Raw genomic sequence first — 141,296 nt, 5'->3', positions numbered from 1 at the left:
CGAGTCAATGATGTTGTTGTCTTGAAGAGAAACAGCGACTGGTGGGCCGTCACCGGGTTTTAGTGCCCAACAATCAGCTTTTTCAACATCACCACATCGGCCCAGCGACCTAATGATCAACGACAAGATCCCAAAAATTGTCTCGCCGAAAACCTCTGGTGTAATAAACTTGGCCGGGTTTCGGGATACACGTCCGGTCTGCAAGAAAACCACCATCGAGATCTTCAATGGTAAAGGTTGCTTCCAAACCGCCGGGATGTGGAGTGTATTTTCGCATCGTTGCGATACAACCTGGCCTGTAAAACAAAACTCGGTATAAGCACCTGCATGGCAATCAAATCCAAAAATCCTCTGTTTAAACAGTTCCTAGGGCTGGTGACTCATTAATGGGCCTCTAATTTGGTACATTGCAGAGCACACAGCAACAAACAATTATGAAAAACTTTCCTTTGTGACGTCCTCTTTATATTGTGCCGCCAGAGGACTACAAAGTGGGCATTTCCCGCCGGCGAAACGTATTTTAATAGAAACACAGGTATGCGGCCTTCAATTCAGTCAATTTGATTTAACCGATATTTGCTACGTTCCGAGCTTACCACGTGCATTTGAAGTCTTCCGCTTGCATCTGGCTTCCCGATTTCCAAAACTTTCCGTGTTCTCCAACTTAAAATCTATACAACGACGTCATAGTGATTTTACAATGTTCATGCGATATGTTGCACCCGACGCTTACCGATAACACGACATTTGGGAAGACCACTACCAGTCGCGATAGTCGCACCTCCAAACCTGGTTTTCTAAAGATAAACCATTCGAATTAAAAAAATAAAACAGAAACTGATGTTTCACAATGACCAATAAGCAGGGTTGTCGGTGGCATGCAACCTCAAATATGAACGACTCAAGAATGAGCATGACTTGCTACATTGAGATTTTTTGTGAAGTTGTAACGAACACAACATTATGTATTCACAGAAATTTGAAGGCCTTTGCGGGGTTAAAATCCACAGTCATTAAGTATATGAGACTTACTTTTCCAAGTACAGGCAACGACACGGTTTTCCAAGCCCTGCAAAAGACAATACTTATTCGAGCACGAAACTGCTTGAAATTAAAGGGGCCAACAATTTGCGTATCAACTCAATATGTCATACAAATAAAAGTCCCCTATAATATTACAAGCACAGCAATTAAAACATCGGTATGCAAATCTCTCACCTTTTTACTGACAGGCAGAAACCTGTACCGAAGCAAAATAAAGCCATTTCCAGTGATAAAATACTCCGTAAAATTCAAACTTCTTTAGCGATCAACAACAAAAAAGTAGCAAAAATTGCTTACTAGACTGCCAGCTGCCATGGGATTAATGAGAGCAATGTGACGTCATAGACTTGTCTTTGTTTCTTCTTTCCCTCAGTTTGCATTTATGATTTTTGTGCGTGCACACAGGCAAAGTGTTTGTTTATATCTCGTAATCAAGTTTGCTGCTTGGTTTGACCACTTTCTATATTGTATCCCAACATGTGGCGCGTAAGCAAGAGAAACATGGAAAAAAATGGCAAAGCTCGACAGTTCTTACTGTGGCAGAGTATAATTAAATGAAAAGAAATATCCAGGGGATTTAATTGATTCAAAAATGAAATCAGTCAGTAATCCCAACTGCTGATAAAAGAAGGCAAATTGACGCAGAAGGTGATGCACCCGTTATAGTTTCTTAAAGCGTGTGTTAAAAAAAACGCACAAAGTTAGGCTTGATTGCACATGCCAATAAGAGCCTGGAGTCTGCAGTAGCCTACTGCTGTACTGCTGGACGCAAGTACAGTCCCACAACTGTGATTTGAATAGTTCGTAAAGTCATACTCTGTGCCTTAATGGTAAACTTTTGAAAGGAAATTAGATTGAAAATGTTTTAACTCAATGAAATGCAGCCATATTTTGTGTTCAAGTGGTTTTATGGTGTGCCGCAGTGACAATGAAATACTGAGACAACGGTAAGGTAATATCTTTGACAACAGAATGTTTTTGGCAGTAATTGCATTTATCTATACGACGTGTAAGATCTACTAAAAAAAGTGCACTCAATTATAAAAACAGATTGGCTCTAACACTGCGGATTTGAGATTTCAGTCTGGAGAAAAACTGATCATCAGCATAAGTCATATAATTTTCAAAATCATGCTGCATTGTTGGTGAATTTCTAGGAAAGATCTTTCTCATCTTATGAAAGGACATTTGCTGCATGATTACCTTCCATGCATTGAATGCTTCGAAACTGTATGTTTTCGATAAACATAGTGCCGATAGTATGTTTGTCCGAAAATTGCTGGCAATGAGATTTATATTAAAAGTAAATGTTTAACTATCACTCTCGTAACAATACAATCAATAAAAAGCCCTACTGAAATGTTTGCAAATGCGGAAGATGACTGCAAACATAAATGAGAACACTAGATACAAAACATCCTGTAGGAAATCTTATAAACATCTATAGGTAGAGAAACTATGCAAAGTTTAACAAAACATGGCAAAACATTTTCATTTTTACGGTTTTAGGTATTTTTTAAAGCTGCAAAGCCATAACGCATATTATGAGACATTGTAATCTGTTTTGGGTGAGTACACAGCCACACATGCCAAATTTCAGTCCAATGTGAAAAGTAGTTTGGGAGTTATCAAACTTTCTCTCAAACTTTCCTTTTTGGTCGAAATTGGGATTTTTAAACCCCTGTATTTTGAAAACTACTGGGTTAATTTTGATAACATTGGTGTTGGTTGAAAAGGAATTGAACACAGATCCTATATCTGTAATTAGTTTTTAACTTTTTGTTTCCTTATTGCAATGACCTATTGATCTTTTTTATGACCCCGAAATACACCTTGTTGGGCGTGGTGCGGGGGTTATCAGATTTTCAATTTTTAGGTCCATCTCATAACTGAAACTTATCAAACAGTTGGAGGGGGTATATTTAATTTCCTTGCAATATCACCTTTAAAAACAAAATTTGGCATGTGTGACTGTGCCACTGTACTTTTTAAGTGTAAGGGTATAGAAGGTCATTTTTTGGTGATTCAACATGGAATGATCCGACTGCTGTGTGCATTGATTATTCCAGTTGTACTAATGTCAATGCTTCGTTGTTGTTTTTCAGGAAACCCAAACTGGCAGGCCTTTTTCATGACAGTGGATGACCATGTAAAGATTGTTTTGGGCCTTTTTGGAAGGTTTTTAGACCTTTCACGTCAAAGTATAGAAGACCCATCACAAAAGTTCCCTGAAAGCTACTTAGTTACCTACGATTTTGAATGACTTTTTCATACACATGTGTTATTTGCTTTGTCATGCATTATTGAAATGGTGTTGCAATAAATGGCGCCGGTCTGTGACCCGAAGGTTGCTTTTTCTGCAAAGTCAAATTTTATGCTTTTTGGTGTCAAAACTTGGACAATCAAACTAGTCCCAACGTCGAAAAATTCAAACATATTCTTGGATGGCCTCGCGTTAGCGTCAGAGTTGTACAGAAACCGAAGTCCACGAGTGAATGGAGTCGGAGTTTAGCAATGTTTGACTGTTTGGATTTGATGCAAAAAAATTCGTCCGAAATACTGGATTCTTTATATCTTTAACTGCAAGAGAAACTTTTAATATTCTTCAGTTGAAGTCGGGTTTTGCAATTATCACCAGGAGGAGTGCAGATTTTAGACATTTGCAATAATCTCTAAAATAAAAGTGCACCTATTTCAACATTAAAGTAACCACCTTTCACGCGTGATTCCTAAAACCTTGTTTTTTTTGCGGGGTCGTCCAATACATGTCTATTACACACCTCTCTCCAATTGATTCAACTCCTTTCTACAGTGTATCCCAGCCGGAGAGAGGTAGGATTGAATTTGGATATCGCAATTGCCCTTATAGGTCAGCGGAGATTGACTGTTATAGTGCATCGATTCAAACGACTTTGCAAAATACACACTAATTTATTCACATTGCAAAATCGAGCGAAATTTTTTTTGAACAATTGAATCGACATATAGCTGCTACTGCCTTGGCACTATTAGAAAGGTAAAGCGGAAACGTTCAGTTTCTATTTTCCCGTTTTGAATTCCTAATAGAAGCTTTTCCTTGCAGAAGGTTTTGGAAGAAAACTCTTCTTGCGTTTTGACCCAACCACATTCCCCATCGTGTTAATGCCAAACTGGACATGATAGCCGAGAAGGGAATTAGACTTGCAAGGGCTTACAATTTGTCCTGAAGGCAGCTTGAAACGGACACTTCTTTCAGTGCGACTCTGCGCATCTCCATTACCTTATAACATCGACTTATTTTCCGGCAACTCCACGATTCTGTTGTTTGAGGAGTGCAGACCTTTTTCTGCCTTGTAATATTCCAACCAATCCTCTTCGGTTGGACCTTGGCCTGGTACGTAATCTTCGTCCGCCTCATTGAGTGACTCGTTTCCGACTCTGTCGATGATTTCAATCAAACTGCGTGGACTGAGGTGTTTAGACGCCGTGGTCTTCACGCCATATGTGTAACTGGTTGTAATCGGGGAGCGGCCGAGTTTTCGATTTGGAGACGAAACAACTTGTCCTGTAAAGTATCAAACAGTGGTTAAAACTTTAGGACCTACATGTGTATTAAATTGCAGAAATCCTGTTTACAAGGCCCTGTGCCCTAATGCACCTGACGACTCTTCCGCTTGTTTCCCACCACCAAGTACTACCTGATTGAAATAGCCCAAAACCCCACTAAAACTACCCCAAACACCCTAAAGTTCGCTATGACACAGCACACGCATATGCGCTCATTCAACCGTCAAATTGACCCCCATGCATTGCTGGTTTGCTCTGTGACGTACTCATTCCATTGTGACAGAGGTCTACACGGTTGGGCATTTCCCACCACCGAAACTGATTTTCATAGAAATAGCGATATGCGTCCGTTAGCGAAATTTTTGAGCAAGTGTACATTCCACTTTTATTCCTTATCTCTAATTTCGAACTTACCGTAGGTCGCCGGTGACGTTATATTTTGTTCTTTGCCAACACGGCGGCTAATGGGTCAATTTTATTACCATCGCAAAAACACAAACAATTATCCTCCATGCTTATGGCTTACCGAACGTGACGGAGATATTTGGAGTCTTTCCATTCTCAAGTGTTTTGCCGGTTACGTCGCCATGCTGTTTACGTTTCCCCAATCGAGGTACCTGATAAAATGAACGACTGTTTTGTGACTGTGCATCAACCGATCAGGAAATTCCTTTACTTTTCGACGAAGATTTTGCATGGAGTGAGAACGTTGCGCAGCTTTTTCTGCCTTGTAATACTCCAGCCAATCCGCTTCTGTTGGACCTCCACATGGCACGTAATCTTCGTCCACGCCATTATTCGAGTCGTTTCCAACCCTGTTGATGATTTCCATCAAACCACGTGGACTGAGTTGTTTGTACCCTGAAGACTTGGTAGCCTTTACGCTAGATGGGTAACAGGTTGTTGTAATAGGGGAGCGGCCGAGTTTGCTTGGTGATAATTTTGTATGTCGCCCCGAGTCAATGATGTTGTTGTCTTGAAGAGAAACAGCGACTGGTGGGCCGTCACCGGGTTTTAGTGCCCAACAATCAGCTTTTTCAACATCACCACATCGGCCCAGCGACCTAATGATCAACGACAAGATCCCAAAAATTGTCTCGCCGAAAACCTCTGGTGTAATAAACTTGGCCGGGTTTCGGGATACACGTCCGGTCTGCAAGAAAACCACCATCGAGATCTTCAATGGTAAAGGTTGCTTCCAAACCGCCGGGATGTGGAGTGTATTTTCGCATCGTTGCGATACAACCTGGCCTGTAAAACAAAACTCGGTATAAGCACCTGCATGGCAATCAAATCCAAAAATCCTCTGTTTAAACAGTTCCTAGGGCTGGTGACTCATTAATGGGCCTCTAATTTGTCAACAGGAGGAAAAAGTAATTGCAGGTACATTGCAGAGCACACAGCAACAAACAACTATGAAAAATTTTCCTTTGTGACGTCCTCTTTATATTGTGCCGCCAGAGGACTACAAAGTGGGCATTTCCCTCCGGCGAAACGTATTTTAATAGAAACACAGGGATGCGGCCTTCAATTCAGTCAATTTGATTTAACCGATATTTGCTACGTTCCGAGCTTACCACGTGCATTTGAAGTCTTCCGCTTGCATCTGGCTTCCCGATTTCCAAAACTTTCCGTGTTCTCCAACTTAAAATCTATACAACGACGTCATAGTGATTTTACAATGTTCATGCGATATGTTGCACCCGACGCTTACCGATAACACGACATTTGGGAAGACCACTACCAGTCGCGATAGTCGCACCTCCAAACCTGGTTTTCTAAAGACAAACCATTCGAATTAAAAAAATAAAACAGAAACTGATGTTTCACAATGACCAATAAGCAGGGTTGTCGGTGGCATGCAACCTCAAATATGAACGACTCAAGAATGAGCATGACTTGCTACATTGAGATTTTTTGTGAAGTTGTAACGAACACAACATTATGTATTCACAGAAATTTGAAGGCCTTTGCGGGGTTAAAATCCACAGTCATTAAGTATATGAGACTTACTTTTCCAAGTACAGGCAACGACACGGTTTTCCAAGCCCTGCAAAAGACAATACTTATTCGAGCACGAAACTGCTTGAAATTAAAGGGGCCAACAATTTGCGTATTAACTCAATATGTCATACAAATAAAAGTCCCCTATAATATTACAAGCACAGCAATTAAAACATCGGTATGCAAATCTCTCACCTTTTTACTGACAGGCAGAAACCTGTACCGAAGCAAAATAAAGCCATTTCCAGTGATAAAATACTCCGTAAAATTCAAACTTCTTTAGCGATCAACAACAAAAAAGTAGCAAAAATTGCTTACTAGACTGCCAGCTGCCATGGGATTAATGAGAGCAATGTGACGTCATAGACTTGTCTTTGTTTCTTCTTTCCCTCAGTTTGCAATTATGATTTTTGTGCGTGCACACAGGCAAAGTGTTTGTTTATATCTCGTAATCAAGTTTGCTGCTTGGTTTGACCACTTTCTATATTGTATCCCAACATGTGGCGCGTAAGCAAGAGAAACATGGAAAAAAATGGCAAAGCTCGACAGTTCTTACTGTGGCAGAGTATAATTAAATGAAAAGAAATATCCAGGGGATTTAATTGATTCAAAAATGAAATCAGTCAGTAATCCCAACTGCTGATAAAAGAAGGCAAATTGACGCAGAAGGTGATGCACCCGTTATAGTTTCTTAAAGCGTGTGTTAAAAAAAACGCACAAAGTTAGGCTTGATTGCACATGCCAATAAGAGCCTGGAGTCTGCAGTAGCCTACTGCTGTACTGCTGGACGCAAGTACAGTCCCACAACTGTGATTTGAATAGTTCGTAAAGTCATACTCTGTGCCTTAATGGTAAACTTTTGAAAGGAAATTAGATTGAAAATGTTTTAACTCAATGAAATGCAGCCATATTTTGTGTTCAAGTGGTTTTATGGTGTGCCGCAGTGACAATGAAATACTGAGACAACGGTAAGGTAATATCTTTGACAACAGAATGTTTTTGGCAGTAATTGCATTTATCTATACGACGTGTAAGATCTACTAAAAAAAGTGCACTCAATTATAAAAACAGATTGGCTCTAACACTGCGGATTTGAGATTTCAGTCTGGAGAAAAACTGATCATCAGCATAAGTCATATAATTTTCAAAATCATGCTGCATTGTTGGTGAATTTCTAGGAAAGATCTTTCTCATCTTATGAAAGGACATTTGCTGCATGATTACCTTCCATGCATTGAATGCTTCGAAACTGTATGTTTTCGATAAACATAGTGCCGATAGTATGTTTGTCCGAAAATTGCTGGCAATGAGATTTATATTAAAAGTAAATGTTTAACTATCACTCTCGTAACAATACAATCAATAAAAAGCCCTACTGAAATGTTTGCAAATGCGGAAGATGACTGCAAACATACAGAATAAATGAGAACACTAGATACAAAACATCCTGTAGGAAATCTTATAAACATCTATAGGTAGAGAAACTATGCAAAGTTTAACAAAACATGGCAAAACGTTTTCATTTTTACGGTTTTAGGTATTTTTTAAAGCTGCAAAGCCATAACGCATATTATGAGACATTGTAATCTGTTTTGGGTGAGTACACAGCCACACATGCCAAATTTCAGTCCAATGTGAAAAGTAGTTTGGGAGTTATCAAACTTTCTCTCAAACTTTCCTTTTTGGTCGAAATTGGGATTTTTAAACCCCTGTATTTTGAAAACTACTGGGTTAATTTTGATAACATTGGTGTTGGTTGAAAAGGAATTGAACACAGATCCTATATCTGTAATTAGTTTTTAACTTTTTGTTTCCTTATTGCAATGACCTATTGATCTTTTTTATGACCCCGAAATACACCTTGTCGGGCGTGGTGCGGGGGTTATCAGATGTTCAATTTTTAGGTCCATCTCATAACTGAAACTTATCAAACAGTTGGAGGGGGTATATTTAATTTCCTTGCAATATCACCTTTAAAAACAAAATTTGGCATGTGTGACTGTGCCACTGTACTTTTTAAGTGTAAGGGTATAGAAGGTCATTTTTTGGTGATTCAACATGGAATGATCCGACTGCTGTGTGCATTGATTATTCCAGTTGTACTAATGTCAATGCTTTGTTGTTGTTTTTCAGGAAACCCAAACTGGCAGGCCTTTTTCATGACAGTGGATGACCATGTAAAGATTGTTTTGGGCCTTTTTGGAAGGTTTTTAGACCTTTCACGTCAAAGTATAGAAGACCCATCACAAAAGTTCCCTGAAAGCTACTTAGTTACCTACGATTTTGAATGACTTTTTCATACACATGTGTTATTTGCTTTGTCATGCATTATTGAAATGGTGTTGCAATAAATGGCGCCGGTCTGTGACCCGAAGGTTGCTTTTTCTGCAAAGTCAAATTTTATGCTTTTTGGTGTCAAAACTTGGACAATCAAACTGGTCCCAACGTCGAAAAATTCAAACATATTCTTGGATGGCCTCGCGTTAGCGTCAGAGTTGTACAGAAACCGAAGTCCACGAGTGAATGGAGTCGGAGTTTAGCAATGTTTGACTGTTTGGATTTGATGCAAAAAAATTCGTCCGAAATACTGGATTCTTTATATCTTTAACTGCAAGAGAAACTTTTAATATTCTTCAGTTGAAGTCGGGTTTTGCAATTATCACCAGGAGGAGTGCAGATTTTAGACATTTACAATAATCTCCAAAAAAAAAGTGCACCTATTTCAACATTAAAGTAACCACCTTTCACGCGTGACTCCTAAAACCTTGTTTTTTTTGCGGGGTCGTCCAATACATGTCTATTACACACCTCTCTCCAATTGATTCAACTCCTTTCTACAGTGTATCCCAGCCGGAGAGAGGTAGGATTGAATTTGGATATCGCAATTGCCCTTATAGGTCAGCGGAGATTGACTGTTATAGTGCATCGATTCAAACGACTTTGCAAAATACACACTAATTTATTCACATTGCAAAATCGAGCGAAATTTTTTTTGAACAATTGAATCGACATATAGCTGCTACTGCCTTGGCACTATTAGAAAGGTAAAGCGGAAACGTTCAGTTTCTATTTTCCCGTTTTGAATTCCTAATAGAAGCTTTTCCTTGCAGAAGGTTTTGGAAGAAAACTCTTCTTGCGTTTTGACCCAACCACATTCCCCATCGTGTTAATGCCAAACTGGACATGATAGCCGAGAAGGGAATTAGACTTGCAAGGGCTTACAATTTGTCCTGAAGGCAGCTTGAAACGGACACTTCTTTCAGTGCGACTCTGCGCATCTCCATTACCTTCTGACATCGACTTATTTTCCGGCAACTCCACGATTCTGTTGTTTGAGGAGTGCAGACCTTTTTCTGCCTTGTAATATTCCAACCAATCCTCTTCGGTTGGACCTTGGCCTGGTACGTAATCTTCGTCCGCCTCATTGAGTGACTCGTTTCCGACTCTGTCGATGATTTCAATCAAACTGCGTGGACTGAGGTGTTTAGACGACGTGGTCTTCACGCCATATGTGTAACTGGTTGTAATCGGGGAGCGGCCGAGTTTTCGATTTGGAGACGAAACAACTTGTCCTGTAAAGTATCAAACAGTGGTTAAAACTTTAGGACCTACATGTGTATTAAATTGCAGAAATCCTGTTTACAAGGCCCTGTGCCCTAATGCACCTGACGACTCTTCCGCTTGTTTCCCACCACCAAGTACTACCTGATTGAAATAGCCCAAAACCCCACTAAAACTACCCCAAACACCCTAAAGTTCGCTATGACACAGCACACGCATATGCGCTCATTCAACCGTCAAATTGACCCCCATGCATTGCTGGTTTGCTCTGTGACGTACTCATTCCATTGTGACAGAGGTCTACACGGTTGGGCATTTCCCACCACCGAAACTGATTTTCATAGAAATAGCGATATGCGTCCGTTAGCGAAATTTTTGAGCAAGTGTACATTCCACTTTTATTCCTTATCTCTAATTTCGAACTTACCGTAGGTCGCCGGTGACGTTATATTTTGTTCTTTGCCAACACGGCGGCTAATGGGTCAATTTTATTACCATCGCAAAAACACAAACAATTATCCTCCATGCTTATGGCTTACCGAACGTGACGGAGATATTTGGAGTCTTTCCATTCTCAAGTGTTTTGCCGGTTACGTCGCCATGCTGTTTACGTTTCCCCAATCGAGGTACCTGATAAAATGAACGACTGTTTTGTGACTGTGCATCAACCGATCAGGAAATTCCTTTACTTTTCGACGAAGATTTTGCATGGAGTGAGAACGTTGCGCAGCTTTTTCTGCCTTGTAATACTCCAGCCAATCCGCTTCTGTTGGACCTCCACATGGCACGTAATCTTCGTCCACGCCATTATTCGAGTCGTTTCCAACCCTATTGATGATTTCCATCAAACCACGTGGACTGAGTTGTTTGTACCCTGAAGACTTGGTAGCCTTTACGCTAGATGGGTAACAGGTTGTTGTAATAGGGGAGCGGCCGAGTTTGCTTGGTGATAATTTTGTATGTCGCCCCGAGTCAATGATGTTGTTGTCTTGAAGAGAAACAGCGACTGGTGGGCCGTCACCGGGTTTTAGTGCCCAACAATCAGCTTTTTCAACATCACCACATCGGCCCAGCGACCTAATGATCAACGACAAGATCCCAAAAATTGTCTCGCCGAAAACCTCTGGTGTAATAAACTTGGCCGGGTTTCGGGATACACGTCCGGTCTGCAAGAAAACCACCATCGAGATCTTCAATGGTAAAGGTTGCTTCCAAACCGCCGGGATGTGGAGTGTATTTTCGCATCGTTGCGATACAACCTGGCCTGTAAAACAAAACTCGGTATAAGCACCTGCATGGCAATCAAATCCAAAAATCCTCTGTTTAAACAGTTCCTAGGGCTGGTGACTCATTAATGGGCCTCTAATTTGGTACATTGCAGAGCACACAGCAACAAACAATTATGAAAAACTTTCCTTTGTGACGTCCTCTTTATATTGTGCCGCCAGAGGACTACAAAGTGGGCATTTCCCTCCGGCGAAACGTATTTTAATAGAAACACAGGTATGCGGCCTTCAATTCAGTCAATTTGATTTAACCGATATTTGCTACGTTCCGAGCTTACCACGTGCATTTGAAGTCTTCCGCTTGCATCTGGCTTCCCGATTTCCAAAACTTTCCGTGTTCTCCAACTTAAAATCTATACAACGACGTCATAGTGATTTTACAATGTTCATGCGATATGTTGCACCCGACGCTTACCGATAACACGACATTTGGGAAGACCACTACCAGTCGCGATAGTCGCACCTCCAAACCTGGTTTTCTAAAGATAAACCATTCGAATTAAAAAAATAAAACAGAAACTGATGTTTCACAATGACCAATAAGCAGGGTTGTCGGTGGCATGCAACCTCAAATATGAACGACTCAAGAATGAGCATGACTTGCTACATTGAGATTTTTTGTGAAGTTGTAACGAACACAACATTATGTATTCACAGAAATTTGAAGGCCTTTGCGGGGTTAAAATCCACAGTCATTAGGTATATGAGACTTACTTTTCCAAGTACAGGCAACGACACGGTTTTCCAAGCCCTGCAAAAGACAATACTTATTCGAGCACGAAACTGCTTGAAATTAAAGGGGCCAACAATTTGCGTATCAACTCAATATGTCATACAAATAAAAGTCCCCTATAATATTACAAGCACAGCAATTAAAACATCGGTATGCAAATCTCTCACCTTTTTACTGACAGGCAGAAACCTGTACCGAAGCAAAATAAAGCCATTTCCAGTGATAAAATACTCCGTAAAATTCAAACTTCTTTAGCGATCAACAACAAAAAAGTAGCAAAAATTGCTTACTAGACTGCCAGCTGCCATGGGATTAATGAGAGCAATGTGACGTCATAGACTTGTCTTTGTTTCTTCTTTCCCTCAGTTTGCATTTATGATTTTTGTGCGTGCACACAGGCAAAGTGTTTGTTTATATCTCGTAATCAAGTTTGCTGCTTGGTTTGACCACTTTCTATTTGGTATCCCAACATGTGGCGCGTAAGCAAGAGAAACATGGAAAAAAATGGCAAAGCTCGACAGTTCTTACTGTGGCAGAGTATAATTAAATGAAAAGAAATATCCAGGGGATTTAATTGATTCAAAAATGAAATCAGTCAGCAATCCCAACTGCTGATAAAAGAAGGCAAATTGACGCAGAAGGTGATGCACCCGTTATAGTTTCTTAAAGCGTGTGTTAAAAAAAACGCACAAAGTTACGCTTGATTGCACACGCCAATAAGAGCCTGGAGTCTGCAGTAGCCTACTGCTGTACTGCTGGACGCAAGTACAGTCCCACAACTGTGATTTGAATAGTTCGTAAAGTCATACTCTGTGCCTTAATGGTAAACTTTTGAAAGGAAATTAGATTGAAAATGTTTTAACTCAATGAAATGCAGCCATATTTTGTGTTCAAGTGGTTTTATGGTGTGCCGCAGTGACAATGAAATACTGAGACAACGGTAAGGTAATATCTTTGACAACAGAATGTTTTTGGCAGTAATTGCATTTATCTATACGACGTGTAAGATCTACTAAAAAAAGTGCACTCAATTATAAAAACAGATTGGCTCTAACACTGCGGATTTGAGATTTCAGTCTGGAGAAAAACTGATCATCAGCATAAGTCATATAATTTTCAAAATCATGCTGCATTGTTGGTGAATTTCTAGGAAAGATCTTTCTCATCTTATGAAAGGACATTTGCTGCATGATTACCTTCCATGCATTGAATGCTTCGAAACTGTATGTTTTCGATAAACATAGTGCCGATAGTATGTTTGTCCGAAAATTGCTGGCAATGAGATTTATATTAAAAGTAAATGTTTAACTATCACTCTCGTAACAATACAATCAATAAAAAGCCCTACTAAAATGTTTGCAAATGCGGAAGATGACTGCAAACATACAGAATAAATGAGAACACTAGATACAAAACATCCTGTAGGAAATCTTATAAACATCTATAGGTAGAGAAACTATGCAAAGTTTAACAAAACATGGCAAAACATTTTCATTTTTACGGTTTTAGGTATTTTTTAAAGCTGCAAAGCCATAACGCATATTATGAGACATTGTAATCTGTTTTGGGTGAGTACACAGCCACACATGCCAAATTTCAGTCCAATGTGAAAAGTAGTTTGGGAGTTATCAAACTTTCTCTCAAACTTTCCTTTTTGGTCGAAATTGGGATTTTTAAACCCCTGTATTTTGAAAACTACTGGGTTAATTTTGATAACATTGGTGTTGGTTGAAAAGGAATTGAACACAGATCCTATATCTGTAATTAGTTTTTAACTTTTTGTTTCCTTATTGCAATGACCTATTGATCTTTTTTATGACCCCGAAATACACCTTGTCGGGCGTGGTGCGGGGGTTATCAGATGTTCAATTTTTAGGTCCATCTCATAACTGAAACTTATCAAACAGTTGGAGGGGGTATATTTAATTTCCTTGCAATATCACCTTTAAAAACAAAATTTGGCATGTGTGACTGTGCCACTGTACTTTTTAAGTGTAAGGGTATAGAAGGTCATTTTTTGGTGATTCAACATGGAATGATCCGACTGCTGTGTGCATTGATTATTCCAGTTGTACTAATGTCAATGCTTTGTTGTTGTTTTTCAGGAAACCCAAACTGGCAGGCCTTTTTCATGACAGTGGATGACCATGTAAAGATTGTTTTGGGCCTTTTTGGAAGGTTTTTAGACCTTTCACGTCAAAGTATAGAAGACCCATCACAAAAGTTCCCTGAAAGCTACTTAGTTACCTACGATTTTGAATGACTTTTTCATACACATGTGTTATTTGCTTTGTCATGCATTATTGAAATGGTGTTGCAATAAATGGCGCCGGTCTGTGACCCGAAGGTTGCTTTTTCTGCAAAGTCAAATTTTATGCTTTTTGGTGTCAAAACTTGGACAATCAAACTGGTCCCAACGTCGAAAAATTCAAACATATTCTTGGATGGCCTCGCGTTAGCGTCAGAGTTGTACAGAAACCGAAGTCCACGAGTGAATGGAGTCGGAGTTTAGCAATGTTTGACTGTTTGGATTTGATGCAAAAAAATTCGTCCGAAATACTGGATTCTTTATATCTTTAACTGCAAGAGAAACTTTTAATATTCTTCAGTTGAAGTCGGGTTTTGCAATTATCACCAGGAGGAGTGCAGATTTTAGACATTTGCAATAATCTCTAAAATAAAAGTGCACCTATTTCAACATTAAAGTAACCACCTTTCACGCGTGACTCCTAAAACCTTGTTTTTTTTGTGGGGTCGTCCAATACATGTCTATTACACACCTCTCTCCAATTGATTCAACTCCTTTCTACAGTGTATCCCAGCCGGAGAGAGGTAGGATTGAATTTGGATATCGCAATTGCCCTTATAGGTCAGCGGAGATTGACTGTTATAGTGCATCGATTCAAACGACTTTGCAAAATACACACTAATTTATTCACATTGCAAAATCGAGCGAAATTTTTTTTGAACAATTGAATCGACATATAGCTGCTACTGCCTTGGCACTATTAGAAAGGTAAAGCGGAAAAGTTCAGTTTCTATTTTCCCGTTTTGAATTCCTAATAGAAGCTTTTCCTTGCAGAAGGTTTTGGAAGAAAACTCTTCTTGCGTTTTGACCCAACCACATTCCCCATCGTGTTAATGCCAAACTGGACATGATAGCCGAGAAGGGAATTAGACTTGCAAGGGCTTACAATTTGTCCTGAAGGCAGCTTGAAACGGACACTTCTTTCAGTGCGACTCTGCGCATCTCCATTACCTTCTGACATCGACTTATTTTCCGGCAACTCCACGATTCTGTTGTTTGAGGAGTGCAGACCTTTTTCTGCCTTGTAATATTCCAACCAATCCTCTTCGGTTGGACCTTGGCCTGGTACGTAATCTTCGTCCGCCTCATTGAGTGACTCGTTTCCGACTCTGTCGATGATTTCAATCAAACTGCGTGGACTGAGGTGTTTAGACGCCGTGGTCTTCACGCCATATGTGTAACTGGTTGTAATCGGGGAGCGGCCGAGTTTTCGATTTGGAGACGAAACAACTTGTCCTGTAAAGTATCAAACAGTGGTTAAAACTTTAGGACCTACATGTGTATTAAATTGCAGAAATCCTGTTTACAAGGCCCTGTGCCCTAATGCACCTGACGACTCTTCCGCTTGTTTCCCACCACCAAGTACTACCTGATTGAAATAGCCCAAAACCCCACTAAAACTACCCCAAACACCCTAAAGTTCGCTTTGACACAGCACACGCATATGCGCTCATTCAACCGTCAAATTGACCCCCATGCATTGCTGGTTTGCTCTGTGACGTACTCATTCCATTGTGACAGAGGTCTACACGGTTGGGCATTTCCCACCACCGAAACTGATTTTCATAGAAATAGCGATATGCGTCCGTTAGCGAAATTTTTGAGCAAGTGTACATTCCACTTTTATTCCTTATCTCTAATTTCGAACTTACCGTAGGTCGCCGGTGACGTTATATTTTGTTCTTTGCCAACACGGCGGCTAATGGGTCAATTTTATTACCATCGCAAAAACACAAACAATTATCCTCCATGCTTATGGCTTACCGAACGTGACGGAGATATTTGGAGTCTTTCCATTCTCAAGTGTTTTGCCGGTTACGTCGCCATGCTGTTTACGTTTCCCCAATCGAGGTACCTGATAAAATGAACGACTGTTTTGTGACTGTGCATCAACCGATCAGGAAATTCCTTTACTTTTCGACGAAGATTTTGCATGGAGTGAGAACGTTGCGCAGCTTTTTCTGCCTTGTAATACTCCAGCCAATCCGCTTCTGTTGGACCTCCACATGGCACGTAATCTTCGTCCACGCCATTATTCGAGTCGTTTCCAACCCTATTGATGATTTCCATCAAACCACGTGGACTGAGTTGTTTGTACCCTGAAGACTTGGTAGCCTTTACGCTAGATGGGTAACAGGTTGTTGTAATAGGGGAGCGGCCGAGTTTGCTTGGTGATAATTTTGTATGTCGCCCCGAGTCAATGATGTTGTTGTCTTGAAGAGAAACAGCGACTGGTGGGCCGTCACCGGGTTTTAGTGCCCAACAATCAGCTTTTTCAACATCACCACATCGGCCCAGCGACCTAATGATCAACGACAAGATCCCAAAAATTGTCTCGCCGAAAACCTCTGGTGTAATAAACTTGGCCGGGTTTCGGGATACACGTCCGGTCTGCAAGAAAACCACCATCGAGATCTTCAATGGTAAAGGTTGCTTCCAAACCGCCGGGATGTGGAGTGTATTTTCGCATCGTTGCGATACAACCTGGCCTGTAAAACAAAACTCGGTATAAGCACCTGCATGGCAATCAAATCCAAAAATCCTCTGTTTAAACAGTTCCTAGGGCTGGTGACTCATTAATGGGCCTCTAATTTGGTACATTGCAGAGCACACAGCAACAAACAATTATGAAAAACTTTCCTTTGTGACGTCCTCTTTATATTGTGCCGCCAGAGGACTACAAAGTGGGCATGTCCCGCCGGCGAAACGTATTTTAATAGAAACACAGGTATGCGGCCTTCAATTCAGTCAATTTGATTTAACCGATATTTGCTACGTTCCGAGCTTACCACGTGCATTTGAAGTCTTCCGCTTGCATCTGGCTTCCCGATTTCCAAAACTTTCCGTGTTCTCCAACTTAAAATCTATACAACGACGTCATAGTGATTTTACAATGTTCATGCGGTATGTTGCACCCGACGCTTACCGATAACACGACATTTGGGAAGACCACTACCAGTCGCGATAGTCGCACCTCCAAACCTGGTTTTCTAAAGATAAACCATTCGAATTAAAAAAATAAAACAGAAACTGATGTTTCACAATGACCAATAAGCAGGGTTGTCGGTGGCATGCAACCTCAAATATGAACGACTCAAGAATGAGCATGACTTGCTACATTGAGATTTTTTGTGAAGTTGTAACGAACACAACATTATGTATTCACAGAAATTTGAAGGCCTTTGCGGGGTTAAAATCCACAGTCATTAGGTATATGAGACTTACTTTTCCAAGTACAGGCAACGACACGGTTTTCCAAGCCCTGCAAAAGACAATACTTATTCGAGCACGAAACTGCTTGAAATTAAAGGGGCCAACAATTTGCGTATCAACTCAATATGTCATACAAATAAAAGTCCCCTATAATATTACAAGCACAGCAATTAAAACATCGGTATGCAAATCTCTCACCTTTTTACTGACAGGCAGAAACCTGTACCGAAGCAAAATAAAGCCATTTCCAGTGATAAAATACTCCGTAAAATTCAAACTTCTTTAGCGATCAACAACAAAAAAGTAGCAAAAATTGCTTACTAGACTGCCAGCTGCCATGGGATTAATGAGAGCAATGTGACGTCATAGACTTGTCTTTGTTTCTTCTTTCCCTCAGTTTGCATTTATGATTTTTGTGCGTGCACACAGGCAAAGTGTTTGTTTATATCTCGTAATCAAGTTTGCTGCTTGGTTTGACCACTTTCTATTTGGTATCCCAACATGTGGCGCGTAAGCAAGAGAAACATGGAAAAAAATGGCAAAGCTCGACAGTTCTTACTGTGGCAGAGTATAATTAAATGAAAAGAAATATCCAGGGGATTTAATTGATTCAAAAATGAAATCAGTCAGCAATCCCAACTGCTGATAAAAGAAGGCAAATTGACGCAGAAGGTGATGCACCCGTTATAGTTTCTTAAAGCGTGTGTTAAAAAAAACGCACAAAGTTACGCTTGATTGCACACGCCAATAAGAGCCTGGAGTCTGCAGTAGCCTACTGCTGTACTGCTGGACGCAAGTACAGTCCCACAACTGTGATTTGAATAGTTCGTAAAGTCATACTCTGTGCCTTAATGGTAAAATTTTGAAAGGAAATTAGATTGAAAATGTTTTAACTCAATGAAATGCAGCCATATTTTGTGTTCAAGTGGTTTTATGGTGTGCCGCAGTGACAATGAAATACTGAGACAACGGTAAGGTAATATCTTTGACAACAGAATGTTTTTGGCAGTAATTGCATTTATCTATACGACGTGTAAGATCTACTAAAAAAAGTGCACTCAATTATAAAAACAGATTGGCTCTAACACTGCGGATTTGAGATTTCAGTCTGGAGAAAAACTGATCATCAGCATAAGTCATATAATTTTCAAAATCATGCTGCATTGTTGGTGAATTTCTAGGAAAGATCTTTCTCATCTTATGAAAGGACATTTGCTGCATGATTACCTTCCATGCATTGAATGCTTCGAAACTGTATGTTTTCGATAAACATAGTGCCGATAGTATGTTTGTCCGAAAATTGCTGGCAATGAGATTTATATTAAAAGTAAATGTTTAACTATCACTCTCGTAACAATACAATCAATAAAAAGCCCTACTGAAATGTTTGCAAATGCGGAAGATGACTGCAAACATACAGAATAAATGAGAACACTAGATACAAAACATCCTGTAGGAAATCTTATAAACATCTATAGGTAGAGAAACTATGCAAAGTTTAACAAAACATGGCAAAACATTTTCATTTTTACGGTTTTAGGTATTTTTTAAAGCTGCAAAGCCATAACGCATATTATGAGACATTGTAATCTGTTTTGGGTGAGTACACAGCCACACATGCCAAATTTCAGTCCAATGTGAAAAGTAGTTTGGGAGTTATCAAACTTTCTCTCAAACTTTCCTTTTTGGTCGAAATTGGGATTTTTAAACCCCTGTATTTTGAAAACTACTGGGTTAATTTTGATAACATTGGTGTTGGTTGAAAAGGAATTGAACACAGATCCTATATCTGTAATTAGTTTTTAACTTTTTGTTTCCTTATTGCAATGACCTATTGATCTTTTTTATGACCCCGAAATACACCTTGTCGGGCGTGGTGCGGGGGTTATCAGATGTTCAATTTTTAGGTCCATCTCATAACTGAAACTTATCAAACAGTTGGAGGGGGTATATTTAATTTCCTTGCAATATCACCTTTAAAAACAAAATTTGGCATGTGTGACTGTGCCACTGTACTTTTTAAGTGTAAGGGTATAGAAGGTCATTTTTTGGTGATTCAACATGGAATGATCCGACTGCTGTGTGCATTGATTATTCCAGTTGTACTAATGTCAATGCTTTGTTGTTGTTTTTCAGGAAACCCAAACTGGCAGGCCTTTTTCATGACAGTGGATGACCATGTAAAGATTGTTTTGGGCCTTTTTGGAAGGTTTTTAGACCTTTCACGTCAAAGTATAGAAGACCCATCACAAAAGTTCCCTGAAAGCTACTTAGTTACCTACGATTTTGAATGACTTTTTCATACACATGTGTTATTTGCTTTGTCATGCATTATTGAAATGGTGTTGCAATAAATGGCGCCGGTCTGTGACCCGAAGGTTGCTTTTTCTGCAAAGTCAAATTTTATGCTTTTTGGTGTCAAAACTTGGACAATCAAACTGGTCCCAACGTCGAAAAATTCAAACATATTCTTGGATGGCCTCGCGTTAGCGTCAGAGTTGTACAGAAACCGAAGTCCACGAGTGAATGGAGTCGGAGTTTAGCAATGTTTGACTGTTTGGATTTGATGCAAAAAAATTCGTCCGAAATACTGGATTCTTTATATCTTTAACTGCAAGAGAAACTTTTAATATTCTTCAGTTGAAGTCGGGTTTTGCAATTATCACCAGGAGGAGTGCAGATTTTAGACATTTGCAATAATCTCTAAAATAAAAGTGCACCTATTTCAACATTAAAGTAACCACCTTTCACGCGTGACTCCTAAAACCTTGTTTTTTTTGTGGGGTCGTCCAATACATGTCTATTACACACCTCTCTCCAATTGATTCAACTCCTTTCTACAGTGTATCCCAGCCGGAGAGAGGTAGGATTGAATTTGGATATCGCAATTGCCCTTATAGGTCAGCGGAGATTGACTGTTATAGTGCATCGATTCAAACGACTTTGCAAAATACACACTAATTTATTCACATTGCAAAATCGAGCGAAATTTTTTTTGAACAATTGAATCGACATATAGCTGCTACTGCCTTGGCACTATTAGAAAGGTAAAGCGGAAAAGTTCAGTTTCTATTTTCCCGTTTTGAATTCCTAATAGAAGCTTTTCCTTGCAGAAGGTTTTGGAAGAAAACTCTTCTTGCGTTTTGACCCAACCACATTCCCCATCGTGTTAATGCCAAACTGGACATGATAGCCGAGAAGGGAATTAGACTTGCAAGGGCTTACAATTTGTCCTGAAGGCAGCTTGAAACGGACACTTCTTTCAGTGCGACTCTGCGCATCTCCATTACCTTCTGACATCGACTTATTTTCCGGCAACTCCACGATTCTGTTGTTTGAGGAGTGCAGACCTTTTTCTGCCTTGTAATATTCCAACCAATCCTCTTCGGTTGGACCTTGGCCTGGTACGTAATCTTCGTCCGCCTCATTGAGTGACTCGTTTCCGACTCTGTCGATGATTTCAATCAAACTGCGTGGACTGAGGTGTTTAGACGCCGTGGTCTTCACGCCATATGTGTAACTGGTTGTAATCGGGGAGCGGCCGAGTTTTCGATTTGGAGACGAAACAACTTGTCCTGTAAAGTATCAAACAGTGGTTAAAACTTTAGGACCTACATGTGTATTAAATTGCAGAAATCCTGTTTACAAGGCCCTGTGCCCTAATGCACCTGACGACTCTTCCGCTTGTTTCCCACCACCAAGTACTACCTGATTGAAATAGCCCAAAACCCCACTAAAACTACCCCAAACACCCTAAAGTTCGCTTTGACACAGCACACGCATATGCGCTCATTCAACCGTCAAATTGACCCCCATGCATTGCTGGTTTGCTCTGTGACGTACTCATTCCATTGTGACAGAGGTCTACACGGTTGGGCATTTCCCACCACCGAAACTGATTTTCATAGAAATAGCGATATGCGTCCGTTAGCGAAATTTTTGAGCAAGTGTACATTCCACTTTTATTCCTTATCTCTAATTTCGAACTTACCGTAGGTCGCCGGTGACGTTATATTTTGTTCTTTGCCAACACGGCGGCTAATGGGTCAATTTTATTACCATCGCAAAAACACAAACAATTATCCTCCATGCTTATGGCTTACCGAACGTGACGGAGATATTTGGAGTCTTTCCATTCTCAAGTGTTTTGCCGGTTACGTCGCCATGCTGTTTACGTTTCCCCAATCGAGGTACCTGATAAAATGAACGACTGTTTTGTGACTGTGCATCAACCGATCAGGAAATTCCTTTACTTTTTGACGAAGATTTTGCATGGAGTGAGAACGTTGCGCAGCTTTTTCTGCCTTGTAATACTCCAGCCAATCCGCTTCTGTTGGACCTCCACATGGCACGTAATCTTCGTCCACGCCATTATTCGAGTCGTTTCCAACCCTATTGATGATTTCCATCAAACCACGTGGACTGAGTTGTTTGTACCCTGAAGACTTGGTAGCCTTTACGCTAGATGGGTAACAGGTTGTTGTAATAGGGGAGCGGCCGAGTTTGCTTGGTGATAATTTTGTATGTCGCCCCGAGTCAATGATGTTGTTGTCTTGAAGAGAAACAGCGACTGGTGGGCCGTCACCGGGTTTTAGTGCCCAACAATCAGCTTTTTCAACATCACCACATCGGCCCAGCGACCTAATGATCAACGACAAGATCCCAAAAATTGTCTCGCCGAAAACCTCTGGTGTAATAAACTTGGCCGGGTTTCGGGATACACGTCCGGTCTGCAAGAAAACCACCATCGAGATCTTCAATGGTAAAGGTTGCTTCCAAACCGCCGGGATGTGGAGTGTATTTTCGCATCGTTGCGATACAACCTGGCCTGTAAAACAAAACTCGGTATAAGCACCTGCATGGCAATCAAATCCAAAAATCCTCTGTTTAAACAGTTCCTAGGGCTGGTGACTCATTAATGGGCCTCTAATTTGGTACATTGCAGAGCACACAGCAACAAACATTTATGAAAAACTTTCCTTTGTGACGTCCTCTTTATATTGTGCCGCCAGAGGACTACAAAGTGGGCATTTCCCGCCGGCGAAACGTATTTTAATAGAAACACAGGTATGCGGCCTTCAATTCAGTCAATTTGATTTAACCGATATTTGCTACGTTCCGAGCTTACCACGTGCATTTGAAGTCTTCCGCTTGCATCTGGCTTCCCGATTTCCAAAACTTTCCGTGTTCTCCAACTTAAAATCTATACAACGACGTCATAGTGATTTTACAATGTTCATGCGATATGTTGCACCCGACGCTTACCGATAACACGACATTTGGGAAGACCACTACCAGTCGCGATAGTCGCACCTCCAAACCTGGTTTTCTAAAGATAAACCATTCGAATTAAAAAAATAAAACAGAAACTGATGTTTCACAATGACCAATAAGCAGGGTTGTCGGTGGCATGCAACCTCAAATATGAACGACTCAAGAATGAGCATGACTTGCTACATTGAGATTTTTTGTGAAGTTGTAACGAACACAACATTATGTATTCACAGAAATTTGAAGGCCTTTGCGGGGTTAAAATCCACAGTCATTAAGTATATGAGACTTACTTTTCCAAGTACAGGCAACGACACGGTTTTCCAAGCCCTGCAAAAGACAATACTTATTCGAGCACGAAACTGCTTGAAATTAAAGGGGCCAACAATTTGCGTATCAACTCAATATGTCATACAAATAAAAGTCCCCTATAATATTACAAGCACAGCAATTAAAACATCGGTATGCAAATCTCTCACCTTTTTACTGACAGGCAGAAACCTGTACCGAAGCAAAATAAAGCCATTTCCAGTGATAAAATACTCCGTAAAATTCAAACTTCTTTAGCGATCAACAACAAAAAAGTAGCAAAAATTGCTTACTAGACTGCCAGCTGCCATGGGATTAATGAGAGCAATGTGACGTCATAGACTTGTCTTTGTTTCTTCTTTCCCTCAGTTTGCATTTATGATTTTTGTGCGTGCACACAGGCAAAGTGTTTGTTTATATCTCGTAATCAAGTTTGCTGCTTGGTTTGACCACTTTCTATATTGTATCCCAACATGTGGCGCGTAAGCAAGAGAAACATGGAAAAAAATGGCAAAGCTCGACAGTTCTTACTGTGGCAGAGTATAATTAAATGAAAAGAAATATCCAGGGGATTTAATTGATTCAAAAATGAAATCAGTCAGTAATCCCAACTGCTGATAAAAGAAGGCAAATTGACGCAGAAGGTGATGCACCCGTTATAGTTTCTTAAAGCGTGTGTTAAAAAAAACGCACAAAGTTAGGCTTGATTGCACATGCCAATAAGAGCCTGGAGTCTGCAGTAGCCTACTGCTGTACTGCTGGACGCAAGTACAGTCCCACAACTGTGATTTGAATAGTTCGTAAAGTCATACTCTGTGCCTTAATGGTAAACTTTTGAAAGGAAATTAGATTGAAAATGTTTTAACTCAATGAAATGCAGCCATATTTTGTGTTCAAGTGGTTTTATGGTGTGCCGCAGTGACAATGAAATACTGAGACAACGGTAAGGTAATATCTTTGACAACAGAATGTTTTTGGCAGTAATTGCATTTATCTATACGACGTGTAAGATCTACTAAAAAAAGTGCACTCAATTATAAAAACAGATTGGCTCTAACACTGCGGATTTGAGATTTCAGTCTGGAGAAAAACTGATCATCAGCATAAGTCATATAATTTTCAAAATCATGCTGCATTGTTGGTGAATTTCTAGGAAAGATCTTTCTCATCTTATGAAAGGACATTTGCTGCATGATTACCTTCCATGCATTGAATGCTTCGAAACTGTATGTTTTCGATAAACATAGTGCCGATAGTATGTTTGTCCGAAAATTGCTGGCAATGAGATTTATATTAAAAGTAAATGTTTAACTATCACTCTCGTAACAATACAATCAATAAAAAGCCCTACTGAAATGTTTGCAAATGCGGAAGATGACTGCAAACATAAATGAGAACACTAGATACAAAACATCCTGTAGGAAATCTTATAAACATCTATAGGTAGAGAAACTATGCAAAGTTTAACAAAACATGGCAAAACATTTTCATTTTTACGGTTTTAGGTATTTTTTAAAGCTGCAAAGCCATAACGCATATTATGAGACATTGTAATCTGTTTTGGGTGAGTACACAGCCACACATGCCAAATTTCAGTCCAATGTGAAAAGTAGTTTGGGAGTTATCAAACTTTCTCTCAAACTTTCCTTTTTGGTCGAAATTGGGATTTTTAAACCCCTGTATTTTGAAAACTACTGGGTTAATTTTGATAACATTGGTGTTGGTTGAAAAGGAATTGAACACAGATCCTATATCTGTAATTAGTTTTTAACTTTTTGTTTCCTTATTGCAATGACCTATTGATCTTTTTTATGACCCCGAAATACACCTTGTCGGGCGTGGTGCGGGGGTTATCAGATGTTCAATTTTTAGGTCCATCTCATAACTGAAACTTATCAAACAGTTGGAGGGGGTATATTTAATTTCCTTGCAATATCACCTTTAAAAACAAAATTTGGCATGTGTGACTGTGCCACTGTACTTTTTAAGTGTAAGGGTATAGAAGGTCATTTTTTGGTGATTCAACATGGAATGATCCGACTGCTGTGTGCATTGATTATTCCAGTTGTACTAATGTCAATGCTTCGTTGTTGTTTTTCAGGAAACCCAAACTGGCAGGCCTTTTTCATGACAGTGGATGACCATGTAAAGATTGTTTTGGGCCTTTTTGGAAGGTTTTTAGACCTTTCACGTCAAAGTATAGAAGACCCATCACAAAAGTTCCCTGAAAGCTACTTAGTTACCTACGATTTTGAATGACTTTTTCATACACATGTGTTATTTGCTTTGTCATGCATTATTGAAATGGTGTTGCAATAAATGGCGCCGGTCTGTGACCCGAAGGTTGCTTTTTCTGCAAAGTCAAATTTTATGCTTTTTGGTGTCAAAACTTGGACAATCAAACTAGTCCCAACGTCGAAAAATTCAAACATATTCTTGGATGGCCTCGCGTTAGCGTCAGAGTTGTACAGAAACCGAAGTCCACGAGTGAATGGAGTCGGAGTTTAGCAATGTTTGACTGTTTGGATTTGATGCAAAAAAATTCGTCCGAAATACTGGATTCTTTATATCTTTAACTGCAAGAGAAACTTTTAATATTCTTCAGTTGAAGTCGGGTTTTGCAATTATCACCAGGAGGAGTGCAGATTTTAGACATTTGCAATAATCTCTAAAATAAAAGTGCACCTATTTCAACATTAAAGTAACCACCTTTCACGCGTGATTCCTAAAACCTTGTTTTTTTTGCGGGGTCGTCCAATACATGTCTATTACACACCTCTCTCCAATTGATTCAACTCCTTTCTACAGTGTATCCCAGCCGGAGAGAGGTAGGATTGAATTTGGATATCGCAATTGCCCTTATAGGTCAGCGGAGATTGACTGTTATAGTGCATCGATTCAAACGACTTTGCAAAATACACACTAATTTATTCACATTGCAAAATCGAGCGAAATTTTTTTTGAACAATTGAATCGACATATAGCTGCTACTGCCTTGGCACTATTAGAAAGGTAAAGCGGAAACGTTCAGTTTCTATTTTCCCGTTTTGAATTCCTAATAGAAGCTTTTCCTTGCAGAAGGTTTTGGAAGAAAACTCTTCTTGCGTTTTGACCCAACCACATTCCCCATCGTGTTAATGCCAAACTGGACATGATAGCCGAGAAGGGAATTAGACTTGCAAGGGCTTACAATTTGTCCTGAAGGCAGCTTGAAACGGACACTTCTTTCAGTGCGACTCTGCGCATCTCCATTACCTTCTAACATCGACTTATTTTCCGGCAACTCCACGATTCTGTTGTTTGAGGAGTGCAGACCTTTTTCTGCCTTGTAATATTCCAACCAATCCTCTTCGGTTGGACCTTGGCCTGGTACGTAATCTTCGTCCGCCTCATTGAGTGACTCGTTTCCGACTCTGTCGATGATTTCAATCAAACTGCGTGGACTGAGGTGTTTAGACGCCGTGGTCTTCACGCCATATGTGTAACTGGTTGTAATCGGGGAGCGGCCGAGTTTTCGATTTGGAGACGAAACAACTTGTCCTGTAAAGTATCAAACAGTGGTTAAAACTTTAGGACCTACATGTGTATTAAATTGCAGAAATCCTGTTTACAAGGCCCTGTGCCCTAATGCACCTGACGACTCCACCAAGTACTACCTGATTGAAATAGCCCAAAACCCCACTAAAACTACCCCAAACACCCTAAAGTTCGCTATGACACAGCACACGCATATGCGCTCATTCAACCGTCAAATTGACCCCCATGCATTGCTGGTTTGCTCTGTGACGTACTCATTCCATTGTGACAGAGGTCTACACGGTTGGGCATTTCCCACCACCGAAACTGATTTTCATAGAAATAGCGATATGCGTCCGTTAGCGAAATTTTTGAGCAAGTGTACATTCCACTTTATTCCTTATCTCTAATTTCGAACTTACCGTAGGTCGCCGGTGACGTTATATTTTGTTCTTTGCCAACACGGCGGCTAATGGGTCAATTTTATTACCATCGCAAAAACACAAACAATTATCCTCCATGCTTATGGCTTACCGAACGTGACGGAGATATTTGGAGTCTTTCCATTCTCAAGTGTTTTGCCGGTTACGTCGCCATGCTGTTTACGTTTCCCCAATCGAGGTACCTGATAAAATGAACGACTGTTTTGTGACTGTGCATCAACCGATCAGGAAATTCCTTTACTTTTCGACGAAGATTTTGCATGGAGTGAGAACGTTGCGCAGCTTTTTCTGCCTTGTAATACTCCAGCCAATCCGCTTCTGTTGGACCTCCACATGGCACGTAATCTTCGTCCACGCCATTATTCGAGTCGTTTCCAACCCTATTGATGACTTCCATCAAACCACGTGGACTGAGTTGTTTGTACCCTGAAGACTTGGTAGCCTTTACGCTAGATGGGTAACAGGTTGTTGTAATAGGGAAGCGGCCGAGTTTGCTTGGTGATAATTTTGTATGTCGCCCCGAGTCAATGATGTTGTTGTCTTGAAGAGAAACAGCGACTGGTGGGCCGTCACCGGGTTTTAGTGCCCAACAATCAGCTTTTTCAACATCACCACATCGGCCCAGCGACCTAATGATCAACGACAAGATCCCAAAAATTGTCTCGCCGAAAACCTCTGGTGTAATAAACTTGGCCGGGTTTCGGGATACACGTCCGGTCTGCAAGAAAACCACCATCGAGATCTTCAATGGTAAAGGTTGCTTCCAAACCGCCGGGATGTGGAGTGTATTTTCGCATCGTTGCGATACAACCTGGCCTGTAAAACAAAACTCGGTATAAGCACCTGCATGGCAATCAAATCCAAAAATCCTCTGTTTAAACAGTTCCTAGGGCTGGTGACTCATTGATGGGCCTCTAATTTGGTACATTGCAGAGCACACAGCAACAAACAATTATGAAAAACTTTCCTTTGTGACGTCCTCTTTATATTGTGCCGCCAGAGGACTACAAAGTGGGCATTTCCCGCCGGCGAAACGTATTTTAATAGAAACACAGGTATGCGGCCTTCAATTCAGTCAATTTGATTTAACCGATATTTGCTACGTTCCGAGCTTACCACGTGCATTTGAAGTCTTCCGCTTGCATCTGGCTTCCCGATTTCCAAAACTTTCCGTGTTCTCCAACTTAAAATCTATACAACGACGTCATAGTGATTTTACAATGTTCATGCGATATGTTGCACCCGACGCTTACCGATAACACGACATTTGGGAAGACCACTACCAGTCGCGATAGTCGCACCTCCAAACCTGGTTTTCTAAAGATAAACCATTCGAATTAAAAAAATAAAACAGAAACTGATGTTTCACAATGACCAATAAGCAGGGTTGTCGGTGGCATGCAACCTCAAATATGAACGACTCAAGAATGAGCATGACTTGCTACATTGAGATTTTTTGTGAAGTTGTAACGAACACAACATTATGTATTCACAGAAATTTGAAGGCCTTTGCGGGGTTAAAATCCACAGTCATTAAGTACATGAGACTTACTTTTCCAAGTACAGGCAACGACACGGTTTTCCAAGCCCTGCAAAAGACAATACTTATTCGAGCACGAAACTGCTTGAAATTAAAGGGGCCAACAATTTGCGTATCAACTCAATATGTCATACAAATAAAAGTCCCCTATAATATTACAAGCACAGCAATTAAAACATCGGTATGCAAATCTCTCACCTTTTTACTGACAGGCAGAAACCTGTACCGAAGCAAAATAAAGCCATTTCCAGTGATAAAATACTCCGTAAAATTCAAACTTCTTTAGCGATCAACAACAAAAAAGTAGCAAAAATTGCTTACTAGACTGCCAGCTGCCATGGGATTAATGAGAGCAATGTGACGTCATAGACTTGTCTTTGTTTCTTCTTTCCCTCAGTTTGCATTTATGATTTTTGTGCGTGCACACAGGCAAAGTGTTTGTTTATATCTCGTAATCAAGTTTGCTGCTTGGTTTGACCACTTTCTATTTGGTATCCCAACATGTGGCGCGTAAGCAAGAGAAACATGGAAAAAAATGGCAAAGATCGACAGTCCTTACTGTGGCAGAGTATAATTAAATGAAAAGAAATATCCAGGGGATTTAATTGATTCAAAAATGAAATCAGTCAGTAATCCCAACTGCTGATAAAAGAAGGCAAATTGACGCAGAAGGTGATGCACCCGTTATAGTTTCTTAAAGCGTGTGTTAAAAAAAACGCACAAAGTTACGCTTGATTGCACATGCCAATAAGAGCCTGGAGTCTGCAGTAGCCTACTGCTGTACTGCTGGACACAAGTACAGTCCCACAACTGTGATTTGAATAGTTCGTAAAGTCATACTCTGTGCCTTAATGGTAAACTTTTGAAAGGAAATTAGATTGAAAATGTTTTAACTCAATGAAATGCAGCCATATTTTGTGTTCAAGTGGTTTTATGGTGTGCCGCAGTGACAATGAAATACTGAGACAACGGTAAGGTAATATCTTTGACAACAGAATGTTTTTAGCAGTAATTGCATTTATCTATACGACGTGTAAGATCTACTAAAAAAAGTGCACTCAATTATAAAAACAGATTGGCTCTAACACTGCGGATTTGAGATTTCAGTCTGGAGAAAAACTGATCATCAGCATAAGTCATATAATTTTCAAAATCATCCTGCATTGTTGGTGAATTTCTAGGAAAGATCTTTCTCATCTTATGAAAGGATATTTGCTGCATGATTACCTTCCATGCATTGAATGCTTCGAAACTGTATGTTTTCGATAAACATAGTGCCGATAGTATGTTTGTCCGAAAATTGCTGGCAATGAGATTTATATTAAAAGTAAATGTTTAACTATCACTCTCGTAACAATACAATCAATAAAAAGCCCTACTGAAATGTTTGCAAATGCGGAAGATGACTGCAAACATACAGAATAAATGAGAACACTAGATACAAAACATCCTGAAGGAAATCTTATAAACATCTATAGGTAGAGAAACTATGCAAAGTTTAACGAAACATGGCAAAACATTTTCATTTTTACGGTTTTAGGTATTTTTTAAAGCTGCAAAGCCATAACGCATATTATGAGACATTGTAATCTGTTTTGGGTGAGTACACAGCCACACATGCCAAATTTCAGTCCAATGTGAAAAGTAGTTTGGGAGTTATCAAACTTTCTCTCAAACTTTCCTTTTTGGTCGAAATTGGGATTTTTAAACCCCTGTATTTTGAAAACTACTGGGTTAATTTTGATAACATTGGTGTTGGTTGAAAAGGAATTGAACACAGATCCAATATCTGTAATTAGTTTTTAACTTTTTGTTTCCTTATTGCAATGACCTATTGATCTTTTTTATGACCCCGAAATACACCTTGTCGGGCGTGGTGCGGGGGTAATCAGATGTTCAATTTTTAGGTCCATCTTATAACTGAAACTTATCAAACAGTTGGAGGGGGTATATTTAATTTCCTTGCAATATCACCTTTAAAAACAAAATTTGGCATGTGTGACTGTGCCACTGTACTTTTTAAGTGTAAGGGTATAGAAGGTCATTTTTTGATGATTCAACATGGAATGATCCGACTGCTGTGTGCATTGATTATTCCAGTTGTACTAATGTCAATGCTTTGTTGTTGTTTTTCAGGAAACCCAAACTGGCAGGCCTTTTTCATTACAGTGGATGTTACGGACAATACTCTCCCCAGCACGAAATAATTCCTTCCCGCCACCAAAGTGATTTTTGTTGTCGACGTCTTGTGACGTCATGAGCATGTACTATCTTACATTCTTTACTTTTCGGCCAGTGTAATGTTGAGGCTGGTGTAATGAGTCTGTATATGCTTATAATATTCTTTTTGAATAGGTGTGGTCGGAAAATCGTTTAAAAACACGACTTAGAAATTGATTTCGTAACTGTCGGAATAAACGTGCATGTTAAACTGGACCGACCTTATAGGCTACTACCAGTTGGAGGACTGTAAGGTGGAATTGAGAAAGTGCTCGAATTCTACATTATTTTAAACGATTTTATTTGCCTCGGTGATATCTCAGTCACCATCACAAATTTGAAGATCTATGTCTAAAGACACAGGAGAAGTCCCGCCTACATCACAAAAGCTGTTTGATGTAATTGATGCTGTGAAACCTGTACAGCCCGGTGCACCGTCTTCTAATGGCTCGGTACGGACTTTCAAAAGCACAGCGAGTGCACGTGCTCGCCGAAATGCTGAGGCCGCAGCCTTAAGACTTCAACAACTTAAGCGACGATGTGCTTTAAAATCAAGAAGGTTGGATCTTGAGCTCGAGCTCGACCTCGAGCTCTCTAAAGCCCAGGACGATGTGGAATTGGCTGAATTCGCTGCGGACACAGCAAGTGAATTTGACTCATGCGAATCTACGCAAGGATGGGACCTCACCCCAGTTACAAAGCCGAAGCCCATACCTCTGTTGGAACACGCCAAAACTCCTGAACTACACAAACTGGGCGAAACATCCACGAAGGAAAGCGTCCTTTTGGGTCAACCAAACTCCAAAGTACATGAACATGATTTGACACCATCTGATAGGCCGTCATTTGTGGACAGCAATAAAATGATGAATGTGAACTCGACAGACAAGCCACTTGCGGCAGGCAAGTTACAGGCTCCAGTCGAGCCTTCCAGTGTCCTCCCAGTGAAGACAGAAGGATTTGGTCCAGCGGTTGTCACCAGCGCAGATGCCACTTGGGCCGGCACATTTGAGACGAGTCCTCTCAACCGGGCGTTGGGACCTCATAAAATACGTCCACAGGCGACTACCTAAGATTTGTACGTATTTGCTGAAACCGTGAAGCAAGGTTTTAACTTACCCAAACTGACGTTAGAGAAATATGACGGGGATCCTCTTAATTATCACAAGTTCATGAACGATTTTGATCGACAGATAAACAAGGCTTATCTATCTGACGCCGAGAAGTTGGGATACCTTTGTGAATTTTGCGTTGAAGACGCCCTGACTAACATTTTGGAATGCAAAAGCATGCCTCCCGAATTAGGATACAGGGAGGCATTGGATATACTCCACAGGAGACATGGGAGATTAGACCTTGTTGTTAGAGCACACATGGACAGACTGACCTGTCGGCCGCCACTTAAAGACAACGACTTCAGAGGTTTGCGTTCTTTTCGAGCACAGGCTTCTGAGAGTTATAAACTCTTTAGTCAGTGGAACTGCCAGTACACACTTGATTTGCCACAAAACATTGAGGCCGTTGTACAACGTTTGCCACAAAACGCGATCAGACGATTTATCACAAAGTCATCCGAACTCCGTTTGCGGAATCGGCCAGTGACTTTTCAAACCTTGTTGGATCTTCTTGAACTGTTGGCAGAGGATAGTCTTTCGCCTATGATGAGGTTTGTTTCCGTCGATGAACGTAAGTCAAAAGGTCAAGCGAGCATGAAAGGAAAGCCGCCCGAGCGAGTTGCAGCTACCTACTCAACGGTAACCAACGGTGTCTCAGCAGAGACTTTTGTGAATCACGACTCCCCCCGACCCACTCAAACCTGCCCCGATTGCGAAGCCTTTCATTTTTTGTGGAAATGCGAGGTCTTCAAGAAACGGTCGCTCAAAGAACGCCACGCATTGGGACGTCGTAACAAGCTGTGTTACAATTGCTTTCGTCCCGGCCATTTCGCGTCCGAGTGCACATTGAATCAGGTGTGTCGGGTAGAGGATTGTGGTAAAAGGCACCATACACTACTACATTGGACATATCCTACTGGTCCATCGGGTCAACGCACAAGTTTACCGGTGGAAGGTCACGGGGCCGGCGTGTCAGGAACGTCTGCTGCCACGCTTCGAGCTAGCTCTGTGCGTCTGAAAGTGGTGCCAGTGACTGTCTTTGGTACGAATTCGGAGCCTTGCTTTACCCATGCATTTTTAGATGACGGATCGGATACTTCACTTTGTTCTGAGGTCTTGGCAAAAAGGCTGGGATTGCGTGGTGTGGAGGACAACTTAACGATAACCACCGTAAATGGAACGCAGACATTGCGCAGTAGCAAAGTTTCGTTATCAGTACAGGGTTTAAAGGAGAACGAACGATTTTTTATGGAAAACGTCATGGTCGTGCCCAAGTTGCCGAACTTACAGGGTAGCATTCCTACAGTAAATGATGTTAAGCGGTATCAGCACATCCGCGACCTTGAATTTCCTGTGATTGATTGTCCAGACATTGGCTTGCTTGTTGCAGCCGATGTGTACGAGGCGCACGAACAACGCGATGTTGTGCGTGGCACACGAGGCGACCCCGTTGCTATACGCACTGGGTTGGGTTGGTGTTTGTTTGGCCCAGGACGAGAACATCGTAGCCAGAAAGCCTGTGTCAACTTCATGCATTCAGACACGAAACTACATCGCCAGTTGGATCAACTATACAGTAATGAGTTTCAGGAGCAAGGCCATCAGGGCCCGGGACTGTCACTTGACGACAAACGCGCTATTTCCATTATGGAAGATAGTGTCATCAAAGTGGATGGACATTACCAGATTGGGTTACCTTGGAAGTCGCCCGAACCGAAGCTGCCATACAATAGAATTTTGGCAGAGCGACGTTTGCTACATCTAAAGCGGCGTTTTGAGAAAGATACCAAGCTTTTTGAGAAGTACAAAGAAAAAATAGAGGACTACTTAAAACAAGGGTTTGCGCGGAGAATACCCACGGACTGTTTGCCATATATAGAGCAAACATGGTACATACCACACCATGCTACGGGTAGCAAATTTCGAATTGTCTTCGACTGTGCTGCTTCCCACAAGGGATCCTCTTTGAACGACAAGCTGTTGCAAGGGCCAGACCTTACCAATAGTCTTGTGGGAGTGCTGCTACGTTTTCGCCAGGAGGTTGTTGCCTTTGCGGCCGACATCAAGGGCATGTTTCATCAGGTGAAGGTTCTTCCAAAGGACTGTGATTCGATACGATTTCTATGGTGTCCTGATAGCGATTTAAAACGTCCCCCTGTGGACTACCAAATGCTTGTGCATTTGTTTGGTGCCACGTCTTCGCCGAGTTGTGCAAGCTTTGCGCTGAGGAAAGCAGCGTTGGATAAGAAGGACTTATTTTCGACACCTGTTGTTGAGACTGTTTTAAAGAATTTTTATGTAGACGACTGTCTTAAGTCAGTGGCAACAGTTGCCCTGGCCACTGAGCTTATCAAGGATGTAAGTGCCATTTTGCGCGAGGGAGGATTTCATCTTACGAAATTTCTCAGCAACTCATCTGTTGTGCTTGAATCTGTAGACAAGGACGACCGCTCAGAAGCGGTGTTGAACTTGGATTTATCGTACTTGCCGATGGAAAGAGCGTTGGGTGTTCAGTGGGACATGGCCAACGACTGGTTTGGAATTCGTGTGAATATAAAGGAAAAACCACATACTCGCCGCGGTATGTTGTCAATGATCAGTCAGGTCTACGACCCGCTGGGGTTTATTCAACCATTTGTCCTTCCCATGAAAAGACTGATGCAGAATCTGTGCAACCAACAACTTGGTTGGGACGACCCACTTCCCCAAAGTGTGGTCGAGCATTGGAGTGTCTGGTTGGACCATGTGCCTTTGTTAAAGAACGCGACAATTCCGCGTTGCTTCAAACCGCCTGACACTGTTATCGTATTGACTGAACTTCACTGCTTTGGTGACGCCTGCGAGGCCGGGTATGGCGCCGTTTGTTATCTACGTTTTGAGGACTCAAGCGGGAATATACACTGCTCATTGGTGGTAGGAAAATCACGAGTGACCCCTCTGAAGCCGGTCACGATACCTCGGCTGGAATTAGTGGCCGCAGTAACTGCTGTCAAATTGGGGACAATGATTATTCAGGAATTGGACTATGACGTAGACAATGTGTGGTTTTGGTCTGATTCCACCACGGTGTTGCACTACATTCACAATTCTTCACGCCGTTTTCAGACCTTTGTTGCGAATCGACTCGCTGTAATTCACGAGCACTCGATACCGTCGCAGTGGCGACATGTGGGGAGTAAGGATAATCCCGCCGACATTGCTTCGCGTGGGTTGATGCCCAGCGAATTTGAAAAGGCCAGAACGTGGTTTAGGGGCCCAGAATTCCTGTGAAAAGGTCGGAAATTTTGGCCAGATCAACCGCATGTCCTTCCCGTGCTGGATACAGATCTCGAATTAAAAGCACACACTGTTTGTGCTGCGAATGTGACCGTTAGCCAAATGCCTTTGCAGAGACTGTTGCAACATTTCTCCTCGTGGGTTACCTTACAAAAATCAGTTGCCTGGTTAACCCGCGGAATTGTCTGCTGTGGAAATACGGACGAAGAGGAGCTGCAGTTTTCACTGAAACCCCGAAATTTTGTTCGGTTGGTATAACAGTTCAAGAGTTGGATCTGGCCACGAGAAATATTCTGCAATTGGTGCAACGAGAAGCTTTTCCTGCTGATCTAGCGAATCTGGTGAACTGTAGAAGTTTTGAAGAAGGAATTAAACACCATCGTGCAACGAGCTATGCGTCGTCGCTGTGCAAGCTCTACCCTTGTGTCGTCAACGGAATAATTCATGTTGGAGGAAGGTTACGAAAATCAGACTTGGATCTACAACAGAAACATCAGGTAATTCTGCCCCATCGCCACCATGTGACGGATTTAATCATAGACTATTATCACCGCTCTGAAGGACATAGCGGAACTCTACATGTGCTCGCGTCAGTGCGCGAGAAGTATTGGGTAGTTAAGGGACATTCAGCTGTACGGCGCGTCGTGCGTCAGTGTACAAGCTGCAAGCTGCGGCACGCCAAGGCAGGGTCGCAAATCATGGGTGCCTTACCAAAAGAACGGATTACCCCTGGAAACCCGCCATTCACCAACGTGGGGGTTGACTACATGGGGCCTTTTCTGGTAAAGGTGGGAAGGAGCCAAGTAAAACGTTATGGTTGTGTTTTTACTTGTATGTGCACGAGGGCTGTGCATATAGAGGTCGCTCACTCGCTAGACACTTCCTCGTTCATTAACGCTTTTCGAAGGTTTTCATGTCGAAGAGGTTCGCCTTCTGACGTGTTCAGCGACAACGGCACTAACTTTGTCGGGGCGGAACGTGAGCTTGGTAATGGGATTACCAATTGGAATCAAACTCACATACACAATCATCTGAGCCAGCAAAGGACCAACTGGCATTTCAACCCCCCGCTTGCAAGTCACCAGGGTGGAGTATGGGAGCGTGTCATTCGTTCCATACGCCGCGTTCTTCAAGCGATCGCGGGCAATGCTTCGTTGTCCGACGAGTCTTTGTGTACATTTCTTGCAGAAGTTGAACGAATACTGAATAACCGACCAATCGCCGCCGTTGGGGACGATGTTCGGGACCTACGAGCTCTCACTCCCAACATGTTGTTACTTGGTAAGACGGACTGTTCGCTCCCCCCAGACGAATTTGCGACGGCCGACGGCTATCGGAAATCATGGCGTACAGTTCAGTTGTTGGCCGACATGTTTTGGAAGAGATGGGTACGGGACTACCTTCCAACGTTGCAACTGCGCCACAAATGGGTCCGACAATCCGCAAACTTTGGAGTTGGCGACTTGGTTTTGGTCGTGGACGAGATGAACCCCCGGGGCGCTTGGCCGAAGGGCCTTATTGAGGAGGTGTACCCTGACAGAGAAGGGGCTGTTAGACGTGCTCGCGTACGCACTGCAAGAGCTGTTTACACGCGTGATGTGCGCAAGCTGTGCCTACTCGAGGCCGCTTGATAATTGTGTATATACTTGTGTTTCGTTATACCTGTGTTTCGTTATTGTCCATTGTTGTGTGAAATAACTTCGTTCCCACGTTCGTTATTTGAGGCCGGTATGTTACGGACAATACTCTCCCCAGCACGAAATAATTCCTTCCCGCCACCAAAGTGATTTTTGTTGTCGACGTCTTGTGACGTCATAAGCATGTACTATCTTACATTCTTCACTTTTCGGCCAGTGTAATGTTGAGGCTGGTGTAATGAGTCTGTATATGCTTATAATATTCTTTTTGAAGGTGTGGTCGGAAAATCGTTTAAAAACACGACTTAGAAATTGATTTCGTAACTGTCGGAATAAACGTGCATGTTAAACTGGACCGACCTTATAGGCTACTACCAGTTGGAGGACTGTAAGGTGGAATTGAGAAAGTGCTCGAATTCTACAGTGGATGACCATGTAAAGATTGTTTTGGGCGTTTTTGGAAGGTTTTTAGACCTTTCACGTCAAAGTATAGTAGAAGACCCATCACAAAAGTTCCCTGAAAGCTACTTAGTTACCTACGATTTTGAATGACTTTTTCATACACTTGTGTTATTTGCTTTGTCATGCATTATTGAAATGGTGTTGCAATAAATGGCGCCGGTCTGTGACCCGAAGGTTGCTTTTTCTGCAAAGTCAAATTTTATGCTTTTTGGTGTCAAAACTTGGACAATCAAACTGGTCCCAACGTCGAAAAATTCAAACATATTCTTGGATGGCCTCGCGTTAGCGTCAGAGTTGTACAGAAACCGAAGTCCACGAGTGAATGGAGTCGGAGTTTAGCAATGTTTGACTGTTTGGATTTGATGCAAAAAAATTCGTCCGAAATACTGGATTCTTTATATCTTTAACTGAAAGAGAAACTTTTGATATTCTTCAGTTGAAGTCGGGTTTTGCAATTATCACCAGGAGGAGTGCAGATTTTAGACATTTACAATAATCTCTAAAATAAAAGTGCACCTATTTCAACATTAAAGTAACCACCATTCACGCGTGACTCCTAAAACCTTGTTTTTTTGCGGGGTCGTCCAATACATGTCTAATACACACCTCTTTCCAATTGATTCAACTCCTTTCTACAGTGTATACCAGCCGGAGAGAGGTAGGATTGAATTTGGATATCGCAATTGCCCTTATAGGTCAGCGGAGATTGACTGTTATAGTGCATCGATTCAAACGACTTTGCAAAATACACACTAATTTATTCACATTGCAAAATCGAGCGAAATTTTTTTTGAACAATTGAATCGACATATAGCTGCTACTGCCTTGGCACTATTAGAAAGGTAAAGCGGAAACGTTCAGTTTCTATTTTCCCGTTTTGAATTCCTAATAGAAGCTTTTCCTTGCAGAAGGTTTTGGAAGAAAACTCTTCTTGCGTTTTGACCCAACCACATTCCCCATCGTGTTAATGCCAAACTGGACATGATAGCCTTGAAGGGAATTAGACTTGCAAGGGCTTACAATTTGTCCTGAAGGCAGCTTGAAACGGACATTTCTTTCAGTGCGACTCTGCGCATCTCCATTACCTTCTAACATCGACTTATTTTCCGGCAACTCCACGATTCTGTTGTTTGAGGAGTGCAGACCTTTTTCTGCCTTGTAATATTCCAACCAATCCTCTTCGGTTGGACCTTGGCCTGGTACGTAATCTTCGTCCGCCTCATTGAGTGACTCGTTTCCGACTCTGTCGATGATTTCAATCAAACTGCGTGGACTGAGGTGTTTAGACGCCGTGGTCTTCACGCCATATGTGTAACTGGTTGTAATCGGGGAGCGGCCAAGTTTTCGATTTGGAGACGAAACAACTTGTCCTGTAAAGTATCAAACAGTGGTTAAAACTTTAGGACCTACATGTGTATTAAATTGCAGAAATCCTGTTTACAAGGCCCTGTGACCTAATGCACCTGATGACTCTTCCGCTTGTTTCCCACCACCAAGTACTACCTGATTGAAATAGCCCAAAACCCCACTAAAACTACCCCAAACACCCTAAAGTTCGCTATGACACAGCACACGCATATGCGCTCATTCAACCGTCAAATTGACCCCCATGCATTGCTGGTTTCGCACCTCCAAACCTGGTTTTCTAAAGATAAACCATTCTGTAACGGCAGAATTTGCGCGTCTGGCACCGCGCCGTCGTCACACCAAGAAGGAATGTCAATTTCCAAAAACGCGTGTATTTGCCACACGGGCACAGGCACTTGACAACACGTACGAGGTACACGTGCAAGAACACGAACACGAGCACGTACACGGATACGAGCAAGAACACGAACACGGTTTTCTGTGAAGAAAACGCACACTAAGATTCCAGTTAAGCAATGTAATAAAAATACCCTTACCGGAGTTTTAGGCCAGATCACACGAAACATCAACACACCAATCCGATTAATATATCTTACAGCAACTTATTCAACCTTATTCAAATAGAATCAAGGCAACTCTAGCTTTAGTAAAATAAACTTGACATTAAATTCAGCACGCTACACGTGGTGCCTAACAACTCAGTTTTACGAAGCATGGCAGAAGGAAAAAAGTTCTCTTGCATTATGATGTCACATACAAGGCAAAATTGATATTGTGTGGAAATTGAATTATATGTTTACTGTGTGACGCAGGGGTTGTGCATGAGTGATTTTCGATGTTACATTCTCCCCCTTAAATGTGTGGTTCACTGCAAACACAATTACAAATAAACAAAGAAAACATTGAAATCACGAAACAACGAAGTAAAGAAAGCAACATGCGTGCCGCCGGCGAGCAAGCTCCAGCCTGGCATTTGCAATATTCCGCATTTATAAAGCGGCAAACAAGATCGACATAGCGTCCATGATCTATCTTCATCAGTGTTGGATCCTGTGCACCGCAATTCAGGGTCAGTTCGACGACTGCGTGGCCTGAATGCGTCGGATGCACTTATTCGTTTGTCGTGCTCGCCTCACAAAGCAAGCACAATTTTGCAATCGGACGTTTATATGTGGAGCCAGATTGCGTTTTAACTTCGACCTGACGGACAACACCGTGACCGTCCGGGAACGCACGCAGAACCCGTCCCATCTCCCAACGACGTCGGGGTTGTGTCTCATCTACGATCATCACCACATCTCCGGTTTGAAAATTGCGTTGTCGGTCGGGCCACTTCTGACGCAAGGCAATTGTGGGCAAATATTCTCGTGACCATCTTCTCCAAAATTCGTCGGCGAGGTATTGAATGTGTTTCCACCGCCTTCGACTGTAGCAATCTTTGGGATTGATAAGCCCAACTGGAATGCTGTCGCAAGCACGACCCAACAACAGCTGATTGGGCGTAAGTGGCTCATCTTCTGTACAGGTGAAACTGATCGGCGTTAGCGGCCTCGAATTTAAAATGCCTTCCACTTCGATCATCAGGGTTTGCAGCATGTCCCCGCCAATCGTTGGGTTCCTTGTAAGCATTGTGTTTAAAATGCGACGAATCGATCTGATCATTCTCTCCCACAAACCTCCCATATGTAAAGCAGCAGGACAATTAAAGTTCCACTTAATTTCTTGTCGTTTGAAGTATGACTCTAGGCGGGATTGCTGGAGTCCTTGCAGTCCTTCACGTAGGACCCTTTCGGCACCTACAAAGTTGGTTCCATTATCGCTGTATATTTCTTTTGGTCGGCCTCTTCTTGCAATAAAGCGACGCAATGCGTTAATAAACGCGTCCGTAGACAAGTCGGGCGACACCTCAATGTGTACGGCTCGCATAGTCAAGCAGGTGAAAATGCACCCGTAGCTCTTTGTCTCACTTCTTCCTCGTTTCACCATGAATGGACCAAAGTAGTCGATGCCGACGTAAGTAAACGGCGGCTCGTCGGGCTTCAGTCGGGCAAATGGCAAGTCAGCCATATGTTGTTGTCCACGTCGAACATTCCTTTTGCGACACAGCATACATTTGCTGAGTTCCTTCCTCACTGCGGCGCCACCCTTTATGATCCAAAAACGCTGACGCAGCGAAGTCCATGTGTGGCCAGTCCCGCAGTGGCCAACCTTGTGATGGTGGCGCAAGATAATAAGTGCTGTCAAGTGGTGATCATACGGCAGTATGATCGGGTGTTTCGCCTCGAAGGCAATCGGCGCCTTCTCCAACCTCCCCCCAATCCGCAGAACTTCATCAAATAGCTGGGGGTTAAGCTTTGCCAACGAACTGGCATATTTCGACTTCTTCAGTTTCTTCTGCAACTCCCTTTCAGACTCTCCTACCTGTGACAAAATGTCAATCACAGGAGCGAAGCACTGACGTTGTACGTACTTGATTATTTCCAATTCCGCTTTCTTTAACTCATCCACTGTCAATTTGCCAGTGTTCGCAGAAAGCTTTGAAAGCAGGAATGACTTGAATCGTAAGAGCCACGCGACCGATGTCTTTAATTTATGAAGAGATGAATAGTGATTCATCAGTCGATCGGTTGACTCCGACTGTGTGCAAACGTTGACGACAATTCTTTTCCTCTCAGCTGGCTTGAACTCCTGTGGCAGCTGTGTTTTCATTTCTGGTGGGGTGGGCCATTGATCTTCTTTCTGCCAGAGAAACTTCGGACCTGTCAGCCATCGAGAGCTGATAAGCTTACGTACCGACAAACCACGCGAAGCATCGTCCGCGGGATTCTGCTGTGATCCAACGTGTCTCCATTGTTCAGGGTTTGGCTGTCGATGAATTTTAGCCAATCTGTTTGCCACAAAAGTACCAAAACGTTTACTTTGGTTGTATATGCTCTGCCGGACGGCGCACGAGTCCGTCCAAAAAACGGACGTACAATTATCCAACTTCAATTGGCGTCGAAGCCACTTGTCGGCCTTCACCGCTAGAACAGCAGCGGCCAGTTCAAGCCTGGGAATGCTCTCGGTTTTAGGTGGTGTTACCTTTGCCTTGCCAAATAAAAACGAGCAATGTACTTTACCATTAACGTTTACCAACCGGAGGTACGATACGGTTCCGTATCCTTGAGTAGACGCATCCGAAAAGTGATGCATCTCGGACTTCGCCACTGAGCCGAACGTCGCCGGCTTGAAACAGTCCCTTGTGCTGCGCTGCGCAATCAAAAACGATGCGTACCTTTTCAGGCTTTCGTGGATGCCGAACCGGGTGGTGCGGCAAGTACCAATGCACATTGCCAGGGGAACGTCATTCTTCTTTGAGCTCCTCTGCGTAGCCCTTGTCGATGTAACATTGAATATTCTCTACGTACTTGTCTTTTAACACGAGGTCGCGCGACAAGCGTTTCTTCAGCGACCAAAGCCGTCGCTCAGCCATAGAACGGCTGTCCTGTGGCAGACTAACTTCACTTCGCCATGGAAGCGGCAAATAGAAATGTCCATCGGTGTGTTTAACCGAGTCCTTCATCATGTTGAGCACTTTCTTATCCTCAACTGACGTTGGGAATGGAATGTCATCAGGCTCTTGCTGGAATTCCTCTCTCCATGATTCACATTTAAGGAAGTTAACTGAAATATTATCAACGGCAGGATAACAGATTGACGGGCCGACGAGAGACCACCCCAGCGGTGTTCTCGCAGCAAATGGTTGTTTGCGGTCTCCTGTTCTCCTCTCCAATACTCTATGGGCATACGGAACGTCAGTGCCAATAAGTAGCAGCACCTCACCATTACACAACTGAGGAAATTCCAATCCCTGAAGGTGTGGAAGACCATTCAGTTCCGTATTTCTCGGGGTTGGATTAGGCTCGACTGGAATAGAGTCAATAGACAAGGCATTGTCTACACTGATTTCTTCATCTTCACTTAACGACAAAACGCGAAAATTTGCGCTGATTCCGCTGTAATTTTCGGGCCTTCTCCCGACGCTGGACATGGTAACTTGTCTCGGACTTCCGTCTATCGAAAGTAGATCTGCTAACCTTTTGTCGTAAAAACTTGTATCGGATCCCTGGTCGAGGAACGCGTACGTCTTGACCTCTCGACCATTGGCTCGAATTTTCACCGGAATAACCGAAAAGTACGCTGAATGGCCGTTCTTTATCGCATTGCACCTGGCTGTAGAATTGTTAGTCTGGCTCCTGGGGGGTTCCCTGCGCGGAATTCTATCATAATTTTCCGACGCAGGCACGTATGTCCTCGAACGTACAGGATTTGGCATATCTTCGTGCAGCAATGTGTGGTGTGCGAGGGTGCAGCCCCGAACAGCACATGCACTTGGCCTTGTGCAAAACTTCGACGTGTGTCGATAACCAAAACAGTTATAGCACATAAATTTATCCCTTAGGAACTCTCTTCTTTGAACCTTGGATTTTTTACCAAACGCCTCACATCTTTCCAATACGTGATTACGTTTGCAGCATGGACAGCTCAATATTGGGGCAGGCGACGAACTTGGATTTGTTGTCACAGTGGCGCAGGTAACATTTCTTCCACTGGGTTTACCAGCACGTTTCTTTTCTTCAATTTTCCGGGACACACACAACTGGCCAGGTAAAGTGTTCACTACGGCAGATTCTTCTTCGACAAATTCAACAAGATCTGTGAAATCTGCCTCCCTGCCAGTTTTTCTTACAATCTGCACAACTCGGCGGCGCCAAAGCCTTTGCGATTCATATGGCAGCTTGTTCGCCAAAGCCACCAAACGATCTATAGTGTTTAAGTCAGCAAAATTTCCAAGTTGGCGGAGTACCAACAAGCATTTTTTCATAGTCTGTGCACAGGCGCGTATACCGGCTGCATCATCAGGTTTCAAGTTAGGGCCATTAGTCAACTCCTCTACGAAGGCTCTAGCGACTATATAAGGCTTACCGAAGTTCTCGTAGAGAATGTTTCTTGCCTCTGGATAGCCTTCCTTTGTCTCCAGGACAGAACAGTGTTCAATCAGAGACCTCGCCTTTCCTTTGCATTGATTGACAAGCAATGTCAAGCGCATATCGTCACTTCGAGTCTTGCATTCGAGATTCGATTCAAAGTAACGTACAAACATCCAATAATCCGTAGGTTTTCCCGAGAACGTCATGTGGTCGTGCTTCGGCATACTCATGCCTTCTCCAACTGCTTTTACGATGCACGGTAATACAGCTGGGCTCTCTTTCATTTCCAAGTCCGGGTGTGTATTCAATACAGGAGCACGTACAAGAGGACTAACGTTGTCACGTGGAACTTCCCCATTTATGACAAGGGACGCACAATCTCTGGTAGCAGAAGACGTCGTCGGAACTTCTTCGACAGCCAGCACCGAGGAAGTCAATTCTACTTCTGGGCTCTGACTATGGTTGGGACCCTTGTCCGGCGATGTCAGATCGTTGGGTTCTTCATTCCATATTCTAGCCCTTGCATCGGCAGCCTGGAAATCGTATTTTGCCTTTAACTTCCGCCTTTCTGCTTCCAAGGCAACCTTTTCCAAATCTGCCTTCTGTTGCAGAGCCACCTTTTCAAGTTCCGCTTTTCGTTCCCCTTGAACTAGATCGTTTTCTTCCTCGACCTGTTTTAGACGAATCAATGCCAACTCTCGCTCCACCTTTGCCTCTAGACGACTTCTTTCTGTCGCAGATGAGCTCGCCGCAGACGAACGTGAGCGGCTGGACCGTGAGGATCTGTGGCTTGAAGCCACAGTTGGTGCCCTATGCTGTGGGCGTAGCACAAGTTCGGGCAATGCATTTGGTAGTTCAAATGGCGTTAACTCCGCAATTCTGGTTTCGAACTCCTTCTTACATTGTTCGACGGACTTCAACTCGTCCTCGCATACAACGCGGTTCTCTGAGTCTTCGCAAGAGGCAATATACATTCCGTACATATTTTGCAATTGTGAGTAGCATTCGTTAATTTGGAACTTAGCTACTTGCAGTAGGGAGTGGTCCTTATTTAAAATGCCCGTCTCAGCCACTGCATACCAACTGTTGAGCTTGTCGACATGGCGGTGTATCTCGTCATGGGACAGTACGACTTGAGCGGCGAGAGGTCTCAACCGTGTAGGCTCCGGCGATTCAAGCGGAGATATAGTCTCATCCATTTCTTCACAGATCGTCAAAAAGTAGAACTTCTTGGAAACTTTGTTTCAGAAAGACTCCGAAAACTTTAATGTAACGGCAGAATTTGCGCGTCTGGCACCGCGCCGTCGTCACACCAAGAAGGAATGTCAATTTCCAAAAACGCGTGTATTTGCCACACGGGCACAGGCACAGGCACTTGACAACACGTACCAGGTACACGTGCAAGAACACGAACACGAGCACGTACACGGATACGAGCAAGAACACGAACACGGTTTTCTGTGAAGAAAACGTACACTAAGATTCCAGTTAAGCAATGTAATAAAAATTACCCTTACCGGAGTTTTAGGCCAGATCACACGAAACATCAACACACCAATCCGATTAATATATCTTACAGCAACTTATTCAACCTTATTCAAATAGAATCAAGGCAACTCTAGCTTTAGTAAAATAAACTTGACATTAAATTCAGCACGCTACACGTGGTACCTAACAACTCAGTTTTACGAAGCATGGCAGAAGGAAAAAAGTTCTCTTGCATTATGATGTCACATACAAGGCAAAATTGATATTGTGTGGAAATTGAATTATATGTTTACTGTGTGACCATAGAATACTAAAACATGGAATGGAAACTCTTTTCGTCACGCATGAGTAACACTTTACGCAAAATGAAAAATGCATTGGGTTAAATGCGATTTTGGCGTTTTTCGGCGGGGAAAAACTCTAAGTTAATGTAACCACAGGAATTCATTTAAATGAAATTCAAGTAGTTCCATCCTTAATCTTTTAAAATATGTGGATGATTTTAATTATGACGCGCTATAATACACTTTTTAACCGTGTGTCACAAGTCACCTAACTGACTGAAAAATTGTTAATACGTCATCGCGTTAACCTCAAAGATGACGTAAGACATGTATTATGTCATTCAAGTGATGACGTAATGTTTTAGATTTGCATATCTGCCAAAAAAGCAATCATGGGATTCAGAAACCTAATATATGAACAAAACAGGCCGACCCAGAGGTCACATTTTTGCAGTCATTATTGGGTATGTATCAACATGTTTCATAACTCCTCTTTTTGTAAAGACATATGTTGGATAGATAGTGCAGTACTACAGTAAGTAGTTTTTGGCCCAAAATGTCATTGTAAGCGAGATAAGATAGGGCCAATTTTTGCTGTTTTTTTCAAAAATTGTCTTCAACTGGTTAACCATACTTAAATCTGGCCATTTTTTCATCTTTTATGAAATTATATATTAAATGATAAATAAATGTTGGTAATTATCTAAAAAATATTGACAGAATCAAATGAATTCTTGTGTCTTTTTTTATATTCCATTGGTTTTGAGCAATTCATGCCACATATGAGCCTATTCTTTGTGAATAGCAATGAACTTGCTTTTATTGTACTAGTAATCTACTTTATACATTTTTCCCACATATCACTGAGTTTTCTATTTGATTTCATTGCAAATATTTGGTTGTATATTGGCTTTTTTGTCTGAAAGTTTGACTTTAAGTGTTGATTAGTCCAATATCCCTGAGAAGAAAACAATTTGAATTTGATGGAAATTATTTTGTCAAACTATTGCACACATAACAGAAGTATATTTTTTTACTCTTATCATAACACTTGATTGAATGCTCATGACACAGTTAAAAATATGTAATATTTTGTTTAACTAAACATAATTGCCTTTTGTTTTTTTTTTAGAAGTCATTTTTTTTCTTCGCAGATCAGTTTCCAGTAAAACACAACAGGATTTGATATGGATATGTATTAAAATGCTTCTGAGTATATTCTGAAGAAACATGTCACGTTGAAGTAAAAGATGAAAGTTTTCAGAATTTGCTCGTATGCAAACACTTCTATACAAATTATAGTTGGTTTATATTGGAAGTATTCTAACTGCCCTTGAGTATTTTCAAGGAATCAACATACAGTTTGTCAAGGCATCAACATATAGTTTGTCAAGGCTTGACTTTTTCAAACCCATATTATGCACAAAAATGTTGTTTTGTGTTGGACTTTACTGACAACATTTGCGCTCGGCAGTATGAACATGGTGTTTCCTGATACCAACTGATTTTAATAATTTAGTTCATCTTAATATCTTCATCTCCATCTTGATCAAGAAACAGAAATCGCAGAAAAAAACAGTTATACTATCGTTTGTCAACTATTTATGTCAAATGACATGTTTTTGCAAAATAAATATTCCCAAACAACCGCATTACTGTGTGCAAAGATACTGTCCTAAAAAAAAACATAACAAGCAAAGTATTTAATTTGACATCACAAGCATAGTGGTTGATAATATTACTCGATTTGGCCTCCCATTGCTGGCGAACAGCAAAAGCGCGCAATTATTTGTTCATATTTTGACTTAAAAAGCAGTAGACAGCATACCGCCGTATAAAATGATGCGACACGATTTATTCAAAATCATCCGCATATTTCAAAAGACGAGGGACCAAACTTCTTGTTTCTTTAAAAAAGTTTTAAATTTTGTTCTATTTAATGGGTTTTTAAGCCCCCTAAAAAACACCAAAATCGCATTTAACCCAATGCATTTTTCATTTCGCGTAAAGTGTTACTCATGCGTGACGGCGCACTTTCAGCGGAGTTTCCATTCCATGTTTTAGTATTCTATGGTGTGACGCAGGGGTTGTGCATGAGTGATTTTCGATGTTACAATTCGAATCAAAAAAAATAAAACAGAAACTGATGTTTCACAATGACCAATAAGCAGGGTTGTCGGTGGCATGCAACCTCAAATATGAACGACTCAAGAATGAGCATGACTTGCTACATTGAGATTTTTTGTGAAGTTGTAACGAACACAACATTATGTATTCACAGAAATTTGAAGGCCTGTGCGGGGTTAAAATCCACAGTCATTAAGTATATGAGACTTACTTTTCCAAGTACAGGCAACGGCACGGTTTTCCAAGCCCTGCAAAAGACAATACTTATTCGAGTACGAAACTACTTGAAATTAAAGGGGCCAACAATTTTCGTATCAACTCAATATGTCATACAAATAAAAGTCCCCTATAATATTACCAGCACAGCAATTAAAACATCGGTATGCAAATCTCTCACCTTTTTACTGACAGGCAGAAACCTGTACAGAAGCAAAATAAGGCCATTTCCAGTAATAAAATACCACGTAAAAATTCAAACTTCTTTAGCGATCAACAACAAAAAAGTAGCAAAAATTGCTTACTAGACTGCCAGCTGCCATGGGATTAATGAGAGCAATGTGACGTCATAGACTTGTCTTTGTTTCTTCTTTCCCTCAGTTTGCATTTATGATTTTTGTGCGTGCACACAGGCAAAGTGTTTGTTTATATCTCGTAATCAAGTTTGCTGTTTGGTTTGACCACTTTCTATTTGGTATCCCAACATGTGGCGCGTAAGCAAGAGAAACATGGAAAAAATGGCAAAGCTCGACAGTCCTTACTGTGGCAGAGTATCATTAAATGAAAAGAAATATCCAGGGGATTTAATTGATTCAAAAATGAAATCAGTCAGTAATCCCAACTGCTGATAAAAGAAGGCAAATTGACGCAGAAGGTGATGCACCCGTTATAGTTTCTTAAAGCGCGTGTTGAAAAAAAACGCACAAAGTTGCGCGTGATTGCACATGCCAATAAGAGCCTGGAGTCTGCAGTAGCCTACTGCTGGACACAAGTACAGTCCCACAACTGTGATTTGAATAGTTCGTAAAGTCATACTCTGTGATTTAATGGTGAATTTTTGAAAAGAAATTAGATTGAAAATGTTTTAACTCAATGAAATGCAGCCATATTTTGTGTTCAAGTGGTTTTATGGTGTGCCGCAGTGACAATGAAATACTGAGACAACGGAAAAGGTACCGTATTTTACGGACCATAAAGCGCACCCGATTATAAGGCGCACTGTCAATAAATTGCTTTGATTAGTTTTTTGTTCATACATAAGGCGCACCGGGCTATAGAACGCAACGTATTTTAAGGAGTATGGGTTACCGTATTAAGCTCATTAAACAAAAACTTGTTACGTAATAAATGTAAGCAAGTCACAATAGTATGAATATCACAGTGGCTAGTTGCTTTTACCGTAGTTTATTGTGTAAGACGGTGGTATATTTATAATAGTATCGGTAATGGTTTTGAGTGTAGGCAATAAAGCACTACTTGATCCATACATTAGGCGCACCGGCTTATAAGGCGCACGATCAATTTATGAGGAAAAAAAAGGATTTAAGTTGCGCCTTATGGTCCGTAAAATACGGTAATATCTTTGACAACAGAATGTTTTTGGCAGTAATTGCATTTATCTATACGACGTGTAAGATCTACTAAAAAAAGTGCACTCAATTATAAGAACAGATTGGCTCTAACACTGCGGATTTGAGATTTCAGTCTGGAGAAAAACTAATCATCAGCATAAGTCATATAATTTTCAAAATCATGCTGCATTGATATCGCAATTGCCCTTATGGGTCAGCGGAGATTGACTGTTATTCTGCATCGATTCAAACGACTTTGCAAAATACACACTAATTTATTCACATTGCAAAATCGAGCGAAATTGTTTCAAACAAATGAACCGACATATAGCTGCTACTGCCTTGGCACTATTAGAAAGGTAAAGCGGAAACGTTCAGTTTCTATTTTCCCGTTTTGAATTTCTAATAGAAGCTTTTCCTTGCAGAAGTTTTTAGAAGAAAACTCTTCTTGCGTTTTGACCCAACCACATTCCCCATCGTGTTAATGCCAAACTGGACATGATAGCCTTGAAGGGAATTAGACTTGCAAGAGCTTACAATTTGTCCTGAAGGCAGCTTGAAACTGACACTTCTTTCAGTGCGACTCTGCGCATCTCCATTACCTTTCCTCATCGACTTATTTTCCGGCAATTCCACGATTCTGTTGTTTGAGGAGTGCAGACCTTTTTCTGCCTTGTAATATTCCAACCAATCCTCTTCGGTTGGACCTTGGCCTGGTACGTAATCTTCGTCCGCCTCATTGAGTGACTCGTTTCCGACTCTGTCGATGATTTCAATCAAACTGCGTGGACTGAGGTGTTTAGACGCCGTGGTCTTCACGCCATATGTGTAACTGGTTGTAATCGGGGAGCGGCCGAGTTTTCGATTTGGAGACGAAACAACTTGTCGAAACAACTTGTAAAGTATCAAACAGTGGTTAAAACTTTAGGACCTACATGTGTATTAAATTGCAGAAATCCTGTTTACAAGGCCCTGTGCCCTAATGCACCTGACGACTGTTCCGCTTGTTTCCCAATGATCGTTGATGGGTCTTAATGACTTAAAAATTAAAATCTGAGAAACGGCGTGTTACAATGAAGTATAGGCTACCCTTTGTAAGACTTGGCCCTCGCAGGCCGGGCGTTCAGAGTCTACATAAAGAAGTTTTCAACTGTTTCCAACTGAAGAAGGTTGGACTATATTGTAGCAGCAAATCACTATGGAAGAAAATAGGGAAGAACAGTTCCAAGCGTTGCGGTGTTCTTTACAGGAATCGTATATCCTCCCAGAACGTTTAATGGTTACCCCAGAAAACTTGTCTGCAGTCCTAAGCTCTGTACAAGTTACAAACATAAGATACAAGCTTCTTGCGGATAATTTGAACGGGGATGACATTGATGAGTCTTCACGCGATTTAAATAGACGACTGACTGCTGGTGATTGGACAGACAAAACTCGGTCTGCTTCACCTTTTCTTTTCGCCATGACTTCAAACAAATCCTCAGGAAGTAGTGCTTCAAGTTGTCCTTCATCGGCGAGTAAGAGTTCGAGCGTGAAGAGAACCAAGGCTCGAATTAAGGCGGAGACAGCTCGCGCAAAGCTTCGCCAGACGAAAAAAGGCAGAAAGAAGAAGAAGAACGACGAAGATGCAGAATAGGGAAAGAAAATTGAGAAACGACCCTGATGTTAGTGAAGCGCAACGTTTAAAAACGCACTTAAAATGTACGGAAATTCCCGCCTGTGTATATGAAGCGCGTTGCAGCATGGACGAACGTTTTTTGCCTCGTCCGAAAATAATGACCTTCATTAGTAATCCTATGGAATATTGGACGTTCATTCGTAATTTCGAATCACATGTTGCTACTAAGGTTCATTGAGAAGAGTTGCGTTTGGTTTATCTACTGCAACATTTTGATGATAAAGTGCGATTTAAAATTGATCACTTAACGAAAAGACCTGTGAGGGTTACCGTCAGGCCCGTCAAAAGCTTTTTCAGGAGTACGGACAGCCCCACATTATTGCGAATGCTTGTGAGCAGCATCTCAAGAAGAGTCCTCGTTTAAAGGGTGATTAACCCGAAAGACTGATGCAATTTGCAGACCTGCTGGAAAAGTGGAGTTCGTTCAGCCTCTAAGAAAGACTAAAGCAGCTGCGTACGCTGTTAACCCAATAGAAGTTCAGCAGCGTCCTATGGAAAGGTCATCGCCTTCTCATTCCTGTCACTTCTGCGGAAAATGACATAACTTGGCAAAGCCGAAAAAGCCGAAAAAAATTGTGTTTCAGATGTCTTGCTCCGGGACATCGCGTTCGAAGATGCAAGCTGTTCAAGTCACTACCATCATACCCTGTTGCACAAGTGCGTCCCCAATGTGAAGCCGGAGACTCCAACGTCGACACTACCAGAGAAGGTTGCCACCTGCTCAGTGACAACCCCTTCCAGTGGCGAGGATTGTTCTGGCCACGTGTATCAGTGCTTAGTGCCATTTTTATTTGCCTAACTTTAAGAGACTGGGACAAAAGTGGTCTCGTAGTTGCAACAGCATGCGTTTTTTTTTCAGTGTAAACCATTTTTTGCGCTGCGGAATAAAAAATAAAAATATTTTCGTGTTTACATTGCGCAAATGTGCGGAGGCTTACCGGGCTACATCATGTAATTTTTTATATGTTTTCTTGACCACATTAACGCACAATTAATCCATTTTAGCACCATATTTATGCAAGCCTTTTCGTCCAAAGTAAAAGAAACGTACGGCACATGCATCGCCGCAAAATCTCGCATTTGAGTTTTCCATAATGTAATGCAATTTCGCAAACCACCGTTCATGTTTGTGTCTGTTTCCATTAGCGTAAACACGGACGTTCGTAATTTGTTGAGCTCGACCCCCAATTTGCCGTACTATAATAGCGAAAAATAGAGGAATTTTCCATGAAATTTAGAACCCCCAAATACGATTAACATTATGACGTCACAATGGGACCGCACCCCGGCTGTTATGAAAACTTGGCGCCTATGGTGGAGAGGAGATAGTTCTCCAGAAGATAATATCCGTTGATGAGCTTCCAGTACGACCCAATCCTGTTTTTACTCCCAAAGATCTGTTTGGCATGCCACATTTACGCAACATACATTTTCCATCGATCGAGGTAGGTACCGTAACACTTTTAATTGGTTTGGATAATCCAGACGCGCTGTTTATCCAGGAAATGCGTCGAGATCCAAAGGGAAAACCGTTCGCAGTCAAAACACCCTTTGGATGGACACTGTTTCCGTCTGCTTCAACGAAATGTCCGGTGAACTTTATTAAATCACGTGATAGTTGTTTACAGAAGCGGATATCTAGCCTGTGGGAGACGGATTTCGGAAACCAAACTATTGTGTTGGATTTTCCCGCGTCCCGTAAAGATAGGAAGGCGTACAAGATTATGCAAAGAAACGTTAAGAGCGTGGAAGGTCACTACGAGCTGCCGTTACAGAGAGAGAGCTCTGTCTGTTTGACAGATAACAGGCCCATGGCTGGAAGATGATTGGAATACCTGAAGAGACGTTTGGGGAGAGATGGCCGACTCAAGGAAAAGTACGTGGCTACTATGCAATCCTATATTGACAATGGGTATACAAGAGAAGTACCCAAAGACGAAGTTCATTCACGTGATTGTGTTTGTTGGTACTTACCACATCACCTTCTTCTTCATCCCCGTAAACCAGACAAGGTTCGTGTGGTTTTTGATTGTGCTGCAAAATATAAGGGGGTTTATGATGTACTAATGCAGGGCCCGGATCTTGTAAATAATTTAGTGGGTGTTTTAACTAGATTTCGCAGAGAAAGGTTCGCATTGGTGTCCGATAGAAATGCTTTGAGATTTTTGTGGTGGCCTGATGGTAATTGAGCCAGGGAACCCACGGAACACCAAATGACTGTGCATCTGTTTGGGGGGACTTCATCCCCAAGTTGCGCGAGTTTTTGCTTGAAGCAAACGGCTATTGATTTTGGCCACAGCTTCGATACACATGCATCCTCGGTGGTAAGAAGAAATTTTTACGTGGATGACTATTTAACCGCAGTTGCGTCAACAGCGGAAGGATTCAATTGACGAAGCAGCTTTCAGATCTACTTTCTCACGGAGGGTTTCATTTAACTAAATGGCGCAGCAACAACCTGACGATTCTGTCTAAAATTCCCGAAGAGGAAAGGTCAAAGGTCGTGCGGAACAGAATGTTCGGCGATGAGGTCACGTAAAGAGTGCTTGGTGTTCACTGGAATGAACGATGCCAAGCATCCGATAATACCTGCCGCATTCATCGCATTTTACTGATTTAATTATTGCCAGACATCACCGCTTTGTCGGACATTCTGGAATGGGACACACCTGGTCGTCGTTGCGCCAGAGGTTTTGGATAATCAATGGTGGAGTTGCCGTGCGCCGAGTGATCGGAAATTGCTTGTTCTGCAAACGACAAAATGCTTCCGTTGGTGTGCAGATAATGGCCGATCTTCCTTCGGCAAGGCTGCATCCCGACGAGCCGCCGTTTGCACATGTTGGCGTTGGCTACTTTGGCCCCTCACCGGTTAAGCAGCGGCGAAGCATCGCCAAACGGTATGGAGCAGTGTTTACCTGTCCAACAGTACGGGCTGTTCATATTGAAGTCACTCACAGCCTTTCGGCTAACTTGTTTATCGACGCGCTTCGTCGATTTGTTGGTCGTCGTGAAATTCCAGTCCACATTTACTCCGACAACGGAACAAATTTCGTTGGTGCGGAACGGATTTTGAGGGAATCGTTGCAGTCGTGAAACTGTTTACAGATCGATGAGTACCGGAAGCAGAGAAACGTTCGTTGGTTGTTCAATCCTCCGACCGCCAGTCATGGTGCTTGGGAAAGAATGGTACGGTCCATCCGGCGAATCCTGACGTCTTCGATAACTCAGCAAGTTGTCTCTGACGAGACATTAGCTACGCTATTCGTCGAGGTTGAGTCCATGATTAATTCACGTCCTCTTGTTCCGGTGACGTTTAACCCTCGAGATAACGAACCTATCACACCCAACCATCTATTGCTAATGAGATCGAATGCGAGCCTACCTCCCGGTTTGTTCGATAAAAACGACTGCTACGTGCGGCGCCGTTGGACGCAGGTTAAATACTTGGCGAACCAATTCTGGATTCGCTGGGTACGAGAATATTTACCAAATATCATCTCCCGACAGAAGTGGTTCCAGAAGAAGAGAGACATCCAGGTCAATGTCGTGGTTCTCATAGTGGAAACGACCGATTGCAAAACTATGTTTGATTGTCGCCGCGAATAGCGATGTTTAATGGGCTGTGCTGTACTATTTCGTGATTCGTTGTTGAACGTTCGATGTTTGTGCTACGAAATGTATTTCCTGGGCCATACATTTGGGTGGGGGAATGTTACATCTCCAGGTTCATTATGTGTAATTGACAGTGACGAAACAATGACTACTATGTGAAACAGTTCCTTTCGAATGCTATTGTTGCTTGGAATTGATTAGTTCAGTGCTTCCCAACCAGGTGGGTCGCCAAGCATTTCTAAATGTTACAGTTTTCTATTAGATAACGAAATTATTGCATTATAATTGTTTTTTATTCGTTTGGTCATATCTCATTGTGGGTCGCACAATAAAACTTGCATTAAAAGTGGGTCGCGAACTGGAAAAGGTTGGGAAGCATTGGATTAGTTCACTTGTTGAAGCGTGCTTGAAGGGAAAAATTAGTTGTGTTAGTAAAATTGTTTATTTACCCCTTACAGGAAATGATGTTGGCTTAACTGTAATGTTCTATAAATGTTGCTGCAAATTGAGCTATTAATTAGGAAACGTGGCCTGTTAAAAAACAGTTGGTAAGTGCTTGCTACCGTTTATTTTTGGCTGTGTTGTGATCGGTGATTTTTTATGGAAAACCGTCGTCAGTTGTGATAATACACCTGGGAAAGAAAACGGCGTGTTTCAACGAAGTATAGGCTACCCTTTGTCAGACTTGGCCCTCGCAGGCCGAAAGTTCAGAGTCTACACAGTCATTAAGCACATGAGCTAAAATCTTTGAGGTTAGATTTAGGTGAACTTCCTTCAACTTTTATGGGACGATTATGCGCAGTGTACGCAAAAGACCCAATCTATGACGAGACAACACGCCAAATTGTGGTGGACAATTTTCTTGATAAAATGCCAAGAGACGTCAGCAATGTACTTCGCGCCCAACACCCAGACCCCTAGAAGAGCTGGGATTGCTGGCTGACAGAATTATTACGCCAACTGATCATAGTGTACCGGCAGATTAGACACAAAACAATGAAATGCAGAGAATTACTGATCAGATACAAGAACTGTTTACTGAGTTAAAGACTGATTTAAGCAATCAAAGACAGCAAAGTCGCAGAAATTTTTTTAAACAAAACAGATTTAAGCAAAGTTCCAATACGTCCAACCGGCAAAAGTTTTCATACCACCCGTCAAGACACGAATATGCGAAACAGTCTGGAAATTAAAACGGTTTTCACGAACCGCAACAAGGAAATCACATAACAGCCCTTCCGACAATACCAAAGGCAAGGTCAAATAAATACTCAGTCTACCTAGCACCAACACAACAGATGGCTTGTGTTTTTATCATGCACGCTTTGGTGACAAGGCGTTAAAATGCAACAAACCTTGCAGCTATAATCAAGTCAACATCATAATAAACAGACAGAATCAGATTCAGGTTCAGAAAGCACCAAATCGACAGCGATATTCTAAGTCGGCCTCTAACTCTTTGTCGCATGTCTACGACAGAATTAATATAATGTCATTTCTGTTGGACAGTGGATCATCCAAAAATTTCCTCCCAGTTACACAGCACCACACTCAAGAAGTTGAATCAGATTTTATTGGATCATACCCTACTATGGAGAAACTGTATTTAACATTGATATTGGCTTCGCTACATGCCTATTACTTTCTCTATTTACAAAGTCAAAAAGCCTGTTCTAGGATATTACTTTCCTGAAAAGCACGACTAGTTTATCAGACCTTATAAAAATCTATTGCAGTCATCACGAAACAGGAAAACAATTCAACTTAAAATAAAAGAAAGCTTAAAGCAAATAAATACAGTGCTTGTAAAATTCCCGCATCGAGGCAGTCATGCAAATACGCTCTTATCAAAACAACTGGAAAGGACAAGCCTAGTATCATTGTGGCAAACACACTTCACTCAACAGACACGCCCCAGCATCAACAAAAAAATAAACTTCATTATTTTTTAACTGCAAATAAATTGCCTCAATACGAAACCAAAAAGGCCGTGCCCAAGCGTCAGAAAACGCCAAAGTAGCAATGTAACATTTACAGGAGTGAACAATTCTCGCTTACCAAAGCAGTCTTTTAAACTGCAACACAAACCGTATGTCAACTTTTCTTTTTTTGGTGATGCAATGAGAAAATCTTTTTCTTATTAACTGCGAACGGTTCTGATGCATCAGTCAAAACCGACCAACGTGCAAAATGATCGCCATGAAATTTCAAGGCATGACTACTCCGGTCTTGGTGAAGTGATCCATAAAATATAGTAAGCCGTCTGTGTTTACTGAAGGCCGCATAATATTTGTCAACACCCGGCATCTACAAGATTTTTTATGAAATCAACGACGCATAATTTTTTCATTTGATTAGATTTTTTATTGTTTGACCGATTTATGTATGAGAACCCAAGCAACACTTAATACAATTTTACTCCGCCAATCTAATGTCATGCGACGCGTATTCAATGCGCTACATCAGCACTGATCAACCCCTCAAAACCTCATAATAATTAAAAGGGGTCAATCGATCAACGACAAAAAGCCGATACATCGATGCAATAGTGCTGTTCACACAAATATAACTCATGAGATTCCTACGTTTAAAATTCATTCGCGGCAAGACTCGTGTTCCACTAAACTTGATTTGGGCCCAATCGGATGACGTGAAACGGGATTACTGGCAATAAAATACCGTGGATCTTCACTTCATATTGCGATTTGTATTTTGCCTCGAGAATGCGAATCACGTTTTTGTCTTCAACATACAAGACAATAGTTTACAAATACAAGGCGTTGTAGTTTAAAAGCCTTGTTCATGAGGACACTTCTGACCAATATCTCACTTTTACTGATATTTAATGGCAACATGTGCGTAAACGTGGAAGTAGTTGAAATCCTAGGCAATCACTCTTCCACAGCCTAAAATTTTGAAGCAATTCTTCAAGCTTAACAATCAGACGCTTACTTAACATCAATTATACACAACCCTTCCGCATGAACCAAATGCAGAATCATTTATAAATATCAAGCCCGAAATCATTGCAACCAAAAATTTATGTTGTAAATATACATTTGGTACTGCGTCAATAACACCAGCTATTGCCTATGAATCAATGCAAAATTTGTCGTGTATATGTATTCTCACTGTACTCCATAATGTACTAAAATAATTTGTACATCAACAATTATATTTGTAGTGTGTTTCGCATGAGTGATTGTACAACGTGGTAATGTCACGTGACCCCCTCCCTATATTATATAGAAAAAATACTTACGTAGACAAGTCAGGTAAGACTCGCCTTTTTCTCGTCTCTCTCTTTCTCTCACGTAGACAAGTCAGGTAAGACTTGCTTTTTTCTCGTCTTTCTCTCTCTAACATGTTTGGCGGAAACTTACATGTGTTTAACTCATTTTCTTGAAAGTAAACCACAAACAAATGTTTAGTAATTTGCACGTCATAGACAAAGGTTTATTTTTGCAACAAGAAACTTTTTGGTGTCCTACGCCAAATACGTTCCCACCAAACCATACCCGACTTGTCTGCTAAGTCTGAGAGAGAGAGACGAGAAAAAGGCGAGTCTTACCTGACTTGTCTACGTAAGTATTTTTTCCCTCCTACATAAGTGTTGCTCTGTGCCGTCAAGGGCATTCTATTGGAACCTACGTTTGCACTGTTGTTTTGTTCGGTTTATGTTGTATAATAAACTACATCAATACAATATCTTTGTAAATGTCTCCGAGTTTAAACAATTGTTTCCCGTGATTGCTTTGTTATAGGTATATGTTACACTCGAACAACGGAAATTTGTATAAGGACCGAGAGTTAAAACCAAAGTCATTACAAACATGCGTTCAACGCATGTTCAAGTTGTGATGTCCAATTTGGGCACTTAAATAACCTATTTAGGCACTTAAGTAATCAAGCCATAGCACAGGCGTCGATTTTTTAACGTTCTGAAAATATTAAGGGTGACTTTTCCAGGTTTCAGAAACACGCAAAAAACATTTCGTCAGCAGTGTTGCCATTTACAGGTTCACACTGGGGTTTTTAAAGCTCTCCCTATGGAGAGGTGATTGGTCAATAATGTCACGTGATGTCATGAACCGCTTAGAAGTAATATAATACAAGAACATAAAATACAGGATATTGTCAGCCAGGAGATATCGAGGTTATATGTGATTTATCTGTGCTGGAGAGTCATTGGTTTACACGTTCTGGTGCAACACTAGCAGAAGGTGATCGTTCGCGTGTTATCTGGGACGCATTCAAGTGGTTTGTTTAATACAAGGGTAAAAATGTATGTTGTAAGAATATTTTATGTGGTAAGCAGGATATTGAATTACTTTACTCGAGAACATTCGATGGGTTAATCATTTGGGTTGCATTAAGAGGTAAGTTTACACTTGGGTTGGAACTTGCGAAATATTTAATACACCTGGTAACGGGCTTGCAAATGCTTGTGCAATGCTGCAAATGTAATGAATTATACAATACTTGTGCAATGCTGCACTTGAAACTTTACGCAATACAAAGTTTCGTTTTGCGGCTCCGATTATGCTTTAGATTGCAAAAAAAATATTACTGACTTTTTGTTTGGCTAAGGTTGCAAACCTCCGGGCTAGTCTATTGATAAATTTCCGAAAGGATAATGTACCGCCAAATTAGGTTTAAATGTATTTTTTAAATTTCGCGGGAGAATGTGGCTGCCGGATTGGCGAAAAAAGAAGCACTAACAAGTTCGGTGCAAAACTGTTGATGTTTATTTTAAAATTGATTCATGAAATCTAAATTTAAGTTGAAGAAATATACGTTCAGGTAAATTATTGTTCCATGAAGAAAACCGCATGCACATTTTTTTTATTTTAAATGCAAACCTTGCCAAAGGTCTTTGCCAAACCATAGCAATTGGAGTGGCATAAATTTTAACAACGACAATTAGACTATGTTTTTGTTTTGGTAATAATTGTAGAACTTTTAACTGTACTCTATTTCACTTCAACCTTGTCATACACTTTTGGTGTCCTGTACAGCAGATTAAGTGTTGTGTTCAAAAGAAACAATAGCCAGTACCAACCAATATTAATTCCCTTATCTTTTGCCCGTTTTTTTTGTAGCATTATAGTAATACCAACAGTGGAATCCATATAAATTTTGTGTAAAATAACATTTTCCTTTAGAAATGTTAAGATACATTTATATACAAACACCAATCATCAGCACAATACAAATCAGCTAATGCGTTAACATAGATAAAATGTTGCGATCGTCAGCACAATTAATGATCACCCCCAAAAAATAACAAAGTTTCCAAACTGGTGCATGTGCACGCATACTTTTGGACTTTCATTTGGGAATAACCTTTATCACTCGTTGCAGATAAATAGACATAGTTGTAAAATGGGGGAGTTTCATGCTTTCCTGAATATGCCTATATGTGATTTGCAACCAATATATATACTTGGTAAATTTTAAATCATTTGCAAGCAGTGTTTCTTTTGAAGATTTTAAATCAAAAAATGTGGATCCAAGTTCGAACAATGGATGGGAAGAAATGTGAACAGATTGATGGTATTTCTAAACTGACCAAAATTGATGAATTACGAGAACTTGTGCTTGAAAAGTTTGGTGTTATGCCTGCAGCGCAGAGACTGTTTTACAGAGGAAAACAGGTAATGATGTATTTGTAAAAAATATGTTTAAAGTATGTTTCGTTTTTTTCGTATTCTTAATAAAATGCTTTGCTTTTGCAGATGGAAAATGGCTACAAGTTGTTTGATTATAATGTTGGTCTGAATGACATCATTCAACTGATGGAAAGAAAACCCCTTGAACCTGAAGTAAAGTTCTCCTAAATTAAAAAAGAAATAAAATGTAACTTGTTTCATCTTTAAGGTAACAAATCATTCTGATTCAATGAGTAATGTTGAACCTGTTTCAGACACCAGTAGCAAAATTTGTGATGCTACTTCAAAGGTTTGTCAAATTAACTAGTGTGTTGATCATAGTATACGGATGTGTCAAGTGAAAGTTTACTGAAACCTGTTTTTAGCCATAAATTTGTATTTTGTCTGATTAATAGATGGAGGAAGTTGATGAAAATGAAACTGATATTTGTTCAATTTATAAGGCAAGGGTTGTGTAGTGCCAAAAACTTGTGTATTCAACTAAACAACATTGTTTCAGGCCAGTGATCTTGTTGATGCTCAAGATATTGATACAGGTGCATGGTTTGAGGCTAAGGTTGTCAAAGTTTTCCAGAAGAAAATAGATTCTGCTGAATTTGATAGCAAAGAAAATCATTTGACTGATTCGCCTAACTCTGTGAACATTTTGTATGTGGTTAAATTTGAGGAGTAAGTGCATTTAAAATGTTTTATTGACATTGGTTAAAGGTATTTGGCAGATTTGTTTTTGATAGTGAAATAAAATGAGTTAGCACTTTTAAGATGGATTGTTTGGCATGATGAAACATTTTGCTATTTTTTAGTTATGAAGACCAGGAAAAAGAGCTTGAATTGAAGTATATAAGACCTCGTGCAAGAAAATTGCTTGAGTGGGATGATATTTCTATACATGAGACAGTGATGATTAATTTTAACTTGGACAAACCAAATCAAAGAGGTTTTTGGTATGACTGTGTAGTGACTGAAAAAGTAAGGTATTTAGATTTTGAAGCATCCTGATTATAACTGGTTTATTTCTTTATGCAGAAAATAAAAAAAAACAAATCCAAGCATTTAATGGTGAAGTTGCTGCTTGGGTGAGTTAAATAATTTTGAAATTTAAAAGATTTATTAATTTTGTTACATAGTTTAATATCATACACTTATAAATTGCTTGCTGTATAACAAATTTTGTTTCCTGGCTATTGCAAATGCCTTTACATGGCAATTCTAGTCACCTAGGTTACATTAACATTCCAGCGAAACTAAATCTCTTTTACCTGATAAGACAAAATATACATAAAAACTGCCAGTGTTGAGGTCATGAGCTTGATTTTGATTCAGTGTAACTGTGGTTAAAATAGTAAGCCACTCATTTTTACTTTTACAAAGGAGACCACAGTCTTTGCATTCACCCTCCCCTTTTGTTAAGTTATTAAGTTTGCAAACTCCTGCATAAAAGTTACCTAAAATGTGACGAACCAAGCTGTACATTTAAATATGGTAATGGAAGATATAAATTTTGTTCAAAATGTCTCTTGTTCATGGACTCTTTATGGGCCCACGGCCCATCACCATAACTTGTGGTATTTTTAGTAATTAGTAGCATTTAGGTGCAGCAAGGTGCTGTTATTGAAACTACGTAAACAGTTTATTTTTAATTTTTGTCATCATTACATTGTGACAGCAATAATGAATTTCTCCTAAAGGTAAATGTATTAAAATATCTTAATATTTGCACATGTAATGTTTCCAAAAAATGTACTGTGGGTGAAAAAACATTTTTGTGTTTATGTAATATATTTACTATAATAGACCTGAAAAAACACTGGAGTCCTGTAGAATTATTTTTGTTGAGGAAGTTTTTGCAATTGAAAAGGCTGGATTTGAAAGTGGGCCGGTCCAACCTGATTTTAAACGTGAGTTTGTTAGGTGTAATGTTGCTTCTATGTTTGTAATTAGGCAATTTTTTTATGTTTCCAGGCAAAACTGAAAAAGAACCTGAATGCAGCCATTGCAATGATAATCCACGACGCAAATGTAAAGAATGTGGGTGTCATGTCTGTGGTGAAAAGAAAGACTTTGATAAAACTTTGCTTTGTGATGAATGCAATTTGCCATTTCACACCTTTTGTCTTGATCCACCACTGGAGAGTTTACCTGAAGAAGATGACTGGTAAGGGTATGGATACATAACAATATAAAATCATGTTTTTGTGTTTTACCTCAATACTCTTGGATTTTAGCAACACTTTTAATTTAGATTTATCAGTTTTGCAAACCATGTGTAACAAGTTCTTTGCTATTGATTAGTTAACAAAGATTTAAATTTGCTTTGTATGTGTTTCATCTGCAAAGAGCATTTGCCGAATCTAATTAGGCATGGTCACAATTTATTTAAATTTAAGGGCTCTTTGAAAAAAACTTTTTTTGATTTTGTTATGAAAACTAGGTTCTGTCCATTATGTGCTAATGACCAAAGTGCAGTGGTAAAAGCAGGAGACAAATTAAAGGAGAGCAAAAAGAAATCGAAGATGAAATCGTTCAACTCAGAAAGTCGACGAGACTGGGGCAAAGTACAATTTAGATAAATTTATTTACATAAGCTTTTATTTTGTTTGTTGCTTATGTTATCTTCATTTATGACATTTATTAGGGAATGGCATGTGTTGGAAGGTCCAAAATTTGTACAATAGTTCCCCCAAATCATGTTGGTCCAATTCCTGGTGTGCCTGTTGGAGCTTTGTGGAAATTTCGTGTTCAGGTTTAGTTTGTTGCATCATAGTAATCCAAAAAGGAATAAACCTATCTAATGCTATTGGTTGTGTGATGCTTTGTTGTTTTAAATTTTTGTTCAGCTAATCCTATTTAATCATGATGCAGGTAAGTGAGGCAGGTGTACACCGACCTCATGTTTCTGGTATTCATGGGAAAGAAAGTGAAGGAGCTTTTTCCATTGTTCTTGCTGGGGGATATGAGGATGATGAAGTAGACAAGTTTGTTTGCATTGAATATTTACAACATAAAATATTTTGAAATATTTTTTAGGATGATGGAGATGATTTTACATATACTGGCAGTGGTGGTCGTGATTTATCAGGCAACAAACGAACTGCTGAACAGTCTTGTGATCAAGTTCTCACGAAAAGTAACCTGTAAGTAGTGGTTTGTGCTTAAGAAAATGTTACCATGTGGACTATACTTGCTGTTATTTCAGAGCAATTGCTAAAACATGCAATGTAAAAGTTAACACCACACATGGTGGGGAAGCCATTCATTGGAAAAAATCCAGACCAATTCGAGTGGTACGTAACTACAAAGGTGCAAAACACAGCAAATATGCACCAGAAGAAGGGAACCGATATGATGGACTATACAAAGTATGATAACAACCTAATTTGATGTTGGAAAGCAAGGTTTATACATCTATCGTGTAATAGGTTGTTAAATACTGGCCAGAAAAAGGAAAATCCGGTTTTGTGGTGTGGAGATATTTGTTTCGTCGCGATGACCCAGAACCAGCGCCATGGTCAAAAAGTGGAAAGAAGCGATCTAAAGTTTTAGGAATTACTATGCAGGTAGTAGTCAGTTAAGCTATTTTGATAAGTTGAAAACTAAAAAAATGTAGAAACAGGCCCATTTCAATAATTGTTGTTTATTTTGTGCAGTATCCTGATGGCTATTTGGAGAATCAAGCTCAAAAGCATGCCAATGATGAATCCTCCACCAACAAAAGGAAACATAGTGGTCAGTCAAAGCTTTTTTCTTTCTCTAAACATGACATAGATACGTAACAATTTAAAATGTAAAATAAGAACATTATCACATGCTCCTATTTGTAGTTACCTTGAGGCATATTACTTTATTTACGTAGATGTTGAAAGTCCTAAACTTGCATCAAAAAAATCAAAAATTATGTCCTACCAAGTTGCTAATTCAGTACAAAAGCTTATAAGTGAAGATTCCGGCAACAGCTACGCGTGGAAAGAGGCTTTGCACTCGGCTGAAGATGGTCAGCAGGTAACAACTTCTGTTGTAACAATTCGTTTATTACTGATATTGATTGGTTGAAAATCTTGACAATTTTAAATACCGATCAGCTTCTCATGTGAATATCAAAAAAGTTTGCTGTATGGCCTTCTCATTTATAAATAAGATTATTTGCTATATCTTCACAGCGTATCGATAAAATTTTTGTGAAATCAACAGTTCTTGTGTCGTAATGTATTTTCTTTTACATTCGTAGATTTTTTTTGGCAAACTAAAGGAATTGTTTGCTTGTATTTGTTGTCAAGACGTAGTTTTCCTTCCTGTCACCACCAGTTGTAAGCATAATATTTGCAAGGTAAAGACGATCAATACCAATAAATCGTTTATTCGAATCAACACAAGCTGCTGTTATTTTAGGAATGCTTGCAGCGATCCTTCAAAGCGGAAGTTTTCACATGTCCGGTTTGTCGCCATGAGTTCGGGAAGAACTATGAGATTGTCATAAATAAAACCCTACGTAAAATTCTCCAGCACTTTTTTCCAGGTTATGAGAACGGACGTTAACAAAAAATTTTCGTTTGTGCGATGTTGAGGTTTGGCATTGCCTGGATTTTTGCATAAATTTGATTCAAACGTTAGAATGATTTTATTAAAAATGAACAACTCTATTGCTCATTCATTCCGTCATCTCCATTGTTTTGAATAATAATTTCACAATCATTTATAGCTTTTTAAGATAAAACATACCTCGCCCGCTTTATACAACTTTTGAAACAAGTGCCAGTTTGTAAAGTTGTACAAATAAACTTGTTACTTGCAATAAAACGTTCTGATAACGTGTTACACCGAGGAAGATGTCTTTTACAATTGAAAAGGCGAAAGTGAGCATCATGTTATTTGTACTTTGTTATGCAGCGACGCAACTATTTTGTGCTAAATACGCAAATCAGGCACTTCAGAATTGAAACCTGATACTAGTTGTGCAAGCCTCCATTGACGTCTTCACAAATAATTAACTTATTTTAACATATTGTGGGTAAGATCTTGTACGTTTTGAAACGTATTGTTGGATCCAAGAACGCTGACGATTTACCAAATTGGTCTTTTACTCATGACACCGCATGCCAGACAGCACCGCACAAACCGGTTTTGCGAAGCAGCGAGGGCCAGTGTTATGCGTTGACTTTCAAATAAACGTGTGTCAAGCTTGTGTGAGATACCAACTGTGGGTTGTTTCATCTGATCAAGGTATCATGAAAACGATCCACAGACCGAGATCTCTTTGACCTGCCAACGAATTTATTCTGGAATTTACAACATTAGTTATTAAAGGCAAAACGTGTGTGCGGCGAATTAGGTTTTCGCAATCCACAAGTAAGCACCCAGATATAAAGTTTATTGGCTACCATCTAAAATGTAGTTTGTTAAGTATGAGTGGACACGTAAGTTGCATCGCATTATGTATTACTTACTCTACGAAAAACAGTCGGTAACATGCCCTCTAAACTTACCGTTATAGATAGCAAGGCTCTGATATATTAATAATAGCAGGTCAGCACTTATCAAACAAAATAATGTCATGCAATTATGTTTGCATTTGTTGGGTAAACGTACACGTGTTCTGTATGATAAGGAAAACATTTTGTTTCGGAGCTACTTTGCTGTAACAGAGCACAAAGCTATCCCAGCCGTATGACTAACATATTAGAAAGTCGAAGAAAAAATCGTTGTTTTCGTTGCTGTCTTATGGATTATTTCGCATTAGGATAGGAACCCTGCAGTGAAAACGTAACAAAACTAATTTTGAAGAAGTTAGCAATGAACACTCTCACAGGAAAATTTTTACTTTATTGCCCATAAATGTTCATTCGACATTTTAACAAGTGATGTTTGTACAAACTTGCAATAGAGCCGGAGGCAATGTTGAAGACTTCGAGGCTATGAAAGCGAGCTCGCGTGCTTCTATTTGAGAGTAGCTCGATAGTGTCATTAAACTTGCGGATTGTGGTTGGGGAAAAACATAAAACAATCTACCAGTTTGCGAAATTTAGAGTGGTAATCAGCAGATTGTAACTATATCTCTATGTTAAAATTTGAAATTTTATGTAATCAAAAAATTTAGAAAGACAAATTGTGTAAGTGTAAGCATACTGTGTCTGTTGGGTTTTAAATGCTGGTTGTGTTGCACTTTAATCAATCTACGGTGTCAAGATAAAACAGCAAGTTTGTCAGAAAGACTTACAACTAAATGTAGTTGATATCGTAGTGAAGTTGTTTGGAAGGTAAAGCTGGGTTTCGTAAACTTTGAACCATCGATCGACGTCAAAGACTTTTTTCAACGTGTGACACGCGAAAAGTATTTGAAATTCGTTTGTGTTAAACAACCATGCTGTATGATATAACCGTGGTTATTCCAAAAAGGGAAATCTTTGATTTGTTTATGTTTTTCTAGGGTTGAAAAACATCCAAAATATTTTCAATTATGACCGACAAATATTTATTATTAGTCATTGTTGTTACGTCTGTCGGGTCAATTCATCAGATTGTTGGAGAAACCTATCCATTCGGTTTATCTCATGGCGACACAAGTTTAACTTTAGAAAAGTGGTCAACAGACAGTCGAGAAATTATTTTACTTCAGTCTATTCCGTTCCTGGGAGATGGAACCTTGTCCAAAATTTGGGTAAGTATTCCCTTTCATACTCAAGTCGTTTTAAGATCTATGTTTGCTGCTAAACATAGTTTTGGAACTGCTACGTTGAAGTTCTATTCAATCTTTGGTGCTTGCAACTGAGTAAAATTACTATGTTGATTTGTGCATACAAATAATCTCGAAATAATTCCCGTAATATGGCAAACCTGGTATGATCGCAAATAAATGTTCGCACCAATTTAATAACGACAATAAAGAACCCGAATCTAAGGGAAATTCAGTAAAATTACAAGCTATAGTCATACTACAGCCTGTAGGGCACATGCATTTTTTGCAAAAAAAAACAATCCTTGTATTTAAATAAGTCATCATAATATACCTCACAGGATTTATGACAATATGAGTATTGCATGGTTGATTCTGTTTTAGGGAAAAAAAAAGCAGGCAAAACTAGAAAAACTGTTGGGGGTGCCCGTTTATAACCGTAGGGCGGAGGACGTGTGCGAAACCTCAAATGTCATGTTGACTTGCAATATTGTTAGCCGCCCAACAAGGTTTTGCCCATATAGGCCTATGCCAGGAAAATAACGCACAGAACCTTTGCATGTTTACACTACGTAATTGTAAACGATGTCAACACGAGTCCTTATTTTGGTGGACATTCCCCCGTCTGCTACTGGTGTAAATTGCGTAGGCTGTTGCCTTTTTGTCAATCAATTGATCTTAAAAATATAATCCTAAAAAAATATAAAAATATAATCAAACGTAAAACAAATCTGTGTGTACCTCAGTGTGCGCGTAAAAGATTTTCATCCCGTTAAAAATTAACTAAGCATTGTGAATCGACAGTTTATTGCCCAACAATTTACATCCCGTAATCATAAATCAGAATGTATGGTAATGTGTCACCAATCGTCTATTTTATGATCCTACGTTTTGCCTTCCAGGTAGCAAACTACTGCAATAAACTTCACTAATAGAGGTTCATCTTGTCACTTGACCTCAAAACTGTAAGACAAAAATACCCAGCAATATCTAATCAGTTTGTTTTACATTGCAGGTTAGCCCGTTTGGATCAATTTCATACAACAAAGTTCAAGATTGGAGACTTAAATTTATTTCCAACAACGTGATTGTTTCTCCATTTTTTGTTCTCTCTCAACAAGGACCCAGCGCACAAATTTACTTTCGCCAAACTGACAATGATGACATTTTGTTTCAAACTCTCTCCAGAGATATTAAATGGTCAACAAATCAAAAAGAACTTATTCCTTTTGTTCCAAATTACGCATTTGTTGTCACTTGGGACCAACTGTCGTCATTGCATGACTCAACTATGGTAAATGATTTTGTGTGGGCTTGTTTGTTTGTAAATTAATTGTAAATGACAAGGGTAGATTAGGATGGGATTTTGTTGCTTTCACATTTTTATATGGTTCTCTACACTTTGTCCAGGTAAATACATTTCAATTGGCTGTTGCAAGCGATGGCAACCGAACATTTGGTGTTTTTAATTATGATGGCATTTCGTGGTCAGTCGCAAACGGAAATTATGCTGCTGCTGGAGTATTTGCAATCGGGGACAAATCCGCTTTGTGTTACCATCATTTTCCAGCGTCTGAAACGATTGAGGTATTCTATTTTACAGAAAGTTGATCGTTAAACTTTGAACTAACATCAACCTACCATAAATCTACTAAAAAGCATGCTGAACTTAGTTAGTGGTATTGATAATAAATCATTTAAACCATGTTCGCACCATTCGTGAGAGGGTTATCAGTTTACACATAGTTTGCTAATTGGTAATATCTTTTTAAAGGGCAAGGTACAGTTTTAGAAAGCTTTGTTTACCGGGACGCATACCATGAATAACATGAGTTCTAACCATTCAAGTTTTATTGTTGTTAGGTTTCGTCCTTATCAAAGAATTTCTTCGGACCTGGAAATATTGGTCGACATGTTTTTGACTTCACCGATCCCTTACGTTGCTCGTCAAAATTTGGTACGTGTCTGTGCTAATACGATTTGTTTTGATTATCGCACTTCTTGCGTAACACGTGAAACAAAACAAATGATCTTGTCGCATACACCTGCATTAAAATACAATATTGCTGTTTGTCAAAAGAAAACGATTGTTGACAGGACAGACAAATTTTGGTGTAACAATCTTAAAAATGTTGTAAAGTAATTACGTTTCCTCATTGTTAAAAATTATGCTTAACTGTGACAGCAAAAAGGTTATTTAATGCAGTTTTCCCGACCAGTAGGCCGCGAAGCTCTTGTCGAAGGTCGCGGTAGCATGCTTCATTATAGATTGGTCAGTTGCAAGGTTAAGGCACCTTTTACAGGGCAAAATTATCTCAAAGTGGTTTCCCCAAAATTCTTTTGTTAGAAGTGCGTCACGAGATTTAAAAGGCTGCAAACCACTGGTTTAATTTTGTTTTTCGTCACAAGCACCCTTTGTTTACATGTTCTTTTTTGTTTATCAAGGTTCTCCTTGCGGATTGATTCCAAAAGCAGATCGAGGGTATTACTCAACCTATTTTGAAAATACTGGAAGAAATTCATTAGGATGGGAGTTTTATTTGCTGTTTTCTTGCCAACAAGGGCTTAGCATTAAACCAAATGTTGTATCTCAAAATGTGCGTTGCTTGTACGAGGCTGATTATTATGAATTTGCCTGGGAACTTAGAACACCAAAATGTATCGGTAAGAAATTGTTAATATCCCAAAAATGCAAACCGAACTTTAAATCCCAACATTTTAAGCATTTCACATCCCCATATATTCCAATATTAAAATTTTACTATATTTCAGATTTAAATGCGACTCGCCAATTTCAAACAATTCTTGAAGTGGCGAATCTTTCAGATACAACTTTATATTGGTTTAACGATGCAGGAGAAATAAATTCAAGAATAGTTGACTTGGTTGAAGAAACGGTACAACAATTTTGCTCTACGTTCGGTCCACAAAAACGTCTGTTAAACCTTCTACGTTTTGCAGGTGATTAAACTGCTTGACGCTGTCGGAATTACCGGAACTTTGACCCAGATCGTCTCAATAAGAAATAGCACAATACATGATAAGTAAGTGTAACAATTTGAAGAAGTTCATCAGAAATTTGTTCTGCATATTACACGCGTCGTAAATACAAATCCTATAAACCAGTCAAATATATTCTTTTCGAAACAGCAAAAGTGAAACAGTTGCAGTGGAATTCACAACCTATATTCCAACATACACGAATCGGAAACTAACCAACAATACAATGAAGGATCAAATTTCCACCGGTTTAGATAAGGAAATCAACCTTCTTACATTTAACAAAGATCCAATTACTATTACAGGTAAAAAAATAACAACCGGAAAACTGATTCCGTCTAACGCCGAATATCTACATTACCCATTGATTTTAATTTATCTTTCCTGTATGAATAAAAGCAATCGCATTAGAGGTTCATGTCATTTTTTTGTATTTACATTGGCTTGTTTTGGCAGATGTTACCAACAAATGTTTGCAAGCATGTTTGTGTCGTATGCGCTTTGATCCAGCAACTTGCAGAACAGGAAAATTTCGTCCTGATATACAATCTGATGCATGTTGTGGTGATTGTTACGGAATTCCATACTCAAGCCTGATAAAGGTAAAGGAACTATAAAATGGGAACAAGCAAACGATTCCTGGTCATTTTTTCGGCTGATGCTAGTCTGAAAATAATTCTTTGTTAAAAACCTTAGCTGGGTTGACATTTCTTTCAGGATTTCCTTTCAAATAACAATCAATGTATTATAAAAAAATGTAAAAGAAATCAATTAATATCTCGTATTTGCAGGCATGTTGTGTCGACAAACTGTACGACCCCAAAAAATCAGTTTGCTGCGGCGGAAGAATACGAGCTGGAAACCATTGCCCTGACACGTAGCTTATAATCTAACCGCGTTCTCGCGCAGAACGCATTATAGTGGGTCTGCTGTACTTGCGGCTTTCAGCACCAGTTCGGTTCATACGTACGCGGCGGAAGTTTCATTTCATTGTTTATTTGCATGTTTGTTCAAATATTTTATTAGTGTATCCATTATAGTGCTATTGTTTCGCTTAAAATAAATTATCAACCACAAAATAATTTGTTTTATTTCGGCCCTAAATGTTAAGGAACATTGTTTTAACCCTGAGAACAAAATAGTTTTCGGTTTACGATCATTTCAAAGATATCACCAAACGCCATATCACACAATTTTTTTCAGTTTTACTCTCGTGCTCATCCTTAGGTAGTTTGGCGCCTTAAACTTTAATTTTAAGGTTTAAAAAAACGCATTTGACATCTCTTATCTTTTGGATAATAATGTGGCTCCTTTATAATTTATAATAACTTGGATAAAAGTTCAATATTTCAGCTGCAAACACAGACACTGTTTCCACATTTCATGTCTCATCAGTGCAGCTTGACTTATTTGAAATGTACAAGTGTTTTATTGGTACAAAAGTACTTCTATCATCAAAGGGTTTCACAGAGGATTTGTCATTGCCTCACCAAACTTCGGCCTACAAAGCTAGTTTTTCAGGCCCATGGGGCCTGTCCTCCAAAAACAAGTAATATAGTTTTCCACTGCACTGTCTGATAATTCTGGTTGTTTTCTGTTTCTAAAATTTTGTTTAGATCCTGTTTTTTTAATTTGGAGTTACTGCTTAAACATGCCTTGCATAAGAAGACCATTTTGAAGTTATCCGGCTCCCGATCGCCAATACTCACATATATGTGAAAAAACTTGGTGACCGCTGGTCAAGTTCATCTGTGGAGTGGTTCCTAGCAAAGACCGTAGTTTACAGAATATTTGAAAATGGAAGAAATTCATTCCGATGACAGTTTTGTTTCCTGATTTAGTTTAGTGGGATGAAACCTGAGCATTAAAGTAAATATTTTAATTTGAATCGTGAGTTGTTTATGCAAAGCTGGGTCAACTGTCGATTCGAAGTTTATGTACAGAGTTAGAAAACCAAAAGTTATTGGCAAAGAAGTAGGCTATGTGTGTCCCCCAAAGAATAATGCAAACCAAACTTTAAATCCAAATGTTTATTTTCTTGTTGACATTATGTCAGTGAACGGGAACAAAGTTGAAATTAACCGCGAATTGATGAACAGAAATTTTGAGGAAAAAAGTTTCTGTACAAAACACGAAAATGTGTATTTATGCCCTTTATAAAATTGCCAAGAAATGTTTTGTCTTTTTCTGGGATTAAATTACGTTTGAACGACCTCCCGCCTCAACTATTTTGGTACCGAAATCATAATTAAAACAACTACAAAGTTGCTCATGACGCTGATTGGATTTAGAAAATTTGCCTCGTTCAGGTACAAACAATTTGCCATTCAACCTTTTAACTGTATCAACGAAAATATTTGTAAATTCCTTTTTATAATTTATAACTTATTTCCGCGAGTACTTACATTACAAATAGCTAATTAAATTATTACTTACGCTGCCAGGCACATGCGAATCATCGGAGTTTTAATGAAACGTAGCCTATTGCTATAAATTACTATTTTACTATTTTTAAAGCTGTATCCTATAGTTGAATTTATATCACGAAAAATTTGGCAATACATAGCCCATGTGTTTTGGCATTACTTACTTTACTAACTTCATAAAATATGCAAAATAGATATTCAATAATTGACCTGACATTTTCATAATAAAATGGGTTAGAAGAATGTTTCGGTTTTTAGTAACTATTAACCCTTTAAAAATACATGAGATGATGTGTTATTTGCCCCATTATTTGGCTGCCACACAAACACGTTACCGTAGGCTATACGTTTTTAAATACTAAATATGCAAGAAATGAATGAGGTGATGTAGTCGACAGTAAAGCAAATAGCCAAGTTTTTAGATTGTATTTACCCTACCGTATATTGCTGAAACGCTGGTACTGCAACACTGCATATTTCTTGTAAAGAAAATATTGATAACAGTTAAGTTATTACTGTTTTCCCCACTTCTCATTCCCACCATTCAAAGATGATGTTGACAGACAAGATGTTTGATTTGTAGTTACACAAATTAAAGAGGGGTTGAAAGTTACATAGTTTTTTCATTTAACCAACATCTTGTAAGATCTGAATTTGTTGATAAAAGTACTTGCTAAAAGTTAATATGTTATTTCTGATAATACTAGCTATAAATGATCAACATGAGACAAGTGGATTATGATTGAAAAGCGAGATTCAAAAAATTGATTTTGACATGAGTAAACGGCATAACAACACTTGTATCGTCATGTACGATGCTTGATATATATGTACGCGGTTAAAATCAATTACAGTAAGACGCAAATGACTGATGAAATATAGCATGTGGGCCTAAAATACAGCACTAAAGTCGAAGCAAAACAGGGAATAAAAACACTATTTACTTTACTGGAAGTTGGTTTGCGCCCCAGGGCATTGTAACCAAACATGATACGGTTGACTTCACAATTTTTGCTTGGGGCAAAGGTTTCGATGCAAGGTCTTGCGTTCGTAAACATATTCCAAGCAAACACAAATCGTTTTTTTTCATCACTGATAAACCATTCGCCAAGAAGCAAATAATTCCTAATTTTCTAAGGGCCTAGTTGTATTTTGAGCTTTACTGACAAGCAATTTCTGGTGCAAATAAAGCAAATGAGATAAACAATAAAATAAAATCGAAACAGAATGGAAAGTTTTAACTCTACTAAGGTTTAAGGTTCTATGGCGTCATAGGGGAATCAGGGCTATAACCTGAATCAATTGAATTATCAGATGTTGAACTTCGGCGGTTTTCGTCATCGTCATTACGCAACAAAATTTGATTACATGCTTTTTCAATTGTTTCGTTCCCTTTTCGTATAGTTTGCTTCATGTCTATCATCTTCCGACACGTAGGACAAACAGCCTCCAATACTTTTTCCAATGTGGATCCGGTTTTCATCAACACTTTACGGCAGTTACAGTAATGGTAACCTTTGTATTTGACTTGATCGTCATGATGACTCGTTTCCGATGTAATAGCGAGAAAAAGTTCAATCTGTTGGTTGCCTTTTGCTTGTTTAACGTAGTCTGGCAATATCTCCGTGCTTCCACTGGAAGAGCGACGTTTCGACCAAGTACTGCACGAACATTGGTCTTCCATTTCTACGTATTCGATCTCAGGCGATGTAACGTTGCTCATCACATATTCCATGTTGGTTGAATAGAAACTGCAATTTGTTGTTATACAATTGTAAAATTTACCCCAAAGCAAATTTAAAGTTAATCGTTTAAAAATACAAGTGACTTACCTGTTTTCGTCGCTATGATTGGAAGTAATTTCTTCCCTTGCAGAGAAATGAGTTTCAACAGAAAAGTCATATTCAGAAGTCGAGTTATTGGTGGCTGGAACCAAAACTGTTCGGACAGTGGGTAGTGAAGGTTCGAGAAAGGGTTTATCAATGTCTTCCAAATTATCCAAATGTGTTTCAGAAGAATTCTGGACAAGCAGGATATTTCTGTGGACATCCACGTTTGTTTCTTTTTCTTTTTGCTCCACCAAACTGCAATCGTTATTTTTTGATAATTTCCATATGTTATTTTTTGATGGGAAACTTTCATGTTCGACTTGGGAAATTATGGTCTCAGCTAATCCACATTTTATTGGCTCTGTGGACGTTTGGCGAAATAATTGTGTGCCGGGTAGCAATGCAGACGACAAATATATTTCTGCCTCTTCATCAAAATTTTCGTAGTTTCCGTACTGTTAAAAAAGATTTGGTTCAAAAGTAGCTGTGATATTTAAACCATTCAACAACTTTTTCTGAAAATCTTACCATCCCAACGTTTTTGCCATCCAAAGTATCCATTTCAACCATTACAACAGGTTTGGGAATTTGCTTTGATTTATTGCAGCCTAATAGTCGATACAGGACATTATAGAAAATAACTGCCAGCACAACCAAAGAGATGGCTGAAACAGATACGGCCACAGCAATGTGGGATGTCGAAGTTTGCTCGGAAGAACCAACAAAACGCGGTTGGGTCGGTAATATACCTAAAGCATGTGATTGGTTGTGTTAATGACATTTGCAAGCAGTTTTATACAAATGACTTACTTTCGTTCCCGTAATTGCTGGTACCAAGTGTTGTTTCTGAAACACCTAAATCATATTTATAACATGTTTGTGACCATTTCTAAAAAAACCTAACGACATTTATTTACACCTGTGAAACGTGAGGATCTCGCGAAAGCTCGTGTGTTTTAGAATATAAAAATCAGTCTTTTTAAACAGTGCTAAACCAGAGAAGTACATAACTTAATGAAAACGTCAGTTTAAACTTGCCGAAAGGTGTCTACTCTTATGATGAGAAACCTACAACGACATTAGTATGCACTTTCATGCCTTGCTATTATGGTACGCATTGCAAACTAATGAGCACGACAACAAAAAACTTATTCACAAAAAATAAAATTATACCTGACGACATTTAGCAGAGCATTGCAAAATTACGACTAAATTTGAAACTGCTTGTGATTAATTACCAATAGCCTACCTAATGGTGCAGAAGATTGTATATTTCCAAAAAACGTCAATATCTTTGACGGTGGACTCCATATTCGGTAATCAGGCACATGAAGTGGAATAAACCTTGCTGATACTCTTGCTGCATATTGTGCACCGGATATCAATGTTGGAACATGGAAACTTGTTGAATTTCCAATAAACCAAACCTATTTTACATAAAGATACCATTGCAATCACACAAGTGCACACAAATTTATTACTACTTTCCTACCTTCCATTCCGATTTTTTTGAAAGGGTGCCAGCAATCATTACTTTGTATTCAAGTTTGTACTCGGTGGTCAAAATATCGCGCACATAACTCAACATTGAGTGAGGTTTACTTGGTGGAAGCCACGTGAGTTGATTGTGGGGTGATTCAAGTTTTAAGTTGTCAGGTGGAGTTTGTAACAAAACTATTCAAAATTTAAAATTTGTTTTATAAATAAATCTTTTTTTTTTCAATTTAAGCAAACCAATACACAAGAGTAACCTTGCAGGGTTTTAAACAAACTTTGAAATGCAAAAATACTAATTTTCAACTAATAGAATGAACACCACGTTTATTCTTCTTCTGATATGTCAAGATTCCTTATTTTTGTCAAAATGCTTCCAAGAAGCTAAACAGTTCGCTGTCAAATCACGTCCAAACAAAATATTTATGGCAAGGCAGTGCTTTTCCATAGCAAGAGATAGTTTTAAAAGAAATATTTGGAGCCAGCTTTAATTTTAAATGTATTCTAGTCATGTTGTCGAAGTTTAATAAAAGGATAGCAATAATTAGCATTAGTTAAGATAATCGGGTCGCACCGCAGTAAAACTAAGTTTACAAGAATATCTTACCAAATACCATCTAATTATTAAGTTATGCGTTTAGTTTAGAATATAGAATACCATTGGTTGGGTCGCATTCGAAAAGATAGAAGCTTCCATCACTACAAATGCAAGATGGGTCTTCACATTCCCCACACATAACTGAAACACTAAAGTTGTAGCGAGCAAATGGTGTTGCGTTGCTAATGGTACAGTATTGTTTTGTATTTTCAAAGTACGTATGTTCTTTGGTTGGTTGGCAAATCCGACGGATTCGTTGATAGTGTGGATCAACCTCACGAAAGTAAGATAATCTGCACAATCAAAAATAGGATATTGCGACCCCAGCAAGAAAGCTTTTACATTTAAACGTACGGAATTTACCTGTACGTCGAAGTGCTATCATTTTGCAATCGTGTCCACCAACATTCGACTGAATCGGCATCAATATACTGACATCCATCAATTGCAGGAACTACCAAAACAGTATGCCTAACATTACATTTCACATGTAACTGTACCAAATTTGTTTCACATATTATAAAAACCGCTCACTCTTTGCTCAATTTTACAATCTTTAACAGCACCTTACATGTGAAAAATCCTAAATCGCATGGAATGCAAGTAATTTTTTCTGTGAAATGGTATTTTCGCCATCCTGGAACAATTCATTTAATACGCTGCATTATCACGAACATAACGCTCATTTAATTGGAAACTTCCAACAGACAACCTTCACCGAAACAAGCAGCTACATTGGCAAAAATTAGTAATCTTGGATAATATTCAACTGGTTCTCACAATATATTTGCGGAATTCAAAAATAATCAAAGACTCGATGTTCTCGTTACTAGCAGCCTTTAAAAAACCACTCGATGTTTCACTTACCTTTTGCTGATGATGATATTTGCACTAGGAAAGGAAAGAGGGCACAAATGTTCAACCAAGTTAAAACTTTCATCTTTAAATACTGAAATACCACGATATTAAAATACCAGCTTTCCTTGTATTGCTTGGCATCAATTCTACTAAAAAACTTGCTAGTATTGTAGAAAACGTCATCAACAAACATACAATTGCAGCAGATACCAAACCCGAACAAGGTACTTTGATGCTACCGATTGAAAACCTTTTCGCACAGTCGCTTGTCCGTAAAATCACAGCTGACCGTCTACATTATCCACCCTCTTAGAGTTGCCGGGGGCGATCAGAAAGTCGCCACTGACTTATGTAGGAGAAAAGTACTATCTTTGGCGACTGCCAAACTTTGTAAATACACGCAGCATCAATTTACAATATATAAGTAACACTTGGCCACCCTACTGACAAACGGTCTTTCTTATAAAGCCTTATAAAGTAACTCCAAAGTAAAGTTTCGGAAAAAAGTTCTCAACAATTTATCAAATGTGTCATTAACAGATCAGACATCTGTCATAAGAGGGGTTTAATAACAAAGAAAATACACCATTCAAGTAGATTGGGCAGTTGAGCAATGATATCAGAATTTCCAAAGATTACTTATCAGTAATGCTTGCAGACCTTTATACGTGCATTATACAACGCACAAAATCGGTGATAATCAGTTGCAAAGAAAAAATGCGAACAGCATGCTAGTTTGCAGCAAACAACGACATTTTAGATCCAAAATAAGAACAATACCAAACACGCTTCATGCGCTGTACGTACAACATTTAAACTACGCATGTTAAGAAACTATACCGGCAAAAATGGGAGCATACAGATAACACTATTGGACGCCAATACACCGCCAGAAAAGCCAATGTCCAGCTCAACAAACAACAAATAAAAGGGCCAGTGGCACGAAGTAGGTTTAAAACACTTGTTTCCAGGGACGACAACGCACAAAACCCTTTAAAAAAAGCAAAATCACCAACTCTATTCACATTTTATCTTTGTAATATGAAACAAGTGTAAATGAAAAAAGGAATATTCGTACAGTTTTAAACACGATAGAAAGTAAATTTGAAAACGTAAAAGAGAAAAACTATGCGGCTTTTAACAAAAAAAAACACTTTCAGACACGTAGTGACGGGATGTTCCCTGTTAATGTGCAAATATAGTTGCGATAAAGTGGAAACCAAAAAAACAAGTGTATTAATGTGGAACATGCAGTGGCAGATTGCTGGAATCAGGTTTTATCGATTCTTCGTCCTTTGACATGTTTAGTCTTGTTCTTCTGCTTTCCCTGCGATAGAAACCACATTTTATCGTCCACAATCAACTGTACGCATTACAAGGAACATTTATTATAGCAGTACAAATAATATCACAAAAACGCGCAAAGATAACTTGTTGCACCAAAGATGCGATAGTGAAATTACCTTGATAATATTAAGCAGTTTAGATGTAGCAAGTTGAGGGGTGTCAACAACATCGCTTGGTGCGCTTAGTTCCGATACGTCATCCTCAACCTGCTCTAAGCTGTGAGCCGAAACATCGGTGAGTAAACTGGAAGAAGCAGTTGGGACTCGGGCGAGTGGGGAAAGGGGAATATGTCCAGTAGATTTGCGACGACCGGAACGAAGATTGTGGGCGAATTTGTGAGACAAACACTAAAAACATAACGACATTAGTCACAAACCCTGCAAGCAAAACATCCATAAAAACTTGATGTAAAAAAATGGTTAAATAATAGATGGATTACGTCATAATGGCATCGCGGCTGTACCTGGATCAGAGTTAATCTGTTATAAAACGAAATTACCTGCAAGGACATGGGTCTGTGAGCAGACGTTTGACCAGAATTGTTGAAACTTGACATTCCCTGAAGAAAAAAATTTAATATGTTATGACAAAACAATTGTAGGAAAAAATTACGATGAGGTTGTTTATTGTTAACAATCATAATTTTATTTATCCTATTTTACATCGGTCTCGGCGGTTGGCATGGAAACTGAATCCTGTTCTACGTTTTCTGCAACTCCAATACTTTTACTGGCAGAATGTTGTTTCGGCAAGTTCTGGGTAATTGCTGAAGCAAGAAGGGGGGAATGTCCCCGAACATCTGCTAATAATAAACAGAACTTTTTAATGAAATGCTATTTGAGGAGTGAATATCAATTCGGTTACGTTTATAAAAACATACAATATTCAAATGTCATGTCTTTTTATTGACGAGTAAAATCAACAGCTGCCACACAGAATGTAATTACTGAACGTCAGGGAATTTAATTTTGTTAGGAATCAGTTTCAAAAAACAATTCTGCAGTAACGGCTTTTTCGACAGACCTGAATTTTTACTGAATGAGCGTCGAATGAGGGAACTTCTTCGTTTGTGTTTGTTCAAATGATGTAGAGGTGAAGAGGCAGATGTGGAAACCACAGAAGAAATCTGTTTTCCTGTCAACGAGCTGCTTCGGGAATGACTTATCGTCTTCTTCTTTTTTGGTTTTACAAGTTTTCCACGTGACTTGTTCTTCCGCTTTCCAATTTGGATCGATGTTGATTCCAGGGGAACAGCTTGGATGGTGATCTGGATCAGAAAACAACGGTGTGCATACAATATATCAGCAACAAACATGTGTTTTATGACAAAAATTTTAAAGTTGACTGCAAATACCTTGTTTGTTGATTTGTACAAAATGTGAAGTACGTCAGTGTGAACAAGTCCTTGCACTACTTCGTTGTTGATGTGTGTGATTAAATCTCCAATTCTTAAACCAGCAGCGTAAGAAGGACCTTCCTCATCAACTGACTAACAAAAAAATAAAATATTACTTGTTGTGAAATAAAGATGGAATATCCGGGAGCGGACTTACAGTAACAATATGGTGGAGTGCGTAGGAGTTGCCCGAAGTGCCGAGAAACACAGGGATGGCTTGAATTTTGAAACCAAAACCACGGTTTGTTCTGTTGACAACAATTACCGGGCGGGGAGAACCGGGTATGGGCGAAAACGATCGACCTGGAGAAGAATCCCGGGAACTTGGGTTGGAGAAAACTGATGGATGAGAAGGGTGAAGAGAACGGGGGCTTGCGAGTGGAGAGGGGGGGAGACTATCCTCAAAATTCGGAATCATCAGCTAAAATATTATTTGATTAATGTTGGGTTTTGTTATTTTCATTGTACGGAAAGCATGAAATTGGTTGGAACCTGTAATGAGGAAGCACTTGACGATTTAATCATTGTTTTCTTAAAAGAACGGGATCTTCTCATTTCACCACTTAAATTACGCGAACGGGGATTCGGTCCTACATGAACCAGGCGTCTATGGAGAACTTCCTCAATACTCGGTTCTTGTCCCTGGCAACAAAAAGTCCAAAAAATATAATCAATGCATACCAGGTTTTCATAACGATTTTATCTCTCACATATACTCACATAATTCGCACATGACATGCTTCCACCGCTGGAGGGACTTACTCCCAACAACTCTGGGCTGTTTGTGTCACTACTGATACTACTTGTTGGACTGAGGTGAGATCTAGCTTTACACACTGGTGTCACAACAGAAGGATCAAGAAGTTTGTCGATGGCGACTGGTGTGCTTGTGCTCGAACCATAACTTGACGCATTTATCGGGGTTAAATGGCTCATCGAAGAGTTATGAGATCCAGAAGAGGAAAGACAGCGGTATCGAGGTTTGGTGCGTAGATAATTGTGGTGAGATATCAGTGGCGTCTTATGTAATATTGGTGACTGGTCTAATACCATTTTCTCCTCGGACGAAGACTGAGCACGAGTTCGTAAGTTCGTGATTCCTGACTCAGCATTAGGCGAAAACTCAAAATTGGTGGAACTTGAAGCGTTTAGCATGGCCGTGTGAGATGCGGTATCAGATGTTTGATTGATTCCTTGCATAAACGAACCATCGGCAGACATACTTCGCGACTTGACAATATTTTGAAGACTTCCCATTTCGGGTGACTTTGATCTTGACAATTCGTAGGAATTTGGTTTCTTGGTCAAGGGTGAAGTATTATCAGACAAACTTGCCACAATTTTTCGGTGAATGCTTTGTTTAAGTGAGGGGGAAGAAATCAAGTTTGGAGTGGATGTAAGCTGTTTTTCGTCCAATTTTATTGTGTCAAGTCCCAACCGAACGTTTTCATTCGCACCTGGCAAAGAACTGTCCGAGCTCTGTTGTCTTGATAAATCGTAATCGGCCAATGAGCTTTCTGTGGATGTGGTGTCTACAGTGATGCTAACATCGCGTTTGGGAGATTTACCAGACTTTTCTTCCCACTTTGAATTTTCATCGACGGTTTGTGATTGTAAACTTGCCTCGTCTTCAGTATCTTCATGTGACTCCATATCATTGACAGAAGTAGAATTGTTAGATTGGCATTTAAGAATAGTTGGTGACAAATCTCCATCAGCAGATGAGTCATACGGAGATGTCTGAGGCCTAAAAGTTCATTAAACAGTTAAAAATATAGAAGCTTAAGTTTGAGAGCTCAATTTAAGATGTTTCAAAATGTTGTTTTTTTAGCACTGCTATACAACAAAGCAAAAATGTTTAAATATCCCTAAGTGGTTGATTTATTTCACCAGATTCACATACATTCGGGTTTGGAGTCGAATCTTTGCTTTTGGAGTAGATATATTTTCAACTGTGTTGTTTTTTCGAGGTGTTAGGAATGTCTGGCAGAAAAAGTTACCAAACTTTATGAAGAATAAAAAAAAAAGGAATTTCCACTAATCTACCTGAGAAAACCGTTTGGTGTTGGAGGAAAAGTTGGGCAAGTTTGGTTCATCCATGTTATCTTCATACTCCGATGCAGATATAGTGGCATTATCATGACTATAGCGATCACTACGAGCTGAAAAATATATGTGAACAGAACATATTAATAATAAAGTATGATAGGAGTTTTTGTTATTGTGGAATATCCTGATGTCTTCCTGATTTAATACAAACTATACAAAGAAATAATTAAGAACGGTTATTGAAAACACTACTCTAATACAATTTTTTTTAATTTATATTTTATATATTGTAACAATGCATGAATATTCAATCTTTAAAAATGATAAATCTTCTCACAAAAAATATCACTACAGGCAAGTTATCCTTTCCTTCTTTATCTGTTACAGGGCACTTCTACAAACCCTGTTTCCCCTTTTTGTTGTGGTTGAATAATTTTCTTAACTTGTTTTACGTCTTAATTGGTTTTAAATGCAGTGTATGGGACTTGGATGACTATTATTTATAAGTTATAATCACAGCTTTAGATAAGCTTAAATCATATGTGTGAGATTTAGGCAAATATTAACAGAAACATAAACCAATTAAAGTTCTTTCCACAACAAAAAACAAAAGTACAATTAATACTTACTATCAAAATAGCTTGTATCTTCCTCATTATCCAGTTGTGGAATGAACTGAGCTTTTTGTCTCAGTAAATTTGCCCAATCCATGTTTTTAAAATAATTGTGCTGTTTTACCTAGAAAACAAACAGGATGTAATACATTAATATGAACAACATCAGGTATGTCATTGAATTCAAGCTGGATCAAAGTCCTGTAAACAAATAATGGGGGCTTCACCTCAAAAGCACCACGATATCCCAATCGTACTTGAGGGTCGCGCTCCAATAACAATGTGATGATGTCAACCGCGTCTATTGAGGGACAACATTCATCCTCGGGCCATTCAATTTCATTCTCATCTACGCAAGTGAAATGTCAATATGGTCTCATTACATTCACACCATCCTCCCACCATTAACAGCTTGAGTAAACAGTTCATCTGGTGTTTGGCCAAAAAAGGGGACACAGCCAACAAGGAATTCATAGAGACATATACCAGCAGACCACCAATCAACAGGTGGTCCATATCCAAGATTAAGGATCACCTCAGGTGCAATATATTCTGGCGTTCCATGTATCTTTAAGGATACAGTTGAGTGTTATTACTGCATGTTTCTTATCAACACTATTTATTGTTACCTGACCATCCATGAAATGTTGTTGTGGTTCTATGTGCGATTCATACATATTGGTGGCCCTTGACATTAAACCAACTTTTGATAATCCAAAGTCAGTCAGTTTGATGTGACCCATCGACGTTATAAGCAAACTATTAAAAAACTTTAGCTTACAAGAAAACTCCTCAATGAGAAAATATAACATACTTGTCAGGTTTTAAATCTCTGTGTACAATACCATAGTTGTGCAAATATTCCAAAGCCAAAACAGTCTCAGCAAAGTACATTTGTGCAACTTCATCAGGCAAAACCCCAATATTCTAAAAACAGAAAATTGCTAAGAAATAAAACCTATAATGAAAAAAACAACATGTATTTTCATCACTAATTAGTAGCAAAATAAAATATGACAATGCCAGATAATAAAGTACAATATTTGATAAAACCTTAATAAGTGAGGCAACATCCCCTCCTTCCACATATTCCATCACCATACACAAATGATGTTGAGTTTGAAAAGAACAATACATGGTCACAACAAAAGGGTTTTCAACAAATGTGAGAATATCCCTCTCAGCAAAAACCTGAATAGAAAATGTGCAGATGATGTTACTATGCATTCTAATTCATGTAAAACAGCTAGAACCTGTTGAATCTCATTTCTAAGTGCAAGATTGTGTTTGTTTAGTTTCTTCAGTGCAAACCTCTGTCTTGTTTCCTTATGACGCACCAGGTACACAGCACTAAGTTGAACATTAAATTAATTCACTATTCTTGTCTTTAACTGCACTGTACCTACCCATATGCACCATTGCTTATAAGTTTGATGCTATTGAAGTCATCTTCACACACAGGTTGCTGTTTATCCAAAATATCATGTTCATCTGAATCACTGCTGGACGACTTGTCAACTTTTACATCCTTATTAAAAGTCGCATAATTTATTACTTAGATGATATGAAAAAGTATTTTGAAAACATATTGACTTTGCAAGATACAAATTTGACATTATAAGAAGGCATCATGATTCCACTTGCTCTCTTGTTAGTATAAACCATTATAGCGTAAACGATATGATGGGATAGAATAGGTGTAATTGATAGAAAATACTGAAGGGTTTGTACTTGTGCAAGACCAAGTTGTTGAAAAATATATTTTGGAATTTGCATTCCCACAAATTCTTTTGACTCCTTGGCAACATGTTCAGCTGATTCAAGAAGTTGGTAGAATTCCTCTGCATTAAATTCCTAAATGCATAAAAAGTTACAACAGCATTGGATAAATTTGTAAATAAAAATACCAGGCATTCTAGCAGTCTTGCAGGTCTTGATAAAATGAGTAAAAAGCGTTTGCAGAGTTTGGTAACATGCCCTCCACCATTTGTAGAAGTTTCTTGAGCCTAAAAAGTAAAGTATATTTGAAAACCCTCTATATGAAAAACAATAACAATTCCAATACCTGACTAACTAATGCATCCAGGTTTTCTTGAATTTCATAAAAAAAGCTTGGAGAAATTCGATTTTCTTGTGACATAACAAGGCATGATCTGGCCATCTCGATAACTTGGTGTAGAACAAAACTCCATGTAGCATCAGCAACAGGGGTACAACTTCCATGATTTGCTCCTTTAATAAAGTTCTAAAAAATAGCGGTGTTTTTGTACATAGGTGTCGGGAAGATAAACAAAAACTGCCAAGGCATTATTTACAGAATTTATGTTTTTGAAATAAGAAGTGAACTTACAACAAAATATCTTCACACACAAACAGACATAAAACATCACCTTTAACTTATCTTCCATCTGCTTTACTGCTTTAGGAAATCTCTCCCGATAAACATTGTTCATCATTACAACATCATTGTTTTGGGCAACTGGCATTCGACCTGGACTAAGGCTTCTGGATCTTGGTCTAAAACCCCGATGAGGTCCTGAAGATTTAATTGTTATGTCATTTATTAATGCTGAAAAAAGGACTAAAATAAAGCTGTTGTGGCTTTCCCTACGACAACATCTTCTGCACACATACAAAAAGTACATTTTTCTTTTATAACAATAAAAATAACATAGTTTAGAAGTGACAACTCATGATGGACCACAAATCACGATACAATGTGGATAGGCACTTTTTCACCAGCAGATCAGACCTTCTTAATCACAGGTGGGCCAATGGGCTTTGTGCGTAAAGTGAACAAAGAGTTTACACTTTTTGAACTATAAACCATAATACAATAATTGAAGTATTAAAAGTGGAAAGTAAAAAGCAAAAAAAACATGCAAAAATATGTTGAACTGCAGTAACCTAAGTTACAGAAATCAACAGTTGGTGGGTCAGATTAAATAAATAATCTGGCCTGGAGGCCAGAGTTTGCCCGTGTTTGTGTTAGAGTCTAATAGTGGTAAAAGTGGTCCACTAAAACAAAAATGCAAGCTGAAAATGGTAAGGAACCACTGGTTTAAAACACAAAAATATCCTCTAAATTTTATCAATAAAATAAGAATTTCATTCACATTATAACAGCTACACAGCAGTGTCTATATTTATTTATGAACCTTGGCAATTACTAAACAAATTTTACACATCTTTCATAATAACCAAAATAACCAACCAGCAGCTTCATCTTCTATAATACTGTCATCAGACCGAAAGTGATTGGAAAGATACCGTAACTGGTCTGGAGTTGGTTGTGATGGTAACTGATGGAGGCGATCCTAGAAATGACAAACAGTGACTGTTTAATAATAAAGCAAAAAATTTAATTTGTTTAAATACAAAATGCATTTTTTTCATTTTTTGTTAGGTTGGTACACTTGTTCATCAACTTTTAAAAAAATAGGCATTAATACCTGTGAGGAACAAGCAGATGATGACAATACAGATGATGGAGTATTCGTGCCATAACCACTGGAAGGAAGTGATGCAACCGACCACCTTCGGCCATCAATAGCAGACATGAGGGATCTGGACTTCAAAGGGTTTATGGCCGGTGCAAATGAAAACTGATTTGGTTGATTGTTCGGAGACAAATTTCTTGGACTATCCATTGGACTGCCCAGCACTACAAAATACACAACTTTCTTCATGTATATATTATTACTCAAAGCAACATAAATTTGTTAAAACACTTACATTGGTTAAAATTGCTGGGAGACAAGGGCCTTGTGGTTGAAGTTGGAGATAACAAAGCAACAGATCCTACCCGGTTTGCTTTACTTTTGGGACTAAAATTAAAAGATACACTTTAAATTTCTTTTAAAAACAAACAAAATGGAAACTTACGATGGCGTGACACTACTTCGCCTTCCAATATTAAGGTCTTTCTGAAATAAGAAAAAACATTTCGTCTACTTTGTCACATATTGATTTCTCTTCCTTATGTATTGTTTTGTTCTACATCTATTCTTTAGTGTTAACCAGGTCCCCTCATTACACACCATCCAATCATGCATTTGTACAAGACTGCATGTTGGGCCTTACTCATGTAATTTTTCAAAATCACAAGAAGAAAAATAGAGTGTAGCATTTTCCATATGATTGATGTGCATAAAAAAAATTTACTTGAGGTTAATCCAATTAACAGAAAACCACATGGGTGCGTAGCTAGACATTAATGTCATATTATTTTCATTCTGTTCATTTGGTGACAAATTTAAATTGCAAGGCAGCTGTTAATGTGCACATAATTATACAGAAAACATGTTAAGTGTTAATAAGTTGCTTTACTCAATAAAATCATATTGCAAAAACAACGTAACCAATAACCATATTAATTTAAAATACAACTTTCACCAGTAATTTCAATATTACAAAGGCATATATCTCATCTACTTCAACTAATAATACAGTAACTTTGTTAATAATTTGTCCATTTAAGGCGAAGTTCTGGATTGCCCTAAAACATTTGTTTCATGCCTAACACTGTGTGTAGTTAGTTGAATATTGGTAAAAATGTCTCAATTAGAAATAGCTAAGACATATTTGTAACTTGCTGATCAAAAAAACACTGCTCCACATGTTTCTAACCCTAAGCACTGATGTCATACTTACAATAATATATTATGTTATACACACTGCGGTAATGACAAAATAGTCAACTGTTGCTATAATGTTGCAGGACAATGTGTTTAGCAAGAATCTAATAGTTGTTATGAAAAATATGTTACTGAAACATAGTTTAATGCACAGTTAGAAGCAGGAATATCCAATGGAATCAAGCGAAATTCTGGATAAACCTGTAGGGTTCGATTGGCAGTTCGCAAATTGTGAACCGTTCTTGGGTTGTTGCGACCTGTTTTTGAGATTATTGCGATGCAACACGCAGCAGATTATAAGGCGCCGCATCCTTTATCTATTCATTCGTACACGCAACAAGTGCTGATGCAAACAACATTGTTAATGTTTCTTGGCAATGTCAACGACATTGTCAACTATTTTCTTTCAATCCTCGTATTTTATCCAGCCTCTATGGCGATGTATGACGAAACAAATATTAGGTTGACGAGTTTAATACAGCAGGATATAAGCGTAGTGCACAATCGCGAACGAAGCAAAATTAAAGTATTGGAATTTAGGTTGTAACGTTTTTGCGAGACGTTTTTTTACCGCTAATTCGAACCCTGAACCTTATCCACATTAATCAAGTTTTACTGTATTTAAAAAAAGTTACTGTTTGAATGCTTCATAAAAAAGAGTTTGCTAAAATAAATGTAACTTACAAAACTGGAGTTAAGTGATGGATCTGAATTCCCCATTATTTTGTTTCTCATTTTTACAAGATTACTCGTCTCTCCAGAGTGACTTTCTCCAAATACAGATTCTCGACGGGAAGAATGCTGTTTTCCTACAGTTTGTCAAACAAACATAATTATAAACATGCTAAATTACATTGACCTACATGGTACTATGATTTACAACTAGTTGATTACCAAGCACTCCAGACAAACTGGCAAAACTTCCCCTTCGAGTAAGAGTCTGATCTGATATTTGTCTCTGAAACTTCAAACCTCTTGGTATTGAGGAAATATCATAAAGCGTTCCCGATTTCTTCATAGACATCCCAATTGTTAAGTGGTTCTGTAAAAGGTAAATTACATACAAATAAACCCTATGAATAACCCACACAACTTTTTTTACATTATATACTTATAAAGCATAAACATTCCGTGCAATGATGCTTATAAAGCATAAACATTCCGTGCAAATTATGGCACAGTAATGACCAAAATGCCATATGTAACAAAAAGACAACTTTTTTTTGCACATATCTTGTGTTCGAGTCTCTCACCAATATTCAAGTGTTTAGGAAAGTTGTGAACTGTTATACAAATGTAATCCATAAATATCAAATCATGATAATTTTGAAAATGTGATCGGCATGCTTAATTACCAGTGTTGAAAATATTTGGAAAATAAAATATGTGTTTTTTTCATTATTTTAACAAGCATTTGCATGTGGAGATTGCTGAAAATAAACAAAAAAGTCTGTGAGTTTGAAAATAACTTGTTTGTTCAGCCCAGGGGGGTTGAACATGATAATTTACAACTTTTGTGGAGTTTTCTGCATTGCGACAACTGTTTGAAAAGTATGCATAAAAGTAGAAATACGCAATCAAATACATACACTGTAACAACCCAGAATGTCACAGACAAAGGCCTTAAAACGGGCATGAAGTGCAAGCAATCACACAATGTCTTAATTTAATGCAAGTGTTAGGTTGCAAAACTGTCACAAAGGGGTCAAAAATAATTGTTTATTTTACCCATTTTTGCAAACGTGGTTCATTAAAACCATTCACATGATGGTACTGCAGGAATCAATCATATTACTCAATTATAATTAGGGTGTAAGTTGCGTCAATTCAGTTTTTACAGTGACAACTGTGCATTGTAAAAGACTGTCCAATTAGGCCACTATTAACAGCCACTCATTTTACCAGACATATCATGGCTTCGATACTACATATAAACTAAAAGAGACATATACAGTACTTTTTTGTTTTTGTATTCTGGTGACATCTCGTCTGCCATGTTTTGCAGTTTGTCAATCAAATAAACAATTAAAGAATATCTTTCTGAACTCTGTAGACTCTGGATTCCATTCTCTAAAGAAAAAAACAAAACAGGAATGAATTAGTAAAATTACAATCTTTATCAAATATCTGAACTAATGAGAACGTGTGGGGCAAAACAGTGGCCATCTGTATGCAGCTTACCCAATTTATCAAATATCATCCAACACCACAAATTATCGTTTTTTATTGAAAATGTTTAGAATCAAACTTTTTGACTAATATTAATGTATCTGTTATTGTAAACAAATATGTTAAATACCACAATTAGGCACGATTTAACTGACCATCAACTATTTCAAAAACAAAGACAACCTATTGTTTCGAATGTAGGCCAACCATAAACACAGAAATATCGACTTACGTGGGTGTTTAATAACCTACCCAGTATTTTCCTGATATAACGTTTTTGAAGGGTAGTATAGCTACAAGCACGGAAACCAACAAACAAACTTAACCATTGAAAATCAAATTGCTTTTTGCAACACCTATGCACCCAACATATTCAGCTGTGCTATACACAAAAAAAATTATCTCACCCGCAATGTACGTAAACCCTCCTAACCTACAAACTTGTTTGGATGAGCGATATTATAAAATATAAAAACCAAGCCCAGATTTCTATGTAAGAGACTGGGAGGATCCAAAGTATCGGTGGCAGGAGCAGAACCGACGCGCCTACAGGCGTACGGGGCGCAGAACTTGTTTAATATCAGGTTACTTTTTTAATTGTTTTTCATTAGTATTTTTATAATTTTAAATGAATATTTCCTATGTTTCTCTTTGTAAATGAGAACCACATTTTGTCGTGATCGTGATTATGACTTGGGTATCCTTTATCGATCCCAAAATACCAAGGGCAATTGCAATTTTTGTTAGCTCTATTTCTGCACTGCTAGCTGTTGTGTTGAACTAGCAAAAGCAACCCCTTTCAGCACAGCAATAGTGGACATAGGTAGACAGACTGAATGAATGAATCAGATGCTTCCATGACCCCGGTAAAGAAAAGGTGCAAAAAAATCGAAAATTTTGTTTGGTACAGTTCATAAGGAAACTTATACAAATGGTAAAATAGTGTGATAATGAGCAGTTACTCTGTAGCAAACGTGGCTAATTTTCTGCTTTTGTTGGTAATTGTATAGCAAAAATTCTGTTTTACACCCAGTATGCAAAATGGCTACTCAAAAGACTGGGAAAATGTTGCAGCAATGCTTTCTTTTCACGTAACATTTTGACTTGTTTTTCGCATTTTATTTTTGACTGATTTCTATTTTTGAGAGAAACAACTGAATCCTTTTGCCTAGGGTGCAAAACAGACTTTATTACGGCCTAATTATATCGCCAGGAAACACGACAAAAGTTATTGCAGGGGCAAATGTTGTCACCAAATTTTTAAAATTACAATTATGCAAAGTGAAAACTATAATCTGACCACCAGGTATCATGATGAAATACAAATCTGATGTTCTTCTGGTGAAAAACAACAAATATACCGTATTTTACGGACCATAAAGCGCACCCGATTATAAGGCGCACTGTCAATAAACTGCTTTGATTAGTGTTTTGTTCATACATAAGGCGCACCGGGCTATAGAACGCAACGTATTTTAAGGAGTATGGGTTACCGTATAAAGCTCATTAAACAAAAACTTGTTACGTAATAAATGTAAGCAAGTCACAATAGTATGAATATCACAGTTGCTAGTTGCTTTTACCGTAGTTTATTGTGTAAGACGGTGGTTTATTTATAATAGTATCGGTACTGGTTTTGAGTGTAGGCAATAAAGCACCACTTGATCCATACATTAGGCGCACCGGCTTATAAGGCGCACGATCAATTTATGAGGAAAAAAAAGGATTTAAGTTGCGCCTTATGGTCCGTAAAATACGGTACACCTTTTGTTTGAAAAGATTGTATTTTCTGACGTTTCGCCTGTACGAACCACTAGGCTTGACCTTTTATGTTCAATTATATTATTGCCGAGACAAAAGACACTGTTGCTATCATCACTGAGATGCATCAAGATATTCGCCGACGTGAAATTTATTTCTACAAGCCTGGTTTTAACTGTTTGAGGGGTTAAACCGTTTGTCAGTGATTCCGACATTTGAGATGAGACATATCCCACAGATTTATTGCGCCAGCGTCATTAGGTCCATTGCTAGAATGGGTGATAAAACCTATTTCCTGCAAAATCTTGTGCAACCTTGGGCAATAAATAGATTTTATTTTATTGCCAATTCTTTTTCTTATAAATTACACGATAATATTTGGGGGGTTTAATAAAATTTATTGATCACTCTTTGAACTTCGCAGTCGCTATAAAAGTTTCTTCATGAACTCTGCAGATATTTTGACTAATTAACAACAATTGTCAACTTTTAACGTGTTTGTTGTTCGTTCTCCTTTGTGGGATTCAAAAAAATCAGAACCGTTTCTTTCTTTACCCGTTATGAGACGGAACCAACAAGGGATTAATTCATTGGGCCTCATACAATTATGCACGGCCGATTAACCTATTAGGCTAAAATTTGTAAATGTTTTACTGCGTAATTGTATCTTGTATTATGGACATAAGGAAAAAAAATTGTTTATCTGTAGCTTCTTTATTGATAAAATAATAATTATACAAATTTGTAAATATTATGTTGTTGTTGCTGCCAGGCATAATATATTTTAATAATCTGTTCTTCTGACACAATTAACGTGACTTTTATTGTCCGACGTTTCACGTGCTATTCAGCTACACAAAAATTTGTTTTGAATATGGTTAAAAAAATAAAAAAAAATTTTACCGAAACGATTGCATTTACAAAAAAAACATTGTGTTTTCGTATACTAGTTTAAAGTTCAAATACGATAAATAAGAGGTTTTCGACGGAATCTGAATGTTTGTGAAGTTACAACTGCGACCATATTACTCAGGTTAGAGACGTGCTGCAACCATTGTTAAATTTTTGGTATGTACAGGAAAACGGGCCGAATTAATAGCATAGTTTAGACTTTATAACTGAACATAAGCAGCACCGTCAAGCAAAAGAAAATTCGTCAGCGCCGACTACTTTTTTCGCGACTTCGCAACCCTGTAGCACGTATGTTTCCTGACTTAATTCCCCACACAACTATCGAACGCGGATAGAACGACGGATGCTGACTGAGCTTTGGCTTTTGGCACTTTAAGGCGGCATACCTGCAATTCTATTAAAATAAGTTTCGCCAGCGGAGAATGCCCACCTAATTGTCCCTTGTCACAATATAGAGAGGATGTCATGAAGCAATTAGATGCATAGGTGTCAAGTTTGCAGTTAAGTGTGTACACATGCATTTGCTGTTGTTATGGCAAAGTTGAGCCAGTTTCGGGCAGTTTTAGTATGATTTAAATCAGATAGTGACTTGGTGCCAGGCGTTGTGAAAAATTAAGATAAAAAAGCAACTCACACTTCAGGTATTTACAGAAAAATAAACCGTTCAAAGGGCCTCTAAACTTGTGTAATGCAATAGCTTATCACAATAATAATATACCTTTATAACAATAAACAGTACGAAACGACTACAAGGTGAAAAAGATCTGTTTATCTGTTTATTTTTGGGCTTTCAAGAGTGGAAATTCAAAAATAAACATGTTGGGCTTTTTTTGCCCACGTGAGGCGGCATACAAAACCAAAACTAATTTATCTTTATAGCAAATCCGTTTATACTTTGGACGTTGCTCCACATAATCAGTTATGACCCTTGTACAAATATATCCCGATAAACTTGTCATTCTATTAACAAAAACTTTAGATTTTGGTAACCGAAAAATTATCAGAATTAATAACATGCCGTAAATGAATGGGTTTACTGTTTGTATTGACCATAACAATTTTGATAGAAAAGGAAATTGTCCCAAACTTTGTAAATCGACGACAGTAAGCATACATTATGCAAGGGGATAAAAAGAAACCGAAGTTTTCTTGTATATTTAGAAATATGGCTAGTGGGTCTTATTGCCAGCTGGACATTTTTACCTTCAAGTACTCTATATTAGCGCATCTTAGTTTTTTTTTACCAGAGGGAAGCTAGTTAACAAAACAGGGCGGGTAACTTGACCAATTACGAGGTAGCGGCATGTTTTTTTCATCACTTTATAGTTCACCTTTCCAATGATATTAAACTTGTAAAAAAAAACATTTTAGTATTCGGGTATTAGCATGATTTGCGTATTATGACGTAAGTTGTGTAAACAAGATCAATGGCCTAAAATTTGTTGGGGCAGAGTATTCTACGCGCATAACCCCACTTCCAAACGATATAAAAATAAGCAATGTGGAGCCAATAATATGAATTTGTGTATAAGCTGCAGACAGATGGCCACTGATGAGACCTTTTAGGTCGAATATAAAAATAGTTAAGAAATTCGACGGAGAACGTGCAAAAATACGAATGATTTTCATAAAACATAAAAAAATACATATTTTTTGTTCATTATGTTCCCCACTATCAATTTCAACGAAAATCAAGTCTTCCCAAAATATTAAACTTGTCCAATATTATAGGCCGCTTGTTGTCGAATATAAAGTTTATTATGTTTTCCTTGATATATTGAACGGTAAAGCGTGTGCCAGTAATCGTTATTATTTGGGTCAAAAGTGTGAAATTGTTTTAAAGCGTCAATTATCTTTGCGATCATTAAACCAAGGTTGTCCTCGGCACTAGAGTCGACTACATTAAATTCGACATTGGATGGACTAGCAGCGCAAACAGGTTCTTCGGCGTTATCCTTTCCAACAACATTACAACTACATGATGATTCGCGAAGAGAATTTGTTATCTCAATTCTATTGCGTTCCCAAAATCTTTGTCCATAGCTTGTTTCGTAACAATGTATGTCGTAGCTTTGCCGTTTGCAATTGGTTTCTCAATGAGAACAGAAAGACTTTCCGTTTGCTTATATTAAGAATCCATAATCACTCAATTCATGCCGATCAGAAAACACGCCGCCCGATCTTGAGCCTTGTAGCCCCGGATCTCTCTGCCCGCCACGCGGCCTTTAATTGAACCTCGCTCATTCCAATCACTCGACTCGCCGACTTATCAGATATCCCCCGCCTAAATGGGGTCAAAATAATGTTGCAAAAACAATTTTATAATATGAACATGTAATAATGTTAGTTTTCATAGTAATCTTTGAATTTAGCATATCATCTCAGACTGGATTGATTCAAATTTGATTTCGTTCGATAGTGGGATGGTATAAGGTTGTTTGTGCAAAAGAAAAGCTCGGGACTCGGTTTGTAGCAATATTTATCGACGAAAGTATGCACCGGAGCACCCCTAAACCGTGTTCGGCTCGTACAGTGGTCATACACTGGGGGGTATAGAGTTGAAGTGTATTCGGCTCGTACAGCGGCACCTCAATGTGTTTTTAGACATGTGTAATATTTTTAGAAAGCTTGATTTTTAAGCTTTCGTTTGGTTGTAAATTGAAACTTGGGCCATAACGATAAAAAAGTAATTAATGAAAAATCGGTATTTTTGGTGCGTTTCTTTGCTCAGTGACATTGTATGACGTCATTTTGGGTGTGATGTCATAACTTTAACCTCACCTTTCTGTTGATGTTAATTTGATGATTCCAACATTTCTAGTTACTTACAACTAATTGCGAAAAATACATTAGTGGTTGATTGTGGCGAATTAAATAAATCATTTATGACGCGAACTCGTAGGCAACGCCAAGTCGGACAAAAAGTGGTGCTATGACAGAATAACTGTGTTACAAAATGAGCTAATTTAGTCGTTTTTTTCTCGGCGGTATTTGCCAGCCTCAAAATTTAATTAACCCACTTATATTTTTTGCTGTGAGTGGACAAAACGGCAATGCTAAATTGACGGTTTGTCTTTGTCGTGTTTTGAAAAGTTTATGTGTCACGTAAGCGATCATAAATGCTGTAACAATAAGAACACCCTGTCCCAGTAACTGTTTTATTATTACGCAACTAATTAATAATACATAATAGGTCGAAACCAGCCGTCGTATCAAACTACTTTTTCCGCCAAAAATGTTTTAAAGTTATGAAGATCTCTTAGTTTAATTATTAACATGTTTTTTTTGTGCGTCACATGCACTTCAACTAGTTTCCCTCTTCTCTGGTTACTTTTTCGGTTTACTGAAAATCCCCCTTAGTGCAACAGCACTTTCAACGCAAGTCTTCATGCAACCACACAAATTTCACCGAAAAACGTTCCAATCGTATATATTATCACAATTATCATAATGACAACCCGTAAGGCAGGACGTATAAACTAAACTGTTCTAAATGTCATTTAAATTCCAGACTTGGCTTAGTATTGTTTGTGAATTGAACAATTTGCACCAGTTTTTTTGTGGAGGCCCCCCCACCAGTGAACTAAAAGTTTCCAGCTACACTTCAACCCAGCTTTCATGTGCTGCGGTTCATTGATCCAGACAGAACAACACAAAAACAAGATCTAGCAAACAAGTACATATATACACGAAGGTAGAAACATTGGAAGGGGCAGTGAAACACTCAATTGAAATTTTAAGTTATTATAAAATGCCTAATCAAAACAAGCAGGTTGGGAGCAATACACATAACATTAGAACAAAAAGATATACCAATGCTTCTTTTTTTTTTGACAAATTTAACTTGGTCTGAACTTTACATCTGGTGCGCGCACACACATGCACGGTTCAACAAAATGTATGTAAAAATGCCACGATTATTTTGAGTTGCTGTCTTCTGATCAATCTGTCAGCTTCTAGCACAGTACTTTTCTTTTCCTTGTTCATTTATAATACAGATATGCTGTCAATATAACAACAAAATGTTAAATATAGTTTTACGTTTAATCATAGGCAATTCTGGCTTTCACAGATTTTCCTTTTTGACTGGCAAAAAGGAGATGTCATATTCTTTCTTTAAATGTGGCTCGAACATGCAACAAGTTTGCTTTACCTTGCTTCCACTACAGCATATTTTACAACAAAATGTTACTTATTTACCACTATTTACAGCAGTTAAGATAACAAGCAATGAAATGTTAACAACTTGAAACTATATTTTTTACAAAACCACAGAACAAATGTGCTTGACTACTGCATACCTTTTCACATAATCTTGAACAGACAAAAAAATTTTGGTTATTGCATAAAGAAAATAAAATCCTACCTTTAAGCTTTTTAGTTTAAACTTACATTTAAATCTCTGAAGTATTCATTGTAATCCAAGGCATAACCAACCAAAAATTTGTCAGGAACTTCAAATCCAATGTCTACATACACAGTCTCTTTGACATTTTTAAGTGTACAAAAATGTTCAATGATATTTGAAAACTTACACTCCGGTCTGTAACCACAGCTCAGTTTTGTTCGTTTAACTAATAAACTTGCAACCTTCACAGAATGGGGATTATATTGACTTAAAATGCCAAGTAACTTCTTCATTGTACGTCCAGTATCAATAATATCCTGTAAAAGATAACTTACTTTATTTAAAGAAAAGAGCTAGAAGTATAACAAATCATAAAAACAAGCGAGGAAAGAGATAAAGTATATTTGTTGATACTTAGTAATTAAAAGCTCTTCTGGCAAAAAGAAAAACTTGTTTGTACGACGTTTTGGTCGTTATTCATTATTCAAGTAATATGCCTGGCAGCATCAGCAACAAAATATATTTGTTGATGCCTGGGTTGTGGCGGCAAAATTGTGGTTAAATTTATTACCTCAACAACAAGAACATTTTTTCCTGTGAGGTATGATAAATCATCTCCACCAATAACTTTTACTGTTCCAGTCGATTGATCACCCTATCAAGGATATATCACAATATAAAACATTAGTGAACACAAATGTGAGAGAAAAATCTACTAAGCATACTTCATAACTTTTCAGCCTTATAAAGTCTATTGACAGCTGACATGATTTGTTTGTGTTTGCATTGAGTTGCCTCAAATAATGCAACAAATCATTAAAAAACTGATATCCTCCTTTTAAGACACACAGTGCAGCAGTTGGCTTTGATTGATCCATGCTCTCAAAAATATCTCTGGCAATTCTTTCTGTTCTACAATAATAATATCAAAAAATTAGCTTCTTTTCACATTAAAACTTATTTTTTAAACATAATTTGGTTGTTAAGGTCAGTTCTATTTAAGTACACAACATAAATTGTCTACTGACATTAACAAAATACTGAAAATATTTATTCATAGAAAAAAAAGCAAACTTGAAACCTGTCCAAAACAAAACCTTTCGGTATAATGACAGAATCCAAATCCTTCTCATAATGTTTAGGAATGCAAAACTGGTTGATGGAATAACCATGCACATCATCCGGTATCTAATCATATTTATATACATAAAAATTGGACCATGTTACAATTTATACCTTTCAGCAACATTAAGGACTCACCACAACATATGACGGATCCATTTTACAAAATTAAGCTATAACTTGCAAACTAAGTTTTTAATTCCTGCAAAAATTTTAGAATAGAATTTAGTTTTATTTTCACACAAATCTAATTATGAAAATCACAGTGAATGGACGTCTCCAGATGATAACCAACGAAAAAGATTTTTCTTGCAACCAAAATGTCTAAAGCAACAAAAAAGAAAAGTATGCATATTGTACAATGATAAAAGCAATAAACAAGTTATTCAGGATTTTTGAAGGGGGGGTCGAAATGTTTCTGTAGAATTCATTTGCTGTTATTGGTGATTAAGTTTTACAATATACGGTCTGTGACATTAAAGATGGCATAAGTTTTCTTTTCCTATTGCTCTGGAAGAAAGATTTAAATGCATTTTGAACTAGTAGTTGAGAACACATACAAACAGAAACTATTTTGTATGCAGTGGCCTGTCATTCCTCTGTGCACATTGTCATATGCTAAAAGTTACCTCCCAAGTTGGAAAGGTATATGCTTACTGTTTGCAATGAAAACATTTCGCTATTGTTGTGCAACTTGAAGGTGCTTTTACACTTAGAGGAAACCACATGCCACTATAACAACATGGCCTTTGAAAACAAATTTATTCCTCGGATTAACAGAAAATGGATACATCTACGGCAATTTACAATAATCCAAGGTTGCTTGCAATGTAATAATCTTTAATTTTTGTATCAGTAGTCTAAAAAACATTTAAGCATAGACTTTCTGGTTTATATGAATTTACCTTGAAAAACAAAAAGACATAAAGTTTTAACAATTACATAGGCCTATATGTATAGTTTTGGGCTAATCTTTTACATTTTTAGACTGCCTGTTAAGATGTTCCTTAAATTTACCTTAGATTTTTTTTTAATGGTCTTTTAAACCAAAGAGACACTAGTCGACAAAACTTCAAACGCACAACCCTGCCGTTACCTGTGGGTTTTCGATAACTTTTTGGCAAGATGCATAGATTGCACATACCATTGCCTACTTTTAACTCCTATTCGTTAGCCACACTGACTTGCTGGACTAACTATTAACATTTTTCATTAATTAGGATCCTTTTCAAACCCATGTACCAGTTTACAAATTTGTCGAATTATGGTAAAACGTAACGATTTGGCATGCCAACATGACCCCTGGTATATGCCACTTTATCTTTTATCTGATTTTTATTATGCAGCTAGACAACCACTTTAAAAAAAACATAGCCTACTTCAATTATGATTGGACCATTTTCTGACAAACATATGCATCACATATGGCTTTAACGAAGCCTTTTGTCATGGCTTTAGTTTGCTGGAGAAACACAACAAAACGCCGCATTGAAAGTACAGTAGAACTCGGTTAATCCGGGGTGAATTTTCTGAGACGTTTGTTTCTAGCCTATCGTTGTGTAGTTGGTGTAGGACGTCGACAAAAATCACCTTAATTTTGTGTTCAGTCATCTTTGTGACCTTATCATGATCCAAAAAGCACTGTAATACGTGTTTGTAACCCTACGCTCTGATCACCCAAAAAGCATTCGGCGAATGGACTGTCACGTCATACACGCAACAGTTACGGCGATTAGATCGATGTTGCAAAGTTTGTTTTAAAATAACCACTATTAAGAAGCCGTCGAAACCTGCAAAGCGCAAACCGGACCACACGCGACAAACGTGTGTGGTAAAAACTATGACCAAAACCACTTTCCACCAAACACGTGGGTGCCGATGTTTGCCGTAAATATTTGAAATTTTTTTTGTGAAGCGTTCCATGTCATTAAACAGCACTTCAATGTTATACACAGAAGTAAAGCCTTTCAGAGCCAAGTAATTTGCCAAAGGTTTTGAATATAAAATAAATTGGCATGTTTGCAATTGCGACAAAAAACTGCCACACAAACACCGATAAACCGTTGGGTACTAACTCGCACTGGAAGGAGATGGGTTTTAAAATGTCGCAATCGACTTTAGGCACATAATACCAGCTATGTTTAAAGGAAATTTTATTTCATTTAAATCAACAGGCTTAAATTTTGGGTCTTGATGCGATTAACTTGGGGTTTACCCATTTTCTCAACTGTACTATTTTGGTTTGGCATATTAAAATAAAGGATTTGCACGACCAAACAGTATTTCACAAAATTTTCATTTGATGCAAATCATCAATTTATTTCCAAATAACTCGTGAGCGGATGAACACGAGGAATAAAATAACCCGGTGCCTTCACAAGTTGTCGATTTGTAAGGATAATTTCTCTTTTCAAAGGATGGCACATAGTGACATTGAGGCATTTTACTTGACACAAACGAGGATTTGGATTAAAAGTTACGAGGTGAAAATTTTAGGTGGAAGATTATATACGGTCGGGTTTGGCATCCAACATCCTAGCCGCTTTTTTGTGGCACGTGAAAATGTACGTCCATGGCCACTTTCCACCCTAATCTGTTTTGGTAGTAATTCAAGTGTAATAATTATCAAATGTCAAACAAGTTAATTTCTTTGATATGCTGAAATAAACGCGAGCAACGCTGTTCGATTATGCGAAACGCTTTTACCAAAATGCTCTGCTTGACTCTGACGTATTTATACTGCATTGCACAAAAGACGCTTTTATTTTTTATTAATAGTCCCAAAGTTGAAAGGGGATAGATCGATCAGCAATGGATAGACTTCGAAATCCTTTACTTTCAAGCAAGCATGTAAAGTACTCTCCTCTAAAAATGTAAGTATATTGGAAGTACTCTGTTACTTATCGTTCCTCGGGTCATCAATGGATCAGACGTCACAATGCTGCAGGTAAAGATTGGCTAAAATTGTATTGGTTTAAATGGGAGTTCTTCAATAAAACGTTTGCAGTGCAGCAGTAAATCCCTTTTTTGGAAAACTTTCGTTTAAGTAAAGCAGAAATTGTCGAGGAATAAGTAACAAGCACAAAAAAACGAAAATTTACGTTTTGAAATTGAAGCGAAGAGCTTTTGAAATTGAAGTTAATTAGCATGTCTGGTGCTTGGCTTTGGTATATGTTTATACCGCCTTGTTACTATGAAAATCACAGCATATGAAACAAAAGACACTAAATCAAATAAAAAATGTTTTCTCCGAATTTTCAAAGTCAGTTTAAAAAGTCCTGAAAAGATATTAATATTTTTTGAAGACCTAGTTTTACAAACTAACAATAAAAACATGACAGATAAGTGTTACTGTCCATCTGCTGTCATTTTACTTTTGATTGAGACTTTGTCGCCGCACTGAAAGCATACACCGAAGCCAACCAGCTGCCAGATGTGCTAGTTGTCATTAATTCTTGACATTTTCTTTGCCAAAATGAAAATTTTCGCTTTTAGTGCTTGGCACTTATATTCTTCGACAATTTCTGCTTTGCCTGAATGAACAATTTTACCTAAAAAAAGAGTTACTGTTGCACTACATGCATTTTGTTGACCTAAACCAATGCATTTTCAATCAATCCTTACCTGCAGCGTTATGGTGTCAGACCAATGGATGATGTGCACTTTGAATCAAGAATAATTAACAGATAAACAAGAAAACAGTTTACTATATTATGTAAGTTTAACAACTTGTTGATGTGTTTCAACAGACCAGTTTTTTGATCTGTTTGTTTTCATACAAAATAAATAATATTATTTTCTATGAATGGGCAGCAATTCAACTACAGCATGATATGAATTTTGTGTGTAACCCTGATTGGAAAGAATGACACATGTTGGGTGATTTGAATGTTTGCAATTTTTTTGCCAATTTGCTGCAAAAAAACAATTAGCTAATGCATTAATGTACAGAAAGCCGGTTTGTCCTCGCAAAATCAACATTTGCTGAAAAAAAATCCTCTGCACAAATTGCAACTTTTTAATCTGGTGTGTAACCCAGAATTTTAAGGTTTTTTTCTAAATATGAAAAAGCTTCTTAAACGTTGATTTCATGTGGAAATTAGTTAGTAATTAACAAAATATTTGTAACTGAAATCTACCAAAACATATTTTTTTAAACCTATAAAACTTTAGGTTTTTGTAAATATTTTTTTATATCAGCCTAAACCTATTGTCACTTGACTTTTTGTGAAATAATATATCATATGCTATATCTCAGCATAAACAAGCAGCCTTTACTACTACAACAAAATTCATGTGAAAAGTTTACAAATCTACACAATGCTGTACACGATGAGCTGAACTGCAAGCTAATGTCACCAGGCTGAAAACCATAAAAAATGTTAACTCATTCAATTGTGTGTCAGGCATGCAAGTGGAGCATCAAATGACATTCCTTTGATGTCTATGGGCTCAACTTCAAATGCATTGGTTGATGACATAGATTATGAGATGTTGAACTCCAACCCCAGAAAACTGTGTTGCTGTTCTCCCTTGTTGTGCTGTAAACGGTAAACAAGAGTTTTGTTTAATAAGTTTAAATAAAGAACTGAACCAAAATCTGTCAATAAATAAATCAAACATACTATTACATCTTGTCACATTTCAGATGTTCAGCTTAGTGATCATGTAATGCTGTTATTATGTTAGCAGATGTTGCCAGTCAAAAACTGAGACTGGATCCCGAACAATATTGATTGGCCAAACACAAAATCATATTTATCCACAAAATTTAATTTGTAATCAGAAGTACAATGTTTTCACTTTCATTCCAAAGGTAAACTATAAAGATGTAGTTTTAAATTTTTAACTTCTTTTGAAACCTAATTAGGTACTGTACGACCAATTCAAGTTTTTCCTCAATCTTTATTTTCTGGTCATGGCATGTTCACAATTTATTCCTGCCTTAAAAATTGGATACTTGTACACTTACTGGGGGCCACTGGTAAGAAAGTTTGAATGGATATATTTTGCAGTTTACGAATACAAGCTAAAGTGTTACATAGCAGTCATAACACGTATTTTTTAACTTAAGCATGGTTGCCTATTAAAAAAAATTTAGTAAGCGTTATTAAAACATATTTATGTACAAGTGGCGAAGAAAAAGTCGCGCATAAATGTTGTATATTTCTTTATTTTGTTAATTCTTAGGGATTTGTCCTATTGGTTACCTTGTTGCGTGAAGCATTTGATGAAATAAAGCGGTATTGGAGAGACAAAGAAGTTAATTCTGCCTCATACCAGAAGATTTTTTCAGATGGAAGTTTAAAAACAGTGAGAAGCTCTGATATCAAAGTTTGTTTTTATTCTGATTCACTTGTGCAACTTTTTAAATATTTTTCATCACACTATGTACTAGGTTTCGGATCTATTATTTATCACAAAAAATCAAAGAGTTCCAGCTGATCTTGTACTTTTAAAGTCTTCAGAGAAAAATGGTTTGTAATATACAAAGTTAAACCATCAATGTTTCAGTGCTAATGTAAAGCATTTGACTCATAAGGAACATGCTTTATTCGCACTGACCAATTGGATGGGGAAACAGATTGGAAGTTGAAGGTGGCTGTAGCCCATACCCATAGTGCAGACTCCCATGAGGAGTTGTATCAGTGTGAAGGATCAATATTTGCTGAAAAACCTCACAATGACATACATAGCTTTATTGGAACATTTTCGATGGTAAAAAATGTTTTTCCTTTTTTTTCTAAAATAGTATTGCATGTGGTGTTTTTTTTATGTGTATTCTTTGTTATTGTTTGAATTAAGATGAGAAAAGATGGAACCCTTATAGAGGAACCGCTTTGTGTTGAAAACACTCTTTGGTCAAACACTGTGCTTGCATCTGGAAATATAGTTGGAACTGTTGTATACACAGGCCGTCATACCAGAAGTGCCATGAATACTTCCCAGCCTGAAACAAAGGTTAATCAAAGCTCCAAGCCACCTTCTGTTGCTAAACAGTTTTTTTGTATAGGTTGGGCTTTTGGATATTGAAATAAACTTCTTGACCAAAATTTTGTTTGGAGCTGTTTTGCTGTTGTCATTTGTACTAATTGCAATTAAGGTGAGACATTTGTGCCAATATCATCACTTACTACCATCCATAGAGCAGCTACCACAAACAATTTTTAACATTTATTTTTCACTGAATTCAATTGTTTTGACTCTTTACAGGGTTTTCAAGGACCTTGGTATCGCTACATGTTCCGATTTGTCATTCTTTTTTCTTACATAATTCCAATCAGCTTAAGAGTCAATTTAGATATGGGAAAAACTGTTTACAGTTGGTTTATACAAAGAGATAAAGACATTCCTGGAACGGTTGTTAGGTAAAATCTATTTCTGTTTAAAATTAGTTATTGTTGGATTGACAAACAGTTTTATCTTGATGCAATATATATTTATTGAAAATATAATTGAGTGAAAGCAGTTGTTTGGCTTTGCCAGCATTCATCTTTTTTGTTTGTACATAAAAACTTTCAAACATTTCAGTCCCCAATAGCAAATAAGTAAAGATTAAATAAACCTAACTAGGGCAGCATTCTGTTTTACCAGATATACAATTTTCATGCCTATTTTCTGTAACCTGTTACTGATGTATTTGTAACTGAATAAAACCCCAAGAAATGTAATACAGTGCTACAATAATTTTTTCTACTTGTCATATATTTTCTGCACCATACCAAATGTCTATATTTGGTATCTAAGAAGTTTACTGTGTGATCTATATGAATAAATGAATAAAAGGGTTATTAGTGCAATTCTAATGCGCAGCCGCAGACAAGGCCATAGGCGCCTAGTTTTCATTTTTCCAGGGGGGGGCGGCTATATTATGATGTCATAATTTGTTACTATGACGTCATCAAGTATCGAAAAACTGTGTTTGAATTTCAATGCATGAGGCGTATTAGCCAAACGGGCGGTGTTAACGATGAACACACAAGATCGGTCTACGACACAACCAATAAGAACCTGTTGGCATATTATACTGCGAGACTGATGTTGCAACAACCAATGTCAGCTACGCAAGCGAAACTAGGTCAACATATTTTTTGTGCGACGAGTAACATGGTGCGGACAGACGCGCGTAATAGCCTCGTTTTTTTTGGAAAAACCTGGGGGGGTCCTGCCCCCCCCCCCCCCGGACTAGGCGCCTATGGACAAGGCTACTGTTTCGACCTAATAGGTCTCATCAGAGCAGCTATGTGTGACTTACAACGATCTTGTCAGCTAAATAGCTGGCAAGACTTCCACTTTGTGGTGACTATACACCACCAGTTTGGATACCAAACTAGGTGTAACCTGGTGGAAACCAACCAAGTTGGAAACACCATGGCCAATCTAAAGATAAAACCAACAGTACCGTCAGCCTCCTTGCCCTTTTTTATGTGTGTTTTGTCATTTATGCCTCTAGGACAGTGGTTCCAAACTTTCACATACCAGTGCACTCATCTCATCCCTAATAAAATGTTTTGGCAACCACATAATTTAGACTGTTTTGGAGATATTGTATTTATACTATTGACTGTTTGCTTAACTTTTAAGATAATTCATTTTTTTCAATCAGTGCAACAGGTCACACAGTTAGTTATAGATAAAAAAAATTTCAAAGCCTTTTAAATAAATCTGCAATGACCAACAACATTAAAATTACACTCTACTCAGAAACCTCTGTCCAAGAGATCAGTCTCCCATGTCTAAATTTGTGTTAAAAACAAAATTAATTTTGAAGAATGTGGCTGAAAGAGATGTGGGCGCTTTAGCTCAATTTGGTTAAGATTTTTAAAGATCATAATATCCTCAGTTGCTCTTTCACAATTTTTGTGTGGTTGCACTTGTAGATCTAGTACAATACCTGAAGAGCTTGGCCGAATCAACTACTTACTAAGTGATAAAACTGGAACATTAACACAAAATGAAATGGTATTTAAAAGGCTTCATATTGGAACAGTCGCATATGGTGTTGAAACAATGGATGAGGTAAATAAGCTTTGCTGCATGTAAAATCAGTTTATTATTTATTTTATATAGGTGCATAATTGTTTGTTAAATTTACTCAGGTTAAAATGCATTTAAAGCATGTTCATACTTTGCCTCATGGAAGAGCAACTCAAAATAGTGATGTGATGAAGAAAGATACTTTGTTTTCCAAAACACGAAAAAGCTCACAAATGAAAACAACTGAAGCAGTGAAAGGTTAAAATTTATATCTGGTAGAAAGAGATTTGTTGAAAAAGTTAGGGAACTAATCTATACATAACCACTGAAGTATATTCTGTACTTATGAGGATTGTTTAACTGGCAAGTTGACAACATGATCTTATTCTTATTACCAATTGATTTTGCAGCTAACTTTTTGTGCATAAACTTCAATCTTGTGTGGTGTGTAATAACCATAACATTGCCAACTACCTCGTGTAATATAACTGATTCCACTTAAAATTTTCTGTCATTCTTGTCATGACAATAAACATTTGGAGTATACAAGTAGGTTGGGCTTCTGTCTTCTACAATAAGATCTATTCATTTCCTTGAAGCAATCTAATTTTCAATGAAAATACTAGCATTTCATAATTTTTTCTTCTGTTTTACGTAGCTATAGCAGTTTGCCATAATGTAACACCTGTGTATGAAGATGGGCCTGAGAACAATGACAAAGTCTATCAAGCTTCCAGTCCTGACGAGGCAAGATAAAACATAACAGTGCACTTAGCACTAAACAATAGTTATCTAAATTAAATGTTTTATTTATTTCATGGAAAGTCTCACCTCTTTAAGAGTGGGATGTTTTTAATCTAGATATATTTTGATTGGTGCATACTGGTACTGAACAATTTCCTGTGATTATACCTGGCCTATCTTACAGTCCTTGCATTACATTTTAGTTTGGCACAAAAACTATTGCAATAAATGTGCATTGTGTCCCAGCTTTAACAGAGGTAGGCAAACGTTTTGAATCTGGGGAAGGAGTTCGCAAGAAATTTAGATTGGGCCTCCACCAGTAAACAGATAATGTTGACACCATGGTAAAACTAATATATTTAAAATCATCAACATTTAAAATCTGTAACTGTTTTAAATAACAAATCAGCATGCATTAAAATGACATTCAACTGCAGTATATAACTATCCTTAAGCAACACTACTTTTAGACAAACATCTAGGCCTATTAAACAACCCAATTAATGTATGTGATATAAAACAATGATTAGTGTCCCAGCTACATGTTGTCTGGTACATGAAAAAGGTAGGGTTGATAATCCAAAACTCAAAAGTCGTTGTGTCAGATAAAAATCAATAGCCTATAAGTTTGTAATGGCATCTTAGATAAAAAATCACATGCATGTTTAAGAAAAAAATGTCACCCTTAGTTAAAAAAAATCAATACACAGTTTTGTGAATTTCAATTTGGGGGCAAAATTTAGTGATGCATTAGGAGCAACTGTACAAGATTGAGAAACTAATTATAATTACTCTTTTGTGATTGACTTTTAACCTGCATTTTGTTTGAAGTAATCTAATAACGCTGCCCAACAAAACGTAATATTGTAGATTGTTGGATTTATTTTCCTTTTAGCTGTTAAAATTACATTACTATATTTTTGTGACACAACATTTTCTGGATAAATGCTACAAATATTACGTAGTACCTCATATTAATATTTTGTGATGCCAGCACTGTAAACAAACAAGTTTTTGTGCAATGTTTTAGATAGCACTTGTTAAATGGACAGAGTCAGTTGGTTTGTCACTACACCATAGAGATCTACACACCATTCAACTCAAATCATGTGGTGATGACCTTGTAGAGTTCACAATTCTGCAGGTCCAAAAATGAATTTTAATTTACATGAGACTAAAGAACATACTTTTAACAGATCTTTCCATTTACATCTGAAAGCAAGCGTATGGGTATTATTGTAAAAGAACAAAGTACTGAGCAAATAATATTCTACCTAAAAGGTGCCGACACTGTGATGACTTCTATTGTCCAGTTCAATGATTGGTTGAACGAAGAGGTGCTCAATGATTTGTTAAATGAAGAATTAATGGTTATTGCAAAATTTGTATTTCATTTTAGTGTGAAAATATGGCTCGAGAAGGGTTGCGAACTCTCGTTGTTGCCAAGAAGAATATTACTTCAGCTTACAAGGAATTTGAAGTATGTATTAAAGTTTAAACAATATTACACTAAAATAACAACAAAATATTAAAACATTAAGGTGATCCTGTTCTATAATTCTTTAAACACAAAATCTGGTGTTCACCAGAGTCAACCAATTTATATGCTTAAAGTCATAAAAAAGTGTTGATGGTGACATTGATATAGTTTTCAGTATCAAAATCCTTAGCTTGTCAAACTGATATATTAAAATACCTATAATTTGCACCGTGTAAATGTGATATTATTTTGTAGAGAAGGTATAACCAGGCAAAATTGAGTGTTAACGACCGAACAAGCAATGTTAATTCGGTTGTGGAAGGTTTGGAAAGAGGTATGGAGTTACTTTGTGTCACTGGTGTTGAAGATAAGTTACAGGCAGGTGTTCGGCCAACTTTGGAGTTGCTTTGTAATGCTGGAATCAAGGTGGGTTGCAAAAAAAAACTCAGGTGTATCTTGTCAACGATTGACTTTTCATTCATAAGGTATGGATGCTTACTGGGGACAAACTTGAAACGGCAACTTGCATTGCAAAAAGTTCTTGCCTTGTATCAAGAGACCAAGAGATTTATGCTTTTCAAAAGGTTAATTACCATTCAGAACAATTTCTTGCAAACTAATTTGTTGTAATAACAGGTTGCAAGTCGAACAGAAACACACTTGGAATTAAATTCGTTTCGAAGACAGGCTCAAAATGCTGCTTTAGTTATTCAAGGGTCATCTTTAGAGCTTTGTCTGCAATATTATTCTGTGGAATTTGTTGAATTAGCCTGTCAATGTCCTGCAGTGGTTGTGTGTCGTTGTTCACCAACTCAAAAAGCTCAGATTGTAAAACTGCTTCGCAATCACACAACAAAGCGAGTTTGTGCAATTGGTAAAACCATGTGAAAGGTTTGTTAAAATACATTCTCATGTTAATGGTGTCAATTGCATGTTAAAGGTGATGGTGGGAACGATGTAAGCATGATTCAAGCTGCAGATTGTGGCATTGGTATAGTAGGCAAGGTAGTTATTAGCATGTTTCTTATTATATTCATTATTGATTTTGTAATGTAATTTAGGAGGGAAAACAAGCATCTCTTGCAGCTGACTTTTCTATCACTCAATTTTCCCATCTTGGAAGGCTTTTAATGATTCATGGAAGAAATAGTTACAAAAGGTCGGCAGCTTTAAGTCAGTTTATAATTCACAGAGGACTTATAATTTCAGTAATGCAGGTAAGGTTTGTTAATGAAGTTAAAATAGAAGTATTTTGTGTACTTTCTTTTGCAGGCTGTTTTTTCTTCAATTTTCTTTTTTTCATCTGTGTCTTTGTATCAAGGCTTTTTAATGGTTGGGTGAGTGAAAAACTGTTTCTTTTCAACAAAAATTCATTAGATTTTTAAATAACAGGTACACGACAGTTTTCACAATGTTTCCAGTGTTTTCATTGGTTCTTGATCAGGATGTCAAGTCGAGTGTGGCTTTGAGATTTCCAGAATTGTACCAGGAATTACACAAGGTATTAAAAACAAAACAAAGTAATTTTTTGGTAATATATGCTTTTTAGGGCCGGTCCTTGTCACTCAAAACATTTCTACTCTGGGTACTAATTAGCATTTACCAAGGTAAACTAATCATGTGATGTAATCTGCAATAATTAAACTTATTTAAAAGACATAAAGATACTGTTTTCACAGGTGGAATAATTATGTATGTTGCCCTGTTGCTATTTGATAGTGATTTCATTCATATTGTCAGTATATCTTTTACTTCCCTCATTTTAACTGAGCTACTTATGGTGGCTTTGACAATTCGCTCATGGCATTGGCTCATGTTTATCAGTGAAGCTTTGAGCTTGGGAATTTATGTTGCATCATTAGCGGCACTCAAAGGATTCTTTGGTAAATGCATACACAATTATGAATTGCTTTTTTGTCAACAGTTTTTTTTTCATTTTTTAACAGATCCAAAGTTTCTGACCAGCACTGGTTTCATTTGGAGGGTGTCAGTCATAACTAGTTTAAGCTGCCTTCCTCTTGCAATAGTCAAATATGCAAAACGAAAATTATCTCCACCTAGCTACTCGAAACTAGAAGAATAAGAAATTACACTCTAAAAGCGGTTACATTGTTTAAACTTGTGCAAAACTTTTATTTTTTAAAACTGTTTTCTTCAAGAGGATGTAAAAAATATTTTTTATTATTTTGTTTGCTTTGGTACAACCGAATTTTTGAAAACCAGGAGTTCAGTAAAAAGGACTGCAAAACACTGTTAAAAGACATGGATTGTGGAGAAAAATAGTCAGATTTTGCCCATACGGTTCACACACGACAAATGTTGATATTATGTATCCTAAATCTTCCTACTTTCCTCTATTGACTTTGCTTTAGTGAAGTTACAGATTTTTATGTTTGAAGCAGATATTGTCTCATCTAAACTTCCCATGCAGCCTATTCGATACATCCTATCTAGTAAGTTATACATTTGGTCTTCAAACCAATACACAAGTGTTTTAAGCTGTATTTTGAGTATGGCGTGTGAACTTAGGCCGAGGAGGGGTTTTGTTAAATGTTTATTTGAATTTAGCAATGCAACTACACAATTTTGGAGTAAAGTTAAATACCTTCAAAAGAAAGGCTGTATGGGTTTTGTTGGGTCACCGTTTGTGCAAGGCTAACAGCACAAAATATGTATTGTCCTGCATGAGGAGACTGCATATGGAAAAATGGTTTGTCTTTAAGAGCAAGTTATTCTGAAGCAAACAACAATGCGTAATTGTTTTAATTCGTTTCATCACACACAAAATTAGGCGTCAATTTTTTTCTGCAACTCAAAAAAAGGGGGGGTGGCGGTTTGTTCGGCATCTATCTATGGGAGTCAGCCAGTGGCGTATGGTTGGCCATCGGTGTCATAATTCGTCATATTGTACGCGTACCTTAGATAACGTGCGTATGCCTTATTAACGAACGTACGTACACGTTTTTTAAAGCCTGGCCAACAGTGACATAATCTTAGGTAAAATTACTTGTGAGTTGTGATCGTACTTTTTTCATTTCAAACAACAAATAGTTAGCTTCAACTCACAGCTTATGGGCGTCGATATGCTCTTGTTTTCTGCTTTCACTTTTTCAATATCACTCGCGTGTCCATGTAGTGCAGCGTTTCTCAAACTTTTTTTCTGTACCTTCCCCCAAACACCTTGGTCAATTAACAACGCCCAACAGAACAGACAAAATACAAAAACATAACAAATTTATTTGTTGCTTGCCAATTAAGTTCGTTGTGACGTCAAAATCGATAACTTCTAGTTTAGCATGCGAGAAAAACCCATTTTAAAGGAGCATAAATTATACAAAGATTGCTTGGTTGATTTTACCCTTCACAAGTTTAGCGTTCGTATTCATCCGCGCATGCGTCTTTAGGACGACATGCTTGTAGGGTGAAAGGAAATTGTACTGTTGATCAAACTTTGTTATGTTAACTAATTTGATCCTGTTTCTATTTGAATAAGGCATATTAATGTAAAAATGTGTCGATGCTTATTGAATATTTGGAACGTTGATGAAGCCACTAGCCACAGGCTAGTAAGTACCTGGATCCCACACAGTTGGTATGTTCAGTTATACATACGTTTTGAACTTGTGATGTGCCCGACGTGATTTGCGAGTCTTAAATCTTTTTCATGTGAACGATTAACTAAGATACAATTGTTAACTGTGCTGGGAGGCATATCTGCCTTGTGCATTGTTTTAATATTCTACTGTGATGTAGCAATATGCTATTATGAATGTTGTGGTTGCAGAAAACCGCTACGCTCAAAATAAACAAGACGGCCATTCGGACCAGGAGTGGGCTGTTGTGGTGGAGAATTGGGTGGGCGCGTTTGCTTAGTGGGACGAACGGCGCAGGACCAGGCTGCGCACAAGCGGTCGTAACATTAAAGTTTGGACAACGTTCCTACTCGGACAACTACGGAGCAACGTGTCGATAGAGGTTGCAAGATGGTTCAATCAATTTAGTTGATCGTCTTAACTTGGTATATCAAGATGCTGATAAAATAATGATGGACTCCTCGAATGTGCAAAAGTTAAAGGAGGTAACTTCGGCTATCGACCTTTTGTATGACGAATGTGTCGACAAACATGCAATACGTTTGAACTCGGTAAAAAAGGAAAGGGACAAAAGAAAAATTAACGTTGCACTTTAAAGTTTACGAAGTGGCAAACAAGAGTTTGATGTACTTGTAATGAATGGATGGAGCAAGTAATGCGTCCAAGGCCAACTGAACGTGACAACAAGGCATTGTCTGTCAGCGATTTTGGTTCAAAAAGCAAAGCTAGTTCACGAGTAAGCTCGAGCTCGAGTTGCAGGCGTACTGAAGCTCTTGTAAGAAAAGAGGTTGCGCTTTTGGAAAAGGAGTTTCTGCAAAAGAAGATGGAAGCCGAGAGTAAACTTCAGAAAAAGATGGAAGCTGAAAATGAGATAAAAATTCTTGAAGCTGATCATAAAGTAAGGGCTGCCACAATGGAAGCTGAAATGTGGAAACGAAAGTCATTATCGGGATCGTGCTTTGATGGATTTTCTCCGGAGAATCGGAACGTTGAGTTTTCCCCGCCCTCTACACAGGCCAAACCGCCGGAAATAAAAGAGGAAAATCAAGCGTTTGAGTCCGACGATGTCAACGACAGTAACGACAAGGTGAAGGTGGTAATGGACAATCCAACCTCTTCATGCAGTGAACCTAAATCAAAACCGGATGTGACAAATCATGAGCCGGAGGTGAGTGACTTGTACCGTGTTGCTGCTGCGCTAAAGGCAGGAATGGACCTTCCCAGACCGGAATTGTTGTATTTCGAAGGTGATCCACTAACGTATACGCGTTTCATAATAAGCTTTGACGAAAATATTGGTCGTCGCGTAGACAGTGACAGCGCAAAGCTGAACTACCTGATTCAGTACTGTCGTAAGAAAGCGTATGACATGATCTCCTTTTGTATTGGTTTGGAACCTACGTATGGTTACAGAAAGGCCCGAGAGTTGCTATACGAACGGTACGGTCGTCCTCTAGTAATCGCACGTGCGTACGTGGAAAAGTTAGGTCATTGGCCTTACCTGAGATCCGATAATGCCGACGAATTGTCAGAACTTGCACAAGCCTTAGAGGAGTGTTTGGGGACTCTGACTCATCTGGGATACTTTGCAGACATCAACAACTTTGAAAATATGTTGAACATAGTAAAGCGGTTGCCGTTCACAATGCAGGGCCGATGGCGTAGACACGCAGCCGGCATTGAAAGAAGTGGAGAAGAGCCTCGTTTCTGTCACCTCGTTGAGTTTGTTAAGAATGAAGCTCATATTGGGAACACGATGCTCTGTGCAGCAAATCGCACGACCTTGCGAATTGTGTCTTATTTAAACGAAAAATTTTCGTTGAGCGAAGGAAGTTTTTTCATCAAGCTCGGTTGTGTGATATTTGTTTTATGAAATGCCATATAGAAAGAACTTGTAGTTTGCCAAGTTCTTGTGCGATCAGCGGATGTCGCGGAAAACATCACAATCTTCTGCACTGGACGGAATGGAAGACGTCTTCAACTGCGCCTGTATGCGAAGCATCTACGCAGTCTTCAGTGGAGACAACGTCATCGTCAAGTGCAACTGTCAGTTGGACTTGTATGAGCACTCATGCGGAAAGCGTGTAACTCAATATTGTTCCGGTAAAGGTTACGGGCAGTAATGGTAGGGAGCTCGAAACGTACGCCTTTTTGGATCAAGGATCGACTACAACCTTGTGTGATGAAAAGCCGACCAAGCAGCTGGACGTCGTGGGGAAGAATACAACGTACTCCTTGACTACAGTAAGTGATAGGTCACAGAAAAGGGAGGGTTTGGCCGTCAATCTGACAGTAGCGTCGAGTGATGGAAAGGAATCCGTACAATTGCATGACGTTTTGAGTGTAAGCAGTTTGCCGGTTTCTCCGAACAAAGTCCCAGAAAATCGCTTTGGCAGTGGCCTCATTTACGTGATGTGGAGTTGGGGAAGTAATGCTGCTGATTGGAGCCAACGTTCCCGAGGTGTTCTGGATCAACGATGAAAGAAGAGGCGGACGAAAGGAGCCAAGTGCCGTGCGTTCTATGCTTGGTTGGTCACTTGTGGGTCCGTGCCGTGGTCGTGGTTCAGGTGATTCACAGGTATGTGTGAATTTTGTAAACTCGCAGGACGAAATGTTGCACCAACAAATAAAGTGCATGTGGGATAGCGACTTCGGTCCTACCGCGCTGTCACCTGGAACGACACTGTCGAAAGAAGACAGGTATGCATTGAAACAGATGGAAGGCTCAGTCAAGCACCATGATGGACATCATCAACTGCGATTGCCATGGAGGCCAGGTGCTCCAAACCTACAGAATAACCGTTCTATGGCAATAAAGCGTTTGTCATATACTTAAAACGGCGATTGGAAAATAATTCACAGCTGCATGGAAAGTACAAGCAAACGTCGGATACCTACCTGAAGGAGGGATATGCCAGGCGTTTAAAGAGCGACGACAAGAATCCGGAGGATGGCGCTGTTTGGTACCTGCCGCATCATCCAGTGACACACCCGCAGAAACCAGGAAAGGTGAGGGTTGTCTTTGATTGTGCCGCCAGATTTCAGAATACGTCGCTAAACGATCAGCTTTTACAAGGCCCAGATTTAATCAACCGCCTTTTTGGGACACTTTTTTGCGTTTTGTCGCTGACGTGGAAGCGATGTTTCATCAGGTGAGGGTGGACCAAGTCGATACATCCGTGCTGAGATTCGTTTGGTGGCCTGAAGGCGATTTGTTGTGTGAACCTGAAGACTACCAAATGCTGGTACATATATTTGGCGCAGCCTCATCCCCTTGTTGTGCTGGGTTCTGTTTACAAAAAACGGCTGAAGATAATAAAGGTAATTTTAGTTCCGAAGCGGTCGCAACCGTGAAACGAAACTTCGATGTGGACGATTGTTTGAAATCCGTCGAAACTGAAGATAATGCGATCAAATTGGCTGGTGAGTTGCAGGATCTGTTGCAACTTGGAGGGTTTCGGCTCAGAAAATGGGTAAGCAACAGCGGGCCTGTGTTGTCTTCAATCCCAGCCGAATATAGATCCGTGCAGTCAATTGTGTTAAATGCTGATGTGAAGAACATGGTACGTGTGCTCGGAGTGCAGTGGAATTATCGCTCTGACATGTTCAAATTCGACATTAAAGTTAAGAAGAAGCCTGCAACGATAATTTCTATGGTCAGTTCTTTGTTTTACCCTTTAGGATTCGTTGCACCGGTAATATTGCATGCACGAATGTTGTTGCAAGAACTTTGTAAAGAAAAGTATGCATCTCGCGGGTCTACTGTTAGGGCCTTTCTCGAAAACAAGCGTTGGTTCTCCGGGCCATGCATGGTTTCTGTACAGAGACGAGAGTCGCTGGCCTGCGAATCCTATAAACGTCCGGGACATGCCCGAAGAATATTTGAACCTAAAGCCGAAGAAAACGATGGTTTTGCATGCTACTGAGGAGCGTCATTTGTTTGATGACTTGATTCAGCACTATTCTTCATGGAAGAAGTTAAAGCAGGCAGTAGCGTGGCTGCTGCGGTTTGTGGACTATCTTCAATCTCGAGGAGAACCGCAGTCTAAGGGAATGACTGTCGCTGATCTAGCAAGGGCTGAAATTGCGATTGTTAAATATGTCCAGCGATGGGAATTTTCGAAAGAAATGGATGCACTGTGTAAGTGTGAAGACGTCGGTCGTGGTAAAAGGAAGAAGATTATGAAGAAACTTTCGTCGAAGGCATTGTACAGACTCAATCCAGTCTTGATTGATGGCGTTTTGCGAGTGGGTGGTCGTCTGCAAAGGGCGCCAATACCATTCGACTTGAAGCACCCAATTGTCTTACCAAACGCACATCATATTACTACTTTAATCATACGCGAGTCTCACGTGAATGTTTGTCATGCTGGAATGTCCACCCGATTCAAATTGTTTTCGGCGCTTGAAGCGTGATATGAGAAAGTAAAAATCACCGCTTCAAGCGTGCTGTGGCAGCAACACGGGCAACATCTGTTGCTCTCTTCAACGCTTCAAGCGTTCAGAGCAACAACACAGACGTATATTCGTTGTAGCGAGAAATGTTACGCATCATTGCTGCGCGTGATACCGTTGAACTGCTACGATATTTTTTGTATTGCACCAGAATGGCAATAGTTGCTACGGACGCAAACTGTTTGCCATTGAGACATACATCGTTATTGGAGGGGACTCGTTGGATTTTAATTGGATTGAAACTACACTGCAAATAAACGATTAACAATGGGCGGCAAAAAATCTAGATTTAAAGCAACAGAAGTGGGTGGTGAAAACCTTCGTTTGAAACTGGTTCGTATTTGTTCGATATGTATGCGCGTAAGTAATCGTTGAATTTAGCATAGCATCTCCGACTGAATTGATTCAACTTTGATTTCATTCGATAGTGGGATGGTATAAGGTTGTTTGTGCAAAAGAAAAGCTCGGGACTTGGTTTGTATAGCAACATTTATCGGCGAAAGTATGCACCGGAGCACCCCTAAACCGTGTTTACAATGGGGGGTGTAGGGTTGAAGTGTATTCGGCTCGTACAGCGGCAGCTCAATGTGTTTTTAGACATGTTTAATATTTTTGGAAAGCTTGATTTTTGAGCTTTCGTATGGTTGTAAATTGAAACTTGGGCCATAATGAAAAAAAAGTAATTAAGTAAAAATCGATATTTTTTAATGTTTCAAAAATATAAATACATTTTATCTGCACAAGACCAATCGAATTTTTCAAATGTTTTGATATCGTTTGAAAGGGTTTAGCGCGTAGAATGTTATGCTATAAAATTTAGCGAAGCGAATCTTGTTTTCGCGACTTATGTCATAATACGCATATGATATTAATAACTGAATATGAATATATTTTTTTTTAAAAATTTTGGTATTGGGAAGGTCAGCCTATGATCTATTGTGTGTAAAAAAATCATGCCGCTACCTCGTAAGGTGGCCGAGTAACCCGCGTTCAAAGTTTGTTTGACAGGGACACTTATCTTAAATAATGCCCTATAGACTTATCCACATGGTATTTACGAACACACTACCTTTCTCTCACAATAGTTTTCAAAAGTTCATGTATCACGTTAGCGATCATAAATGCTGTAACAACAAGAACACTCTGTCCCAGTAACTGTTTTATTATTACACAACTAAATAAGACATAATAAGTCGAAACAGCGGCCATCTGTCTGCAGCTCAAATTAACATCAAAATCCGTTTGTTGCACTTGTTCACTTCCAATTTTACAATGTTTTCCATTCCTACGCATAAGATTTGCTGCCAGCACTCGCGCACGACCGAAGCGCCTTCTATGACGTCACGCAACAAAACCTCGCTTTCGCACGATTTCGTTCGCAGCGGCAAAAGTGCGACTTTGATCAGCTGTATCTCAGAAACCAGTCGCCGTATCAAGCTACTTTTTTCGCCAAAAATGTTTTGAAGTTATGAACATCTCTTGGTTTAATTATTAACGTGTTTTATTTTTCCGTGTCACATGCACTGCAAATTACGACGTAAAGATGCAAACTTTGTAAAATGCCAACTTAACATGTGCTAAAAGAGACTAATATAGGCAATTACCCTTATAGATTAAACCAGGGATGGGCAACCTTTAACACAGCTGGGCCAAAGCTGCACTTGATTTGGTGACAAAAATATGTTGCCTTTGGTGTGTAAATCTTACATTTACGAACCGCTTGATAAAAAATGTCAAACTGGAGATTTAAGGCTCAATACGTCGCAAGTTAATTGTGTTGAGTTTGCCAAAGGTAGAGTTGATTGCAGTAAAACCTCACGTTGCAAGTTCCTGTTGGGGTCGCCAGACATTAGGAATATTTTTTGTCAGTTGCGCCAAAAATTAATTGCGGACTGGTCTAGTGTAACAACAAAGTAAACGGCGCAAACTACAGATGGATATATAAGTGATATTTGCAAAAGTGAAAGCAGAAAACAAGAGCATGTTGACGCCCATAAGCTGATGACAGTACAAGTAATTTTACCTAAGATTATGATATATTGTCCAACTTCACATGCGCGCACGATAAGAAGTTGCATGTTCGTTAATTAGGTACGCGTACATAGCCTAAGTTTGACTTATGACACGGTTGGCCATGAAATGTATCCTATTAAGGTGCATGTACACTAATAGCGAACGTGTTGCTTATTACGTGCGTACCTTATTATTCCACATGATGTCGCTCTTATAGGAATTTTGACACTTTTAAATAACGTGCATGTTCGTTATAAGGCACACGCACGTTATTTAATGTACGCGTACAATACGACGAATTATGACACCGATGGCCGACCATGGTGGCGCTAATTTTTTCAAAAATTTTACTTGGTTGACAATATTAAAATTTCCAAAACACCGCATTACTGTGTGCAAAGATACTGTCCTAGAAAAAACATAACAAGCAAACTAGTCATTTTGGTTAATGTCACTCGATTTAACCTTCCGGTGCTTGCAAACGCCAAAAGCGCGCAATTATTTGTTAATATTTTGATCCACAGGCAGTGGATTGTAAACAGCCATAATAAATAATGGGAAGCGATTTATTTAAAATCATCCACATATTTCAAAAGACGAGTGACAAAACTTCTCGTTTATTGCAAAAAGTTTTTAAATTTTGTTCTAATTACCAGGTTTATAAGCCCCTTTAGAAACGCCAAAATTGCATTTAAGCCAATGCATTTTAATACTGAAGCTATATCACACGGGGGCAAGATTTTGTGTGTACAATCACTAAAGTTCGACAATTCTTTTGATTTTAGTTTTAAAATTATTGATTCATTCATTTAGGAAGTCGAAGCAAGTCAGACTACTTTTCCTGAATAAATTTTAGGAAACACGCTTCCAAAAAAATTCAGGGAAAATAGTCATACTTGATGTTGGAATTGCCTGACTTTCGTGAATGTGTTTTGGAATTGCTTAACCTTCTTGAATGTGTTTTTTGATTGCTTTACTTTCGTGTTTGTGTGTTGGAATTGCCTGACTTTTGTCTTTTTTAAATGCGTGACTTTCGTGAATGTGTATCGGATGTATTGAATTTTAACACACAAACAGAAAAGTCAGGCGATTGCAACGCACAATGACGGAAGTCGGGCTACATCCCTGAAATTATTTTCGGAAACACTGCAGTTGAAGTCAGGCAGTCTGCAGTCAGGATTTTAGGGCAACCTTCTAATACTACAGGTGCGCTAGATGCGCTAGGTCCGCTAGGTCCGCTAGGTCCGCTAGGTCCGCTAGGTCCGCCAGGTCCGCTAGGTCCGCCAGGTCCGCTAGGTCCGCCAGGTCCGCTAGGTCCGCCAGGTCCGCTAGGTCCGCCAGGTCCGCTAGGTCCGCCAGGTCCGCCAGGTCCGCTAGGTCCGCCAGGTCCGCTAGGTCCGCCAGGTCCGCTAGGTACCATCTAATACTACAGGTCCTCTAGGTACCTTCTAATAATACAGGTCCACTAGGTGCCTTCTAATACTGCAGGTGCGCTACATTTAACCTAATACTTAAGGTCCGCTAGGTCCGCAAGGTTGCAATTACTCCCCGTCTTCTTGACGCTTTCGCTATTTATCTCGCATGCGTTTTGTCTTTTTACCTGCGCTACTTCTTCTAAGTCTCCTTTGTCGCGTAATCGCAGCAATTGCCTCTTTGTTTCTGCCTCGACTTTGATATCTCCCCACACATTTGCGATTCTTTTCTCAAATAGATCATAGTTTTCGGTCTCATAGTCGTTTGGTTTAAGAGATCAGGGCGTTTGACCAGCACAGATCTCGGTTTTGTTCTGACTGGACCTGCAGGCAACATGGTGTCTGACTGGGACTTTCTTGAATTCTACGAGGTACTCAAAATAATTGTTTTTGAAAATATTAATAGCCTACCTTAATTAACCTCGAGTGTCCTTTATCATCACACGTTTAAGGTATCATTCTAAACAGGTATGCTTATCTGAGTTTCAAGTCATAGGCGATGCAACTACATTTCTTAAAAATATTCGAAGGGTTCGGGAAAATGCATTGACCTGAATTTGCATCGAAAAAATTATATGAACTGAAACGATAAGACGTTTTCAATTCACCGAAGCAAATATTCGTTGTGAAACGAATACTATACAAAACCAGATGACCTACCAATCGAGCCAACAGTGGTTGCATACAAAATTTGGCCGATTAACATAGATTTTTCTCTATACAAACTTTTATTTTTGAACTGCCACCAAAATCTGTTCCCCTAAAAAACGACAAACAAAATAACGATGCTTACTTCTGACGAAAAAAAGTTCGACGCTATACGATAAAACGAACAAGAAATCTGGCTTCGTTAGTAACTAATTAGGGGACCACAAAAACAGCCAGAAAATGTAACAAACCCTCATGTAATTAAAGGTTGGATAATGCGGACCTGTACCATTAGAATGTATCTAGCGCACCTGTAGTATTAGATGGGACCTAGCGGACCTAGCGGACCTAGCGGACCTAGCGCACCTAGCGGACCTAGCGCCCCTAGCGCACCTAGCGCACCTAGCGCACCTGTAGTATTAGAAGGTACCGGGATTTTAGTCAAACCGGCGAGCACGCAATCTGGATTTTAGTCAAATCCGATTCTCCTTTCTTGGTGTTTTCTAAGAAATAAATGCTTTCTTGTATCTCTTGGTGTACAAAACATAACTAATGAAAGTAGATTATCATTTTATGTACGCTATGTTCGATTAATAAAACAGCTAAAATATATGTCTGCACTATGATTAATGATTGTAGCAATTAATTAAATGTACTACATTTTAAATTTAATTGCTGCCAGAAAATTTCTAGACCTGAACTGATAGAAATTGGTAATGTGCAATACAAGGAAGTAATCAATAATCACTACTGAGCTCCTAACATTAAAAAAAATTTTTGGCCTTTTGAGTTTGGCTTTTTGTATGAAGATGGCTCTTATGATCAGCAAACTTGTTAAACCGCCGCAAACAAGGCATTTGTTAGGCCTGGGTGCTGCAGTGGGACTAGTATATTACATGAATTGGTCAGAAAAAAATGGAACTGTTAAAGGCCCAAAAAAGTAAGAGAGTAAATATATCGTGTTTTCACAAGTAAAGATTGATAAAGTAATTGTATTTATAATCAGTGTGTATTACCACTATATATTTTTGGTGTGTTTGGGGTTTCGCATTCTTGGCTTTGCATCACAGGATTCCATGGGTAAAGTAATGTAACCCACAACCCAGATTGGAAAAAAATGTCGGATAAATTCTCCGCTCAGATTTTTGAAAATCGGTCAAATATCCACAAAATTTTTGTGATTTTACTAGCAATCCGCGCAAAAAATATTAATCCGCACACAAATCGCTCCTAGTCTTGCAACACTGGATGACTTTTCCCCAAGACCCCAACTGTTCTGTGCCATTGTTCGGTTTGAAGGCTGTTTGGATATGCTCCACTGACCTGCGCATTGATTTATTCTCTCCTTCTCTCGAAGATCATGAACAACGAAAAAAGGTCAAGGCCGAGTGGGGCGAATGCGATATTTGCCAGATCTGGTTGAAGGCTGACTAGTTGTGGGTCAAGTTAAACCTGGACAACCAATTAACTGGGAGGCTCGTGACAGAAAAGATTGCTTTAAGACCTAAAGCGTTTGACAAGTACAGTGGTCGCTGAGCTTGAAAGAAGATTTTCTTCTGCTTGTCCAGATTTGCTAAATTTATAAATTTATTTTCAAAATGTCTGGATTTTGGGTTGCTTTTCAAAGATGTGTGGCAAAAGACTTAAAGAAAATCATCCTATTAATAAGTGAAAGCTTGCATCTATTGGGTTGTCAGAATTCGAAAAATGTGTTATTTTGTGACCCAATCACCACATGTTCGTGATGAAAATTTGGAGCTTATGGTCCCGAGTTTTCTGCCAGCATATATTGGAGGTTAAAGTCAACCTTACTTTATGTAGTTTGGGGGAATATGTTTCAAACTCACTTTTAAGTAATGTTTGATCACATTAGGATGGAAGATTGCGACCCAAGCCAAGAGCCATTTTCTAAAATTGATGTTTCTACAACTCGGTTGCTTCAGTTTTCTTCCTTTGTTCCTATAACGTTTACACTAGCCCAGGTCTTCAAAGTTCATTCGATGATGGAAGATCGTTTATTGCTGCCTTTAACTGAAGAAAGTTTATTCACGCTATATACCGACCCCGAGCTATACATGAAAATTGGTCAGGAATTTTGCTTGGTTTTAATATTATGTATATATGCAAAAACAGGCACTGAAGCAGTTGCCGAGTCTTTCTACCGAGTAATGGAAAAACAAGAAATGGATGGCCAGCAAAGTTTTGAAGTTTTCAAGAACAGAACAATCGTTGATTGGTCTCTGCCACATGCAATCCAGCGTGACAAGGCTATATACGAGATGGCTACACTTTATGTTGAAGGCAGCAAGAAACATGGGATAATAAGGCACTTCATCCCCATATCAAAAGATCGTAGGAGCAAACATAGGCATGGCGCTGCTTCTAAAGTGGATACACGACTAAAAAAATTAGGAACCCAAGTTTCCCTTTCTTGAATAAATTTCCGTGATGGCAACTGGCAAGTTACAAATGAAGTGTAAATAAAGTTAAAACGTTTTGAAACACTTCACAATTGTTTGTGGCAAATGGTTTTGTTAAGTTGTAGCTGCATGCCAGCAAGAATAACACCAATAAAACAATAATAAGTTCCCAGATAAAAAGCTGTGAGCACGGGATTCCAACTCGCAACCCTCACACTAGCTTTTGCCCCCTGTGCCAACTACGCCAAGCCGTTGCAGCTGACAACGGCTTAAAAAGCGCACATGATCATCTGTGAAAAGTGCAATTTCATTGAAAATGCTAATAACATCAAATTATTATGAATCGGTTCTTAAAAATACATTCTTCTTATAGTTATTGCCAAAGGGAAAATAAACTTGTTACTAAAGGCACAGTCTACTAAACAACAAAAAATCTACTACAATCTGTGCAAACGCTAGTCCGCGCACAATTTGCGTAATCACCATCCACCGAAAAAAATCCTCCACGCAGTTTGCAAACTTTCCAATCTGGCCCACAACATGGGATTTACATGTATTACACCATCATGGTGTCACAATGCATGATATATTTTTACATTGCCTCTGTTCCCTGCACTTCTTAAATTTTTGCTTTCTTTTCTGAATTGTTTCAATTATTGTCAAAACAATACTTTATGGGCATCTGTATGGGCATGTTATATTAAATATGAATGTTATACATAATCGAAAGCTTTGACTAAACTGTTTGTGCTTTTTCTACCAGAAATGTGTTTTTGTTTGGTGATCAGCAAGAAGGTGCTTCATCTAGAGAAAGGGCTCACATTGACAGTGCTTTTCTTAGGTGTGTGCATTACATATATACGTAACAAAACATAAGAACAGAATCGGGCACCAAGTATAGGGTTGCCAGGGTGCTACAATCTCTGCAAATTTTACATGGTGTAATGGTAATGTTATCACTTCCATTTCATATCGTTGTTCATATGTACAACATATTTTTAGTTAAATTTAAATATGTAATATATCTCAACAGATTATTCTCTAAAAATGCATATTGTTGGACAAACTGATGCTAAGGTTTCCATATTTTAAGTCATAATGTTTAAACCTTGTTTAATTTCAGGAGAATCTGGAAAATATTAAAAATTTTGGTTCCAGGCTGGTGGAGTAAAGAAACAGGTTTCTTGGTGCTTGTTGCATTAACGTTACTCATGCGAACCCGCTTCGATGTCTGGATGATAAGCAACGGAACTGCCATTGAAAGGTATTTGTGTTTCCTGCTTTGCAAAAAGTTTAAAAAACAAGATTAAAGTTTAAATGCCTAATAATGTGGTAAACAAAATAATTAGAAAATATAACTTTTCATTGGTCAAAACCCAAGTGTAGTTTTCATGATTGTAAAAACACATGATGATTATGACAGAGAAGATACAATGAATATAAAAGAATACATATATTGATCATTTTCTGTGTTGCAATGCTTATCATATCCGATGCTTATCATTGCTTGGAAGTTAGGAAACAATACAATTTACACGTATATAATTATAAATGGATTGTCCTGACTTTGCATTTTTCCAAGAAGTTGTTGCACTTCTGTAAAAATTATATGCTGAAGAAGGTCTGAACTCTGAAGTATAACAATCCAAAAGCTTTGATATGAATAAATATTAAATTTTTTCAAAAGAAAACCCTAATTTGATTTGTTAATATGGCGTATGCATAGTTTATTTCAATTGAAAACATCATGACAAGCAAATGTGTATGAATTATTTTTTCCAGCTATGCATATTAGAATTTTGTTGTTAAAAATGTGAATGCCAAAGAGGAAATTTTGTTAAAATGGTTTAAGTGGCCAGATTATCTGACAACCTTGATAGTTCTTTGTTTCTTGCTCTCCTTGTATTTCCTTTTTCATTGGTTAACAGCAAACTTTTTTTTCAGTTCCATTATAGATAGAGACAGAAAGCGTTTTTTGGAACACTTGGTGAAGTTTATTTATGCCCAACCCACGGTTTGTATCTTAACCACTTGTTGTGCCTAAATTTGTATCATGTTTCTTATTTTCTTTACTAATGATCGACTATTGTTGTTTGCCATGTTAGCTATGAATAGTTTATGTATTTAAATAATAAGCTAATAAGGTTAATATGCCCAAAAAATGCTGACAAAGTAATGTGTTGAAATTGTTGTTAAAGTTTATCACTTCAGTGATCCAAACCCTAAAACAACCATACTTGGAATGGAGCAATTTGATGTTGTTTTTTTAGATTGCACTTACCAATCAACTTTTGAAATATGGATTAAATTCTTTAAAACTTCAGTTTCGTAAACAGTTTTCATTGCATATGTATCAGCAATACTTAAGGTAAGCTTTGTTAAATGATGCTGGCAATAAAATATGATGTTGTGGATCTGATAAAGGTTTGTTAAACAATAACTGAAACAATGATTGTAATAGATAGTGTTTTCAACAAATGTTTTCAAGTCAGTCTGTTTGACTCAATTGTGAAAATATATTTATAGACTTGACTCTTTATAGCTATGTTTTCAATTTTCATGATACTGTAAAATTAGCACAGTTCTGTTATGCAAGTCACTTTTGTTACGTACAGTGGACATACTTACTACAAAATGAGCAACATTGACAGTCGAATAACAAATGCCGATCAGTTACTGACTCAAGATGTAGAAAAATTTTGTAACTCTCTTGTTGAGCTTTATTCCAATTTGAGCAAGGTGAGATAAAAAAATTGCTTGAAAATACTTGGGTTTTAACCATCTTTATTAGCCTTTGCTAGATATTCTCATCTACATTTATCGTCTTACTGGTGCAATTGGTGCACAGGGTCCAGCAATTATGATTGGTTATCTTGCTGTGTCGGGAATAATATTAAACAGGTAGGAAATATTGCAATTAACACATAAAACAGGAATAATTTAGGTACAATTTGCCTCCTTGGTTTTAACGAAATATTATAATTTTAAGATTGAGAAAGCCAATAGGAAAACTTACAGTTTCTGAGCAACGACATGAAGGTGAATACAGATATGTCAATTCAAGATTAATAACCAACAGTGAAGAGATTGCCTTTTACAATGGTCAGTTAAGGAAATGCGAAAAAATTAAATGGAATTATAAAGCTTACTGTTATTTTTTGTGCAGGAAACAACAAAGAAAAACTTACAATCATTGACACGTTTAATCGGTTGTTTAAACATTTGCAAAAGTTTATTTCTTTTCGTTTTAAAATGGGTATAGTTGATGACATTATTGCAAAATGTAAGTAACTGTAAAACTAACATATTTTTTAAGATTAACCATGAATTATTTCTGCAGTAAAAGTGTTATAATTAGTTTAGGTGAAATGAATTAATTAACTTTTGAGGTTTATTGTTTTATCTCTGTATTCAGACAATGCAACTACATTTGGATACCTAATTGTAAGTCGTCCATTTATGGATCTTACTTACCCCAAGTTTAAAAATGCAACTCATTCTGAACTAGTGGAGGTAAGTTGCGACTTGTTTTTTGTGATGAACTTTTAATCACAATTTCCTATTTTTGTTTCAATTTTATTTACAGAAAAATTTTTATGAATGAAACATTTCTAAATATAATTGCTTGTAATGAAGCATGAAAATCTGTTGTGTGACTACACAATAATCACAATTTATGTACACAATTCTCCAATAATAATTAATACTGCAGACAGAGGCCACTGTTTCGACCTAAAAGGTCTCATAGGTCGAAACAGTGGCCATCTGTCTGCAGCTTACACAATTCATATTATTGGCTCCGCTTTGCTTATCTTATAATTAATACTGTCGCCTGTTTTAAGACAGTACACAAATCAACAAAAAAGTTGCTTTTGCCAATTTTTGCTGATTCATTTTTTTTATATTTGCGCAAAAGGTGTGCATTCAAGACAATAAAAGCAAAACTATATAATTTTTGTGTGAACAATGCAGCACAAACTGCAAATAATTCATCAATTGAAGATTGGTAATTTTTCATTGCATTTGAATTTTGCTGGATCTGGTTCAGGAGTTTTTTTGACACTTTGTATTATGTAATTTTTTTTTAGGATTATTATCGAAGCGGCAGAATGTTGGTTCGATTGTCACAGGCAATTGGAAGAATTGTGTTGGCAGGACGAGAAATGTCCCGACTGGCTGGGTTAGGATTGAAATGTTAGGCTATCAAACAACTTATTATATCTGATTTGCTATAAATCTTGTAGGTTTACTTCTCGGGTCACTGAACTGATACAGGTAACAGAAGAACTTAACCATGGAAAATATCACAGAACAATGGTACACAGGTAATTCTTTTGAAATTTCCATTCTTGTGGGAAATGATTTAGTAAATTGTTGCAACAATGGCCATGACCATGTTTGTTTTGAATAATACTATTAAACATTTTGAATAAATAATGTTGGTTGCAAGTAGCTTGTTTAAGATATGATTTAGTTTACATATTTCTTGAACAAATTACGTCACATAGATAAATTTTGTCCTGTTTTAACATATTAAATGATTAGAGCAGTACATGTTTATTCATGACTGTAAAATTTGTCTGGTTGATTCTTTGCTTTTTAGTTACAATGCCCAAGTGCGACATAAGCAATGCATGTCTGACATAGGCGCCTAGTTTTCAATTTTCCAGGGGGTGGGCGTCTATATTATGACGTCATAATTTGTTACTATGACGTCAACAAGTATCGAAAAACTGTGTTTGAATTTCAATGCATGAGGCCTGTTAACCAAAAAGGCGGCGTTAACGATAAACACACGAGATCGGTCTATGACACACACGCTGCCCCCCAGGTTTTCTTTCCAAATATATCCAAAAAGTTGACAACCACTGATTTATAGAATATTTGTTTTGCTTTAGTGATGCAGATCACGAAGAAGATGCTTTGGCTCCAGGAAGTGGAAACATTGTGTTTAAAGATAAAATAATTCGGTAAATAAATAAACTTATTCAGGCTTGCATCTGTATGCTGACTCTAATTGAACAGTTTTTAGAGTTTCTTTTTCAAATTTTATATGTCGCATAATTTTTTGTTCTATTTTGGGTAAATTTTGTGGCGTCATCTTAGGCCTGAAACTTTTTTTCAGATTTGAAAAAGTTCCTTTGGTCACTCCGAATGGTGATGTTCTGATTAAGGAAATGAATTTTGAAGTTCCATCAGGCATGAATGTTATTGTTTGTGGTCCCAATGGTTGTGGTAAAAGTTCATTATTTCGAGTTTTGGGCGAGGTATGTCTTTCTTGTGCGAACCTTTATTGTAAGTTTAGTTGATTTTTTCAGTTGTGGCCATTATTTGGTGGAACCTTAACAAAGCCGCATAGAAGCAAATTGTTTTATGTTCCTCAACGTCCATATATGACGCTTGGTACTCTGCGCGATCAGGTTATTTACCCTGATACAGCTGCTGACATGATAGCCAAAGGATTAAATGATGAAACATTGGAGAACTACCTTAAACAGGTAACTTTTTGTTGAAAGAGTAATTATTTTGACACCATTGTTCAAAACCTTTGTTTTTTTTTAAATACACACACCTCCCTCAAATTGTGAGGTTGTATAAGAAAACATCAAAAAAAAAATATGACACAGTGTAGTCACCTCTCCAATTGTTAAAATACTGTAAATTAAAATCTGTCTTTTATAAATGCAAGAGAAGGTCATAAATAATTTGTTTCGAAGAAAATTTTACACAGCATAATGACAATAGGTAATGTGATTTTTGAAAGACTGGTTTTACTTTTGACTACTCAAATCTTTGGCACAAAAAAGTCTTTTGGTTGTGATTTTGCGATAATAATAATTATATCTCATAATGTTGAATCAGGTTCAGCTTGGAAATATACTTGAACGTGAAGGAGGATGGGATTCTGTCCAGGATTGGATGGACGTTCTCAGTGGTGGTGAAAAACAAAGAATGGCTGTAAGTTTCCAAAAAGAATATAATGATACTACACAAATAATATAAGCACAGTTTTTGTGTAAATGGTTAGCCTTATGACCTAAATATGAAACCTGTGCCAAGCCATTGGAGCAGTTTTGTGTTGCAGAAAGTTAATTCAGTCATCAAAATTTGATAGATATTTAAACTAATATATTTTATGTTTTTTATTGTTGTGAGTGTGCACAGTTAGTTTTCCTTACAGTAATTATTTAGTAATAGCTTAATTATTTACCAAGCCAAGACTTTCAGTAAACTAAACTGTTGATGTAATATGTTTCTGCCAAATTGTCTTTAAAGACAATAATAATCACATTTTTATCAAATAACAAATATATCATGTAATGTCATCTTTTCTAATAAAATAAAATCTGTGAATTTCAGATGGCTCGATTGTTTTACCACAAACCACAGTTTGCCATACTTGATGAGTGTACAAGTGCAGTGAGTGTGGATGTAGAAGGATTTATGTACCAACACTGCCGCAAAGTGGGAATAACCCTCTTTACAGTATCTCATCGTAGATCTTTGTGGCGTTACCATGAGGTAAAAAAAACAGGTTAGTGTGCCATCAAAATACTGATGCCCATACTTTGTTTAACAGTACTATCTACATATGGATGGACGTGGAAAATATGAGTTTAAAAAAATTGAAGAAGATACCTCTCCATTTGGTTCCTGATCAGTGTTTTTGCAATTTACTGCCCTAATGCTTAAACATATGCAACAATTTGTTGGGAATTTTTATTGTCTCACCAAGATTTGCATATATTTTCCAAAATTTTTAGTATTAGCAAGAGGGTACACTTTTTTGCATTGAACATTGTTAAAAAAAAATATGTATTTTAATTTATGAGACCTTATATATAAAAATATTTACCTTTTAATTTATGAGGTTTCGTTAACTTGCGCTTTGATTATTTTGTAAATTATTAGGAACATACTCATTTGTGCAGTCATCTTTTTCCACTTTTGTGCTGTGACTGGTTTACTTCATTGCTCGTATCATTCGTGCAGTGCGTTGAGTATAAATAACTTTCAAATGTTTTTATTTGAAAATTCAGTAATTTAATTGTGATCTTTTGCAATGTTGCAATTTTGCAATTCATTCATAAACAATCACAATTCTATGTTGAAGTTGTTTTTGTTGCAGATTTCTTGTGGGACATTGAGGCAATTTGTTGCAAGACTGATAGCAAATCAGTTTTTTCGTTTGTTAGGATGCTGATGTCTAAGAATTTCCTTTTGCTTGTTAAGGTTTTTTTGTCTTCTTTCTGCAGCCCACTTTTCCATAACATGTCTCTTTTCATACATCATTTTGTTGAATTGTCTTCCAGCTTCCATTGACTTTTTCAACATCTTTTCCTTTAAAGGTAGAAAAAATTATCCAAGGTGACTGATGTGACATTAAGAAACATACCTTTAATTTTTCCTCAATTTCCTTCGTTTCTGCTCTCAGTTGAAACCACCAGTTCCATTCCAGAACTGCATTGTGGGATGTTTCGTCAATAATTCGGTTTTTCACAACGTAACAACCAGGTTCTCGCAAAAGACCGCTGACTGGTGATCGAATATGAAGTAGGCGCGAAGATTTTGACGCTTCTATCGTAAACTTTTCAAAAGACTTTCTTTCTGCAAGGTTGACGAGCTTTGTTTTCGCTTTAAAAAACAAAGGTCCGATGTGATGACAATATCAAATCTTGTCGGAATAAGTAGTTTGTTTATGAAATGCATTAGACATAGCTGCTTAAAATAATGTTGTGTGGCGGGTAATTGTTCGATGTTTCTCGTATGTAGGTTTAACCTTGTAAATAGAAAGGTGTGATTGGCCTATCCATGCATACAATTCATTCATTTACCGCAGCTATCTCACGGCTTTCAAAAACGTTGACGTGGAAGACGATACAAAGTATAGATCTCCGCTACAGCAGCAATAAAAATTATGTACTTACAAAACTGAATCTTGGATATCGAATCCCACCAGGGCCTTTGGATCAGTTTATTCATAACTCTTTCCTCCATTACTGCTCGATGACTGGTCATCATTTGCGTTTCGTAAACAAACGTTGCGTTGGTTGAATGAAACAAGCTTAAAAATATGTCGGCGTGGTACCTTGGAGAAGGACCTACAAAAAAGTTTCATTCATTAATTTTGATTGAAGTGCATATTTTGCATAGTTCCATTTCATGGGATGGAAAATTCATGCTTGCCGGACTCCGTGTCCGAAAACTTTTTAAAATGTTTAAGTTCGGTCGTATTTTGTTGTTTAATCAATTGTATATTTCGAATTTAAGGCTTAAAAATACCTCTTTCTTCGTCGCCATACAGTGTTATGGGTTCTGTAAAGAACTGCAAGTACCTTGGATCACCTGGACATATTTTTACATGTACTGATGTAGAGTAGTGGTGTTCAAGCACATCATATTGCTCGGCAAGACCCTGACAGTAACAAATTCAAATTGCAAGTGTAGCCCAACTTCAGCGCATATATAAACATTGACTAACGTATTTATAATGAAGGGAGTTTTCCTGTACAAACGCAGTTTTGCGGAGGGTAAAGCGGTCTTTAACCTGTTCCACTATAGCATGACACCGTGTTTGCATCACCGTACATTGACGTTTTGCCGCCTCAAGATCACGATAAATCTCTGTGTATGGTAAATCTTCCATTGACGACGTTCGGTTAACAGTCATCTTATTAAACTTGTAGTAGGTGGGTAAGCATGTCACTACAGACGAGTCACTTATCGCTTCAATGACACCGGGCTCTATGTCATAATTTGGTTTTCGAATCATGTTTAGTTTTGATATACTGAAAATGTTTATTTGCCCTCCTTTGTAATTTGCAAAGTTTATCGTTGCATTTTCCAATTCAAGAGTTCCTGTGACGAGAAAACAATGAATTTATAGCACTCCACAAAAGGGTTATCTGCTTCCAAAGTCGCTTACTTATGTCCAAAGTGATTTTGTTCCAAAGTTTTGTTGTTTGTACAGAAATAAGATGATATTTAATGTCCGATAATCCAGATCTATCTTCCTTTATTTCCTCGAGCTGTTTTTCGCTGACAAAATTACATCATAATAAAACAAATCGAATTTAATTTTTGGTTTAAACGTTAGAAATTTGCACCAGAATACCTTTTAGATGTCTGGGGAATCTTTCTGTAAGAACTTCCAACACCTGTCTTGGGACTAAACCACCACGGGTGTTTATGAGGAATCATTTTGTATCTTCCTATAGTTTCACACACACTGGATATAAGCAATCCTGTTTTGTTTATCCTGTGATGTGTAAACACGATGTCAAAAAACTGATTATCATAGAGTAAATAAACTGTAAACTATTGTTTTTTACATGTTAAATGAGTGCTTTTTGATTTAAGGTTTATGAAAAAATGATGAAGACAAAATGTACATTAAATGTACACGAACAAATTTTGTCTGACTGTTACACACAATAGCTGTCGTTGAAGAATAATGTTTTTGTTTTTTTCATTTTACCTTTCTTCCATATCATTGTCTTCTCCTCCCCAACCCCAAAATCTATTACTGTGGCCGTTTACCAAGCGGTAGTTTGAAGAACTCATGGCTGTTACGCCTCCGTATTTTGTCCCGTATCCAGTTGTGTAATTAAACTTATCGATTGCTGTGAGTGTAAGTCATTCCCAAGCGTTACAAAAATTTAGTTTCCAAGTTTTGCGGAACTCACCTGGAGAAAGATGTTTCGGCATTTTTTCGCATAAATAAAGATTATAATCATTTTCGGGCAACATATCAACATCATGAAATACAAAGCAGTCAAAGGGTCGCAAAGATTCATCCTGATGCGAGTTCCATTGATTTGATATTTCATTAAAAACCGCGTTCATAATACGGGCTTTGTTGAAAGACCCATCATCATATTGTTCGGCAACAAATATACAATACATGATGTTTTGTCTCTAAAATTTTCACAAATTAAATAACCCTGAAGTAAACTTTGTGATGCACAAATACAACCTGCAGAATCGGATTTAGATGATGCAATAATGCCAACAAATGATTGTAGCGGTTTTTGTAGGGAATCACTATTGCAACTTTTTGGACAGAGCGACAGTGTTTCGGTCGGTAACAACCTTTGTTTAAATTAAAAGACACGTTTTCTACTTCATCCTCGCTCGGTTGATAAGATGCGTTTACACTTAGGTGTCCCACTGAAACAAGTAAATAGATTTTGCGCATAACACCAACTGTAATTTTCAAATAACCTTACCTAGCTTGGAGTTATTGTGGTTGCAAATCTTTTCACTATGAACCAAGTTGTAATCATATTCTATCGTCGACGTTCTGCGGTGCTTTGAGGTAGTAATTTTAAAATTTGCTAAGTCTCCCTTTGGGAATAAAGCAATTGAAGGTAAGTTTTGACACAACCAAATCTTCTTTATCACTTACCCTGATTTTCTCGCTAATATTCCATAATGATATTTTTTCCGCTTTCGCAAGTTCGAACTTCATTCTTTCATGGTTGTAATACAGATAAGTGTGCATCAAAAACGTTGAAATTACAGAAGATACAAAAACAAAAACCACGTATTTTAACCTGAACTTCATTTGAATCGTTAGCGTCAAAGCTAGACAGCTTGCTACAGGATTAGTCGCAAAACGTAGAAGCACAAAATTCCCGTTATGAGCGAAATGCCCGAGGCAACGCATACTTGTGTTTCCAGTTCATCAACAAATGCGTGTTTCTAAATGTTAGGTATAGACAACCCTGAATAATGACTGTTTACCAGGCTATATGATTTTATCAGTGTGAAATGTATCTACAAATATTACGCCAAGTAAAAAAATGAGAACCCAAACAGCAGCACGTCCTAATATAGTTGTAGAATAATTATAAAAAATAAACGTTATTTTCAAACAGTCATGAGCAAAAAATTGGCAAGATCCATTTTTTTCAAGATTTCGAGCTTATGTATTCAAGCGTGACGAATCGCAAACACGTGGATGTTAAATGTTGATGCTCCTTTTCTCAAACAAATGTTTCTGCATGCACCCTCTACGAACAACTTTGTTCATAATTTTTTAAAGGATAGGTTTTTTTTGGCATAAATCAATAGATTTTTAAAGTAAATTTAAACCAAACAAAGTTTGCATCGGTAATCACATTGTTACATGAAGTTTAAAAATTTAGACAATATCAGACCTCACATAAATACACCAACGTGGTCTTTATCTATCACTGAGTTAACTTCCCAATGTCGGTTTACGTAATACCTCAAAATGTAAATAAGTGCTCTCCCATATTACTCACCACATGTTTTAGTGCTGGTGGGCTATACATATTTAAGCTATTCCCTCTGTAAAATCCGTTTAACATGGTCCGTTATACACGGGGGTCAGCTAAAAGTTAGGTAACCGCTTGTTGTACATATTACAAAAGTCAATAAATGATCACCATTCAGAAAAAAATCGGTAATATATTTGTACGAGCAGAAGATTTGTTAAAGCTAAGCACTGTGGCAGCAGCAAGTAATTCCGACCTTGCGACGATCCGCAACATCTTAAATAAAACTGTTTTACTGTGAGGATATTCGCTGTACGTTTTTAAGTAGCGTTTATGATGTAAAAACACGAACTTTTGTGACTTTCAGTTCCGTAAGACGGTTAGTTGTCGACATTTTTTAAATACGATGCACCAAAAAGATTATTTAAACGTTATGAGACCACAACTAGGATTTGATACGTTGTAAACAATGAACACCGTGTAATCCCTTGAAGCAAAAAGACAATTGTTGCCAGGCAACATAAAAAATTTCGTATTATGATTGTCCAACCCAACCAACAGTTGGGAGCTGCTTCTATTGTGCGCGGTAAGCGCAGACGATCAGACAATGGCGTTTAGTTTCAAAGGTTTTTGTTTGTGGAGTCATAAAACAGGTCTGGGCTTTGCCCTCATTCGCGTTTGTTTGAATAGCCAACCGTTGCCAACCGCCGCGCCTCGTTGCGATGACGATAGGGTTGTTTGGTACGATTGTCAAGACACGTGACAGGTTTTATCCAATAGGAATGACTAACTCTGGAGCCTCGAAGCTTTAAAAGTCTGGTGCTGCACTAAGGCAAACTATTCCAACCTGCCAAGACACGTAAAGGTCAGCGAGCAAGTTTGGTCGATTTAGTATTTTCTGCATTTTAATTTAGCAAGCAACAAGACACCTCAAAATGGTAAGTTGTACTGCGTTTGTGTATACATTTCGCTAATTTGGCAGTTGTGATTACACAAAGTTTAATATTCAGGGATAACAAAAAATCACTGTAAACCTTTTAGCGTGAGTGCATCTCAATTCATGTTGGTCAAGCTGGTGTACAAATCGGTAACGCCTGCTGGGAGTTGTATTGTCTGGAGCATGGTATCCAGCCTGATGGCCAAATGCCCAGTGACAAAACTATTGGAGGTGGTGACGATTCTTTCAACACCTTCTTCAGCGAAACTGGGGCGGGAAAGCATGTTCCACGGGCTGTTTTCGTGGATCTTGAACCAACTGTCGTTGGTAAGGACAATCAATTAGCTTTTATTTGTAAACTGAATCTTGTACTAATCTTATTTTAAATGTGATTTAGATGAAGTAAGAACCGGCACCTACCGCCAGCTCTTCCACCCAGAGCAATTGATCACTGGCAAGGAAGATGCCGCTAACAACTATGCTCGTGGACATTACACGATCGGTACATACACATACAAACATAGAAAACTAATCAAAAAAGTAGTCAATAGTTTAATAGTTAATATTTTTCAGGGAAGGAGATTGTTGACTTAGTTTTGGACAGAATCCGCAAACTGGCGGATCAGTGCACTGGTCTCCAAGGATTCCTCATCTTCCATTCATTTGGAGGCGGCACTGGGTCTGGTTTTACTTCGCTTCTTATGGAAAGGTTGTCAGTTGACTATGGAAAAAAATCCAAGTTGGAGTTTGCAGTCTACCCAGCCCCACAGGTATAACGATGACGTTTTGTGTGATATCAGGTTGTAAAATGTAGATTTTTAGATTTCTACCGCCGTTGTGGAACCTTATAACTCCATCCTTACGACCCATACAACACTTGAGCACTCTGACTGCGCGTTCATGGTTGACAATGAGGCAATTTATGATATTTGTCGTCGCAACCTTGATATTGAACGTCCAACTTACACCAATCTGAATCGATTGATTGGCCAAATTGTGTCTTCAATCACAGCATCTCTCAGATTTGATGGTGCTTTGAACGTGGATTTGACTGGTAAACAAGTTACTGGTTTATATCACAAATACAGTTTATTATTTAATGTTTTGTTTTTCATTTGCACAGAATTCCAAACCAACTTGGTTCCTTACCCCCGAATTCACTTCCCACTGGCGACATACGCACCGGTAATTTCCGCTGAGAAAGCTTACCACGAACAACTCTCTGTGGCTGAAATTACCAACGCATGTTTCGAACCAGCAAACCAGATGGTAAAATGTGATCCTCGCCACGGCAAGTACATGGCCTGCTGTATGTTGTACAGAGGAGATGTTGTGCCAAAGGATGTCAATGCCGCGATTGCTACAATCAAGACAAAGAGAACTATTCAGGTAAAAAATCAAAACAGAAAAAAAATTGATCGATGAACTTAAATCAATAGAACCATTCGTATTGTTTAGTTTGTCGACTGGTGTCCTACTGGATTCAAAGTGGGTATCAATTACCAACCACCAACAGTTGTTCCTGGTGGAGATCTCGCAAAGGTTCAAAGAGCTGTGTGCATGTTAAGCAATACCACTGCAATCGCAGAAGCTTGGGCACGCCTTGACCACAAGTTTGATCTGATGTACGCCAAGAGAGCATTTGTTCACTGGTATGTGGGAGAGGGAATGGAAGAAGGAGAATTCTCCGAAGCCCGAGAAGATTTGGCAGCACTTGAGAAAGATTATGAAGAGGTCGGTGTTGATTCTGTCGAGGGCGAAGGGGAAGAAGAGGGAGAAGAATATTAAATTTCGTGAAAATTAAATTCGAATCAAATACACATGCAAACATGTAGCACGAGTTTTGCGTTTTTGTATTTTTGGGGCTACAAAGCTTGTTCAGACTGGAATCCCTTATATGTAACTTTCATACGTGGTTGTTCCAAAATTATAAATTTCCTCATTTGAAACATATAGTTTGTATGAGTGACCCTGACTGCGATGAAGGTAAATAACAAGCGGAGTGCAGAATTTACCGCGAAAGCGCATGTTGCTCATCCATACATTTTGCAACGAGCTGTTTGCAACGAAATTTTTCGGTTGACAGCATAATAAACCTGTGGAAGTAATAATCTTCGAAGGCTTGTACTTTCTATACGACCGCTTCGCTGTCATTTCAAAAAAAAAAACATCCTAACGATCAATCAAGCGGGTATTTTTGCAAAATTCCATTCACAGCCATTTAAATATATGGACTAAAAACGTATTAACCACATAACATAATGAAAATTGGCTGTTGCCAATTTATTCAATTCAATTTATTTTATTTTATATCATCGTCAGTCAAAAAGACCAAAACAAATTGCAAAGACTATTTAAGTGTGGACGACGACGTTTGATAAAACCATATTTCATTATAACGCCGGCCCTAGCCGAAGTATAGGCGTCGCGAGAAAAAAAAATACGCCAACTTTAAAGGAATTTTATTATTAATGACGTTAAGTAATGAAAACAAATTTATTAATTATCAGTAAATAAAATAAACGTTGTGCGCATCAAGAATCGGTTGTGTAAACAAACGACTTGACTTAAATCATTATGAACACTAGAGGCAAGTTTTCAATTTGTATGATAATTCTCGGTCGATAAAGTTCAGGGTCCAACAAGATTGTCCGAGGTGATCAGTTTCTGTGCCAAGTTTTTCCAAAATACTCATGAATGACAAAATATCAAACCACTTGTTCGTTTTTTTTGGTTGTTCTATTGTAAGCTGACATACAGAATCTCCCAAAAGATCACTCAATGGTCGCGACTGATTGAACCAAAAACATTCCTTAGGATGTTTACCTCACCCACGTGTTGTTATCTAAAGATGCTGCATGAACTGAGAAGGAATGATTGCAATGCTTTGTTAAATCCGGCTAAAATAAACTTTTTAATGGTTTCTGTGAGCTTGATTCTGCGTAACCAGTACAGGATGTAGCATGGACTAACAAAACCCCATGCTAGAAGACCATATCTCAAATGAGAGTGTACCAGTGCATGATACACGGTTCGTAATGTGCTTGCCCAAGCTTGTATATAATCGCAATGCTTTTAGCTATTTTTTGCAGAGCATGTTAATGTGCGGGCCCTATGAAAGTTGGCTATTAAACTCTATGCCAAGACATTTAATGGTGTTAACTTGTTCAAGTGCGATCCAAATCCCAGGTTGAACCGGTGACGATTCGCTTTAATTTTTTTACCTGTCCCTCAAAATACATTGCGCTAATCTCGCCACTCACACATTTCGTCACAGCCGTGTTAGGCAAGAAAACCGCAGCAAATTTCGGATTAAATTGTATACAAGTTTAAAAATCACTGCACGACTAAGCTTTGCTATTATGAAGATCGATTTCACTATTGCCGAAGTTTCTGGTAATCTTGGGAGTCCTAATGGTGTACAGGTTAATTAGGTTTACTTCTGATAATCTATAGGTTCGTTCGGAAAACTTAGTTCTTGGATTCGGGCATAGGTAAATCGGACGTAGAGGAAGACTTACCGCAGATTCATAAGAGAGAGGTGCTGCTTTTTATGGGTAGTAAACTTCCAGCAAATAAAGAGAAAAAATTAAAACACAGTTTGTTTGAAATGCAAACAACTTTTATTAACAACCACCTGCGCTTCCAAGATGTTTGGTTCTCGGCGTATGCTATGTCACTAAGTCGAGAAAAATATAATTATAAATTACAACATATCGACAAGAATTGAAATATAATATTTAGGAGTTTAATGGTATAATATCTGATTATTCTTGCTGTGATGGATGGAAGAGAGATTCTTTAGCCAATGACGACTGTGATGAACGTATACGCAGTTTTTTGCACATCTTTCCTTGGCTATATGCGATAAAACTTAATTGAAAGTGTTTGCCCACTTCTCCAGCCAGCCATATGTGAGCATGTGGGGATCGTGGAAGTTGTACAGAATTAACCAAACCATATGTGAGCATGTGCTTCGATACCAGAGACGCCGGAGAATGTTCTGGACCCCAAAATATCAGTTATTTTCGAATGTGAAAGATGTTCAAATGGTGCCAACGTAATCCTTTTCTCTTTTTTCTTGTGTTTTTTCTTACGTTTTTTTGCGTTTTTTGTGGTGGTGGTGGTGTGTACATGGTGAATTGCTGCATGAGGAATTCTTAGTTGGGTAAATGTAGAAGGAAGTTATTGGTTACAAACAAATTACAAGTCAAGACTGCAAAGGTCATGTGTTCTTTGTAGTCAAAAACCCGCGACTACACAACTTATTAAAAAAAATCCCTATGTACACCTTTCAAAAAAGCGCATGCCAATATCTCGAATCTGGAAACACAAGATTGTCAGTTTGAAGCAACATTATCTGTCAGCATCAGTAGGCTACACGCTGAAGCCAACAATTGCTGCAGAGGCAAGATCTTTTTTTCTCTCTTTCTGCCAATTATGTAAGGAGGGAGTTGAAGAGAAAGGTATCTCTCGCTGTGTTACAATAAGCTTTAAATCGTACAACAATAAGATGTTCTTTGAAAAGAATTATGTAAAATCGAAAATCACTCATGGATAATTCTACGTCACACCGTACATAATTGAATTTTAACCTGAAATCGCATTTCTTTCTGGTTTGCTTAGATGCTTTGGCAATGCTTTGGATTATTGTACTGCAGTTAAAGTGAACCTATTCGTTCCGACTTAACGTCAACAATGGATCTGACGTCACAATGCTGCACGGAGTCTGTTGAGTTAGCCGTGTTACACATATGATGCGACAACAGCGCGGTGCTAGGCGCGCAAAATTCTGCCGCTACAGATAAATATGTTCTTGCTGTTTCCTAAAAAGGCTTTCCTAAACAAGTATGTGTGTTTATTTATGGAGATACGTATCGACATCCTGCCACCTAGACCAATCTAAAGCATTCCTGCTATACTCTTGGAGCCGAGTGACGTAACGGCTACCATATCAATGTCGGGGTTGCATCGGGCCCCTTTCTAGTAGATGTTGTAAGCAGTCAAGCGATATCAGACCAAGCACGATATTTGAAAGATGGTCGCCTACAGGGTTGACTTTAATGAGTCGCGTTGCGAACAGGATTGTAAACTACTGCTCCAATTCGCAGTTTAAATCACATCTACATACATTTCTATAAATTGTTCAGAAACTGATGGACATTTGTTGACGTGTTTTAGTATTTGTTCTGTCCAATATTTATGTTACACTTGGACAGTGACAAGCAGAAACTTATTAATAATCTCATTCTTATTTTAATTTCTATTGCTTGTGCAAGCATTTTCTAAGGCTGTCAAATAAGATTTACTGGTCCTGGTAATCTGTATTAACGACATCTGTCGTTAATTTCTTTTACATGTGACCCATGGAGGGGAAGCAATAGAAGACAAAAAATTATTGCAGCGGCAATGGACAATGCACAGTCAAGCTGTATAGGGCCTGTAAGAAGGCCCAAGTAAAATTCCATCAGATTAGTTATCGTTTAAATTTCATCAGCGCCGCCAGCGTAACTTACATTCAACCCCCAAAAAATTGAAAGTGCATCATTACCAGTGGTTTAAATTTTTCCCACAACAAAAACTGCAAAGCTCACACTTCTTAGATACCTTCTCCATCTTGTACATCTCCGTCCATTTGTTTGCTATCTCCATCGAAGCCCACAATCACGCGAAGCTTGACGATTGATCCCCTCTCACGTTCCTGTCCCGTGTTTGAAACAAGCTACGAACTCGATTCAGAGTTCATTGTCTCCGGAAGATGTTGTGAATCGTCTACGAAGAGGTTTTTCCTCTTTGCCTCCACATGAACTCTTGCACCCTGTGACGTCAAAATCGTTCGCCAGGAAATCAATAACGACGGACCCACATTTCGATTGGTTTTTAGTAGATCATTCGCGGTGACGTGTACATATCCTTTTCAACTTCCAGTGGAACGCTGGTCAGTGGCCTCGTATTCACGATGTTATTAAGACAATATAAGCTTCATTCAAACGCTACGTCGAGAGTAGTGTTGCCCATATTGTTCTAACGTTCCCAAGCTCCTATATAAGTTTAAACCCATGACCATCGTCCCACAAAACGGGTTATATATTACGCAACAATGTCATTGCGTAGTCTACAAAACTACGTCGACTACTGTTGGTTTCATTCAAGTCGTTAATTTCCAGCTAATTATTTCGTGTTGTAATTAGCAATTTTTTCAACACCTTGTCTGACGGCCGATATCCTGCCTGTGTGATGCAAACCTAAAGAATTGGATAAGTCCAATTCTCTATAATTTGACAAATTAGGGCAAAGTGTCGGTAATTATAATTTTAATTTAGTTTGAAAGAAACTAAGTAAGCTCTACTTCTTATTGCACTGTAATTAAAATTTTCTTTGTCCAAAACCACCACTTTCATCTCGGAGAAGTTTTTACCCAATCCAGGCTTATATAAAATAAATTTCATCCCAATGAGAATTAATTCCAAGAAAATATGAATTAAATTTGACTAGTTTATATGCCGGTATTTCTAATTCTCAATTAAAAAAAAAACTACGTGCAGCTCTAATTTTGATTCTTTGATGGAAAAAAAAGAAAAATTTTCAACAATTTATAAAAAAAACTGAAAATATGTTTCTCTCTGGTGTTGTTGCTCGGATTGATGGAAATGACTGCTTCACACGCGCGTATGATCACATTAATTACATTTCGGCAACTAATGTAACATAGTAATTAATTTAATATTAAACTGTTTTTATTAGTGATTAACTTCAATTTAAGGTGCTTCACAATGCACCAAATCAAATTAATCAGTAAAAATAGCCTATTGTCGAAATAAAAGAACAGCATGCAA

At 38.3% G+C, this 141,296-nt stretch overlaps 12 protein-coding genes and 1 long non-coding RNA gene across 18 annotated transcripts; 8 read left to right on the top strand and 5 right to left on the bottom strand.

The window, feature by feature from the left end:
* Nucleotides 1–32,166: 32,166 nt before the first annotated feature.
* LOC145887782 (uncharacterized) lies at nt 32,167–37,016 on the top strand. The gene is made up of 2 exons (XM_082979004.1): nt 32,167–35,314; nt 35,500–37,016. Exons 1-2 carry the CDS (start codon nt 32,167–32,169, stop codon nt 37,014–37,016), a joined length of 4,665 nt encoding a protein of 1,554 aa, XP_082835130.1.
* A 2,946-nt stretch (nt 37,017–39,962) lies between these two features.
* LOC145887773 (uncharacterized) lies at nt 39,963–42,182 on the bottom strand. The gene has a single exon (XM_082978992.1). The coding sequence runs from the start codon at nt 42,180–42,182 to the stop codon at nt 39,963–39,965; it is 2,220 nt and encodes a 739-aa protein (XP_082835118.1).
* A 3,497-nt stretch (nt 42,183–45,679) lies between these two features.
* On the top strand, nt 45,680–47,244 carry LOC145912407 (uncharacterized). Its single transcript, XR_014403298.1, has 2 exons — nt 45,680–46,058; nt 46,749–47,244. It is a non-coding gene; the product is annotated as an uncharacterized LOC145912407 (long non-coding RNA).
* A 3,243-nt stretch (nt 47,245–50,487) lies between these two features.
* LOC145887762 (uncharacterized) lies at nt 50,488–50,925 on the top strand. The gene has a single exon (XM_082978981.1). The coding sequence runs from the start codon at nt 50,488–50,490 to the stop codon at nt 50,923–50,925; it is 438 nt and encodes a 145-aa protein (XP_082835107.1).
* Nucleotides 50,926–59,263: 8,338 nt separating this feature from the next.
* Nucleotides 59,264–65,032, top strand: LOC145897644 (E3 ubiquitin-protein ligase UHRF1-like). Its single transcript, XM_082986033.1, has 20 exons — nt 59,264–59,382; nt 60,069–60,236; nt 60,318–60,404; nt 60,460–60,540; nt 60,647–60,694; nt 60,751–60,920; nt 61,055–61,220; nt 61,278–61,327; nt 62,046–62,149; nt 62,214–62,406; nt 62,683–62,806; nt 62,887–62,994; nt 63,114–63,218; nt 63,279–63,385; nt 63,448–63,610; nt 63,671–63,808; nt 63,899–63,977; nt 64,105–64,250; nt 64,477–64,575; nt 64,638–65,032. The coding sequence occupies exons 2-20, from the start codon at nt 60,084–60,086 to the stop codon at nt 64,782–64,784; spliced, it is 2,268 nt and encodes a 755-aa protein (XP_082842159.1). The 5' UTR covers nt 59,264–59,382; nt 60,069–60,083; the 3' UTR covers nt 64,785–65,032.
* A 1,644-nt stretch (nt 65,033–66,676) lies between these two features.
* Nucleotides 66,677–70,985, top strand: LOC145909747 (uncharacterized). 2 transcript variants are annotated; one of them, XM_082997106.1, is made up of 10 exons: nt 66,677–66,903; nt 67,934–68,212; nt 68,329–68,505; nt 68,782–68,875; nt 69,364–69,582; nt 69,691–69,815; nt 69,880–69,962; nt 70,075–70,223; nt 70,375–70,520; nt 70,710–70,985. In XM_082997106.1, the coding sequence occupies exons 1-10, from the start codon at nt 66,703–66,705 to the stop codon at nt 70,797–70,799; spliced, it is 1,563 nt and encodes a 520-aa protein (XP_082853232.1). In that variant the 5' UTR covers nt 66,677–66,702; the 3' UTR covers nt 70,800–70,985. The 2 variants fall into 2 exon arrangements, with proteins under 2 accessions (XP_082853232.1, XP_082853226.1); XM_082997100.1 differs by having other exon boundaries at nt 70,069–70,223.
* A 2,114-nt stretch (nt 70,986–73,099) lies between these two features.
* LOC145911348 (uncharacterized) lies at nt 73,100–77,649 on the bottom strand. 2 transcript variants are annotated; one of them, XM_082998667.1, is made up of 9 exons: nt 77,133–77,649; nt 76,629–76,719; nt 76,326–76,558; nt 75,666–75,847; nt 75,423–75,600; nt 74,984–75,028; nt 74,702–74,922; nt 74,177–74,628; nt 73,100–74,095 (listed from the first exon to the last, which is right to left on the bottom strand). In XM_082998667.1, the coding sequence occupies exons 1-9, from the start codon at nt 77,314–77,316 to the stop codon at nt 73,606–73,608; spliced, it is 2,076 nt and encodes a 691-aa protein (XP_082854793.1). In that variant the 5' UTR covers nt 77,317–77,649; the 3' UTR covers nt 73,100–73,605. The 2 variants fall into 2 exon arrangements, with proteins under 2 accessions (XP_082854793.1, XP_082854802.1); XM_082998676.1 differs by having other exon boundaries at nt 74,984–75,019.
* A 26-nt stretch (nt 77,650–77,675) lies between these two features.
* On the bottom strand, nt 77,676–89,720 carry LOC145911333 (microtubule-associated serine/threonine-protein kinase 3-like). Of its 2 annotated transcripts, none has more exons than XM_082998648.1 (31): nt 89,588–89,720; nt 89,124–89,236; nt 88,061–88,208; nt 87,851–87,975; nt 86,415–86,455; nt 86,265–86,356; nt 85,982–86,193; nt 85,744–85,846; nt 84,920–85,065; nt 84,595–84,774; nt 84,437–84,535; nt 84,261–84,383; nt 83,936–84,057; nt 83,783–83,879; nt 83,583–83,720; nt 83,344–83,456; nt 83,159–83,288; nt 82,932–83,097; nt 82,757–82,878; nt 82,545–82,653; nt 81,913–82,028; nt 81,770–81,849; nt 80,587–81,613; nt 80,359–80,508; nt 80,024–80,287; nt 79,825–79,959; nt 79,494–79,737; nt 79,133–79,272; nt 78,970–79,029; nt 78,587–78,817; nt 77,676–78,450 (listed from the first exon to the last, which is right to left on the bottom strand). In XM_082998648.1, exons 2-31 carry the CDS (start codon nt 89,160–89,162, stop codon nt 78,394–78,396), a joined length of 4,809 nt encoding a protein of 1,602 aa, XP_082854774.1. In that variant the 5' UTR covers nt 89,163–89,236; nt 89,588–89,720; the 3' UTR covers nt 77,676–78,393. The 2 variants fall into 2 exon arrangements, with proteins under 2 accessions (XP_082854774.1, XP_082854782.1); XM_082998656.1 differs by having other exon boundaries at nt 79,133–79,269.
* Nucleotides 89,721–95,925: 6,205 nt separating this feature from the next.
* On the bottom strand, nt 95,926–97,701 carry LOC145895656 (hypoxanthine-guanine phosphoribosyltransferase-like). The gene is made up of 7 exons (XM_082984458.1): nt 97,617–97,701; nt 97,438–97,544; nt 97,082–97,268; nt 96,928–97,011; nt 96,544–96,673; nt 96,401–96,477; nt 95,926–96,011 (listed from the first exon to the last, which is right to left on the bottom strand). The coding sequence occupies exons 1-7, from the start codon at nt 97,635–97,637 to the stop codon at nt 95,958–95,960; spliced, it is 660 nt and encodes a 219-aa protein (XP_082840584.1). The 5' UTR covers nt 97,638–97,701; the 3' UTR covers nt 95,926–95,957.
* Nucleotides 97,702–100,218: 2,517 nt separating this feature from the next.
* On the top strand, nt 100,219–110,181 carry LOC145909063 (putative phospholipid-transporting ATPase IIA). 3 transcript variants are annotated; one of them, XM_082996399.1, is made up of 26 exons: nt 100,219–100,351; nt 101,885–102,028; nt 102,168–102,294; nt 102,349–102,462; nt 102,669–102,812; nt 102,877–102,955; nt 103,021–103,196; nt 103,284–103,439; nt 103,492–103,581; nt 103,692–103,846; nt 105,359–105,497; nt 105,578–105,713; nt 106,114–106,202; nt 107,230–107,343; nt 107,396–107,536; nt 107,599–107,679; nt 107,935–108,105; nt 108,165–108,263; nt 108,316–108,553; nt 108,620–108,684; nt 108,741–108,896; nt 108,952–109,016; nt 109,072–109,180; nt 109,229–109,286; nt 109,359–109,562; nt 109,626–110,181. In XM_082996399.1, the coding sequence occupies exons 1-26, from the start codon at nt 100,290–100,292 to the stop codon at nt 109,760–109,762; spliced, it is 3,249 nt and encodes a 1,082-aa protein (XP_082852525.1). In that variant the 5' UTR covers nt 100,219–100,289; the 3' UTR covers nt 109,763–110,181. The 3 variants fall into 3 exon arrangements, with proteins under 3 accessions (XP_082852525.1, XP_082852519.1, XP_082852514.1); XM_082996393.1 differs by having other exon boundaries at nt 102,171–102,294; nt 109,359–110,181; XM_082996388.1 differs by having other exon boundaries at nt 109,359–110,181.
* A 10,134-nt stretch (nt 110,182–120,315) lies between these two features.
* LOC145897573 (ATP-binding cassette sub-family D member 3-like) lies at nt 120,316–129,382 on the top strand. The gene is made up of 18 exons (XM_082985923.1): nt 120,316–120,800; nt 123,044–123,121; nt 123,404–123,544; nt 124,225–124,294; nt 124,551–124,648; nt 124,896–125,019; nt 125,072–125,181; nt 125,270–125,382; nt 125,447–125,563; nt 125,696–125,793; nt 126,369–126,460; nt 126,525–126,605; nt 127,179–127,250; nt 127,406–127,547; nt 127,599–127,778; nt 128,143–128,238; nt 128,641–128,802; nt 128,861–129,382. The coding sequence occupies exons 1-18, from the start codon at nt 120,664–120,666 to the stop codon at nt 128,936–128,938; spliced, it is 1,989 nt and encodes a 662-aa protein (XP_082842049.1). The 5' UTR covers nt 120,316–120,663; the 3' UTR covers nt 128,939–129,382.
* Nucleotides 129,383–129,439: 57 nt separating this feature from the next.
* LOC145897564 (uncharacterized) lies at nt 129,440–132,855 on the bottom strand. The gene is made up of 12 exons (XM_082985911.1): nt 132,689–132,855; nt 132,510–132,627; nt 132,257–132,450; nt 131,967–132,198; nt 131,759–131,903; nt 131,396–131,539; nt 131,207–131,319; nt 130,763–131,139; nt 130,564–130,696; nt 130,209–130,382; nt 129,677–129,915; nt 129,440–129,621 (listed from the first exon to the last, which is right to left on the bottom strand). Exons 1-12 carry the CDS (start codon nt 132,845–132,847, stop codon nt 129,457–129,459), a joined length of 2,193 nt encoding a protein of 730 aa, XP_082842037.1. The 5' UTR covers nt 132,848–132,855; the 3' UTR covers nt 129,440–129,456.
* Nucleotides 132,856–134,325: 1,470 nt separating this feature from the next.
* LOC145897581 (tubulin alpha-1A chain-like) lies at nt 134,326–136,294 on the top strand. The gene is made up of 7 exons (XM_082985935.1): nt 134,326–134,461; nt 134,565–134,787; nt 134,858–134,962; nt 135,034–135,230; nt 135,283–135,514; nt 135,584–135,849; nt 135,919–136,294. Exons 1-7 carry the CDS (start codon nt 134,459–134,461, stop codon nt 136,246–136,248), a joined length of 1,356 nt encoding a protein of 451 aa, XP_082842061.1. The 5' UTR covers nt 134,326–134,458; the 3' UTR covers nt 136,249–136,294.
* Nucleotides 136,295–141,296: the final 5,002 nt, after the last annotated feature.

This window comes from Ascidia mentula, chromosome 1 (assembly GCF_947561715.1).
Source record: "Ascidia mentula chromosome 1, kaAscMent1.1, whole genome shotgun sequence".
In the NCBI taxonomy this organism is placed as follows: Eukaryota; Metazoa; Chordata; class Ascidiacea; order Phlebobranchia; family Ascidiidae; genus Ascidia; species Ascidia mentula.
This window is presented reverse-complemented; position numbering and strand designations above follow the sequence as displayed.

Bases quoted from the DNA above. Each gene is read 5' to 3' on its own strand.
- LOC145911348 (XM_082998667.1), bottom strand. From the start codon at position 77,316: ATGTTTGTTGATGACGTTTTCTACAATACTAGCAAGTTTTTTAGTAGA. The intron at 76,559-76,628 runs GTAAATTCCGTA...TTGATTGTGCAG, and splicing joins GATAGCACTTCGACGTACAG to ATTATCTTACTTTCGTGAGG. The intron at 75,601-75,665 runs GTAGGAAAGTAG...TATGTAAAATAG, and splicing joins CAAAAAAATCGGAATGGAAG to GTTTGGTTTATTGGAAATTC.
- LOC145909747 (XM_082997100.1), top strand. From the start codon at position 66,703: ATGACCGACAAATATTTATTATTAGTCATTGTTGTTACGTCTGTCGGG. The intron at 68,876-69,363 runs GTACGTGTCTGT...TTGTTTATCAAG, and splicing joins ACGTTGCTCGTCAAAATTTG to GTTCTCCTTGCGGATTGATT. The intron at 69,816-69,879 runs GTACAACAATTT...TACGTTTTGCAG, and splicing joins TTGACTTGGTTGAAGAAACG to GTGATTAAACTGCTTGACGC.
- LOC145911333 (XM_082998648.1), bottom strand. From the start codon at position 89,162: ATGGCAGACGAGATGTCACCAGAATACAAAAACAAAAAA. The intron at 84,384-84,436 runs GTATTTTTATTT...TTATGCATTTAG, and splicing joins CAAGACTGCTAGAATGCCTG to GAATTTAATGCAGAGGAATT. The intron at 79,960-80,023 runs GTAAGTCCGCTC...TTTTTTTGTTAG, and splicing joins CACTCCACCATATTGTTACT to TCAGTTGATGAGGAAGGTCC.
- LOC145887762 (XM_082978981.1), top strand. From the start codon at position 50,488: ATGGAAGAAAATAGGGAAGAACAGTTCCAAGCGTTGCGGTGTTCTTTA.
- LOC145897581 (XM_082985935.1), top strand. The intron at 134,963-135,033 runs GTACATACACAT...AATATTTTTCAG, and splicing joins TCGTGGACATTACACGATCG to GGAAGGAGATTGTTGACTTA. The intron at 135,231-135,282 runs GTATAACGATGA...GTAGATTTTTAG, and splicing joins CAGTCTACCCAGCCCCACAG to ATTTCTACCGCCGTTGTGGA.
- LOC145897573 (XM_082985923.1), top strand. From the start codon at position 120,664: ATGAAGATGGCTCTTATGATCAGCAAACTTGTTAAACCGCCGCAAACA. The intron at 123,545-124,224 runs GTATTTGTGTTT...CTTTTTTTTCAG, and splicing joins AACGGAACTGCCATTGAAAG to TTCCATTATAGATAGAGACA. The intron at 125,794-126,368 runs GTAAGTTGCGAC...ATTTTTTTTTAG, and splicing joins CTCATTCTGAACTAGTGGAG to GATTATTATCGAAGCGGCAG.
- LOC145897644 (XM_082986033.1), top strand. From the start codon at position 60,084: ATGTGGATCCAAGTTCGAACAATGGATGGGAAGAAATGTGAACAGATT. The intron at 60,405-60,459 runs GTAAAGTTCTCC...TTCATCTTTAAG, and splicing joins GAAAACCCCTTGAACCTGAA to GTAACAAATCATTCTGATTC. The intron at 63,978-64,104 runs GTCAGTCAAAGC...TTATTTACGTAG, and splicing joins CAACAAAAGGAAACATAGTG to ATGTTGAAAGTCCTAAACTT.
- LOC145897564 (XM_082985911.1), bottom strand. From the start codon at position 132,847: ATGAAGTTCAGGTTAAAATACGTGGTTTTTGTTTTTGTATCTTCTGTA. The intron at 132,628-132,688 runs GTAAGTGATAAA...TTATTCCCAAAG, and splicing joins ATATTAGCGAGAAAATCAGG to GGAGACTTAGCAAATTTTAA. The intron at 131,320-131,395 runs GTATTCTGGTGC...TAATTTTGTCAG, and splicing joins ATTCCCCAGACATCTAAAAG to CGAAAAACAGCTCGAGGAAA.
- LOC145887773 (XM_082978992.1), bottom strand. From the start codon at position 42,182: ATGTGCATTGGTACTTGCCGCACCACCCGGTTCGGCATCCACGAAAGC.
- LOC145909063 (XM_082996388.1), top strand. From the start codon at position 100,290: ATGGATAGACTTCGAAATCCTTTACTTTCAAGCAAGCATGTAAAGTAC. The intron at 103,582-103,691 runs GTGAGACATTTG...GACTCTTTACAG, and splicing joins TTGTACTAATTGCAATTAAG to GGTTTTCAAGGACCTTGGTA. The intron at 106,203-107,229 runs GCAAGATAAAAC...GCAATGTTTTAG, and splicing joins AAGCTTCCAGTCCTGACGAG to ATAGCACTTGTTAAATGGAC.
- LOC145887782 (XM_082979004.1), top strand. From the start codon at position 32,167: ATGAACGATTTTGATCGACAGATAAACAAGGCTTATCTATCTGACGCC. The intron at 35,315-35,499 runs GTGGGTTGATGC...ATGCCTTTGCAG, and splicing joins TCCCGCCGACATTGCTTCGC to AGACTGTTGCAACATTTCTC.
- LOC145895656 (XM_082984458.1), bottom strand. From the start codon at position 97,637: ATGGATCCGTCATATGTTGTG. The intron at 97,269-97,437 runs GTTTCAAGTTTG...TTATTATTGTAG, and splicing joins AAAGGTTTTGTTTTGGACAG to AACAGAAAGAATTGCCAGAG. The intron at 97,012-97,081 runs GTATGCTTAGTA...TATCCTTGATAG, and splicing joins TAAGGCTGAAAAGTTATGAA to GGTGATCAATCGACTGGAAC.